Source organism: Sinohyriopsis cumingii, unplaced genomic scaffold (assembly GCF_028554795.1).
Source record: "Sinohyriopsis cumingii isolate HCF-2022 unplaced genomic scaffold, ASM2855479v2 utg000957l, whole genome shotgun sequence".
In the NCBI taxonomy this organism is placed as follows: Eukaryota; Metazoa; Mollusca; class Bivalvia; order Unionida; family Unionidae; genus Sinohyriopsis; species Sinohyriopsis cumingii.
The window spans coordinates 856,098-1,000,276 of NW_028315947.1; the positions used below are offsets into that span (position 1 = coordinate 856,098).

A 144,179-nucleotide genomic window follows, 5' to 3' on the forward strand; every position below is an offset into this window, starting at 1 on the left:
GACTTAGCAGGCTAAATCACGACCTTAAAAAACTCGACGATACCTTAGGTAAACTTAGTAAAAAAATTGACGAGGATATAAAAACATCCGTCGATAATATCTCCACCACCGCAAACGAGCTAGTAAAGAAAAAAGTCGATCAAGCATCGCACGATGAACTTAGCGATAAAGTGAGAAAAATCAACGAGGATATTACTAACATTCTCGCCGATATTACCGTGGTACGCGATTTGGCGCGTCAAAAGATCGATATATCGTTGTACGACGGAGAAATTCGAGATTTAAACGCGAAACTTCTCGACACAACTACAAAAATTAGCGATATTAACACGAATCTTCTCATCGCAAATAAAAAAGCTAGCGATGCTTTAACGGATCTTATCTACGTGCATCAAGATATTAACGACATTAAAGAAAGAATATCGCCATTGAATCTTCCAAAATTGGAGCGTTTTTACGTGCCAAACCAGGTGGTAACAAAAGATCTTCCATGCAATTTAACATTTGTGGTAAAAACGCAGAATATTACTTGGACGCCCGAGAATGACGTACTTAGCTTTATCGTGCCAATTCAGGGCATATATCGAGTATATCTTATCTCGGGGATAAATTTCAATGTAACAGCAGGTGCCCATACAATTTACGAATATTATCCCGGATTTTTTGTTATTTCTATGAATGAAAATGCCACGGAAACATTCACGCTGTCACCACCAGATACAACCGTTACAGGACCAGTTGTGTATTTTGTAATTTTCGAATATTTATCCGGATGGGCTGCAATTGGTCGATCTGAACCAACTGTGATTGTTGAGATAGGTGACGTCAAATCGGATGGATAATTGTTGAGATAGGTAACTAATAAAAGACCGCATCGGACTACCGATACAATCAGGCGCGTTCATGGCAGGATTCGCTAAAAAAGCTCCTCGACGAATATCAAACAAAAATAAAAAAATATCAGCGCAGATTAGTTGCCATCGATGTTGCTGTATACGCGGTAAGCGCAGTAATTGCCGGCGCAGGTATAATCTTATCCGCGGTAACAACAGTCGCGCCGATCGCAGCAACGATAATAATCTCGTCGACAACAACAATCGCGGGTGTTCTCAATATTATCGCAAAAAAAATATCCTCATGCACAAATGAAAAATTGTCCGTATACACGAGTAAACTATCCCAGGTCAACGAGGCGTATTCGAAATTATCATCGCTGCTTTCTGAGAGTCTCAACGACGGCGTTATATCCGATCTCGAATTTTCCGTGATGGTAAATATTTACTCCGAGATTGAACAAATGAATATCAATAATGTCCGAACTAACTCAGATCGTGACAAACACGACACCACCGATAACAACGCTGATATCGGCAAGCTCAACCAGGCCAGAATTTAGTATCGATTTTCCAATACCAATTAGCGTCAAGGAAATTGCGCTGTCACAGTTACGCGTCTATAATAGCTGGCCCAATGTTAGATCAAAACCATTCGGTAGATTATCGCCGAATAATTCACTTGTTCTTGCCAATAAAAACAAACCTGATGGAACTCCCGATTGGAACGTCGTTGGTATACCAACAGGCAGTTACGAAATTGAGCAAATCGATAAGGAACTTACCAGTAGGATATCAAATATAACCGGCGATGCTAATCCAGGAATAAAAATATTAGCACACGAACCAACGCTGTCATCGATAATCGAGGTAAAATCGCCATATATCGTCGATATTTACCAATCATCGATTAGGACAGTGCTAGGTTGGCCTGAAATCCCACCTCTGGAAAAACCAGAAAAACCAGATGTTTTTATTCCAGGTTGGCACGAGGAAGCTCCTCCAGAACTACCGGAGCCAAAAAAATCAGATTTTATCACCGACGAAGGATGGTACGGAAATATCAAACACAAGCCTCTGATCCACAGTGCCATCAATCTCATGAATAGCCACAAATTTAACTTGGTGATGTTCGCTTTTACTTTTAGGGACGAAAGAATTCTCTCGTGGTTGCCTCTTCCCAAAATTCCTCCAAACGTCGAAGTCTTCGACGCTACCAACATTAGCGGGATAATATTTCCCATAGATGGTATCTTGGTAAGAAAAACCATCGACGAATTTAATCAAGAACATAAATTACATTTAAATTTATTGCGGGAATCCTTTCATGAATGTATCTTAAATAAATCAGGCTCATGTAGCGAAATTATCGAACGCGTGAAGATTTTAAATCAACTCGCGAATGATATTGAATATTATCACGGTATGTTCATTCGGGCGATAATCGACGATATATCAATTGCCGATTATGTTCTTCCCATTAGCAGCCTCAGGTTGATCAGAAATTCCGGAGAAAAACAAAAATTTATGACGTTATTCGGAACATCCGAAGAAGCGCTATCAAATTTCAAATTTCCCGATTATGATGTTGATAAAATGAGAAAATCCGTCACTGATACCATCGATGAGTTATTTCCGAAATTACATGCCGCGTGGACTAAAAAAATACAATCGGAATCAATTCTCAAACACAATAATGATCAAACGGAGGGGGGACGGCATATCTCGCCGGGTATCGTCAATATAACGGAAGTTATCGCGATTCATCTTCACGCGGACGTCGTTGAAGGTAGCTACAACGTGGATTCGTCTGTGTCAGAGCAGGCACAGCAGGGATTTATCTTATATTCGTTTTCACCTAGCGCCTCTCCGGGTTTTTTGATAATAAAAGAGCCAGTAAATCCGTTTTACCTGCGATGCCACAATAGATTATTATCGAAGATAAATTTCAAACTGACGGACCAGAATGGAAATTTGCTTGATATACGCGGGGAAACACTGAGTATCAACTTGCTGGTGAGATCGTAGAATTGGAATCGAAGATTCTTAAGATTCTTAAATCTGCCCGCCAGAGAAAAATAACCAAAAAAATAAATAAAAACCAGGAAATTTTTCAAAATTAGTAAATTTCTTAATTTTGATGGGGTAAATACCCGTCAAATTGAGTAATTTATATAATTTCGTAAATCTGTTGGGGTAAATACCCGTCAAATTGAGTAATTTATATAATTTTATGTTTTTGATGGGGTAAATACCCGTCAAAATTAAGAAAATTGTACAATTTCAGTAAATAAATTAATTTAGTAAATAATAAAAAAAAAATAATAAAAATCAGGGAAATTAAGAAATTTGTGTAATTTTATGTTTTTGATGGGGTAAATACCCAACAAATTGTGTAATTTATATAATTTCGTGAATCTGCTGGGGTAAATACCCGTCAAATTGAGTAAATTATATAATTTAGTAAATTTGATGGGGTAAATGGTAGTCAGAAACAAGAAAATTGCACAATTTCAGTAAAATGAATAAAAAAAAATAATAAAAATTAGAATTAGAATCGAAGATTCTTAAGATTCTTGAAATTTTGTTTTTTTTGTGGCAAGAATCAGGAATCTTCGATTTTAATTCAAGAATCTTTGATTCTACTTTCATCGACCAGCTTTTTTAGCTGCCTGACGCGCGAGCTAGTAATTTTTCTTGACTCGTACTCGTCTGATAAACTCGATCTCACTTTTTCTACCAACGTCGATAATTTAACAAAATCCTCGATTTGATCATCACTGACAGTCGCAAGCGATTGATACATCGCAATCTGGATTTTCTTTATAAACTTGTATTCAGATGGTAGCGTGTACCTGTATTCGAGTTTTCCTTGGACGATCGTTTCAAATTCGGACCGGATTTTACCTGCGTCCAAATCAGAAGATAAATTTACATTTTTATTTTTCAGATCCTCGATGGCTTCGATGATGTTATTTACGTTTTCTTCATTCATTTATATTTATATTTGTAATCTTCAATTTCAAAAATTTTCGATTTCACCTTCCGAATCGGATATTATCGGAATATAAGAAAATTTGATCCACTCGCCGAATTTATATGAAAATGTTGCATTTTGAATTTTTTTCTGCCGCACGTAGCACCGAGGCTTGATTAATACCAAAATACCTTGCGGCGGCGTTCATCGACGTGAATACAATTTCTTCATTTGTTTCTCGATTTAATGATTTTACCGCCTTAGCTGATCGATATCCGCCATTAAATTTACAATTTACACTTTGAGTTACCGCGCGAAGATTGGATAGTTTGTTGTTAAGTTTATTTCCGTCAATGTGGTCGATAACAAGATCGATTTTTATTGGTCCGTGAAAACACTCGTATACGAACCTGTGACAGAAATAAGTCGCACATCTTCGTTTTTTATCATTACCGACGGTAAATTTGAGATATCCAGATCTATTAACATTACCGACTTGATTTTTCGTTTTGATATGCCTAACGACACCATCAGACGACGCTTCGTATCCCTCGATCGTTGGATGAGATTTAAACTCGTGTGTCATTGTTGTTTCTGGAATCGCTGATTTTGGATTCATTATATAATAATTATATGTCTAAATCGTTATTTGCCTTGAATCGATTAATATAATCTTCTTTGCATGTTATCACGGAGGAAGATCTTTTTTCGTAATATCGTCGTAATTCCCGATAATTTTTTCCTCCGCAGGCCAGACACAATCGAGTTTTTCCTCGCGTGCCAACTTGGCAAACTAAGCAACGTTGTGGTCCTTTACTGCCACGCCGAATCGCATGTATATGAGCACCGCAATAATCGCCTCTGCAGGATTTGTCACAGAATTTTGTTGAGCCGATTAGTATCCATTTGCATTTACTCATTATAATTTAAACATTTGTCTAAAATATAATCAATGGATGCATTTGATCTTGATGAGGCAGAATATATTATACCTAAGGTTGACCGAGCGAAAAAAGAATTTTTCGATGATGGAGCGATTCACACTTGGTCGACGTGGAAAACAAATTCAATCGATGATACGATGAATCTGGAGCGTGCTAAGAAAATAATCGAGCACATAAAAAACGAACACAAGGAAGAGCGATTTATCTTTGGAATAAAATTTATTGCACAAATGCCTGATGATACCTGGATTATTCGCGATAAGCGAGATCCTGTGCTTGGCGGTAAGAAAAACGTTGTTCTCGATAAAAATTCTAAGCCCGGATTATTACTTGGAATCGATGGTCCTTATTATGCTAGATCCTATCCAGCCAGCGCAGTTGTTTATGGAATTTATCGGCTGAATAACAATCCGGACGTAAAAAACCTACCTGCGATGAAAGAATCGCCAATGATAAATTGCGTGGCCGAGCGTGTTATCGAGCACATGAAAAACGCCCGACGTGGATCTGGTTTAACACAATTAAGGCTAGATAAAATTAATGCGTGGGCGAAGACTGTCGCTAATGGTGCATCGGTGGATGACGTAGCTGCGTTGAGCAAAAAACTGAAATTTCCAATTACGGTGAAAACGTTATCGGGAGAAATATTATACTCATCACCGTTTAGATCCCGAGGAGCACCAATCGAGATTGTCGATCACAATTCACATGCGTGGTCACAGTCGGTAATGATATTTCCACGAGATCGTATTGTCAAATTTTATCCCGTGGAATTTTCCACGGCGGATGTTGAGAATAATAATTCCGATGCTATGTTCAGATTTATCAAAAAATTAAGCGCATCTGATCCAATATCGATATGGTTATTTTCGAGTGAAGAAAAATACGATCAATTTATTCTACCATGCGGTGATATTTACAGGGACGAAATATTACACGAGTCGATGAAAAATCTCGCGGTGAAATATTCGTCGAATCCCGACCAGTTGCTAACGAATTGCTTTACAGTTCCGTCTGTGGCCGCTCATGCCGCTAGAGAAAAAAAGTCATGGAAGCCTACGAGGAATGAATATCTCGCTGATATTCAACTTAGTTGTATCGAATACGGCCATGGCGGATTGTGGAATACCAAGTACGATTTCGAAGATATGATTTCCGTTGACATGAGCGCGTGTTATCCTGGAAGTTTCCTTGGATATGGCGATTGTGCAGATTATTTTGCTAAATTCGGCCATGCTACCAGCGAGATGACAAGAGTAGCGATTAACGGACCGTTACCTGATTTTATCATGACCGGATTCGCTTGTGTTACTTCGTTCGAGTTTGCTGAAAATTTACATAAAATTTGCTACATTTGGTTCGGTAGGCATTTATCTCAGCGTCGCTGGGTCCCTACGGTGTTATTGAGATATATGCTGGATTCGTCGATGTTAGTGTCGTTGACGGTGAGCGAGGCGATTATATCGTATAGGAAACAGACCGATGTGTGGCTACCGACAGATTGTGATAACGCGAAAGATATAGGAAGAAAAATAATTGGCAAATTTACTCAAGGTGGATCTGCTGATCATAAACACCGGCACGCTAGATTATTTATCAACGACGCCGAGATGGATTTTATAATCGCCGATACGGTATCACGAGGAATATTTTGTAATAGAGAGAATATTATGATTGATGGAGCAAAGTTAGGTACCGTGATTAGCTACCTTGACGGCGAATCAGCGCAATATACGCATTTACGATCATCGATGCTCGCTTATGTTAGTATAAATTTGCTCTCGATGATAAACAAATTTTCTGATATCGCGGTAAGAGTCGCAACAGATTCGTTTTATATTGATAAAAAATACCAAGATAGGCTGAAAAATTTAATCACCGATGGTAGCTCCTGGGGGACGTGGAGAATAAAAAACGAGGATATTCTAGATTATTGCAAAGACGCTGATGTTGAAGATCGCGATGAATTTCACCAAGGTAAATTTGGAGAATCTTCGATTCTGGAATCTTCCACAGCCGCATCTGCATTTGACCCAATTTCACGCAGCAAATTCGTCTACCTAAATGGACCTGGTGGTAGCGGTAAAACAACGCGAGTAATAAACTTATTTACGAACTCCGATATGATTGTGTTGACTCCGACACATAGATTAGCGCGAGAAATAAAGCAGCGTGGCGTTAATTCGTGCACGTATCACAGTTATTTCAAGTACAGCGGTGGATCATGGGACTCGGCTCGCATGGGAGACAAATATATCAACAAGATCATTATATTTGATGAGATTTGCACAGTGAATTTGGATATATTAAAATCGATATTAGCTTGGCTGGGAGGAAAAAATACCGCTGTAATAATGTGCGGAGATCACGGCCAACCTAATCCTATCGATGGCGAATCGCCTCACGAATGGCTCAGAAACTTCGTTGATTATTACGAGGAAATCGACGCTGATTATAGATCTACAGATATTTTGTTGACCGAATTTAAGAAATTGATTCGATTACAGCCGAATAAGATTCAGTGTGACGTAATGAGAAGAATAATCAACGAGACTCCGATGAACGATTTTCTAAATTTGTGGCGTCCCGATCATCTGATCGTTGCTAGTAGAAAAATTATTCGTGATATTATTCAGAAAATGTTATTCAAGCTGCACTGTGAGAAATTTCCAACGCTGCAGGTACCGTTATGCTACAGACCCGCTAATACTCGACGACAAAATATCGACGTTACTTTGCCATGTGGGAAGGAAAAGATTTTGGTCCTAAATGATATTATCTTTGTTGATATTAGTCTCGTTAATGACGCGATAAATGCAGAAAAATCACCGTGGAAATTAGGCTACGCAACAACGATACACTTGTCGCAAGGATTGACCGTAGATGGACAAGTTTGGATCGTCGATGATAGAATATCTTGGTCAAATCTAGTGTATTTAGCCGTATCGAGAGTAAGAAAATTATCCCAGCTAGGACGAATTCGAGTAAACTACATAAGTGACGCTGGTGGTAGTTGAGTATCTTCTGGTACTATTTGTAATTCTTCTTTGGTAAATCCGCGTTGAGGCGCCAATGAATCTAGGATATAAATCGCTGGTCTTCCTGACGATCTTGTTACGGCGGATATTTTGTGAGTTGTGACGCTCCAGGTTGGGTCGGTCGCTCTTTTTCTGCCTCCTTCAGCCTCGCCTTCTTTATATAAATATCTGACTCTGACGCTACCTAGTACAGGTTGAATTGTGGAATTTCGCTTTAGGGGTATATTCGATTTTGTGACTGCAATTGCGGGTTTCATTGCTATTGTTCGAGTCGTCTCATTAATTATTCAGCGCGTTGATTACATGAGGCAATCTTGATACCCAATCGTGAGATCGATTATCTTGAATAAATTCACGCGCGTATTCGTATCCAAATAATCGTTCTGCGAGCGTTTTGTTGAATCTTTCGACGATAGCTTGATTGTGATGAACACCTACAATACCGCGACGGATTTTAACGTTATTCTTTTTCATCAATGAAGTAACCGCGCCAAGAAATTCTCGACCTGGATCAACCTGGAGAAGATTTGGCCATGTTAACGGGGATCGGGAATAAATTTCGCTAAATGCCTTGGCAATTTCCGTTGCTGTTTTATTCGATAATGGCTCGGCTTCTTTGTACCTACTAGCGATATCAACGACTGTTAAAACATATTTGTACGTGACACCGTCAACGGTATCGTGAGGAAGAAACATAAGATCCGCTTGATGGACTTCATTAGGTACACTGACAGTGAAACTCGCGTACGGTATTTTCTTAGGCGGAGGAAGATATATTTGCCAGATTGCCTGTTTTGATAGCCATGATTCAGCGACAGATTGTTTTACTTTAGCGGCTTTAGCGAGTTTGGCGATCGCTGATTTTCCTCGCCAGAATCCTCTCGGAGAATAATATATCTGCTCCATATTATTTACCAGCGCCGAGTACTAATTTACCTTTCATCGCGCCTTTTACCAGCCAAGTTGCCAATTTTTCTTTGAAACTTTTATTAGGAATCGCGTCTAATGCGTGAATTAGCTTGATATCAGCGAGATGTCTTTGTTGTAAATCTCCGCTGCGATATGCGAGGTCGGGTAGTAACAAGCTTTATCGATTGCGTTTACCGGATCTTCACCTTGCTTTGGTTGGTCATTATCGTCGAGTCTGATATCGAGCCTCGTTCCGGGTCCACAGTAATTGTATCCAGGTAGATGCTTCTCTCCCGGATATTTCGCCCAGGGGGTCCCAGGTAGATTTGTCAAGGAGGCTGCGATATCTCCTCCGGTTCTTCTATTTTTTTTTTTACAAATCTGAACTTGCGCGTCTTACAAACTTCACATTCTCCTGCAATTGCGTTCCTGTTGTTGCGTGTAATGATTTCGGTTGGATTTATCGTAGCTGTGTGTGTGCGACACTTAACACAATATAGATCCATGTATTTTATTAACATGAATGTAATTGATTTTTCAGCCACGAAACGACGCGAGCAGGTGAAACATCATGCGGTATTACCGAATTCGATTAGAATGATAATCATCGGCCCGTCAGGATCTGGTAAGACGCAATTGTTATTGAATTTGATCATGCGATGGCTAAAATGGGACAAATTGTATTTGGTTGCACCATCCGTTGACGATCAACGTTGTTATCAAGTGTTAAAAGAATTTAGCGACAATACCGAGGAAGGCACAATCGAATTCATCACAGATATCAATGAAGCTCCATCCGTGGAAAATTTGGACGGTGATATTAATAATCTTGTTGTTTTCGATGACGTTATGCTGGACAAGCAGACCAACCCGGCTAGGATATTCTCGCGTGGCAGACACAAGAACACCGATGTTATTTACGTAACACAGAGATATACGCAGATTCCAAAGGTGATTAGAGATAATTGTAATATTTTATCGGTGTTCAATGGCGTAGACACACACACGCTGAGAAATATTCATCAGACCTGGTGCAACGGTGACATGGATATAAATAAATTTAAAAATTTGTTCAGCCGCGCTCAGGCAACGCCGCATGGTTTCATCACGATAAATCTTCATGATCCACGCAGTCGGTATCAAATTGGTCTTGATCAAATTTATTCATGAGAAAGCAGCCCCACCATGCAACAAAAAAAAATAACACAAAAAAATTATTCCCTGACATTTATTTTTCCTGTCTCGAACGCTATATTTACTAACACACACGGCGCGACCAACCGATGCACTCGGTCTAAAATGCATGAAAATTAGCTCCCGTAGAAGGCTTTATTTTTGAATTCTGAGGCTTCTACGGAGAAAGTTCGCGTAGGAAGGTTTATTTGGTCTGGAAACGCTGGTCTGTTCAACTTCCCTGCTGCTATGGGATCCTAATGCCCCCAAAGTTCTCCCCAAGAAAAAAGTCCAACGAAGCCCCAAGAAGAAAAAGACCAGGTCCCCAAGGAGAAGAAGAACTTCTCCAGTGGCTGGACCCTCCTCTGACCAGACACCACCCCGGAAAAAGAAACAGAGAAAAAGTCCCCAGAAAAAGAAAAGCCCACAGAAGAAAACTAGTCGCAAGAGAGGCACTTCGGCCAGGACGCAACTTTACACTCGCAAACCACGACCTGCCACGGCAGTGACTGTGTCTCCGGCAGCCTCACGTTCATCCACTTCTCCATTAATGACACCAAGAACTGAAGAGTACTTGGAGACGTTGATCACACCAAGAACATCTCCGTTAATGACCCCAAAAAGAACTTCCCCAGTGGCAGGACCCTCCAATTTAGTGGCAGTGGCTGCTGCTCACAAAGTACCTTCTCCCAAAATCGAAGTCCATGAAAGATCGGGCATGTTACAAAGTTTACTGGATTTGTCCAAGCAAGAACTGGCTCGATTTAGTCCACTTCGTACCCCTCCACGACGTGTCATGCCTGTCCTCAAACTGATACGACGTAAAGACAATCAGTGGCAACGCGTTCCAGTATAAAAAAGGTGTGTGACCAAGTCGGGGGTATCAGTGTTTTTTGGTGCTCCTGAAGACTCAAAAATGTCACCCTCCAGAAAACCCCAAGGAAAGAAGAAAAGGACTACCACCACGTTTAGTCAAACATGGGGACATGTTATCTGTCCTGTCCAAAGCTTCTCCACCTCTACGAAAAAAACTCATTCAATCAGCCTCCAAAGAGGTCATCGATACCGTCTGCGAATGTTGTTTGAACGTCTTGAAAGGCACGATCCCTTTGTCCAAACACCAGAAACAATGCTTAAGCAAACATCGTCACGTTCTTCGCCAAATGGTTCAAAAGAAAATTCCCATTCGTCAAAAGAAGAAGATGTTGGTCCAACGTGGAGGCATTTTGCCTCTCTTGTTAGGCCCCTTACTGAAAGGAGTCTTGAGAACCATGTTGCGAGGACTGGTGGGAGCAAGATAAAAAGGCCTTCGGAAGTCCCAAGATCTCAGAATCGACCCCTGACAACCCCATGGAAGGACGAAAACTAGCTTTAGTGCCGTACAAACGATGGATGGAATACCATCGTTGGCAAGAACAACGCACCCCGCATTTACCTCCCAATCCCAATTTGAGCGAGATGTCCCAGTTACAACACGAATTGCAGTCCTTGATGGATCACCAAGATTTGTCCGAAACAAAAAAATCGCAAAAGTACGGTCAACTTTTGCAACGACTGCAACTCCTTCACCAGAAAGCTTTAGACGAAACAGCTCTACCCACTCTGAAAGATTTTAAGACCTTGATGAAAAGTCCAGCACCATCACCTGTACCAGTACCAGTACCAGTACCAGTGACCAAGACAGAAAAAGGAAAAGAAGAAGAAGAAGAAGGGTTTCAAACTCCACCAGAAAAAGTACGCAAGTTAACAACACCACCTACCTCCAGAATTGGATGGATTAAAAAGATGATGGCCACCCCTTCTTCATCACAAGAGAAAAAGAAAGTGAAGACAGAAGTGAAGACAGAAGTGAAACAAGAACCGATATTCCCCGCTCAGACATCCTCCTCTTCAACACCTATTGCCGGTCGCACACGCAAAGCATTGCAATCCAAGAAAATTCCCCAAGAGGAAAAGAGTAGCATCTTCCAAGAGTGGGTGCCTTATTAACACACCAACCAACACAAAAAAATAAAAAATGGAAAAATTCTTAGCCAGCATTTACTACGATCCCTCGCATCCTGCAGGTTACGCAGGAGTTCAAAAATTGTATCGTGCTGCCAAAACTCGACTGAAAAGTCTCCGTTTACCTCAAGTGCAACGATGGTTACAAGAACAAGCTACCTACACTTTACACAAACCCATTCGACGCAAGTTTGCCAGAAGTCGCACCCGAGTGGAAGGCATCGATCATCAATGGCAAGCCGATTTAGCCGATGTCTCTCATTTGGCTAGCTACAATCGTGGCTACAAATATTTGTTTTGTGTCATCGACGTCTTTTCCAAATTTGCCTGGGTCGTGCCCTTGACTTCCAAATCGAGCAGCGAGTTAGTGCGAGCCCTGCAACGGGTGTTGAAGCAAAGTGGTCGTCACCCTCTTCGATGGCAAACGGACAAACGCACCGAATTTCTGAACCAAGCTTTCCAAAAAGAATTAAAGAAACGTGACATTCATTTTTTTACCACCGAGAATCCCGAAACCAAAGCCAGCATCGTGGAACGTTTTCAACGCACTTTGAAAGAACGCATGTGGAAATATTTTACGCATCACCACACTCTGAAGTACATCGACATCTTACCGCACCTGGTGCAAGCGGACAACCAAACTTACCATCGAAGCATCGGACGTGCCCCGCAAGACGTGACTCCCGAGAACGAAGTGTTGGTGTTTGAGCGCCTTTTTGGTACGTCCCCGACGAGGGCTGTCCCCAAGAAAAGTGGAGAGTTGGTCGTAGGAGATTGGGTGCGCATTGGCAAAACCAAACGCACTTTCGACAAAGGTTACTTACCCAACTGGACGACCGAATTGTTTCGCGTCACTGGACGAGTGCATGGCCGTCATCCTGCCGTCTATAAATTGGAAGACATGAACGGAGAAGTGCTCAAAGGAACGTTTTATTTGCCCGAGTTACAACGTGTCACCAAAAAAGAAGACGACGTGTACGACATCGAAAGCATTCTCGAACGCAGAACCCGTAAAGTGGGCAAACGACGTGTCAAAGAAGTCAAAGTACGTTGGAAAGGATATCCACCCAGTTTCGATTCTTGGATCGACGCTTCGCAAGTCATCGACTATAAAAAGAAGTGACCATCATGCCCTTTCACACAGACGCAGCTACGTCGACCACTCCTCCTTCACCTAGTTCTTCTGTGCAAGATTTACAAAAACAACCCTTGTGGGTGTGGTATGGAGAACGTGTGCCTAAAACGCAAATCGTCTTTTCCTGCCAAATCTTCGTGGTGTATTGTGTCATCGGGGCAGCCATCGCCAATTTGAGTTTGCAACAAGGAGACAAACAATTGTGGACCATTTTATTGAGCAGTTGCATCGGTTACCTGCTTCCCAATCCCTCCCTGAAATTCTCCTCGAACGGGAACCACGGAAACCTTGTGTCCAGTGCCAGTGCCAGTCACCACTCCAACAACAACAACAACAGCCACAACCAGAACCCCATTTTGAGCGGAGACACGCCTCTGACGTCCAGTAATAACCCCTCGGACAGCCACAGAACTCTGGAATTATGAGTCACCAAAACCAATTTTACTTAACCTTACCCAGTGACAGTTCCATGGAAGTGTTTCCCAACAACACGTTGTGCTGTTACACGGCCAAATTACCTCAAGCCATCCCCTTAGATCACGAAGCCCATTGGGAAGTGGCTTTGTGGAAATCATTCACCCGACCCAAGTCCTCAATGTCCTTCCCAATCAAAATTTTTTTAAGGTGGAAGTTCATGACGAGCAAATGCAAAAGTACTTGAATGCCCCCAATGTCAAATATGACAATAAAACCTATAATGACAAATCTCAAACGTGGACCTACAACTTGTTTATTCCCCCAGGCTATTATTTTAGTGGTCAACATTTGGTCAGCACCATAAGCTCCAGGTTTAATGTCGTGTTTCTGAAAGCTTTGGAGTATGCCCAAAAAAGTGTCACCATGGAGTACCACAAAGCAGCTCGTCGCTTCTTGATGAAATTTGAGCGGAGTAAAATCGTGTCCATTTTATTTTGTCCTGAATTGTTTGACATGTTGGGCGGAGACATGGAAATGAGAATGGCCATGCTAAAGAAAAACGAATTACCCATCGTTTACGACAACGAGTCTTTTAGCAAGTTATTTCGTGCCCCGGTAGAACTGAACCAAGGACTGAATTTGATGTTTGTGTACTCCGATGTGGTGGAGTACAACGTGGTGGGACACACCTCTGTACCGTTACTGCGTGTCATTCCTTTCAAAGTGGATTCTGCCACGAACGCTGACGAGGAAGGTGGAAACACTTACCACGTTCACCGCGAATTTGTCCATCCTCACTATTTGCCTGTCAGCAAGTCGCATTTGGACACGGTCAACATTGCTATAAAAGGAGATTTGGGACAAAATATTCCATTCACCAAAGGAAAAGTCACAGTGAAACTCCATTTTCGAAAACGATTCTCTCACGACTCGTAAGTTATGTATCCAGTGTACCGAGGGGTTGCTCGACAGCGAAGACACGGTTTAGGAGACATGTTAAAATCGGCCTTTCCTTCGGTGGCCCCGGTGTTGAAACCGATGGTGACACGCGGATTGCACGCCTTGAAAGATGCGGCACTGACGCAAGGCAAATAATTTCTCCAAAATGTCATCATCGACAAACAAAACCCTAAAGAAGCCTTCATGAGGGCTGGCAAAAATGTCTTGCTGCAAACGGGTAAAGACATTTTAGGCCGACGAGACACACCTATAAGTGCCCTGCACGCTACCGAGTCAGGCGTTCAGCAAGGACAAGGCAGAAAGAGACGACGAAGAAAACACCCTTTCACCAGACTTCAAGCGAGAAAGATAAAGAAAAGAAGAACCGTTCGAGACTTAGACGTTTTCGATTATTAAAGTATTGAGACACGGAAAAAATGATGCACCGAGAGTCTTGCGCTTGTTCCAAGACGGAACTGGACCTGTTTGCCATGCCACCCACCATGATGACGATGCAAGAATCCCAATGGGTGGAATTTCATCCCGTCTCCTCTTTGACGGAATCAGCTCCCATCGAGTTTGAAATCAAAGGACAGCCCGAAGATTACATCGATCTAAATAGCAGTTGCCTGTATTTGAAAGTCAAAGTGAGCAAAACGGACAACAGCAATCCTGAAGCCAATGATAGGGTATCTCCTGTTAATAATTTCATGCATTCCTTGTTCAGTGAAGTGGTCTTGTACTTGAATAACAAACTGGTCAGCAGCAGCATGGATACTTACCCATATCGTGCCTACCTGGAACATCTCTTGACGTACGGAAAAGAAGCCAAAAATACTCATCTGGATGCTTCCGTGGTATGGAAACCTGACACAGTGGTAGGTGGTGTAGGCACGTTTAACGACACAGCCCTGACAGAAGATGACAATCCTCACAATGTGGGGTTTAACACACGTAGAACTAAAATTCTGCAAGGGCGAAGTTTAGAACTGATGGATCGTTTGCATTTGGACATGTGGTTACAAGAAAAGTATTTGCTCAACGGCGTGGATGTCCGCCTGAGACTGAATCGTAGCAGTGCCGCTTTCCATTTGATGGCCAATGCCAATGAATACAAAACTGTTATCCAAGAAGCCAGGCTCTACGTACGACGTGTGGAAGTGTTAGCCAAAGTGGGAAACAACGTCAGTCAGACGTTGAGTAGAACGACCGCCAAGTATCCGATACGACGCGTGGAAGTGAAAACGTTCACCATTCCTGCTGGACAGCGATCCATGATCGAAGATCATCTGTTCCAAGGACAGTTACCCAAACGTTTGATCCTTGGTATCGTCAAGAATTCAGCCTTCAACGGAGACTACAACGAAAATCCTTTTGAGTTTCAACATTGCAAAGTGTCCAAGATTGAAGTCAGTCGTGATGGCAAGACCCTGTTTACCCGACCTTTCGAGCCTAACTTTACCCAGAACAATTACTTGAGATCGTACTTGTCCCTGTACGAAGCTACCGGACAGTTAGGAACCAACACCAGTCACGGTATTACGTACGAGGATTATGTAGGAGGCTATGCTTTGTGGGCTTTCGATTTCACTCCTGACCAAGGCAGGGACGAGGGACATTTCCACCCTATAAAATCCGGCCAAATTCGTGTGGAAATTCAGTTTGCGAGTCCACTAACCGCAGATAACACAGTGAACGTCATCCTGTATGCAGAATTCGACAATACGATAGAAATCAACAGTTTGAGAGAAGTCATTCTAGATTTTTAGAAGCCATGGAAGACTGTTATCCCTCTTTACCTAGTGGAGAAACTTTGAAGATGAAATGTGAGGAAACTGTGGAAGAAGAATCCCAAGACAAAGACGAAGAATTTGTCATGATGAAGTCAAGATGGCCAGAACAAGAAGCCCATTTAGTCTGCTGTTTTGCCAAACACTTAGTGGAAAAAATGACGGAATTGATCAAGAAAAATTGCTATGGATGTCAAAACGATCATCCCAGTCAAATTCAACACGATAAATGCCTGATGTTGAGTCAAGAAGAAAAATTGGACGAATATCTGGACGAGGCTTGGAGTCTCATCTCGGACGAAGACGTGTTGCATCAGTGGTATAAAGACATGCGTGAACATTCTTGTCCACCATTAACCACTCAAGAGATCGATCGTATCGAAGCTCTCCTGAATCAGGGTGAGGAGACGAAACGAAGAAACGGTTATTTGTCAGACATTTTCAAGCAAAAAGATAGGATCGAATTGATGACATATCATTACCTGTGAAGAAGAAGAAGAAAACACACAAAACAATGGATACCTGGAAACTTTATTACCTTTTGAACCACAGTTCGTACACGGCTTCTTGGAATCCTGTCGTCTGTGCTAAAGATGAACTCCCTCATCGCAAACCTCAAGACCATCAAGCTTACGTGATCAACACGGACGACAGTCATCTCCCAGGAACCCACTGGGTAGCCGTTTACTTTCCTCAAGAAGGATGTGTGGAATATTTCGATTCGTACGGATTGCCCCCTTTGGAAGACGATATCATTGACTTTATGAGAAGAAATGCTCAGACCACCCGATTCAATAATGTGAAATTACAAGGCACAGATTCCTTGGTGTGTGGACAGTACTGTGTGTATTTTCTGCATCATCGCAGCCTGGGCTATTCCTTAGAACATTTAGTGACTCATTTTGATCCTCGTTCTTCTTCTAGAAATGATGTGAAAGTAGATCGATGGTTTTGTGACCATTATGCTTATCTTTTGTCTCAAGCTAGGAAACGTAGTGTCCATCAATGGCCTAATGACTTCCAACAGTGGAAATCACAATTTCATGCACAACGTTGTCAGCCCTGTTTAAAACAGAGTGTGAATTGGTAAAAAAAGGTTTGTCATTTTTTTTTTTTTAAAATGTTTGATGTTATAATGTTGGATTATTGTTAAAAAATGTTAGAGTTGTTGTTGGTTAGTGTTAAGTGATTTTTGAATAAAAAATGTTGTGTTTTGAAAAAAATGCCTTTGTCTTTTTTCTTTGACTATAAGAATGTTTGATTCATGCTCTTTAATTTCTTACTATCCCTCTCATGACACTCATTGAACGTTGCGGCTCGAAAACCGTGTGGGGGATGTTTTCCTTCACGTCCGCGCTTTGACTTTAAGAACCGGGTTGTTTTCAGTCTCACCATCCATTGTCGATTCATCCTCCTACGAAGATGTGCTCCAAACTAGCTAAGCTAAACGAAGCCTACGTGAATTTGCACAGGGTCAGACACAGTCTGATACCGAAGCCAGAAGAGATAGAGAATGTGAGAATGTTAAAAGTCACTGAAGACCTGATAGAAGAGCTCTTCAGAGAAGAAGTGAACAGGGAGAAAGAAGACTGGACAGAGAAGTACAGACTGCAGAGACAGCAGCAGCAGCAACAACAACAACAACAACAGCAGCAACCTGAACCTGACAGAGGCTTTGTCGATTGTCGTATTGACACCAAAGAGTTCTTCTTCTCTTTCCGAAGAAGCAGACCTATCGCCAGAAAGTCTATCCTCAGAGGACATCGCATTCTTAGAAACTAAAAAAAGATTGCCATAGCAAACAAAAAAACAGCCCTTTTCAGGGCTACCCCAATACTCTAGAAAAGAAATAACCATCAATTTGCCAATGTGTGTAGGTAGAGTAGTGTGAATATAAACACTGACTCTTTTTTTTAAAAAAATGTGAGGATGTGTGAATGTAAGTGCTCACGAAGGTTGGTATGGATAGTAGATTAAGATCATGTTCTTTTTTTTTTTTGGTGTTTGAAGTGTGGGGAGAGTAGATTTGGGGTTGGATTGGATTGCTTTGCGTATGTGGATAGTTGAAGTGGTTAATGAAAAAAAATTTTTAGAATAGGAATGGGTAGTATAAAAAAGTGAGTGAGTTTTTCTTTTAGGTCCGCGCGTTGTTTTTTGGTCATGATCTAGGTAAGATCAATTTTACGTTTTTTAGGGGGATGTTTTCCTTCACGTCCGCGCTTTCACTATAAATTGAAACTCGCTCGGCAGTCTAGCTACCCTTGTTGATTGATCAACACCACCAGAAGAATGAACACCAGAATTGTGAAACTGCTAGAACTCCAGATGCACCTGGAATATGCCAGGCGCATAGTAAATGAACTATCCGCGGAAGCCATAGTAGAAGAGGCAAGAATAAAGAAGGAAGAGGAGGAGAGAAGAGAGAGGGAAGAGGAGGAAAAGAAAATAGGAGAGAGGATGACTTACAAGATACCAGAGACAGAGGATTGGGGTGCTGAAGCCAATCATCCCGCCTCTGCACTCCCAAGAAGAAAGGTGAAAGGAGACTGGGGAAGAAGATGCGTGTGTGGCGCCAGGCCAGGAAGGTGCCATCATTAGATAGGTGCATCTGGAGTTCAAAAAAAACCAACAGCCCTTTTCAGGGCTACCCAATACTCTAGAAAAGAAATAACCATCAATTTGCCAATGTGTGTGTAGGTAGAGTAGTGTGAATATAAACACTAACTCTTTTTTAATAGTGCGAGTGTATGTGTTTGTGTGTTTGTGTTTGTGTTTGTAACTGCTCACGTAAGTTTGTGTGAATAGTAGATTATGGGTTTCTTTATTGTTTCTTAGCGTATGTGGAGAGTATAGTTTGGGTTTTATTATATGAAATGATAAAAGTGGGGATGTTTTCCTTCACGTCCGCGCGTTGTTTGGTCATGATCTAGGTAAGATCAATTTTATGTTTTAGAGGGGATGTTTTCCATCACGTCCGCGCTTTCACTATAAGAACCCACAAGGTTTGATGTTCGAACCATTCTACGGAATAATAAAAACGAAGATGGTGGTTGCAAGTGAGTTGTTCAGCAATTTGGTACATATATACAATTGGATAATGGATGGTATCTATGTAGTGGAGAGACTAGAAAAAGAATGGAAGATAGCAGAGTACCTGGACTACGCTAAATGTCTAAACATAGCAAAAGAAGTGATAGCAGGAATGATAGAAGAGGAGGAAAAGAGATTGAGAGGTATGATAAATCCCACCTATGTCAGAGTGGGAAGCCTAAAGGAAGAACTTGACAATGCAAGCAAAGTCAGGTGCTTTCTTGAAAAAATGTCACATGGGACAGAGTGCTCTTTTGTGGAGAGAGGTAAGGAAAGACTGAGGAAAGGAGAGGAGTTGATGAGAAAAGTAATGGTGGTAGAGGTAAAGAAGATTAAAGAGAGATGGTATAAAGAAAGAAAAGATCAGGAAAACAAAAAGAAACAGGCTGATTTTGAAAGGCTAAATCAGAATTGGATCAAAGTCCAGGAAAAGTTTAGAGCCTTGGGCCATCCAGACTGGATGCCAGAGGAGAAAAAGAAGAAGAAAGGAATAATGGAAAAAGTAAGGACTTGGTGGAAGAAGTTAAGGAGTTAGAAGCAGAAGAAGAAACCCAAAGGCCCTTTTCAGGGCCACCCATATTTCTCGAAAAGAGAATGACTTTTCAATTGCCTACCCCTTTTTTTTAAATTTTAAAAAAAAATTTAAAAAAAAAATCCCATGTTCAAATCCCCTTGTCCCTAGATAGACCCACATTTTATTCCCCCATGTTCAATTCCCCTTGACGCTAGAGTTGCCCACGATTTTTCTCCATGTTCAATTCCCCTTGACGCTAGAATTACCCACGATTCTTCTCCATGTTCAATTCCCTTGCCGCTATATTTGCCCACGATTTTTTCTCCATGTTAAATTTCCCTTGACGCTATATTTGCCCGGGGGGGGGGGGGTTTAATGCTAAGTCCCATTGACGCTCTCATCATCATTGGCGACTCGGTCTCGAAAGACCATGCGAATAGCGCCCTTGGGGTGTTGTCTGTCTCTGTTGGCAACGTCTGCTGTGGCTGTGCAGGCCTATACGTGAATGACAGTCCCTACTGCAGTTGGTGCAGACATACTGGGAAGTCTGCGTTACTGTGGTTGTTGTTGCGTTCTTCTTTCTCTTACGTTTCTCTGCCGCCAACTGGCCTCTCCTCGCATCAGCGACTGATATGCCATTGTTTACCATCAGTCTCCAGGTGCCTCGGTCCTCAGCCAGCTCTTCCCAGCCATCGGGTGAAATGTTGCATGCCTTCATGTCCCTCTTGCACACATCTTTGAAACGGAGTGAGGGGCGTCCGACTCTTCTCATGCCAGTGGCCAGCTGTCCATATAAGATGTCCTTTGGCAGCCTTCCATCCTCCATGCGTCGGACGTGACCCAGCCATCGAAGGCGGCGTTTAATTAGCAGGGAGTACATGCTGGGGGTACTTGCACGCTGCAGGATTTCGCTGTGTGGAACACGGTCTTGCCAGCTGATTTTCAGGATGCGTTTTAGGCACCGTATATGGAAGGAGTTGAGCCGGCGTTCTTGCCTCATGTAGGTACTCCACGTCTCACTTCCATATAGAAGGGTGCTGAGAACGCAGGCCTGGTAGACTCGGACCTTGGTGTGCTCTGTCAGCGCGTTGTTTTCCAAACCCTCTTTGTTAATCGAGCCATGATGGTGTTTGCCTTTCCAAGCCTTCTGTCCAGCTCCATATCAATCGAGAGAGTGTTGCTGATGGTTGACCCTAGGTAGGTAAAGTTGTTGACTGCTTCCAGGGTGACACCGTTGATTTTGATTGAAGGGGCAATGGTAGTATCTTGCACGCTGACATTTGTTTTTTCCAAGCTGATTGTGAGACCAAACTGCGTGCAGGCAACAGCAAAACGGTCTCCCTGTCTCTGGAGGGCTTCCTCGGTGTGGGCCACAAGAGCTGCGTCATCTGCAAAAAGCATCTCCCTGATGAGCACAGCTCTCACTTTGGTCTTTGAGCGCAGTCGTGCCAGGTTGAACAGCCTCCCATCAGACCTGGTGTGTAGATATATGCCATCCGTGGACGTGTCGAAGGCGTAGGACAGGAGCAGGGAGAAGAAGATCCCAAAAAGTGTTGGTGCCAGCACACAGCCCTGCTTCACACCACTGTTAATTGGGAAGGAAGTTGAGGATGATCCATCATACAGGACTGTTCCCTTCATATCTGCATGGAAAGAGATTATCATGCTGAGGAGTTTTGGGGGGCAACCGATCTTACTCAGAAGTTCAAAAAGGCCCTTCCTGCTGACCAAGTCAAAGGCCTTGGTGAGGTCGATGAACATCATGTAGAGTGGTTGACCTTGCTCTCTGCTCTTCTCTTGGAGTTGTCGTAGGGAGAAGATCATGTCTGTCGTCGACCTGCCTGCTCTGAAGCCGCACTGTGATTCCGGGTACACACGGTCTGCCAGCAACTGCAGCCTGTTGAGTATGATGCGGGCGTACACTTTACCAACAATACTCAAGAGCGAGATCCCTCTGTAATTATTACAGTCACTGCGGTCGCCCTTGTTTTTGTAAAGGGTCACAATTGTGGCATCACTCATGTCTTGGGGGACTACTCCTTCCTCCCCGCAGCGGCAAAGTAGGTCGTGCAGTGGTTTAATCAATGCTGGTTTTCCACGTTTGATAGCTTCGGGCGGGATGCTGTCACTACCTGGTGCTTTGTCGTTTGGAAGGCAGTCGATTGCTTTGCTGAGCTCCTCTAAGGTTGGCACTTTGTCGAGCTCTTCCATGGTGGGCAGATTCTTTATGCTGCTGAGGGCTGCATCAGTGACTGACGTTTCTCGGGAGTATAGTTCTGAGTAGTGCTCCACCCATCTGGCCATCTGTTGCCCACGGTCTGTGATCTTCTCTCCCGTCAGGGATTTCAGGGGAGCGACCCCTTTCACTGTAGGGCCTAGAGCCTTCTTGATGCCACTGTACATGCCTTGGATGTGTCCGGACTCGGCACTGCGCTGGATCCCTTCACACAGTTGTTGCCAGTACTCGTTCGCACACTGTCTAGCAATGCGTTGGGTGTTACTTCGGGCACTTCTGAGATCAGCAAGCGTCCGTTCATTAGGGCATTTTTTGTAAGCTATGAAGGCTTTTCGTTTCTCCTCGATTTGTGGTTCCATCCTTGATAGGTGTGCATTGAACCAGTCCTGGCTGGGTCGTTCCTTCTTGCCAAACGTTGACATAGCTGTACTGTAGATGGCACCCTTCATGGCGTTCCACTTGGCTGTAGCGTCATACTCAGGCAGGTCCTGGAGAGCCTTGTTCAGGGCAGACACATACTCCTCCACCTTGGCAGGGACTGACATCTGTGCAGTGTTTATGCGAGGACGTCCTTTTGGTTTTGAGCGGTGTAGCGCGTGTGGCTGTAGTCGCACTCTGCTGCTCACAAGGGCATGGTCGGAGTCACAGTCTGCATTGTGGTAGGTTCTGGTGGAGAGGACGCTGTTAAGGGCAGAGCGCCTGGTGATGACCAAGTCGAGTTGGTGCCAGTGATGAGATCTGGGGTGTTTCCATGACACTTTGTGTTGTGGCTTACACTTGAAGAAGGTGTTTGTGATGCACAGGCCATGGTAGGTGCATAGCTCCAGCAGTCTCTGGCCGTTTTCGTTGGTCTTTCCAGTGCCATGATATCCGAGGCAGGTAGGCCAGGACTCCTGGTCCGCACCTACTCTGGCATTAAAGTCGCCGAGGAGGAATAGTGGTTCATTTTTGGGGCATCCTTTGATCTGTTCGTCCAGCTGCCCATAGAACTGATCCTTCACGTCTTCTGATGACGTGAGGGTTGGGGGGTAGACACTGATGATGTTGACAGGACCTGAAGTAGTGGTGAGGCGGATGGACAAGAGACGCTCAGTGCCCCCTGTGGGAGGTTCAACCGAGGCCAGGAGATTGTTTTTGATGGCAAAGCCCACTCCGTGCTGACGGGGCTCCTCAGGTTCTCGACCCTTCCAGAAGAAGGTGTAGTTTTCCTCTCTGAGGGAGCCACTAGAGGCGAGCCTGGTTTCCTGGAGGGCAGCTATGCTGATATTTAGTCTGGTGAGTTCTCTATCGATGATGGCCGTCTTTCTGGTGTCGTCCACTTCTCTGAGGTCGTCGGAGATGCCTGTACACATGGCGCGCACATTCCAGCTTGCAAATCGAAGAGCTGGAGTCTTCTTTATTGGTTTCTTGTTTCTTTTGTCTGGTGTGGAATTACCGTCTGCTTGTCATGCTGAACAACACACTGAGCTCCAGACACCCACTGGAGCAGGCAGACGATGGCGGGTCAACACCTTATTGACCGGGGGCTGCCCGGCTTGAGGCGGGCGATAGTTGGCCAGTGGGACACGATGATCCCTCCCACCGTCAAAGCTGACCCGTGGCGCCCCTTCCCTACCCCAATCGGGTGGGACTTATAACCCGTAAACTGTCAGCTTCCGTGTTGTTTCCTCACTCAGTAGCGAGACTGGAGTGTCCTCTCCAGGGCGCAAGCCTGGGCGTGGAGTATGGAGATCCTGGGCTGCCCAGACGTCAGGATCCCCCTCTCGTCCTTGCTGGTGGGGTCCAAAGGAATGCTGAGCATGACATTTGGCACCAGTTTGGATGCAGGAGCTGCCGGAAGGAGGTCGTAGTCGACCCCCAGCCACCTTAGGGGCTCCACTCCCGACTTTCTGTCTGGGTTTACTCCCGTAGCCTTTCCTTCTCCCGAAGATATCCACAAGGCAGTGGAGCCATAATCCAATGGATGGGACTTGGTTGGTTTTGAATCAGAGTTTCGTTCTCCTAGATGAACTGCCTGACAAGGCTAACGAGCTTCATCTGCCCGGGTTTGGGGTCAGAGTTTCCCTTCTCTTAGACTGGTTGCCTGCCAAGGCTAATGAGCCCAGTCTGCCCACCCAGTTATACCGCCGGGTACTCGGTCGCGCCACACAGCAGGCTCTGTTAAAAACAGGGGGCACCGCGTGAAGGTGCTGCTGTGGACACAATAGTGTAGGAGAGGCCATATGCAAGTAACCTCCTGCCCCGCAGAGCGAGACAGTGGTCCTGCGGCGATCACTACACCTGGGAAGGAGAGGCTATGAGAGACGCTTCACTTTCCTTTGGCAAGCGGGACGTCAGGCCCAGGCCACGCACCCCCCCCCCTTGACGCTCTAGTGCCCCACTTAACTACTATCGTTAATGTTTCAGAGTAGGGCAGGGAATCAATTAGAAATATTGCAAGTCCTCCTCCCCTTTTCCCATTGCGTTTGAATATGCCTGGTGAGTATCCGGAAATTTTGGATATATGTTTCGGTTTCTCTGGTAAGTGTGTTTCCTGCAGGCAGATTATGTCGGGTTTATCGATTGCTTTAACGATTTTGTATATTAGCTCAGGTAGGTTTTTGGATAGGCCCCTGCAATTCCATTGCCAGATAGTAAGGTTTTTGTAAGTCATACATACGCAATATGAACATATATACAACTGGACAAAACACAGCGCATAACTTGAAACGTAATTTTGAAGTCAGTGCTACTCAAAGACATGTTAAAAAAGGGAAATATTATAATTCCATCTGGCACAAAACTACTATTTCGATCCATTTCGCAAAAGAACCCCGTTGCGCATTTGAGACCTACCCTCAAGAGTATATAGTCTGCTGAACGCTCATAGATAAATGTATTATTGCAAAACAAACAATGATAAATAAAATAGTTAGCAATTAACTATATTTAATTTTACGTTCTTAAATATGTCAACGTGACCTGACACTTGTTCGGCCGTTTTTTGTCGATGCAACATTATTGACCAATGAAATCAAAAGAACTTATTCACTCCGACTCGGTCAAGGAAAACAAGAACGGCCATTTAACATATATTTCCTTGTATATTTTTCGTCAAAATGGGCTTTGAAACCTGTGGCCCGAATGAAGTTATGGTAGTTTCGGGTAAGAAAGAGATATATGATAATTCCTGTCACATTCCACTGTTTGAGTTTATTGTTAATGTAACTTGAGTTGGTCCATTGCTTTAATTAGCGACTTGACATTTCACGTTTTTTTTTTTTTTTTATTGTTTTGTCAGTTTATACATGGAGAAAACGAAGTGGACAGGTCGCAAAAAAATATTAAGTGGCATTATTCGGCTTACATCTGAAACGTATGTCAACGGAACATAAACATACGTCCACTTGCTTGTGTCAGAATTGATTTCATTTAGGAAAAATATATCAAAATATAGTCCGACTGTAATAATTAGATCCTGGAATCGTCGGAATTGACGCACTTTACTTTCAACATTTAAGAAATATACTTCTTTCATAGTGATGTCTCTCATTACCTGAGAAACGTTACTTATTTTAGCAAAGTATGGAGACTAATCTTTGTCGTCAAGATCGTTTAGTACGTCACCCATTTTGACAACTCCCTTTCTTCCTCTGATACCATTGCGCAAAATGCTCCGGAGAAAATACTTTATTGTAAGCAACATCAGTAGCACATAGAAAACTCGCATGTGCTGGACAAATTAATTACTAAAGTTTTTCTTGTGCTTCTCATAATCTTCATTTTGGAACAGATTTACTTGCAAAAGCGAAAATAATGAAATTGGGGAAAATCATGTTCGTATTATGATTTATACTGCCATGTAGGCCAATTCTGTGCATCGGGTAATTCTGCGAAATGATACGTCATTTCTGTAAACACTGGATCATGTGTTATTTTGGTTCAAAAATCCATTTTGTATCAAGAAAGAACGATCATACTTTAATTAAGGAAAGTGATATTCATAAAGTGTACAAAAATATCCCACATTTAGACTTGAAATGCACATAAAAATGTGACTTCTAAATGGCAACTTGAAGACCCACTCCATGACCTTCTTGAACCTGTGACCCAGAAAATTTGATTTAGTATGCATCTTTTAGAATCATACAAATAATTACATTATATCAAAGATGGAAATGTGTACCTTGAAACAAAAGAAATCAAGTTGGTAAAATTGCATGACCACTTAAAATTTTTTTTTACTTTCTGAAAGTTCACTATAAAAGAGCAGTTGAAATGGTTTCTGCTGTTTTGAAATATCCCCTGACAGCAAATTCACAAGTGACTTCATGCCATACTGTTCTTTTTAATTTCATTGTTCATGATAAAGCATTATTATAACTATTTATAGACAACACTGAAGCATTAAAGTCATTATATATATGAACTAGGCTCTTCTTTCCAACAGAATCGACACAACCAAGTACACATACGATGCCTTCCATAGTATGTAAATACATCTGTTCATGTTAATGAGTAAGTATTCAGTACTTCTGAAACATTTTGTTTAGAAAAATGTAAGTTCAGCAAAGTAAATTAAGCTTGAAATTTGATTGAATTTTTGACGGTCAGACATTGTGTTCTTTGTTGTTTTTCTAAATCAGTTTTGTCTGGAAGGAAGAAACCTGTAACTATCACGTTGAAGGAAACCTTACAGCATTATTTCAGAAACGTTTGCTTCATCACCAATAAAATCCTTATCTGTTATGATGAAAATTTCTCCTCTAAAAGGACTCAGCTTAAAAATTTTATGAAATTAGTCACTATCTGTTTTAGAATAATTTATTTAGATTTGGACACACTTTAAAGTTCAGTACCGGTAAACGTGTTGAGAATGTATGTTGAGAGGAAAGACGGCCCTAACGTAAAAACAATCCTAACGTAATCTCAGAACAATCCAACATAATTCAGTTCAGTCTAAGCCTGAGCAGTATATTGTTAGCTCCGTCCACTTCATGTTTATCTTCCATTGGTTTGATATTATTTGCCGTCAAGGTCTGGACTATTGTCAAGCAGATGTCTTCTACAGTAAATTTGTTATGGACATCGCACTGTTAGTAAGAAACTAAGCCGGAGGTTAATTAAGGGTAATTAAGATTCTCCAGCCCAAATCTACGTCCAACAAAATGAGACACAAGTCAGAATTTCCTTGCATCAAGAATGGGTCATATTTAAATTCCACACATTAAAACCCAAGGGTACATGTCTATTGAAAATCCTGTAGTCACATTGCTGTGATCTTGCAGTTGTCAAAACTGAGTTTTCTTACTTTTGCAGAACTTAGTAGTAATGTGGCTATAATGGACTTAGTTGTCAGAACTTGCTATACATGTGACTCTGGACTCAGTTATGAAATCTGTGTAAATAGTTCTGCAAAACATTTTGGAAGAACAATTCTATGGACTCTCAGTTGTCAAAACTGTGTGGATGGACTTGGCTGTGGAGACCCAGAAACTAACAGATTGCAGTATGTCAGCATCAAATATGGTTAAGGAAAGACCCGAGGTAGCTGGTTCATATTTAGTTGGACTGTTTGGCTTTTATCCTCAGTAAATATTAATTTCATCATCTTCGATGTATTTTTAAAAAAAGCCTAGTGTAACATCGCCCTCTTAGTAAGAGGGGTGGTTAATTGGATTTGGCTGGCATTATCATGAGGATGACCTACCTCTATATTATAGCCTGGTGGGAGTGGATGATAGAATCTCAGAGAACTGAGCAAGAATATTGGAAAGAAATAATGCAATGCAAGCCTCCTATGAAATCCTACACATATGAAAACTTGGATAGCATGCAATCATCAGTACTATCAATGAACTAGTAACTCTAAAATTAGAGAGATAAATTGAATAACAACTCTAGCAATAACAGATTTCCCTGAAATTGAATAAACAGTTGATAATTTGAATCTTAGTCATATCAAACACATTTGCATAAAACAAAAAAATCAGAAATAGAAAATTACATGGGAAAATTAAAATTGTGTACCTTAATGTTGTTCTCTTTCAGAAATTGTGCATCCTAGCACTAAACCCTGTCTTTTCTTACAAGATGGCCACCTGGTCCCCTTTCCTTGTTTAACAAGGAAAGCACTATCCTTTTTAGGCTCCCCCAGAGCCAAACTATTCCTCTCAGGAGTTTAAGAGTAAAGAATTTCAACTAAGGTCATCACTTTAAATTCACATTATTTTCAAAGTGTATGCCCTTATTTACTCTGCCCAAGTACATGGCATATCAATTTCCCTTTGAAAATGATAATTTTACAGTGGTGATGGTTGGTAGCTCAAATGTTTACTTTCTCGTACAGCATAGCAATGTCCCGATCATCTTACTGAGTCATAAATTCTAGTTTTTCAAGTTTTAACACTGACATTTGGGGAGAAAAGAAGAAAGGTCGAAGTGACCCTTCACAAAGACTTTTCTGGCTTAAACGTGATACAATTTTAATGCTCAATGCATTCAACTTTAAGGTTCAGTACAATTCAAAATTTGACACTTTACACCTAGATACTAGAATTTCTAAAAGTTATGATCTGTATATTTTTTTTCAGGATGTTGCCACTCTCGGTCATTGTTCATCCCAGGAGGACGGGTGTTTGTTTGGCCAGGGATTCAGAAGTTACAGAGGTAGGTCTTATCCTTTGTTTGTATCCTGTTTTTTTATAAAAACTTTTCGAAATACTAGTTAATCTGTCCAAAAAGTGGCAAAACTAATTGATTGGTGGTGGGTGTTTGAAAATAGGCACAACTTCGGATTTCCAGATAAATTTTCATTTACAATTTATAGAAAGTGAAAGAAATATGTTACTAATTGAATTAACTGAAAAAGATCGTGTCTACACAGACGTAAGTCAAAATGATGATGGTCAATGTCTGTTCGTGTGTCTGTCAATCCAGCTCGTGGTTACAAATTGTTTATAAGGTAATATCTCCAGCTTTCATCAGCAGCAACTTTGTTCCACATCAAAGGACAGGAAAATACTTACTGAAGGTCAAGGAATTTGAAGGTCATGGTCTCTGGAAGGAATTCAGTAGGTGTCAGATGGGTGGTCAGTGGTTAAAGTTTTATGCTCCCCAACAGAAGTTGAATGGGATATACTCTTGTCCAGACCAGGTAATAATTGGCTTTGCTAAGTGCAACTGTCAAACTTTCATCACTAAGCCAAGTAGCTGCAGATTGACATGTGAATACCATTATTATCATGGGCCTGGTGTAAGCTGAAAACTTTGTCAAGCTGGAGACCTTGTCTGTATACATAACTTATTTACTTATGCAAGGGAACATAGAATTTAGATGATGTGGGTCAATTTTAGTACTAAGTTTGTTTTGGCATATGTATGATTTTTAGTAATAGACTAGCTAGTGTAATGGCAAAATGTGCTGTTTTGAGTAAAATCATGGCAGGGCCAAGTAACGGGGATAATTTTTCTAAGTCCTGCTGTGATTATGTACTTTCATTGAAGGTAATTTCACAGTTCTCCTGGATATTACTTTCATTGAAGGTAATTTCTCAGTGCTCCTGAAGCCTGGAGATTATGTATGTTCATTTAAGGTTATCTCCCAGTGCTGCTGGAGCCTGGAGATTATGTACGTTCATTTAAGGTTATCTCCCAGTGCTCCTGGAAATTATAAATTTTCACTGAAAGTTATCATCCATTGATTCTGGAAAATATGTACTTTGATTGAAGGTTATTTCCCAATGCTTGTGGAGATTATGTAACTTCATTGAAGGTTCCATGTATCTCCCAGTGCACCAAGTACACCACTCCCTTGATAACTTGCGCACTGATAACTCGCAAACCGGCTTATAACGCGGGGTCAGGCGTGGATCACATTTTTTAAACCAGAAAATACCCCAAAAGTTACTCCCTATTTGTTGAACTTGAAGCAAATCGCAATCAAAATTGGTATTGGAAACTTTGAAGTACACCACTCCCTTGATAACTCGCACCCTGATAATTCACAAACCAGCTTATAACGCAGGGTCAGGCGTGGATCACATTTTTTAAACCACAAAATTGGTAATGGAAACTTTGATGTATTGCTAGTTTTATCGTCGAAAACAGTAGATAGGACCTGGAAATTTTAATCAACGCTATGAAATATCAAATTTAAAAATAGGTCATACAATTTTTTCCATTTTCTTCCCAAACGACATTCCTAGTGCACTGCAACTAATGATATGTACATAAATTTCGATCAAAAAATGTCACTCACACTGAGTGGAAGCAGTACTGTAATAAATAAATACAAATTAAATAATTTTTTATCAATTGAAATTTGTGTTCTAGTTCTATCTTTTAGTTCCTTTCAAGTGAAATCATCATAAATGCAATGTGTCCTCTTGTAATTAAACGTAAAATACGTCAGTCTACCATAACAGCTGTGTCCGCGATCGTTTCTCTGAGAACCCAATTAAGTGCTGACCGTGTTTTGATAACTGACATCCAAAAGTATTTGTTGTATTGTTGCACTGAATTAAAAGCTGGCCTCCTTTGTATTATCAAGTTAATTATGTCTTTTAAATCATATAAAGGAGTTGGAATAAAAGAAAAGTTAAAAGGCATGAAAATCCTACAAACTTAAAATCAAGTGGCCCCGGTCGTATGTTGGGTGAACTCACTTCATTTGATCAATCGAACACTTATAAATGTTATTGTGTATGTAACATAAACTGCCTTAAATTAACTGACTCTTTCATAACTGTGATCAAAGAAAACAAGACACTTTGTAAAATAAAGAGCTTGATTTCACAGATATGGACCATTGTGGGCAAGCGAGTTTCAGAGAATTCTTGAACTGGCACTTAGAGATATCCTCAAGGATGATAAATTTCATTATTACTTCCAGTGAAATCACAACATCAATATTGTACTAATTGAACAATACAGAAATGGAGTTTTGACATAGACGATTGTCTCATGAAAATAATGTTGCATGTTTTTGAAAAAAAAGGAATCTTGTTTGGTGGTGTATCAACAGTTAGTCTAGTTCCCTGCTCTGTGGACTCCTGATTTGGCAGAATAATATTAAACACCACTACGGGAACCAGATTCATCAAGAAAACAAAAAGCAATGATGTAATACACAGAGTGGACCCTGTTGTGTGCAAGTTATCAAGGGATAGGTGTAGCATGTATAACGATCACATTTGTGACTATAATTTCAATTGCAGGGCTTGAAATTAGGATTTTTTCCCATCAACACTCTTTAATGAAATTGGTGCTTTAGTGCAGAACGTCTGACTACTTCTATGTGTGCAAATATTGTTTGACAATAATTATGTTAATTTACTTGATGAATGGGTTTGATGCCTGTCCATTTGCATCATGCACATTTATTGTACAATTAACACAGTAAATGGATCAGTTAAGCATTAAATGAAATGCGAACGCAGGGATCGTCCTGGGCTTCGCCAATGTCGCAAATTGCGATTTTTTTTCCTTATTGGCGACAAAAATATCCCATCTAGCGATTTTTTTGGCGACGTACTTTTTGGTTATTTAATTTGTACATACAATCATGGATTTGGACTGGATAAATTAAAAGGCAGAACGAAAGGAAGCCACAAACTTGACTAAGCAATGCATTGGTATCAATCTGTTACACAAACAATCCTTTGTTCTTATTGACAACCCCATCTTTACAGTGCATTGTTACATCATAATCTGCTTATGCTGACATCTGGGCTGAGTACTGTATGCTGCGATACAGTCAATCATGCTACCGCACTATACCTACAACTGACCGACTTCTGAAGACGTGAATAGAACAGATACAATTAATTGAATGGCTAATCCTTCTGTTTTTTTATACATATACCAATACAATAGTTTTGCTGAACCTTCATAGAAAACTGATAAGCTTTGAAGTACCGACAACTGTGTATAAATACAAAGCAAATGGAAACAATCTAAATCACAATTACATCTGTCGCCAGTGCAGCATTTTACTCATTGATCTTTTCCTTTTGCCATCAGTCCTGTGTTACGGCTGCAGAGACTTAAACTCCGCAACAAGAAATAGCAAAAAAAAAAAAAGAAACAGTTTTGCATAATTAATAATAATTATTTATTTCTCAAAATACAGGAGTGAAAGAATCCCTAAGTTGGGTGTGAATTTATGCTTATATATACGGTCCAATATTGCCAGGTGTTGACTCGTGTAAGTTTCATTCGTGGGAATGGAGATCCTATTTTTCTTGTCGAGAAAATTTATACAGCATTCAGTGATCATTCTTGGGATTTAGGAAGCAATTCGCTACAAGCTTTGTGAAGCTAGCCATAAAAGGGGGGGGGGGCTGCTGAGAGACTACTGGTGTCACCTGTCAGCACTGTACACTGTGAACGTGGATTCAGTAAGATGAACTTCATAAAAACTGACATCAGAAATAAGCTCTGCATCTCATCTCTCGAGAATTTAATGAGAATCAGCATGTACAGATGTGAAAAATTAGACTTTGAAACTGCATTCAACAAGTGGGCAGCCCTAAAATCGCAACGGATCTTCATGTAACACTTTGCATCATTTTGTTAATGCTTCTTGTAATTAAAGTATTAACTAATCCATCTTTTGTAATTTTCATTGCCTGTTACATTAATAGACTAAATTAACACTTGGAAAAATGTACACTACTTTTTTTGGCGACACTTTTTGAAAATTGGCGACAAAATATTGAGGTTGGCGATTTTTTTGGCGACAGCTTTTTAAAAGCCAGGACCATCCCTGCGAACTTGTGATGACTTCTCTAGAGTTACGATAGTGGACAGCCATAATTTTTACTTCTAATGGCTCCACTTTAGCCAGTAACTGCAGGATAGTGGATTGATGTTAATTTTGAGCCCTGGAATTGGTAAATGAAAAATTGACAACCGGTTTCCCTCTGGTGACCTTAAGAATCATAATGGCTGTTCCATTTTAACAGACATGGTACCCAGGGAAGGGAGTTTTTTTGAAATATGGGTCAGGTGCTTTTGATTTCTCAGAGATCATATTAAGATGACAAGAAAATGCTAACTTGTATCTATGGTTGAGTACTCTACATTAAAAATGCCTTCTTTAGGTCCCAGGTATGTTTTACTGAGACAACACTAAAGCAGTAACTGGAAAATGAGATCAGCACTTTATACTTATAAGTATATACCACATTTTATGCTAAAATGTTTGCTTTTTGCAGTACAATTCATGTCATAATCTGTTTTTTAATGTTGAGACTGCCGGTTTCTGCTTTTATTGGCCATCTTTACATATGACCAGTCTGGCTGATAAGATTCTAAATGACACTGTAGTTCTCATGTATGTGCTCAGCTTTTGTTATTGATCACAAAATGAATGCAGAAATGGAAACAGTGCGCAAAATTTTGTTTCAGTACAATTAGCAGGTCAGACATTCCCTAAATGCATATTGCTGTGGGTTTTAGTAACTTTTACTTTTATCTGTTAATTGTTCATCCAGAAAATTAAAACACTTAAATGCAAATTGGACAATCATCCTCTTAAAAAATTCAAGTAGTCAACACTGAGAGATAAAAGGAATGTTCATATTCTTGGTATTAGCTTAAAAAAGTGCAAGAAAGGCAACAATTAAATTTATTGGAGATGTTATGTCAGTTTGACTAATGCTTACAATGGAAGAGGTGATAACTGCCATATGAAATATACAAACATTACACGCATGCACACACACACACACACACACACAATAATGAAGACTGGGTCAGTTTGAGAGATGGCAAGAAGTGACTGACATAAATAATGTTTAGGAACATTGGCTATTGAGATCAAACTGTTTTAACCATTTTACCTTTTTGCACACATTTTTGATCTATTGATATATTTTAGAGTAAAATCTGATTTTTGTGGCAGTGTAATTGTTTTCACCAGTGAATTCTTGATAAGCTGTAAAATCAAGATAGAACATAATCACCATAATGTCATTGAAGTTGCCTGACCAACCATAACCTTTTTTCAGCCTCTCAATTGATTTTTTTTGTCTATATCTGTATCACTAAATTGACTGGATGATTTTGATAAATTGTCAAACATTATGTTGTGTACATTAATATTGGAGCCTATATCTGTCTTACTGAAGTCTTCACGGTCCTAATTCTAATCATTCAGTCTCGAAGAAGTGATGAATGAAGTCCGCTGTTTCCATTTTGGATAAGGGACAGTCTGAGCCAGTCACTATTTTTGAAAAAGCAGATTGATTTTATCTTAAAATGGCAATCATGTGATGTGGCATCAGTCATTTTCCTCAGTTTCTATTAGGGGGTATTCCAGTAAAAGTGATCTAAAAATAACTAGTCTGAATACAGTTGTATATTGACAAATTACAGTTGTGAAGTACAGACTATAATGCGTTAAGTACTGCACATACTTATATGAAAAATCCATGAATCTGAGATTTAGATCACATATTATGAATTTCATTTTGAATCTCTGTAGAGTATGAATAAAAAATTATCTAACCTATATGATAGTATTATTTGTATTAAATATTATTTCTGCCTAATATTATCAAGCATTCTCCTTATAGTGCAGGGATAGCACTTTCCATTCTGTTTTGTGCATATTCGTAGTTCTCTATAATTAATCCTTTATACCTTGATTTCTTTCGTAGGAATCCAGAATGACTTTGTAAATAGATGAGAATTAATTACTAGGTCGCCATGTGAGTGTGTCTGTTACGCATGGGTGCATATAACACCGACCCAGTAGTATCATTTTTGGTGATGTGTGCTTACTATTGATGGAATATGGGCTGGTGTGTGAAGGCAAGGCAATGGGTGCCATTTACAAGTGGAACTGGGTTCAGATCTCTGTAGAGTTGAATTAAAAATTCTCCAATCTGTATGATAGTATTATATATATATATATATATATATATATATATATATATATGTACACATGTAGCCTGGTGAAGGATAAAAACTGATCATGTTTCCTTTCAAAAGGGAGAGCAGAGATCATGCTTTAAGTGAAGATGAGGGTTCCTCCGTTACATCCGATTTGCCTGACTGATCACTGGCCAATGATTGGTCTTCCTGCACTGGGGGCTAGGCATTGAGCCTCAGACACTTGTCTCTTCTTCCAGCAATTATCATCGGTCTTCTAGTACTGACCAATGAACATAAGATAGAAAATGGGGGCTGATCGTCACCCCTCTAGACTGCTTAGAAAGGATGAGAGGCATTCTTGTCCTCCTAAAAAATTTGCTAGCAAGGCCAGTCCCATCATCAGTCTAAGGACACGGATTGAGTTGTAACCCATTTCACAGCAGATTGGATAATGGAGAACATCAGCCTGCCTGGGGGGTGGGTGCGGGGACGATTTTCTTTAGTGGGAGAGATTCATAGAGACACATTGGTGCCAGGACCCTTTGCTGCTTCCTTGTTTGTGGAGGAAAACAGTTCCCCAGGCAGCAAGAAGAGTTGACAGTTCTCCCTAAAAATCAACATAATATTAAGTTTGGGAGATAACACTTAAGAACTTTATGGTAACACATTGTAATAAATAAAGGATAGCAGTCATGCACTTGAGGTTTTGAGGTTTTTAACGGTGGCTTTACTCTCACATATTGAGTTTTGCTGTTGTTGTGTACGTGTGAGGTAGATAATTTTGTGATAGTAAAACCCCATTGGTGCCTTTAAATCTTTTGTCAGAAGGCCGTTTTCTATTGTACAATATTTTAGCAGTTTCAGAAATGTTTTTTACAAGTTGCTCTGAATCAGTGATATTCCATAGTACTTGTTATGTGAAGAAACATGGCGTATCATCTGTGTACGCTTCTTATACAAATATTCACAGTCAACCAATAAGAAAACTTGTTACATGTAGAGGTGTACTGGAATGAATGATCTGTCTGACCCAGGTTGGTTTGTTGTTATAGTCCAATATTGAGAGACTGCCATTATTAAATTTCTGTTTTTCTGTGTTCATCACAATTATTGCTGCAAAGGATGAACCTAAACACCATGACACTTGCAATTGAGAGTCCAATGGTGTACACCAAGCAAGGAACTGCTATCTCTGTCACAGGGATAGCACAAGTAAGTCCAACAGCTTGCTTTATTTTGGTGAATTCCAATACAGTGAAATCTGTCTAGAAAACATACTTCAGAAATCACCGAAGTTTGCTTTTTATAAACTTTGTGACCTTTATGTAAAATTTTAGCACATGTATGAATATTAACCTAATAAGTGATTCATAACAGTATTCTTGAACAGGTGTCTATTATATGAAGATATCTGCCAAAGCAGGTTTCACTGTATAGTAGCAACTTTAAGTTCTGGTGAATGTTGTAAATTAGACATGGAATGCAACGTAACAAATGTTTTGTTACTGAGATTCATGTGTATCTGTGGCAGTCACTGCTGTGGTGCTCTTTGTTTCTGAAAATATTTTTGTTGATTTAATTGTGTTTACTAAAATTTTGGCTTTTAGTAGAGTACCCATTCTTTGCGTATCTTTGTGTTACAGTGCACAGGGACCCCAAGATGATGCATGCTTCCCTCATATTCCCAAGCATGCTAATACACCTCATGTTGCCATTGCCATACTTTAGTTGCATGGGTGGGGGGAGAGGGTTGTGATATGTGGTTTGTTATCCATCTCTTTATCCTTGGAAGCCTGTCCTGGAAATTCAACAGACTTGGAATATATTCCTGTGTTGATTGCTTTGCAAGCAGTGAAGGGAATTTTCCCGTAATGTATTTAATTGCCTTACGTGCTTATCAATACAAGTGTAGAGAACCTTTACTCTGCTTGTGTAGTGTGTGTGTGGATGTGTATGTGTGGTGTGTGTGCGTGTATGTGATAGATATGCCTGTAACATGTTTAAAACTCTAATGTTTATGATGACAGTGAACATAATTTTCTCTTTCTCTCGCACATACACAGAACAAGGTTCTTGACACGCGTAGGCAAACTAAATAAGGCAATTTACCTGTCTTGTCAGAGGATCACATACATGCACTGTTACTTGGCAGTGGTGATGTAAATAGGTTAATTAGAAACTAGAATTCATTATGAAATGCAGGCTTGACACTTCGATCTTAGAGTCATGCTCAAGTAAAATTTTCACTATGATTTACAATTCAAACAGATGATCTTGAATTCAAAATAGATACACTTTATTTCAATACAAACAGAAAACGGGAAACTTCATTTGCAGAATCCTTGTTTACTTTTTTGGAAAGGGCCAACGCATAGAAAGATGATGTAATTTCTCAGTTCAGGATGGAGATGCATCTATCCCAGTTGAACCAGGATTGTCATCAGATGCTGAATGTCAGAATATGGCTTTTAGCCTGCCAAACCATAACCCCCCCCCCCACTCCCCCGGCCCCGAATATTCAATTACAAGCAATACTAGGAAACAGGAAGCATCACTTACAGAAAATTTCATTTAGTTTTATGAAAGGACTAGTGCACAGAAAGATTATGTAATTTCTCACTTCAGGAGGCTGAAGTTCTATCCCAGCTGAACAAGGTCTGCTTTTGGATGCTGAATGTGCACCAGAATATGACTTTTAGTCCACTGAACCCAACCCCTAGATTTTCCAATTTATGTGTTCTCAGGTATCCATGGATCCTGGAAATCAGTCCTACCCCTTTTGCCTGAAATAAAGGTTTAATGTGTCCAAACTTCTTTTTGTGGATCCAGGCTAAACAATCCCACATTCCACCCCATTAGAATCTCATTCTGTGATTGTAAATTTTTACAAAAAAAATAAATTGATTTGACAAGCTCAGAAGTTTAATCTCATTTCAGGATAAGCATAGCAGTAACTGTCCTTGTCAAACTTAAAATTGACAATTCCAGATTACCCGTGCTGTCGACGTGTTGAGCTCCTGATTCTTAATGTTAAAACTACTAACAAACTAGATATGTCAATATTAACATAGAAGTGCTCATTTGTATTGATTGTTGCTACTAAACAACCACTGTTTGGCTACATACATGTACTTTCCTCAGTGTACATTGATTTTGACTGAAAAAGCATGAATAATATCAGGCCATCTCAGCTATAATAGTAGCTCAATAATGCAGCCTACATTTTGAAGCATCTATCAGAAGCAGACCATAGCCCACATGTGAACTATCATTGCTGTAGGAATGTATTGATTTCGTTGACATAGGAGAGAAAAAGGTTATGTTTGGTCAGGGCGGTTGTAATATATTGCTGAAGAATCTTTTTCCATGTATTTCTGTATGTATTGATGGTTTCATTAAAAAAGAATTGTCAGATTGAATAAGAGACATTTTTTCTTTTGACCTTTTTGCATACCAGTAATGATGCAAGACTTCAGAATTGACCAGTCCATCTTGTTTGAGGAGTGGTGAGAGGGTTTTAGAATGAGCAGCTTTGTTCTTAAACAAGGAACTGGTCCATCTGGTTTGAGAAGTGGTGAGAGGGTTACATTTAGAATGAGCAGCTTTATTTTTCAACCATGGACTAGTCCATCTGGTTTGAGAAGTGGTGAGAGGGTTACATTTCGAATGAGCAGCTTTATTTCTCAACCATGGACTAGTCCATATGGTTTGAGAAGTGGTGAGAGGGTTACATTTTGAATGAGCAGCTTTATTTCTCAACCATGGACTAGTCCATATGGTTTGAGAAGTGGTGAGAGGTTTACATTTTGAAAGAGCAGCTTTATTTCTCAACCATCGACTAGTCCATATGGTTTGAGAAGTAGTGAGAGGGTTACATTTTAGAATGAGCATGCTTTGTTTCTAAACAGATGACTAGTCCGTCTGATTAGAAGAATGGTGAGAGGGTTATATACTATATGTGTTTTTAGAACAAACAGCTTTGTTCCCAGACAAACCAGTATGAACGATATAAAGTAGAATAAAGGTCTTAGGACCAACAGAAAAGGAAAACTCATGTATCAGTATTTAGATGCCCATAATGTGCATGAAACCGGCAGTCATTAAAATGATTGTATGCACTAATACCAGCTCAATGATTTCACACGTACGCAGGTACTATTGACATGTACACTGTAATTTCTTCGTTTCATTTCTGCTTCCTACAGTGAGTGCTTTTCAGATTTGGAATTTGATTTAACCCTTCTCTGTTGTTATTCCAGATATGTTAACATTATCCTTGTCTGGAGTGTGTTAGAAACATTAAAGAGGTGGATAGATTGAAAGCTACCTGGTGTACGAAAAAATAACTTTTTTTGAAATATCAGCTTTAGTTTCATTTTTCCAGAATGTCATTAAACATAATGACACTGACAATTGAGAGCCGAGGGGTTTACACACAGTTGGGTGTGGCCATCTCTGTTACAGGTGTTGCCCAGGTGAGTCCGGTGGCACTTCATACCAGGGATTTTTCTAGGGTTACTGGGAATAGGATCTAGGCCCTTCATTTTGGGAAAGAATGAAATCAATTGGGAATAGGGTCTAGCCATGTTATTTTAAGAAAGAATTAGTCTAGTTGGGAATAGGGTCTAGGGCGATTTTTCTGAGAAAGAATGAGACCACTGGGAATAAGGTCTGAGGTTGCCATTTTAGGAAAGAATAATAACAATTGGAAATTAAATTTGCACCAGCAAATTGGTAAGATTTAGACATCTACATTTTTTTTTCTCCTGGTGTTAGGGCTTATTTTCAACCTCTAAGGACCCCTAAAAAAATCTCTGCATACCAAAGTTTTCCATCATGGTTTTTGCTTGTATTTCTTACCTATCAATTCTGAAACCACTTGCACAAATCTTAGCTACTGCATCAGTATCCTTTTTCTAATCAAACTAGTCTATGATGGTCACTCTATGGAGCATGCAAAAACTGGTCATAAACTGTATTTATCCATTTGTTGCATATCCTTTTAATGTTGCAAGACAGTATGGATGTTCTGGTCCATTATGCTATTTTGCACAGCCAGATTGCAATTATTTGGGTGTTGTCTCCAAACATCATTATGCTGAAAGAACACTTTAAATTTTGTAAATTGTTCTGAATTCCATTCACACTTTATAGTTGAAATATTCTGAAAACTTCAAAGAGGTTGTGTGTGATAAAGATAAAACTGCATTCTTGTTTTCTTCTAAATCAGGGGAAGGAATTTGTATTATGTTCAGCATATCCACTAGGGGTGCAAGACTGAGAGTCAAAAATATCCTTGGTATCAAAACTAGGGGTCAGACAGAGTAAAAAAACAAACGAAGGTAAAGGGAAACACTGGATGTTACAGTAGAACCTGTCTTGAAAGACCACCCCTTCTGCCAAAACATATTGGTCTCCCATGACAGGTGGACTCTCATAACAGGTTATAACACTATATAATCTATAAATCTGTACATGGAGAACCTGGTCTCTCAAGACAGGTGGTCTCATAGCAGTGGTCTCTCAAGAGAGGTTTTACTGTATTTGAATATGTCTTGGCCTGATTGACATACCATTCCATACTCTTTCTTTTCACCAACTTGGAACAAAACGTGTTTAGTTTTGTGCCTGTAATGGTACCTGACACAGCTAATTATAATCTGCCATTGCATTTTGTGCCAACTGATATGACTGTGTCTACCCAGTTTACTAAAAAGCATAAGAGACAAAGACCCAGATCTGCTGAAGTATTTTCATTTATGCAGCATTAGGTCTTCGTTTATGGTGGCTCTTCACCATTTGGTTTGCTTTATACACATATAGTGACAAATGTATATAGAAGCAACTATGGTCTGACCATACTTGTAGGTATCAGACCAGTAAGATTTGCATGTACCTCCCTTGAAAAAGTGTCTGCCATTTTTTGGGTCAATCTTCTGTATAATACCATTGTTGTAGGTATGAAGTACGGATAATTTGTTACATATTTCAAGGCAGGTAAATAAACAATACCAAAAATATATTCAGCATTTCTAAGACATGATGATGAATTGAAAGCCTTTAATATTTGCCCAAGCAGCCTTGAATGAAGTTAGTATCAATTAGTGTCAGTCCATACGCATGTCTGTACGTATCTTGATACATCTGTAAACACCATAGGTTAAGGTCAGTGCTAGTTGTTCTTTGCTCATTAGCAAGGTAAATGAAAGGCTTGACAACAAGGGGTCTTTTATTTGAGAAATCAGCATGACTAATTATAGGACCACTCCGGTGACCTAATGGTTAGAGCGTCCACCTTGGATGCGGGAGGTCGCGGCTTCGAACCCTGGCTGAGTTATACCAAAGACATACAAATGGTACTAACACCTGCCTCACTAGGTGCTCAGCATTAAGAGTTTGGTGTTAGGATTGGTGGGCCTGGTGTCAGGATAATGTGACTGCATGGGTGGGACATGATGCTACATGTCTGCGGCATGATTCCCCAATGCTAGACATCACTATAAACTGCCACACTGCAGACATCGTATCAACATGACTGAAAAAGCTACAATAAAAATATAAATCACACACATTGATTAATTGCAGACTAAATGATTTTATGATATGGCTTCATATCCATTATCCATCCATTAGCAATGGCTTGCTTCTGCCATTCCTCCTAAACCACTTCAAGGATTGCATTGAAACCTTACACACACATTTATCCCATGGTCTAGCTGGTCCTAACTAGTGCCAATCAGAAATCCGATACATCTTTGGTGGCCAGCGTGAAAATCCTGTTGGTTCTCCTGGAAGTCTTATTTACACATGATTTTCATCACAAGTTTGTATGATGTCTGCTTGGTCCTAAATGAAAATGGTTCTGATCTGAATCGTGGCAGCTATCTTGAAAATCTTGTTATTGGTGGCCTTCTTGAGATCCTGAATGGATTGCAATATTAGCATGGTTGGTCCAAAGACTTCAAAGATAAAATCGTATATTACCTCTAAAGATCATATAAGAAAAGAGACTTGTCACGTCATGAATTCCTGGCTGTTGGTGGGGTTGTTTTACCAGTAGAGCTTCAATCCCATTGAGGGACTGTTGTTTATTTTAGATTTGTTGGTGAGCATAACCAAGATACGGGTAGTTAATTATGAAATCCTTTGATATGAAAATATCTATAATCAGCTAGAATTTATCTTGCCCCAGCTTTTCAGTAAACGTGGTACATGTAGCTATCAAGACTTACAAGCAATTGCAGTATAATGTTTGACTACATTTGTCTTTCTGCTTTACAAAAAGTGTCCAGTGAAAAAACATCAACCCAAAAGCCAGCTTTATGCATGTTCTTTTGGTGGCCATTTTAGTTATGTTTTGCTGTACAAGGGATTGCACACTATCTTTCAGCTACATGAAACCTCTTTGATCTCTTTATTTAACATTGTAACTATTTCTTTGGCAAGGCAATTACTTAAGCTTTGCTTAATAAGCAAGTGGTTGGAGTTGTTGCTTGGTAATTACTGCATTTCTCTGATGATAGGCCCAAGCTTGATAATAAGCACCTCTAACACTTTCAAAAACATCAACTTTTTATTTGCAGAGATATAGATAATGTTTTAATGAATTGGGGTTTACTCCCTGGTTTAGAACTGATTGGGATTCTTTTGTATGGTAGGGAGTTGTGTCTGATTTCAGCAGAGTATTTTGTGAACACTGCATCATTACATTTGCCATACATTTGAATATATGTCAAACAGTTATCAAATATTACTGTACTTGGGAACCAAGGTAGCTGAGTTGGAAAAGCAGTTTTACTCATAATACGAGGGTTGATGGATCAGTAACCACCACGGCATAATACAAGGCTTGTGGATTCAATGGTCACTCGGGCCAGGTCAGGTCAGCTTCTTAGTGTGGCCTTAGTATTACTTGCATTTCCTTGACATGATATAGCCAGTAATTTGTTAAAAGTGTAGTTAAAACAAAAAAACAAAACAAACTTAGTTTAATGAGGGGTGCAGTCTGTTATATGGTTCTCTCTCACTGACTGTTTTTGTGGTGATCCAACACTGTAATTTCAAAACCAGCAAGGAACGTCAGCAGTAGGCAATGACATCATGGTTTATATTGATCAGATGTGGTACATATAGAGTAAAACATTAACTGTGCCTACAGTTGGAAAAAAAAACATGCTTACAACTTTTCTTAAATGCGCGAATAAATTGTTATCCTTTTATGCATACCTGTACTTCAAATGCATTAAAAGTGCATTTTTTTTGTCTATTCAGTTTGCATAAAATACTTAACTACTCATGTAATGCTCCCAATATAAACCCAGTTTTAACTTTTTTACAGGTAACACTGGGTACATACCACAATAGGAAACAGTTTATTAAAGAAATTTTGGAATTCTTTAAGAGTTTATTTTTCAAACATTAAAACCAGAAAGAAATCAAGTTTAAAAACGAGAGATCTGTATAAATGGGATGTTTTTAAAAAAAACTAATGCATATAACACATTTCGGCCTATGATTACCTTTTTTTTAAAGGTATATTTTCTTTGCATGCAGGATCAAACTTAAGAAATGACAAAATAGGCAGGAAACTTTAAACGGTGTTCGGTTTCCCAACCTCTATCCTGTGTCTGTTCATTGTTTACAGGACAGAACTGATGCAATCTCACGATAACAATCTCACAAAAAGTGGATGTTTAAGAAAATAAGTACCCGGATAAAATTGGGGTGGGGTGTTGATAAATAGGTTTGTATCTGAAAAAAACCAAATTCTTTTATTTAAATAAAACAGTAATTTATAGTAAAAACCAGAAATATAGAACACTTCTGTATGCAATTGATGCATGTATGTATTGACAATACACATTTAATGCTATCAAGGCATGTTTATCTGTAAAATGTTGTCTTTGCCTAACGCAAGCCATATTACACTGAAATGTTCACACACATTTGTTATGGGAATACACTAACTGCACTGATCGTTGTTCAGAGTGATTGTGAAACTTAGACGTATGACTTTACATGGCTGATTTTGTTTACTTCCTGTAGTGAAGTTGGCTGATTCATATGGACAACAGCATTGTTTGTTTGTTGTTTTTTTAATACTTTTTTATTAGTTTATGGAACAAATATGTTTAGGATAAGTTGAGCATATGTAGGAATTTTAAAAAATCTTTGCTGAATGAATGAATGATTATGGGTTATTGTGTCTAATTATATATTCAACTAATATTGACATATTCTGATTTATTGTTATACCATTCCAGCCTGGTTTTACAGGTAGAACTCCTTGGGCATCTGTTACAAGAAATACAGTAATAGTTTGAGTTGGCATTAGGGGCTTTAGCTTTTTCACTCCACACATCATTCTGGTTTTGACTTTTTCAGACTGAGTTTAAATACATTGACATTGGTAATAGAAAGTCCTAATGTGTACTCAAAGTTAGGTGTGGCCGTCTCTGTCACAGGAATTGCACAGGTAGGTGAAAAGTATTTTGATCTACTCTGTATAATGCACATCCAGGTATAATGCCCATTCCAAAATGATGCACCTATCTTGGGGGAAAAATTCTCCTCATTTTGCAATGAACCTTACGTCTAATATAATTTTTTTCAAGTTTTTGTAGCATCAGCTTTTATAATTGCTACGGGTGAATCAATACATCATATAATGATGTATTGATAATGTTGCCATAGTGATAGACATACCATCACAAGAGGTGTCGAGTCGATGCAAAATGATACTTAGCCTAAAGTATACAAGTTTAACCTTCAGCTGCCATAAATAATAGTTGTTTACCTTTTATTCTTTAAGCCAAAAATTCATAAAGAGAGACATTGTGGGCACACACTCTGCTTTCTCTTTTGTGAGTAACTAACTTGTACATTTGAAACTGGCCCTCCCTTCCCCTTACCAGATTCGTGCTAATTGTGGTTTTTTTCAGTCATTACATGCAGCCACTGACATCACATAAATATGTGAAGCTGTCATTTGTAATTTAAGTACATGTACTTTAGTGACCATTTAATAGCTACTTTATGCAGAGTATTTGTGTTGTTTCATGTATTGTCTATGTGGATCAAATTTGGATTCCTAAAGTTCAAGATTGTCACGCCGTAAAATATGCTGTAACAGTACATTTTTATTTGTTCTTGTTTCTTCCAATCCTGGGAAGACTGTAACCACCAATCAGGAATTGGGTTGGTAGTCATGTTAAGACCTTTTTGACATAAGATTTTCCTTGCATGAGGAAATTGCACGATTTTAGAAATAACACTGCAGTGCATTCCAAAATCCAATTTATTCAAAAAGAGGGGCATTGTAGTCGGGATGTATCTTTGCAGTAAGGAAGAAGTCTGTTGATTTTGGTGTCAAAAATGTTAATGGTCAAAGTCACTGCAAATGAAAATTCGAGAATAATTTCAGCTAAATGACATTAGTCTTGCATGACTGACCTTAAGTTTTTTTGGATGGCTTTCTTCTGATCTAATGAGAAAACCTATTGATTTTTAAGGTCAAAATATCAAGAGTCAAAGTTACTGTGACTGAAGTTCTAAAGATGACCTTTTTTTCATCATTATAGGCCTGAACGAATCTTGTACATGGCTTGCAGTTAGAGTAATGAAATATCCTATTGATTATGTCTTAAATGCCAATGGTCAGGGTCACTGTGACTGGACCAACCTTGTAGATGGCTTGCAGTTAGAGTAATGAAATATCCTATTGATTCTGTCTTAAATGCCAAAGGTCAGGGTCGCTGTGACTGAAAGAAGAATGAGTTTTGCAGTGTAACGTTTATTCTAGGACAAGTTCCTTGACCAAAGCTCGTGGATGGCATGCACTTCGGGTACTAAAGAAACCTATTTATTTTGGTGTCTAAATGTCAGAGGTCATGATTATGGGAGGTCTACTAAACAATAATGGTTTCTGCACAATGCATTTAGTTAAACACTGCATTCCTTGACCAGTAATCCTGCAAAATCAATCGTGCCATAATAGTGCTTTCATGGAGTACTACTATGTGTTGGGTTGGCATGTAATGGTTCTCATGTTGTATTTTAAAGTCCCATTGTAATACCTTCCAGTTTAAGACTCACTCATTTATAACATGTTCCTATGAATAGCATCACAAAAAGGGGATACATACATATGTGTACATTATATTTGATATATTATTTATTCCACAAATTACTAACCAGAAACTTGTAGCAAAATTTTGCTATCCCTGCTTGTTTCCTAACCTCACTCCAGTCTTGCACTGCCTTGACATCAAAAGGAGTATTAAACACTGCATACGTGTTTGAAAGAATGCTATAGCTTAATAAAGTTCAGGTTTCCTTCCTGCTGTTGCTAATTCCTTGTGGCCCTCACCTTATAAAAACCCTTTCTGCTGCCTCTTCCTTACAATCACCACAGTGACTTCATTTAATCTATATTATTTTCTTTTACAATAACTAATTTATTTTTACAGTAATGACACCAGATTAAAGGTGATTTGTTAGTATTTGGATTAAAATAAAAAATATTCAAAACTTTGCCTTTGGTTGCAAAAGAGAGTTGCCTTGGTTGTAGAAAAGTGCTGCTATGGTGAAATGTGTCCTTCTATGCAGATAACACAACGTTGTCTCTATACAGATAACAAAAACATTGTCTCTATGCAGATGACACAACGTTGTCAGACATCCAAAACACAAAGCATGAACTCGAAATTTCTTTACAGAATGCCCTAAACAAACTGGAAAACTGGTGCACATGCAATGGCATGGTGGTAAATACTGGTAAAATTAAAATATTACTTATCTCAACACGGCAAAAAAGGACAAATCTTGATAGTGATGAACTATGTTTGACATGGAAGGATAAAAATATGCAAATGGTCTGTCATAACAGACTACTCTATGTTCTGGTAGATAATAACCTATCATGGACTGAACATATCAAAAAACATATCAGTAAAAAAAAGTCAATTCAAGTTTATGGCTTCTCAGTAGGATAAGACATTTTCTCCTTGAAATGCACAGAAAACTATTTTATAACAGTTACATACAACCCTATTTAGACTACTGTAATACAGTATGGGGTAATTCAAATGATAAAAACATAGCAAAGCTGACACATCTTCAAAAAAGAGCATTAGTTACAATATCAATCCAGAAAGAAAGCAAGGAAACTGTAGCTGGTAAGTTAAATATATTACCTATTAAAGACCAAATCTGTTTGAGAAAAGCCAAATTAATGTACAGGATACCCAAAATAGTGCTCCTGAATATTTACAATCCTTATTCCAGTATAGGCTACCTGGTAATACTCTCCACCTGCGATCCATGTCTACCAAACAGTATAAAATTCCCAAACCAAATAAGGAGTTATTTTTAAAAAAAATTCCAATACTCTGGAACTCTGCTCTAGAATAGTATTCCAGTTGAGATTAGAAATGCCCACTCTGTTTCCTTCTTCCAAACCCAATATATCCAGTGGCTTCAGAGATGCAGCTAAAATAAATAAATTCCTTTGTATGAGGGTCTCAAAGTAGATTAGTTCTTAGCTGATTGTGTTACCCTCTTTAAAATAAGGTCATTATTATTATTATTATTATTATTAACTGCCCACTCCATTTAAGAAATCACTAGCTGGAACAGTGTACAAATAGCAGGGAACTTGACAGTTTTATAATTAACTTTGGTGTACCATAATTTTTTCTTAAAATAATCTTATAATGTTTGTTTTCTTGTATAGAAAAAAAAATCAATCATTGCTTTGCCTGTAAAGACCCAAACATAGCTAGGTGTCTTTTTTCCAGCAGTGACTGCAGCTGCAGTATCCTATTCATTTGTAAGAGTCTCTTGTAAAGGTTGTAGTTCAGATATTGTGGAGGTATATTACTGCATGGATCGCAGGTGAGACACGAGGCCCTGAATTTGTAAACTTTTGATAAAGAATATTAAGCTCAAGATAAATTCTAAAAACTTTTACAATAAAGCTACAGTCACAGAACTTGGAGATTTTTCTTAAGATGGGACCCTTTACATTACAGATGAATTTCAGTGATGTAGGTACATCCTAAGTGGCCAAGTGAGCTTAGCATTCATCAACAATTGCTATTTAAACTTCTTTTAACAAATGTTGCACATTTTAATAAACTTGGCGCAGAGCATCCAACATGAAGGATTTTAAGGTTTTGTACAAATCTGCCATCAGATGTGTCTGTTGTTATTAAAAGTAGTAAAAAAAATCCTAGCTTCATTTTCTTCAGAACTGGTGAACAAAATTTGATAACATCTGACAAAAAGCATTGGGAAGACCTTTCAGTTTTGAACAACTTTATATTATGTCTTCAAAGAAATCTGCCATTAGTAAAAGATTGACAACAGAATAGGCTGCTGGACTTTATGGGCACAGATAAAGTTCATTCTGGTAAACTGATAAACTTAATTCATGCAAGCAATTTAATTTGTACCTTTTGCAAAATTCCAGACTCATCACCAGTTGCAAATTCTACTCTCTTATCATCTAAATTTCAAAATCATCCATGAAGATGCCTTTGAGACTAATTATCTGTATCTTAAATTATCAGTAGAACAATTCTAAAGCTGATGACAAAGCATGTCCAAGATACGTTGGGCAATATTTGACCAGCATCATTACAGAGTTTGGATGTACATGTATATAGTTTAATAATACATGTACATCATTACCAATCTGTCTTGAAGAAGTTTTTATAAGATTCCTTGAATCATTGTCATTGTCTTAGCAACTAGTATCACTGTGTGGAAAGAACTAAAAGTATAATATTGACACAATTTAACATATGACCTGTGTGATAAATCTCCAGATCTATTATTATATTAATTTTGGCCTGGTGTCAGGATAATGAGACTGGGTTCTACATCATGCTACATTGGCGGCTTATGCCCCAGTGCTGGACATCATTATAAGCTGCTACACTGCAGACATCATAGCGATATGATTGAACATTTTTTAAAGCTATGTTAAAAAGCGTACAGACATGCTTTAAAGTAATGTAAATTTATTGCATGGTTGTAGTTGAACTAAATACATTTGCATGTGTAGCATGGTGCTTTTCTGCATGTTTATGTTGACACCATATTCATTGTTGTAGCATGGTACTTTTCTGCATGTTTATGTTGATGCCATATTCATCGTTGTAGCATAGTACTGAACTGCATGTTTATGTTGATGCCATATTCATTGTAGCATGGTACTGAACTGCATGTATATGTTGACACCATTCATATTGATTTTACGAAGTTTCTAGTTTTATATCAAGGTAATTGATATATAGTATTGAACAAAAAAAATAGTTTTGACTATTTCTTTTTAGGTCTGCTGGTCATAGATCAGAAGAACTAATAGGTACGGCCTATTATCCGTTGTCTATCCATCCATTAGCACAAGGCTGTTATTTTGCTATTTCTCCTAAACTGCATTGAGGATTGTTATGAAACTTTAGACAGGCATTCATCTTTTGGCCTAGTTGGTCATAAGTCAGATGGTTATGCTTGGGCATCAACTATATGGTCACAGTGGCCATCCTATAAATCATGTTAATTTTGCTTATCCAGGATGGATGGTCATACTGACATGTTTCACATTTTCTTTTCACCGTAAGACCTCTAATCATATGTGGTTGGATGAAATGAAAATAGTGACGATCTTTCATCCAGTTTGGCCTTTACAGCGACCATTTCCTACCTTTAGAAGATTTAAACCAAGTTTTGTTGAGCTGAATTCAGTAGGAAGTAATACACAGAATTTCACTTTTCCGCAAGCGGCAGGCATTATAAATTGCCTTATAGTTTATAAATCCCATGAAAGATTCTCTCCATGTTTAGATTACACCATTACAAAACTAAGACAGTTTGGAAATCTTTGATGTGCTTGCTCACCTCTTTCACCACGGGGTCAAGGTCACATTCCAAGAAACCTTATGTTTTGGTTAAAGTTTATCTGTAGTGGTCTGATGCACTTGGTGAGTTTGTGGGATGTGTCCATCATATGCATATCTATTAGAATGAGTTTATTATCATTACTTCTAAACTATTTGGAGGATTGCCATGAAACTTTACACACACATTCATCCCATGGTCTAGATCAGGCCTGGGCAATGTCCTCCAGAGCATGGGGTGGATAAATTAATTTTAAAGCCAATCTGACATCCACTATCGCAACTACAGCTGCTTAGCTTAAATCTTTTTTGTCCAAAGAATAACACATAGCAGTTAAAAGGAAGAAATGGTCTATTATTGAATTCCTGGAGATTCCAGTAGAGCATAAATCATTTTTAAGGATGCTTGTTGTTATTTGATTATATTTCTTACACCAGTTGATGGGGTATTCTTCATATTTTGAGACTAAGAACGTTCATTAAAAATATTTTACATATATCTTCAGGTCAAGGTCTTGGTCATCAGGTTTTGGGTTAGAGATTTTTCATTGCTTATATTTCCTCAACCATTTCATGGATTTTCTTCATGCATGGGGATGAAACGTTATGAAGCTAAGACAATTCATTCTGCGACATGTATTCTTGTCCATTTCATATTCAGCTCAAGGGGCACAGTGCTGGGAAATTTGCGTTATGGTTTTGTTTCAAGTTTCTATTTTTGCCTCCTTTCCCCAAGTCTTAATGGATTTGGTTCTCATATTTGATGAATCATTACGAAGCTGGTACTGAGTTTTGTGACATTCTAATTTGATCTTGGGCCTGACATGCAGAAAGCCTCACAATGAGTATAAACTGTGCAAACTGCCTATTTTGTTTCACAGTCGTTAGACATGTATAGTAGAGAGTCAAAGGAACATTATTGAGGAAGAGTACAATTTCAGAGTAACAATTGTTTCAGAATATAATATCTAAGCTGCTTATGTTATATTTTTGCAGTAAACATGAAATTGCATAGATGTATTTCATATTATGAACAGGAATTATTGTCAGGTTAGAAAACAATTTAAATGAAGAATAATATGCCACACACACACACACACATACACACACACACACACACTATAAAGTGCCAATATAATATTATTTTTTTACCATATTAAGTATGTTGAAATGTGTACATTTGGGGTGGGACACTGACTGATCTATTATTTGAATGCAGGTTAAGATTCAGGGTCAGAATGAAGAGATGTTGGCTTCAGCTTGTGAACTTTTCCTTGGAAAGAGTGAAAGTGAGGTCCGTAAAGTGGCACAAGAGACCTTAGAGGGTCACCAGAGAGCCATCATGGGTAACATGACAGTGGAGGTAATTGTGACATGTATTTGATTAATTAATTATTAGTTTAAATGCTGTTCAACTGATTGATCTGCCCAGCATGTCTCTCTTCAGTCGATCTGTTAATAGGTTATGGTTTTAGTGATGGATATTGGCTTCAGTTCAGTTGTTTGATCTGTCAAGCATGTGTCTCTTCAAATGAAATGATCTGTTAATAGGTTTTGGTTTCAGTGATTGATTTTGGCTTCAATTCAGTTATCATTTTTGTTGTTTCCAACTTAAGATAATTTGAAAATAGCTCCTTCTGTGTCCAGACATGATTTAAACATATATCCATCCTTAATTGATTTGCAGACACCCTAAACAGTGGTATAGCATGCACTAAAAAATTTGCTAAATAACAGTGTCTTGAAATGAAAATGAAGGTTAAGGACTAAGTTTTACCATGTTTTCTTTCAATATTATTGCATACATTGTTATTATTTTGGTCGTGGGGTCAATAGTAGGAAATCATTATATCTAGACTCAGGTAATGATGAGGCATGTTAGTATGGGGGAGAACTGTAATTCACTACCTTTATTAAACTCTTACAACCTTGTAAGGTGTGAAGATCTGCAGAAGGAAATGAGCTGAATTTTGAACCTTTAAGACGAAGTGATTAGCCAAGAGTGGTTACCCGACTTGATATTGTTTGACAGCTTCTATGGAGCACTTCAGTCAATACAGAAACATTCAAATAGAAAATGCTTATGAAAGGTTATACCTTAGATATTGTTCTTACAACATTGTATGATTGCATTTTATTTTATTTTTTTTTAAACAATAGTTTTCATTAAGAGATGAGAGAAAAAAAAAAGATTTGAAGCATTTATAATAAAGGTTAATTTCATTTAGAGGGATATGGGTGTCTGTGTTTTGTTATAATCATAAAAAATGAACATTAATATTATTACATTGTATGTTATGTCCATTTCATCCAGTGTAATCAAGTATTACCTGAAACATCCATATTGTCTGTATTTTCAGTATTTTGATTGCAGGGGTCGGTTGTGGGTGCAGGAAGAAGGCCTCAAAGGTTTATTTAAATATTTCCTGGAGTCCCTTTCTGGCCAACAAGAAGACCTTGTGGGTTTATTTAAAAATCGACTGATCCTCTTTTGCCATCAACAAGGCCTTGAGGGTTTATTTAAGTATCTCCTGAAGTAACTTTTTGACCTGCAAGAAGGCCTTGAGAGTTTATTTAAATATCTCCTGAAGTTCTTTTTTGGATAGCATGAAGGCCTTGAACACTCATTTAAATATTTCCTGAAGTAACTTTTTGACCTGCAAGAAGGCCTTGAGGGTTTATTTAAATATCTCCTGAAGTTGTTTTTGGGTTAGCATGAAGGCCTTGAAGACTCATTTAAATATTTCCTGAAGTAACTTTTTGACCTGCAAGAAGGCCTTGAGGGTTTATTTAAATATCTCCTGAAGTTCTTTTTTGGCTAGCATGAAGGCCTTGAAGACTCATTTAAATATTTCCTGAAGTAACTTTTTGACCTGCAAAAAGGCCTTGAGGGGTTATTTAAATATCTCTTTTTTTGGCTAGCAAGAAGACCTTGAAGACTCATTTAAATATTTCCTGAAGTAACTTTTTGACCTGCAAAAAGGCCTTGAGGGGTTATTTAAATATCTCGTTTTTGGCTAGCAAGAAGACCTTGAAGACTCATTTAAATATTTCCTGGAGTTCTTTGCACAATGCTGCAAATGATGAAAGGGTTATCATAGTATCATCAACTGCTTTATTTTCTCTGTGCTGAAAGTTAGAAGTAGAAATTAATGATGCAGAGTTTATGCTCCTGAAATTTGCTTGTCATATTTTACCATATGCAGGGATGGTCCTGGCTTTTAAAAAGCTGTCACCAAAAAAATCGCCAACCTCAATATTTTGTCGCCAATTTTCAAAAAGTGTCGCCAGAACAAATAGTGTACATTTTTTGAAGTGTTAATTTAGTCTATTAATGTAACAGGCAATGAAAATTACAAAAGATGGGTTAGTTAATACTCTAATTACAATAAGCATTAACAAAATGTTACAAAGTGTTATATGAAGATCCATCACGATTTTAGGGCTGCCAACTTGTTGAATGCAGTTTCAAAGTCTAATTTTTCACATCTGTACATGCTGATTCTAATTAAATTCTCGAGAGATGAAATGCAAAGTTTATTTCTGATGTCAGTTTTTATGAGGTTCATCTTACTGAATCCACGTTCACAGTCTACAGTGCTGACAGGTGACACCAGTAGTCTCTCGGCAGCCCCCACCCCCCTCTCCCCCTTATGGCTAGCTTCACAAAGCTTGAAGTGAAGTGCTTCCTAAATCCCAAGAATGATCACTGAATGCTGCATAAATTTTCTCGACAAGCAAACTAGGATCTCCATTCCCACGAATGAAACTTAATGAGTCAACACCTGGCAATATTGGACCGTATATATAAGCATAAATTCACACCCAATTTAGGGATTCTTTCACTCCTGTATTTTGAGAAATAAATAATTATTATTAATTATGCAAAACTGTTTTTTTTTTTTTTTTTGCTATTTCTTGTTGCGGAGTTTAAGTCTCTGCAGCCATAACACGGATTGATGGCAAAAGGAAAAGATCAATGAGTAAAGTGCTGCACTGGCGACAGATATAATTGTGTTTGAGATTTTTTCCATTTGCTTTGTATTTATACGCAATAGTCGGTACTTCAAAGGTTATCAGTTTTCTATGAAGGTTCAGCAAAACTGTTGTATTGGTATATGTAAAAAAAAAAAACAACAGAAGGATTAGCCATTCAATTAATTGTATCTGTTCTATTCGCGTCTTCAGAAGTCGGTCAGTTGTAGGTATAGTTCGGTAGCATGATTGACTGTATCACAGCATACAGTACTCAGCCCAGATGTCAGCATAAGCAGATTATGATGTAACAATGCACTCTAAAGATGGGGTTGTCAATACGAACAAAGGAGCGTTTGTGTAACAGATTGATTCCAATGCATTGCTTAGTCAAGTTTGTGGCTTCCTTTCATTCTCCCTTTTAATTTATCCAGTCAAAATCTATGATTGTATGTACAAATTAAATAACCAAAAAGTCTGTCGCCAAAAAAATCGCCAGATGGGATATTTTTGTTGCCAATAAGGAAAAAAAATCGCAATTTGCGACATTGGCAAAGCCCAGGACGATCCCTGCCATATGCCATGTGTTAAACTTGTAGAGATTTTAGGTTGGGCAGCTCATAAGGATGGCTTGGTGCTATCAAGAGAAAGCATGGTACAGTGCCTTCCAAAAACAGGCAAGGACAACACTGGGTGAGTAAGTAATGAAATTTGAAGTATATTAATTTTGTATGATAATCACTGTTTCAGGAAATCTACAAAGACAGAAAGAAGTTTTCTAAACAGGTGTTTGATGTTGCTTCCTCTGATCTGGTGAATATGGGGATTGCCGTTGTCAGCTACACACTGAAGGATATCAGGGATGATGAGGTATGTATTGGCAATGGAATATGGATTCATTTAACCAATGTATGTATGTATATATATATATATATATATATATATATATATATATAGATATATATATATATATATATATATATATATATATATATATATATATATATATATATATATATATATTTATTTGCCATTGACTGTGGATTCATTTAACTGATGTGAAAATGCTTTATTGTTTCAGCTTGGAAAATACAACTTCTTCAGGAACATCTTTGTAATCAATGCATTGTATTGCAGTAATTTGTAGGGAACATCTTTGTGATCGATGCATTGTATTGCAGTCAATCATAGGGAACATCTGTGATCAATGCATTGTATTGCAGTAATTCATAGGGAACATCTTTATGATCAATGCATTGTATTGCAGTAATTTGTAGGGAACATCTTTGTGATCGATGCATTGTATTGCAGTCGATCATAGGGAACATCTGTGATCAATGCATTGTATTGCAGTAATTCATAGGGAACATCTTTATGATCAATACATTGTATTGCAGTCAATCATACAGAACATCTTTTGATCAAAAATGCATTGTATTGCAGTAATTGATAGGGAACATCTTTGTGATCAATGCATTGTATTGCAGTCAATGATAGGGAACATCTGTGATCAATGCATTGTATTGCAGTAATTCATAGGGAACATCTTTATGATCAATGCATTGTATTGCAGTAATTTGTAGGGAACATCTTTGTGATCGATGCATTGTATTGCAGTCGATCATAGGGAACATCTGTGATCAATGCATTGTATTGCAGTAATTCATAGGGAACATCTTTATGATCAATACATTGTATTGCAGTCAATCATACAGAACATCTTTTGATCAAAAATGCATTGTATTGCAGTCAATCATAGGGAACATCTCTCTTAAATCATGTAGAGGAATATCTTTTGCAAATCATCTAGTAAAAGAACATCTTTTGCAAATCATCATGATGTAACATGATTGAAACTGAATGGATGCTTGGATTGAATGACAACACAACACAGTGTGAGAGTATGAAAGTTTATGAAACAAAAAAAAATAAATGTTCACTACAACACATACGGAAATTGACTCACATACAACATATAATATACAACTACCATACTGAACATGATACAGATTCACATATGTATAACAAAAAATATGAGTATGGTTCTTACATCCACAATATGCGCAATGACAAGAATGATTTACAGAATCATACAATAAAAATGAATAAACTCAAGTACAATTCACATAATTGTATGATGCAAAATAAAATAAGTATGGTTCACACAACCATATGATACAATGAAAACTATGGTTCACACAATATATGATACAATGAAAAATAAGTATGGTTCAAACAACCATATGATACATTGAAAAATAAGTATGGTTCACACAACCATATGATACAATGAAAAATAAGCATGGTTCACACAACTATGTGATACAATGAAAAATAAGTAAGGTTCACACAGCTATATGATACAGTGAAAAATAAGTATGGTTCACACAACCATATGATACAGTGAAAATTTAAGTATGGTTCACACAGCCATATGATACAGTGAAAATTTAAGTATGGTTCACACAACTATATGATACAATGAAAAATAAGCCTGGTTCACACAACTATATGATACATTGAAAAATAAGTATGGTTCACACAACCATATGATACAATGAAAAATAAGTATGCTTCACACAGCTATATGATACAATGAAAAATAAGTATGGTTCACACAACCATATGATACAGTGAAAATTTAAGTGTGGTTCACACAACCATATGCCACAAAGAAACTTAAGTATGGTTCAGATAACAATGTGATACAAAAAAAATTAAATATGGTTCACACAATGTTATATGAGTATCTTGCCACAAGCGACCTGTGACGAGATGCATGTATTGTTCAGTCACACAAAACAAACAAAAATTAACCATCCTAGGTAATGCTGTATGTGTCAATGAAGTTAGTTAACCAAATTGTTCTTAAATCATACCAAATTATTTTCTTGCCTTATTCCATGACACATTAAAAAAGGAAAATATTTTGTAAATTGTCATCAACTAACTTCTTTTGTATATCATATAATAAAAATATATGTTTTGTAAATAATTTAATAAAAGAACATGTTTTGTAAATCATTTAATAAAAGAACATGTTTTGTAAATCATGTAATAAAAGAACATCTTTTGTGAATCATCATCCTGAGGAAGATCTTGTGATGCCATCAGCAATAAGTTTGTGAGCATCATAATATTGTTGCAAATAGAAATCAAGTTTGCAGATTCATAAATTAAAGATAAGGGTTATGGTCATCTCTAAAGATTTGAAATATCTGTATATTAAAAACAATAATGTGATTTACAATTATATCAAAAGTACAGATATTATTTTCATGCTGACAATCAACCATTTGGATTCTGGATTCTTCGTTATCTGGACTTGAACAAGTACTTTCACATTTCCAGATCAAAACTTCATCAGGGAATGATGAATGGAGTCTTTGACTCGAACATTTTTGAACTGATGAAACTTAGTAGAGCCAATTAAATTTCCAAACACTAATTCTTTGTCAGATCAATGGATGCAGAATGGAGCATATTTATCTCCCCTTTTTTCAGACCAAATAAAAGCTCGACATTGCAAAGCTGATGTTTTCTGTTGGTGGTGATAATGTGAAGTCAGTGTTAAAGATTTTTCATGAGACCTAACTATCATAAATGTGAGAAACCATTTATTTCTTCTCCATTCATGAGGTTTTGTCTACACATCCAAGATGGCAATAAAAAAGCCTATTGGAATGTAAGAAGTTGATGAATTACTTCTTAAACATCAGATTTATTTTCTGAATATGATATAATAATGATTATACATTTGTTTTACTGGGATTGGTATTTTTAAATATTTCTTGTCTTTTTCAAATTATTTGATAGATTTGATTTTTGTGGTATGGTCCAGCATACTTTTTGCATCATGTGGCTGTAATGCAGGCATCCATCAACAGTCATATTTCCTTGCTTTAAAGTTTCAGTAATGTGCTCAAGTGTCTTATGAAAATATCTGCTTAACCAGAAATGAGATGTACCATGGAATCTCGGATGTATCATGGAATCTTGGATCTACCAAGGAATCTTTGATGTACCATGGAATCTTATGTTTCGAATCTTGCTCTTATTTATCTTGTTTTCTACCAGCATTTATTATAATAAATACCTTTATTTTCTTAATTACATTTTTTCCAGACTAACACTTTAAATTGCAACTCAGGCAACTGTCATAAACTTTGATTGTTTTTGTTGTCAGATGCCTTGTTTTCAAATAGATATTCATTGTCATCTTACAGTTATGTCACTTTCTGTGACTTCGGACATTGCTGGTACCAACATAAACGTGGGTCTACACCCACTAATGAAAAGTTGTAGGCATATTGTTCAAATTTTTACTCATGACTAAGTATGCCCAGATGGGCACACAGGATCAAGATTTGGGGAACATGGGACAAAAAATTGCTCTTGCTCAATGTGCAACACTGCAGTGCTACATAATCCAGCTTAGTTATGCAGTCAACTGTCAAATTGTCTGAGCAGGTCCCTCTTTTATTTTTCACACCATTATTTAAAACAGAAGCAAAGTCTTTTTTGTCTTCTGTTCAAGGCGAATTAATCAAGCTTCTTTTTCAGAGGGAAGTATGAGTGATATTATCCTTTCATGTTTTTCTGCATTCTGCGTTTGTAAATATTGATTATTATTGGGCTGTCCCATGCCCGTAAGTTCTTATTGATGATTTTTATCTCACCTGGCTACAAGACCAAGTGAGCTTACGGTATGTCTGTGTGTCCATCAGTGGTCATCGATAATGCATATATCAACAGTTGCTTTTTCCAGCTTCTTCTCAGAAACCACTGAAACAATTTCATCAACACCAGGCAGAGAGTATCTTGGCATAAAGGCATGTGATGCTTGGCCAAGATCATGGGTCACAAAAGTGTTACGTGTAGGCCAAAAATTGAATGTATGTAAACACCTTTTTTTATTCAGCATTGGTTGCATACCTTTGAGCTTATATTTAATGAATATTTATAAAACTGACCTCAGAGATTTACATTTTGACTTTAACATGATGAGAAAAACAACACATTGAGAAAGTTGCGCATATAACTTGGTGTCTTCTTTTTGCATAAATTACAAGCGGGTATAGGCACAAACAAGATACATAATATTTCATTTCACTTCATTTTTAACTGCAGCTTTCTGTGAAACTTGACATGAAAAAGCAACTTGACAAATAACAAAAATACCTAATTGGACAAAGTCAGCTGCGGAACATAAACAAGATAAACTTTTTTCCTGCTTGAATATTCTGAAAAGATTGTATTATTTAATCTGATCAGTGCTATTTGCCAGTATTCATTGTTCAGATATACACATTTGAAAAAATAATATTATATGTTAATTAACCATATTTTATTTAAGAACTACATTTATTACACATATGACTTGGACGCCAATCCCAACTAAGATGGCAAATGATCTATAAATATTCAAAAATAAATTAAAGCTAAACATTCCATGTGATGTTGGAAAATCCATAACTTCGTAAAAAAATGTAAATAGAAGCAAAATAAATAAATGGGTGGAGAGAAAATATGTAATTATGTCAAACAGTTCTGCATATAACTAGAGATAACAGAGAGATAATGAACTTTCTTGTCTTAGTTATTAGCATTACTGAAAACGATAGTCAAGAAGATATAGTCAAAGCAGCTGCACATGGACAAATGTTGTTGCTTTAAGTGCCAGTATAAAAGCCATTACTAAATCCTTAGTTAAATGCAGGCCTTATAATGCAAAAACAGTAAAATGGTATTTTGGTCAAGGAATGCGGTCCTCCATGTAAACTCCAATTTTACATTTTCAACCAAGCCTCATAAATCTACAGTGAAAAGCATCCCATCTTAAGAAACATCAATTCTAGCATTAAAATTACTACTACAACCAATGATTTAATTTAACTATGTTACCTTTGACTCAGATGAAACTTCTGCTTCATGGGCAAAATTTATGCTCCTCTGATTTTGGTCACATTTGGTTCCACATATGACAACTTAGGAATTCTGCGGACACAATGTGCAAGTGTTTGTAATCAAATGACAATATCTGTGCATGTTTTAATTATGTAATTAAAGGTAGTTTCATGTGATGCAGGCATGATGTTTAGAGAACTTTTTGAGGGCCAAAATAAAAGGTCTCCATGTGACTGAAATTGAAATTAAGACTCGTAGTTTCAAATATGAATTTTTATTATGGGCTGAATCTGTGTAATAAAAAGGTTTTCGCATGTTTTATTATCAGTGTGCTATTATTTTCTTCTTGGTGTCTTTGTTATAATTATACATGACAATAAACAGTACACTGGTGGACATGATGTGTTATATATAACTAATATTTCTGGATCTTAAAGTTTGCAAAATTTTAAAGGTATTTTTTTCTGGCCTTTGATTATATGTTATTTTCTTTTTAATAAGTTCATAAATATTTTGTTGCTCTTAACTTTGCTAAAATTACATGGGGCTGCTTCAAGGAAAGTGATGATGATGATGTAACAAATTGGTGGTACAGAAATAGCCCACATTTTCTAATTAATTTGCTTTCATCAACAGATGCAGAAATTATGACAGATAGTTGTGCATGTGGGTTGTATTTTAATTTTTACTGCATTTATATATCTACATATGGCTGCTCTAGGATAAACTTTTATCATAATTTTTTCACTCTAAAGCCAGTAGCAGAGATATTCGTAATCTCAGCCAGGCATTTATATTTTTAAAAATCTTTTGATTTGCAGAAATTATGCTGATTCTTATTCAATATTGTATTGTTATTAAAATAAGACAAAACCTTGGGATGCCTTCTTAAATACAAATTACATAAGAAGACAAAATTTCACATAAAGCATCCAGTCATAAGACCATGTGGGTTTGCAAAAACGTTGTCATCCATCCATCCAGTATAGCTGCCATTATGAAAGAAATTAACAAAGTCAAATATCAGGAACCATTATGATGACCCATATTCCTTTGCAAACTGCTCATGCATTTGGCTGTTTAGTACATTACAGCCTGCTGAGCAGTCCACAGCCTACTTGGCCATTTGGCTGTTGGGTACTTTACAGCCAGAAAAGCGATACAAGGCCCACTTTGGCCATCTAGCTGTTGGATACTTTACAGCCAGAAGAGTGATCTAAGGCCCACATTGGCCATTTGGTTGTTGGGTACTTTACAGCCAGAAAAGCGATCTAAGGCCCACTTTGGCCATTTGGCTGGGTACTTTACAGCCAGATAAGTCATCTAAGGCCACTTTGGCCATTTGGCTGTTGGATACTTTACAGCCAGAAAAGCAATCTGAGGCCTGCTTTGGTCATTTGGTTGTTGGGTACTTCACAGCCAGAAGAGTGATATAAGGCCCACTTTGGCCATCTGGCTGTTGGATACTTTACAGCCAGAAGAGTGATATAAGGCCCACTTGTCCATCTGGCTGTTGGATACTTTACAGCCAGATAAGTGATCTAAGGCCCACTTTGGCCCTTTGTAGTTAAGATTTACTCTGTATTTATTATGTTTATGATTTTGAAAGCCATTTTCTAATATTCATCATTTTCATTTTGTTGCTATGTCTGTGTTTGTAGGAAGCATTATATAGCACTTTTTTCCATTGGTTTTGCAAACAATTTGTTTCAGTTTTGGCAAAAGCTTTGTGCTTTAATTTTCATATGTTCATGGATTGTTGGATATTCATAAATGTGCAGAATAGTTTATTAGTAAGCTATTTTCAAACTATTTGGCTAGAAGTATACCTTGAAAAACGTAGGTATACAATATATACTAAACCATATTTGTATTATGTTCTAAGTTAGGGAAAGATATAGTTTAGTTTATTGTGCTTTTGTGTACATCTGGGACTGATGGTCTTTTTTTGTATCCAAAAAGCCATATCAGCCTGATTTTGATTTGATCTTGTGGCTTTCATACTTGTAAGCTTTTACACTATTTTTCTTCACAGGTTAAGTTTGAACCCTAATTATTTGTTTTCTGTAGGGGACAAGTTTATCAATCTCCTTTCTTACAGGGCTATCTCAAGGCTTTAGGTATGAAGCGAACTGCAGAAGTTCAGCGAGATGCAAAAATTGGAGAGGCAGAAGCAAGCAGAGATTCGGGCATTAAGGTGACCGTGTCATAAATTCTGTAGACGATGTGTTATTCCACTTTAAGGAAGCCAAGTCCTTCTGAATGAATTGATTTTCATCCTCATTTCCTTCATATCCAGATTTAATATCTCTGGGTTCATACAAAACAGTTTTTAAAATTGTTTGAGTCAGCATATGATATCATATGTAGAATTTTAAATTTAAATATTTTTTGTGAAGCAAAAAGAACAAACAAGGATTCTGAGGAATATGTAATACAGAATCCACTGGAAATTGTACATATATATGTGTAAGTAAAATATTGGCATTCATTTCTAGAAAGTAAGTATGTTATTAAATCAAATAGATCACCAAAGGAAATAGTAAAAGAACATAAAATCTTAAGTCCTGATGTAATAGGAAGTGTCAGGTGTTATTGACACAAGATAATGGAAATGTCAGGTGTTATTGACACAAGATAATGGAAGTGTCAGGTGTTATTGACACAAGATAATGGAAGTGTCAGGTGTTATTGACACAAGATAATGGAAATGAAATGAATTGACAGTGCATAAGAAGGACTTGAGCTTGGTGAATTGCAGTTGTGTCAGAGTTCATAACAATGTACATGCTCTAAGACTTCCTCTTCCCCCTTCTACACTTTGATAGGACTATTTGAGATCGCTAGGCATGGCTCGTACTGCTCAAGTCAAGCGTGATGCCCGAATTGGTGAGGCAGAAGCTCAAAAAGATTCAGGAATTAAGGTGAATGTGTTGTGTTTGGCTTTGTCTCCCATAAATTTGCTTCAGTAGAGCATGGAAATAGAGTTTGTTTTGTTATAGTCACGTTTTTTGTTGTTTAGACTTCATAGTTCACCTGGTTTGTACGTGTCATCCTTCATGCAGTGTCTGTCATATGCCTATTCTGAATAGATTTTGACCAGACTTTGCAGTATGCTTCTTAAGATCTTGGCTGCGTTCCAGTATAGGTGACATGTACAAATGTTGATATGGTGTTTTGTCATCTTGCTCAAGTATGGCATTTTGTCATGTTGCTCAAGTATTCTGCATTCTTGAAGTTGTATATCTGATGAACCGTATAAAAAGCACATCTCAGGAACTACTTAATATTCTCATGCAATTTTGTTTCTACATTTTGTCATTGGCCTAGATGAGACTATTATTTTTGTTGTTGTCACTCTAAGTTTTGCATAGAATTATGGTCCTTGGCAGTTCTCTTCATCTTACATATTGGATGATGCTTTTTACTGTTTTAGACAGATCTTTAACCCTGGTCAGTCATCTCCTTATTTTCACTTGTTATCATGATTGTAATTAGCATAATCCATGAAACATTCAGCTATTTCTGATTCGTAAACCTATTCATGTCATATACTACTTTTTGACAGAGTTATGGCCCTTGAGATATTGCAGTAGTTGGATTTTCAAGCTTCCACATCACTGTCTAGAGGAGTTGTGGCCCCTGAATGCCATCTTCTCCTAGCTTTGATTTTCAAACAGATCTTTTTGTTTTGCTCAGTGCCCTGTAGATTGTATTAAGCTGGCCCCTTAGTGATGCACCCATTACTAATAATTCTAGTTTATGATTGGGTAGCAGTCGGATATAGCAGACAGCTTAATAGTAACTTGGCTTGCCTTTTTTAGTGGGGTTGTAATCTATTGTTTTCTGCCCCATTCAGATAAATTTCTGCATAATGACTAAATTTTAATGAGATTTCAAACAAATTTGGTTTGCAGCTTGATAATGATGAGACCTGGGCAGAGTTCAGTTGTTAGTAGTCTGTGTCATTAAACAGAGTTTACAGATCTTTCTTGTCAGATCCATCCTTCTTGTTTCTGCACATGAATGACTCCCTTGTTTAATTCTTAAAATCATTAGTATATAGCGTTTGATATTAGTTTTTGGCTGAGTGATCGTCAGTGTCAGTTAGGTACATGTTCATAATGCAAATGTCATTTTTAGAAGAGCTGTGGCTCCTAACTTTCATTTACTTTACTTTCCTTTAAGCACATCAACTTCCTTGGTATCATATTTTATGTTGATGGCACCATGGCTTCATTTGAATTTTCAGCATTTGATCTTCATCTTCACTGACAGAGTTGAGGCCCCTGTTTGACTTTCCCACTTCTTTTTCTGGACAGTAAGTCTCATGTTTAGAATATGATTTTTGAAGTAGACTTGTTTCATGGTTCTGAGTTTAAATTTTAGCCAAGAAGATGTGGTTAAAATAAAAAAAATGTTGATCGTTTTGGTTGGTTTTGTGTGTGTAAAGCTATTTTTCATCACATGATAGACTATACATGGGGGTTTGTATATTTGGAGGAGGAATAACCCCGGAAAAACCACTGGCCTACAGGAAGCTGTTGGCAGACTTTCTCAGATGCCCACATTGGCTGAGTCAAGACTTGAATCCATGTGGACAGAGAAGAGATGTCCATAATCCGTAAAAGCGAGTGCCTTAGACCTGTTTGCTACGTAGGCCCTCTAGAAGTGTTGATGGGAGTGCATGTTTAAAATAAAGAACAGCTGAAGGATTGTTTTGCTTCAGTGCATAGTGGTTGATTAAGCCTTCCATCACAAAATCATTCCTTTCTATTCTTCTAAACCAAGAAATTTTCATGCATGAAGGTGAATTCCTCCCTACCCATCTCATTTTTGTATATTGTGTATGCTGTGTGCATGTGAAATCTCAATGCAGTGGCTAAATTAAATTGATGTATTAGTAGATATAGGTTACTGCATTTGTATGGGTAAATATGAACGAGTTTTGGGATGGAATACTGCACGAACTTGTGAGTGCAGTATATCCTTCCGACAAAACGAGTTCATATTTTCCCATACAAATGCAGTAACCTTTTTATTATATGCTCATTTTTTTATTTTACCTAAGGTTTAATTATATAAACAAAATACACTACAAGAAACAACGTAAATGAATGAATGAATGCCGTATTCCAAACTAAATACACAAGCGCAGATTTGTCATTACACAATGACATCATTATTAATGCGCACTTAACTCCGCCCAGATAAATTTGAACTTGGTCACGCGCTCGACATAACTTTTGAAAGAAAATGGCGTGTCTAGTTAAAATTGAAATTTGCAGTCATATTGTGAATGAATGTGCCTTGCAACAAATTTTCCATTTGATCTGGAATGAATATATTTTGGTATTTTGTTTCGATTCGCCGAAAGTTTGTGATTTTGGACTGGATTCATCTGTGCAAATTATACATGAAATACATCGGATTGAAGTGGCGTGGGAGAAGCGTGTTTATGTCTGCAAATGTGTTTCTGTTTCTGTCATTGAATGTCTGAAATCATAACGTGGGAAAAATATGAAGTCTTTCAATTGCAATTATCAAAAAGACGCTATGGAATTTAATGCTTATTTCATTTTGAGTGCAGTAAGGAGGATGCAATTGCACTTATCATCGAAATTACAACACAATTTCGAAAGGTGTAATCCAGATTGAAAACCTATGACATGGCTCATGTAATTCGGATTTGCAGAATTAAGAAAAAACATTTTGAGGAAATTCAGGATGTAAAACTGTAAGTATATTTTATTTTGCCATTCTTATCACCATATAAAGAAGACAGTATAAGCCTTGTCACTTGTATGTTATTTGTAAGGACCTAATCTTCCTTCTTTTATATAATGTAGCTAGCCTAAATCCGTAACATTGTATCAACATGGAATGTGCCAAAACAGCTGGGTTTTTTTGCAGTCCACGAAATATGTTTTAGTTCATTCAGAAACAAATTTAAACGACCACAATGTAAAGAGCCTCTTACGCGAGTGTATATGATTTGTTTGCAAATCAAAAATGCTGGCGTCTGTGTCATTGTTTGTTTGCAATAGAAAGTAGTTCCTTTATTCACGTGAATTCTATATGTGTATTGTCGTGCGCGTTCAGTATTGGGGAATATTGAATGATTCTGACAATGTAAAGTTAACGGGAAAAAAAAGAGCATATAATAATAAATATTTCATGAATGGATTTGTGATCTTTTTCATTATGCTTATGTTGCATGTATCAGTGCACCATTATTAAATTCTGACCATTGCCATTATATTTATTTTTTCTCAAGATGACTTATCCCACTATGTGTCTAATCTTAATTTAGTCATCTGTAATATCTTTGATATTTTGGAATTTACTATTGAAACAAAATACCGAATTAATTGCAACTCAGCAACAGTCTCTTCAATAAAATTATGAAAGTAGATTTCTGTCAAACTCAAAGTTGTGGTTGTTGTTGTTATGGGGTTTAACGCCATTTTTCAGCACACGATAGGCTATACATGGTGGCCAGTATTAATAGTGGAGGAAGGACCAGGGGACACCCCCCCCCCCCCCCCCCCCGGAAAGAACCACCGACCCACTAGAAGCTACTGGCAAGCTTTCTCACATACTCAAATTTACTAAATCTGAGACTCGAACTGGCGCAGACAGAGGTGAGATGGCAGATATCCGTAATGGAGAGCACTTTAGAACACTCGGCCCCTCGGGGCCCCTCACAGTTGTGGTAAAATGACATAATTCCAGGTTTTTCATTTGCATATATTTTCTAAAATGCATGATGAATTCTCACCATGAATGGCATGAATCATTATGAAGTTGAGAGACAATTGCTTTCATCTTCGACCTTGGAATTATAGTGATAGATAATTTACATCAAGGTTTAGGTTAATATTTTAGCTTTACTGGTCTAAGTCTAGGAGAGCCTATGGTCTGGTCTGTTGTACATTGCCCATCTGTCAGTTAGTGCAAGTTTGTTATTGCTACTCATGCTTAAAACGATTGCCGTGTAACCGTATGTATTTATTCATCCCATGGTTGATTGGTCGTAAATGAAAATGCTGCTGCTTGGACATCCAATATGACCACTAAAGCAGTCATCTTGATAATCTTATTTTTGGCTACTTGTCCATAATGGATGGTAATGTTAACATGGGTTTTGAACTAAAAGACTTCTTGTGATATCTAATTGGTCCTAAATGCAAATGGTGTTGATCTGATGTTCAGTATGGCTATCACAGCAGCCATTTTGAAAATCTTGTTGCTGCCTCATTAGAACAAAAAGTAATATTGACATGGGGTTTGCACAAGAAGATGTCTTATGATGCCTTGTTGGTCCTAATGGTATGATGTGATATTCAGTGCGTGCCATGACAGCAGCCATTTTGAAACCTTGCTATCACTAATTCTCTAAAACAGAAAGTCATATTATAAGGGTATTTTACCAGAAGACATGCTGCTTAGTTCGTCTTGAATAAAAATAGTTCTGATATGATATCCACTGTGGTGGCCACATCTGCCATCTTGATTACCACTACTACTCCTGAATGGATGGCCATCTCAACATGAGGTTTCCACTGAAAGACTTTTGTGTGATGTCTGGTTGGTCCAATATGGATGCCATTGCAGCCATCTTTAAAATTTTTTATTGCTTCTTCTCCTGAATGAAAAGTTATATTGATATGAGGTTTTCACCAGAAAACGTATGACATCTAGTCGGTCCAAAAGGAAAATGGTGCCACTTTCACATCCATTAAGGCTGCCCCAGCAACCATCTTGAGAATCTTTACTACACCTCAATTAATGGTTGTACCAACATGAAGTTTTATTGAAACAATTCTTCTGATGTATTATTGGTCCGAAATGAAAACTGTGTTACTTAAACATCAAGTGTGGGGTTTTTATTGAAGGATTTCTTATGGTGTCTAATTGGACATAAATGAAACTGGTACTCGTCTAACCTCCAGAATGACTGTCACAATAGCCACCATGAAAATCTTGTTATTGCTACTTCTCCTAAGTGACAGGTTATATTGACATAATTGTTCTTAAATGGAAATTGTACCAATCCAATATTGCCACTATGTCAGCATTATAAAAAATATTGTGAATGTTACTCCTTCACAACTGAAAGTCATAAGAGAATAGTTTTCTCCAGAACACTTTTTAAGATTTCTTGTTCATCCTAATTAATGTAGTGCTTTGCTGATATCCACTGTGACCACCTTGGTGGACATCGTCAAAATCTTTTTTCTCTTAAATGTAAAGTCATTTTTACATTGAGTTTTCACCAGAAAAGATTGTACGGTATCTAGTTGGTTCCAAATGAAAATGGTGCAGACTGACCCTCAATATGGCCACCGTAGTGTTCATGTTGAAAATGTTATTTTTTCTCCTCCCAAATGAATGGACATATCAACCTGCTGATCTCACATCTGATATAGATGCTCTGGTGGCTGTCTTGAACATATTGTTATTAAATCTCATAAATCAGAGATGGTTTGAACACTCAGCAGTTGAAATGAAGAAATGACCTAAACTTGGATACCTGGGAAAAAATACGGCCTGTAAAATGTCAGTCCCTTGGAAGGACTCTTATTACATTTATTGCGGTTGTGGTAATATTTATGCATTTGCTATTTCATTAAAGCACATTTTTAATCTGACAAGATATCACAGAATTAGTGCTCTACCTTCAACACCATACAAAAATGGAGAACCCCACTTCAGTAAATCCATATCCATTTTGTTCCAAATGAGTGCCAGCTCAAAAAATATCAAGTGGCAGTGATACTTTGCAAATTGTGATAGCATTTCTGAGACAGCATAAAAAAATTAGATGTTTGTTGATTAATGCATACTTGTAAGTTATGCAAATATAAATGCAAATGAAGTGAATGCAGAATACATTTCAGATGCTGTTGAGATGAAAACAGAAAGCAGATTTTGTAAAAATTACCCATATCAGAGTCTGCTGCCAAGGGAAAGTCAACAACAGTTATTACTGGTGGAAAAGTGTTTTTCATGATTTTTAGTTTAGAATAGTTGGAGTGTCCACCTTGGATGCAAGAGGTCACTTGTTCTAACCCCAGCCGAGTCATGAACAGAGACTTATACAAATGGTACTAACAGCTGCCTCGCTAGGTGCTCAGCATTAAGAGATTAGTGATAGGACTGGTGGGCCTGGTGTCAGGATAATGTGACTGGGTAGGACATCATGCTACATATCTGTGGTATGATGCCCCAGTGCTAGATATCACTATACACTGCTTCACTGCATACATTGTAGTGATCTGACTGGAAAATTGTTAAAGCTACATTAAAAATCCAAATCTCACACAGACACACAAACACATGCACACACACACACGCACACACAAAGAGTTTAGAATAAATTACTGATTACCTTTCCTTACTAGAAAATATTGTTTTTCATCATTGCACTTATATATTTGCATTATTTAGTTGCATAAACTTTGGATCAAGATTATGTATTTAGAGGAAGAAATAATTATGAGCAATTTCGCTGCAATGTGTTTATATATAATTTTTAAGAACTTCTCAGGAAATTTACCAAAGAACGTAACAGGAAAATGTCCAATACACCCACACCAATCCTTATGTAGCCTACAAAGGTTTTATAAAATCATTTAAGAAGCATAGGAGAAGCAAAGAAAACCATTTTTTACATTTAATTTCTTAAGATACCCATTCTTTAGACATATTCTTAGAAATCAATTAAGTTATAGGCATACTGAAAAATTGGAAGCATTTATACTAATTGCTGTTTATTCACCCAAGAGAAACTCAGTTAAATCCTTCCATTCATACTTACCATTTATTTACCCAACAGAAATCAAGTTAAATCCTTCCATTCATGCTTACCATTTATTTACCCAACAGAAATCAAGTTAAATCCTTCCATTCATGCTTACCATTTATTTACCCAACAGAAATCAAGTTAAATCCTTCCATTCATACTTACCATTTATTTACCCAACAGAAATCAAGTTAAATCCTTCCATTCATACTTACTATTTATTTACCCAACAGAAACTCAGTTAAATCCTTCCATTCATGCTTACCATTTATTTACCCAACAGAAACTCAGTTAAATCCTTCCATTCATGCTTACCATTTATTTACCCAACATAAATCAAGATAAATCCTTCCCTTCATACTTACCATTTATTTACCCAACAGTAATCAAGTTAAATCCTTCCTTTCATGCTTACCATTTATTTACCCAACAGAAATCAAGTTAAATCCTTCCATTCATGCTTACCATTTATTTACCCAACAGAAATCAAGTTAAATCCTTCCCTTCATACTTACCATTTATTTACCCAACAGAAATCAAGATAAATCCTTCCATTCATACTTCCCATTTATTTACCCAACAGAAATCAAGATAAATCCTTCCCTTCATACTTACCATTTATTTACCCAACAGAAATCAAGATAAATCCTTCCATTCATACTTACCATTTATTTACCCAACAGAAATCAAGATAAATCCTTCCATTCATACTTACCATTTATTTACCCAACAGAAATTCAGTTAAATCCTTCCATTCATGCTTACCATTTATTTACCCAACAGAAATCAAGTTAAATCCTTCCCTTCATACTTACCATTTATTTACCCAACAGAAATCAAGATAAATCCTTCCATTCATACTTCCCATTTATTTACCCAACAGAAATCAAGATAAATCCTTCCCTTCATACTTACCATTTATTTACCCAACAGAAATCAAGATAAATCCTTCCATTCATACTTACCATTTATTTACCCAACAGAAATCAAGATAAATCCTTCCATTCATACTTACCATTTATTTACCCAACAGAAATTCAGTTAAATCCTTCTGTTCATACTTACCATTTATTTACCCAACAGAAATCAAGTTAAATTTATTTACCCAACAGAAATTCAGTTAAATCCTTCCGTTCATACTTACCATTTATTTACTCAACAGAAATCAAGTTAAATCCTTCCATTCATACTTACCATTTATTTACCCAACAGAAATTCAGTTAAATCCTTCCGTTCATACTTACCATTTATTTACCCAACAGAAATCAAGATAAATCCTTCCATTCTTACTTACCATTTATTTACCCAACAGAAATTCAGTTAAATCCTTCCATTCATACTTACAATTTATTTACCCAACAGAAATCAAGTTAAATCCTTCCATTCATACTTCCCATTTATTTACCCAACAGAAATCAAGTTAAATCCTTCCATTCATACTTCCCATTTATTTACCCAACAGAAATCAAGATAAATCCTTCCCTTCATACTTCCCATTTATTTACCCAACAGAAATCAAGTTAAATCCTTCCCTTCATACTTACCATTTATTTACCCAACAGAAATCAAGATAAATCCTTCCCTTCATACTTCCCATTTATTTACCACAGAAATCAAGATAAATCCTTCCATTCATACTTCCCATTTATTTACCCAACAGAAATCAAGTTAAATCCTTCCGTTCATACTTACCATTTATTTACCAACAGAAATCAAGATAAATCCTTCCATTCATACTTACCATTTATTTACCCAACAGAAATCAAGATAAATCCTTCCATTCATACTTACCATTTATTTACCCAACAGAAATCAAGATAAATCCTTCCCTTCATACTTACCATTTATTTACCCAACAGAAATCAAGTTAAATCCTTCCGTTCATACTTACCATTTATTTACCCAACAGAAATCAAGTTAAATCCTTCCATTCATACTTACCATTTATTTACCCAACAGAAATCAAGTTAAATCCTTCCGTTCATACTTACCATTTATTTACCCAACAGAAATCAAGTTAAATCCTTCCATTCATACTTACCATTTATTTACCCAACAGTAATTATGTAAAATCCTTCCATTTTGGACCAGCTTCAAACTTCTTTTGAAGGCTTGATTCCTCCAAATAACTTAGTTTAGCAATTTAATAGAAACAAAGGAAATAAAAGTGTATTGTATTCCTAAACCAGCCATTTCTTCAACCTTTAAAGTCACCCCCCTTCCTTTTCGGCTAAGGTGGGTATGTGAGAAAGCTTGCCAGTAGCTTCACGTGGGTTGGTGGTTCTTCCTGAGGTTTTCCCGGGTTCTTCTTCCACCATTAATACTGGCCACCATGCATAGCCTATCGTGTGCTGAAAAATGGCATTAAACCCCACAACAACAACAACAACAACAACATCCCCCTTCCTTAATGCAGCTTAGAAAAAGTTTTTGTTTAACTTGTTCCAAAGACTCAATATATTACCAAATATATTATTTAATCCACTATGCAGGGTATATTTTTATGATGTGTCAATCGCTAAGACAGAAGACTAATTTGTTAGTAATTTCAAAATTTAAAAGGAACCTTATGCCTAGAATTTTCATCAATACGGACCCTGAAATAGCTGATTTTAGAAAATCTGAAATTTGTCTTACATTTTCACTTCATTTGCATTTGATTTGTGTTCATTCAGCTGCCAGTAACGAAGGCCTTTGAGCCATTGCATCTGTCCTTTAAAAAATATGTTGGCATGGAAATCTCTCCTTATGGAATGTAGACATGGTGAAAACTGTCAATAAAGGACATTTTGGTGTCTATGAAATATTTTCATTTATCAGTTTGTCTCCTCTGGTAAATTAAAAATGTTTAGGAATTGAAGAAAATGCGTTCTGTAATTTTAACCCTAATAATCTGGTAGAAGTGTCTGCTTGGACAGGTTTCATTATACACTAAGGATGTCTACTAATAAAAAGATGCGATGGACCCCTTAATTTCATTTATTGGTCAATGTCTATAGTAAGGACACTTGTCCAAAAAGAACAGAATTTCAATGCCTTGTGTCTTTTTTAATAGTTCTCTGCATAAATATGAACTTCGTGGGACTAATTTTTTTTGTTGGACTGCATGTGTTTTATATGTATGTAATTTTGTACTGTTTGGGGCTACAGGAAGCTATTGCAGAAGAGAGACGGATGGCTTCACGCTATGCTAATGATATTGAAATTGCCAAGGCCCAGCGAGACTTTGAACTTAAGAAGGCTTCATATGACATGGAGATACAGACCAAAAAGGCACAGTCTGAGCTTGCTTATGAGCTACAGGTAAATCTTTTATGAAATATCTCGTTATCCATGAGAATTAATGTATCTTATATACTTGCTTGCAAGTAGATTCCAGGTGCAAACTTCACAGACCAGGATCTTCAGTCGTGCAGTGTTCCATCAGATGTGGGTCTCTGCAGTTTGTAAGGAGTAATTGATATAATAATTCAGATGATGAATTCAAGTTAATGTGGCAGAATAATTCAGACAATGAATTCAAGTTAATGTGGCAGAACTGTATATCTTTATCTCAGATTCTTTTAATCCAAGTGCATAATTTACAGACCAGGATCTGCCATCATGCAATGTGCCAACAGATGTGGGTCTGTTCAAGTTGATGTGGCAGAAATCTCAGACTCTTAATATAGACTAGTCTAAGACATTTAATTGAAATTGATAGCTGTTATTAGTCTTAAAAAGATCTCATGGACATCTTTGATCTAAAATAAGCATTCAGGGGATTTTATCATTGAACACAGCGGGTTAAATTTTACTGGATTTCATAACATTTATTATGAAAAATAGTATGTGATACTGATGGAGCTTCTTGCAGCATTGAGTAATTCATAAATTTTATGATTGATACTAAACTCTTTTCCATAGAAATACAATCTGTGAAACATATTCAGTTATAAAAGTTTCAATATACAGAGAGAAATTTTTTATATACCTATACAATTTTTACTTACTATAAATTTAACTTGTCTTTTAAATCAATTATTTGTAAGTTTCATCGGCTTACTTTTCAGATATGTGTATTTTCTATTAAACATATTGGTAATCGATAATTTGTTTAAAATTAACTAAGTATAATGCCAGAATGAGATAGATATTTTAAATTTATATTTTTAAATTCTGAATTAATGAGGAATATATTGTGTCTCAGTACATTTTTTTACAGTTATATTTTCAGATCTATTGTAGTTCAGAACTTTCATGTTTGTTTATGATGCATTAAAACCATCTCCCTCAATCTCTCCTATACAAGATATACATAAATATCATAACTTATTTTCGAGGCTGGCTTACTTTCAAGGGCAAAATATTACAGCAATTTGATTGCTTATTTTTAAGGCAGGTTTATTTTTTAGTTTGGCTTATTTTTGTATTTTTAGGGTATATATCTCAAACTTCTTATGGGATAAACAGTTATTTATTTCTGTTACCAGGCAGCTAAGACAAAGCAGAGAATCAAGGAGGAGACGATGATGGTACAGGTGATAGAAAGGACTCAACAAATTCAGCTGCAAGAGCAGGAGATCATACGTCGTGAGCACGAGTTAGAGGCCCAAGTACGCAAGCCTGCTGATGCTGAGAGATACAGGCTGGAAAAACTGGCTGAGGCAAACAAGTAGGTTCATCTTGTTTCCACCTTAACTGTTCATCAGAATTTTCTCATGTTCTCAATGAATAAATGGACATAGATAACAATTTTCTGCCAGTGCTGTGTTCAAGTTTTGAAAGTCATAGATCACTCCAGCTTTGGTGGAATATTAAAGATGTAATGACTGTACCCTGATTCCTGTTTTTACTTTTGAGCAGAATCGTAATGCAGTTCTCAGTGAGATGACCCATTTTATGTATTCCTTGTACCTCTCAAAGTTTCTCAAGCAGATCTCTTGACTGTTAAGATTTTACCATTGTTTCAGCAGAATATTTCAGAAATGTACAGGCTACCATTTAAGGCATGCATTCACAGGCAGATTTTTTAAGCAGAGATGCTGCATGTCAGTTTCTCCATCAGATATGTTCTCGTATCGCAATATTGTTATCAAAATAAGCTTGCATCTTCCTGTACTCGTCTCTCCCATAAATATGCCAAGTATTTTTACCTTCTAGGCAAAGGGGAATAACTCTTGTTCATTACCTCTCCTTGCTGCTAGGTATTTTGCAAGTTATTAATGTTTGAGTCGTTAAGTTTTTCATTCTTGTCATTTTATTGAAATAATGTCTGTATAAATCACCAATTACCATCATAGGCTCGATATCCATCACTTTGAGGCATCATGGCAGAAGGATAACAGTTATGATGAGGATATATCAGTCCTAGTAGCCAATTTTCACTTGAATAGACCAAAATTGTTCATCCAGTTTCCAAAATGGAATCTTTCATAAGACATAACAGAAGTTGTTGGTTGGCATGCAGAGTCAACCTTCTCTAGTTGTTTTCTCTGGGATTTTAATGAGATTTTAATGAGATTTTTGTCTTGCTGGGAGGGCTGGATTCAGAAAGTAGCAAGCTTATTTTGTTAATGCAATGTGATTGGGTAGGTATTCTTAGAGATCCATAATTTACTGAAAAATTGCCTTTTTTATTCATTTATTTGTCTCCTTAAACTATCAGTGAAGTGCTTAATAATACTACACTGCATGCAAGCATCTGTATAATTATGAGTGAAAAGTTATTCTGTGTAAATTTAAGAAGACTGATTTGAGCTGAACTGTTCACAAATGAAAATTAATTGGATTTATCAGCATTCTGAATAACAGAGATCAGTTTAATAGAAATAAATGTATACATGAAGAATTGTTATATTGCATCAGTTAGCTCATGCCAACTGCTGTTGTTGGTTTGAAAAGACGGAGGATGGACAGCTAATAAACGGATCAGTGACATTAGAAATAGCCACATGCACACTTTGTGAATTTCTTCAGAACTACTAATGTGGACCAGCAGTCATTGTTTGTTTGGCCAATAACAGACAGGCGGCTAAAAGTACTGATTGGACTTTAGGAAACTATTGGTAGACACGTATAAAGGTCAACACTTCTGCTAAAGTAGTATAATCGTTGTGTTGTTTTGATCAAACATTGGTCTGGAGGCAGTTGAAATGTTTTATATACCAGACTTATGTTGCTAAAAGAAAAAGTTATATTTCATTCAAACACTTAAAACAGTTTTCAATCAAGGCATAGTTTTTGTGCACTTGTGCCTTGTCTTCAGAATGGCTTTTAGTGATGAATTTATGGGGAACATTGCTAATAGTACAAGATTAATCTTCCTCTTTGGATCCCAAGAGGTTTTAATTGACTTTTTTTGCTTGTTCTTGTAGAAACCGTATCATACTGGAGGCAGAGGCTGAAGCTGAAGCATTGAGGGTAAAGACCTTTTTTTATACTTTGATTGCACAACAAGCTGTAACAATTCGCAATCGACAGTGAAACCCTGCTATAGCATTATGTTGTGGGTCTACAATATGATATTGTGCTAAGTATCATATTGTATATTGTGCTAAGTATCATATTGTCATATTGTGCTAAGTATCATATTGTATATTGTGCTAAGTATCATATTGTCATATTGTGCTAAGTATCATATTGTCATATTGTGCTAAGTATCATATTGTATATTGTGCTAAGTATCATATTGTATATTGTGCTAAGTATCATATTGTCATATTGTGCTAAGTATCATATTGTATATCGTGCTAAGTATCATATTGTCATATTGTGCTAAGTATCATATTGTATATTGTGCTAAGTATCATATTGTCATATTGTGCTAAGTATCATATTGTATATTGTGCTAAGTTTCATATTGTCATATTGTGCTAAGTATCATATTGTCATATTGTGCTAAGTATCATATTGTATATTGTGCTAAGTATCATATTGTCATATTGTGCTAAGTATCATATTGTATATTGTGCTAAGTATCATATTGTCATATTGTGCTAAGTATCATATTGTCATATTGTGCTAAGTATCATATTGTCATGTTGTGCTAAGCATCATATTGTCATGCTATAGCAAGTAACCTGTAACAAATAAATGGCACACAACTATGTGATTCATTGGCATAGTTACCATCTTAAGTAAATGTATATGAAAATACAGATTACGTCTATAATATTTCACTTTGTTAAGAGAACCATGCATAAGTACATGTAACGTACATGCCTAGCATGAATAGTTAAAGAACCACCACATGATCTCACCAACTGATATCACTGCATCCATAATAAATCCGTGTAAAATATGTTTAATATTAGTCCTCCATCATTATGTGTCTGAATTCAATGCGAGATGCGGTGGAGGGGAAACCCATAGGCAGTACTATGTACTTCATTGATGCAATTATCATGTTCATTGTTAAAAAAGAACTATTTTAAACAGTTGTTACATATTTAATATTTAAGGTTTTTTGGCATAGAATGACAGCTAGATTCATTTGAATCCTAATATTTAATTTCTTTCTAATATATTCACACAAACGTTTGAAATAGTTTTTTATCCTGTGACATTCATATTTGCTGAGCACATTTAAAGGGGTCTGATTTCTAATCAGAATTAAAATGCAAAAATCAGAGATTCTTTTAAAAAAACTAATTGTATTTAGGCTTGAAAACTACATGTACAGAAGCAGGATAATGTGACTGGGTGGGACATCATGCTACATGTCTGCAGTAATTTGCCTTAGTTCTATACCTCACTATAAACTTCCACACTGCAGACATCATAGCGAAATGACTGAAATGTTAAAAATCCAAATAACACACACACTGTACAGGTGTGTATACATATAAGTTGTATGAACCCTTATGAACATAATATTGTTGGCATGAATTGTTCATGAAATTGTCACCATGTATAATACAGTTGACACTAATTCACATGGGGTAAGTGTCAGTACAGTATGAATAACTTTTTATTTTACATGGTGTGCTATGCTATTAAGAAAGCATCATTATCTGTTCCAGTAATAAGTTATTATATAGTTATCTATTTCCTAGTAAGATACACCCTGACTGATAAATGGTACTTGTCACAATTGGGACAAGAGGTGCAAAGCATGTATGTGAGCACTGCAGTATCCAAGCCCCATGCAAGTTGGTATTGTGCTGCACTTTTCTGCAAGGCATTGATTCTTGTTGGGGTTTTCCTGGTTTCTTCCTCCACTAGGTAAACTGGCTGATATGTATGGAACTGAGAAATGGTATTAAACCCCAAAAATCAAGAACAACAAGAAGTACCATAAATGTTCTGCATCAGTGCGTACTTTCGCAAGGACTCTTTACATAGTGGGGACCAGGGGGATGTGTATTATCTCTAAATGCCATTGTTTCTGTTGAATAATATAAAGGTTTTCTAGCTGTACCTGTATTTTAACCCTTCAGATCCTGATTGTCTTTTGATCCCTGCATATTTTCCATATAATTTTTTCCAAAATCCCTATAGTATTCTTATCTTTTTGTGGAAGAAGCACATGTCAAGTTTTTCTTAAAAATCATTGTGAGAAGATGGCATTGTTTTGTGTTTTTCATTATGATGGATGTTTACAGTACATGTGTTTGTGACTACCTGATAATTTTTGTTATTTCTGTTAATTGTTTCTTTGATGCCTTTTGTTATTAATATTGGTTACTTTGTTTTCAGCTACTTCAGAATTGATAATATTAACACATCACTATCCATTTAAAAATCCTATATATTTCCCTGCCTTTTCATTGAAATCAGGTGACATGGGATCTGCATGTCTGTTCTGTCTATCACACTTTTCTTTACATTCCTGAAGAATAAATCCATTTTTGATTAGTGGATGAAACTTAACATGCATGTGCATTATCATGAAAGGTATGATATATACCATAGAAGATGTCTTATATAGAGTGTCAAGGTCATGACTCAGTGTTTTACATTTTCCTTCACTGTTTTTGTTTTTGCTCTATAACTTTCATGGTATATGAGTCTAGGAGATGAGGTTTGTTACAAGCCACCTTGGGTTCATATCTTCATGTTCAAGGTACAGCTCTGTATTTCCCTCATACTTTACATTGCACTCTGTTATTTTAGAGCTGTTTGAGATTAAGTGGTGAAATGTGGTGTATTCAGGTGTGTTTTGTACTACATTATGATCCTGTGTTCAAGGTCAGTGTCTTGGCTGTTTGAAATTAAGACATGAAACTCTATACTTATGCAGCATCATTAGAAGATGTGTTGCCCAACAGTTTGGATCATATCTTTAAGGTCAAGGTCACCTCTTAATATTTATTGGTTTCCATCACGTTTCAGATTTGGTCCAATTAAGATTAAGGGATGAAACATGGTATACTTATAGATCATTGTTAGAAGGTTTGTTGTGTAATTAATTGGTGTTCTTATGTTCAAGGTCAGGGTCACTTGAATATTTGAAGTTTTTCATCATACTTTCTTTTTGCCTATACATTTTGTGTCCTTTAATCTTTAAGGATGAAATTTGGTATACTTATCATTAGATGGTGTCTCATTCACCACATTTGGAGTTCAGTTTTCATGATCATGGACCAGTATTTTTATGTGACTTTCTTTTCCTCTGTAGAAGTTAAGAGCCATGTTAGATCATGAGATGAAATTTATTGTACTTGTATATCAACATTAGCAGTTATGTCAAAGGTCTTATATTCTAGGTCAAAGTCAGGGGTCAGTATTTTAAGTTTCATAGTTTTCTTACAACTCTCTAACATTAGAGCTGTTTGAGAGTAATGGATGTATTTATCATGTACCACATATATGGTTATATCTTCAAGGCCAACCTCTGTTTAAACTTCCTCCTTACTTTTTAGTGAAATGAGTCTTAAGAATCAGAAGCTACCACATATTTTGTCAGATTCTCTTCCAGTGCAGACCATAACCTTTCTCCTGTCTTATCAGGGATAAATCTGAAGGCTGAGACACAAAGTATCCCAAGTAAAGTTATATTTCTCTCACTGCCTTTCTCTCAATATTTTTATCTTTTTATCTACACTGTACAGTTATTAGTTGCGTTTTTTTTCACAAGGAGAGAGGGTCCGGGGTCAGTATATGCATTCACTATTCATGGTTGAAAGTTTACTATCTCAACCACTTTAATGGCTGTATATTTCAGGTCAGGGGTGAGGCTGAGGCATTTGCTATTGAGGCCAAGGCTAAGGCAGAAGCAGAGCAGATGGCCAAGAAAGCCGATGCGTGGAAAGATTATCAGGATGCTGCCATGGTGGATATGATTCTTGAAACTCTACCCAAGGTCAGACTGTTTGAATTCTGCTCATGTTGTCTTGTCCCCAACCAAGGTCTCCAAAAGCAAGATCAACTCATCATGAGGATGTTCAATATCTAAAATTATTTGATAACATGCATTCATTGGCAATTGAAGTCTGCATGAAGGTTGTTTGGTCATGGGAAGCTCAAAAGTCAAGGGCATTGATCAAAGTTCATAGAAAAAAATGGTTACATTGTTTTGGAATATGATGACATATTTATATTTGCTTCTAAAAGGTTCCTCAGATTCTGAACACACATGTTCATCAAAGTATTAGTAAGTTTTTCACATTTTTAAGTCAGAAAGGATTAAATGTGAAGTTAACAGGAATTGAGATTTGTCACATGAGAGACAGTAGAGCCATTTTGGCATGGCCTGTTTTGGGATGTTCACTTAAACCCAAGAACATGTCAGATGTTCACTTTTGAAATCACCCTAACCCCTTGAATTAACCTTAGAACAAGAAACATACGTTTATAGGTTTTATTTTGAGATTACATATTCATTGATTAGCTAAATTATATATCGGCAGTAATTATTATTATACAGTGCTTTCTTTAATTACTAAGTTATGTAGACATTTAATATTATTATTGTACAATGCTCACCACAGTCTATAAATTATAAAATATTTTATCGTTATTATACAATGCTTTTTGATCCAATCCCATGGTTATGTAGGCACTTATTGTACAAAGCTTACTCCAATCCCAAAATTATATATGCATGTATTGTTATTTTTGTACAATGTTTACCCCAATGTTTAAATTATATAGGCATTATTGTTATTATTGTATAATGCTTATTCTAGTCCTGAAGTTATATTGGCATTTATTGTTATGGTACAATGCTTACAACTTCAGTCACTAGTTACATAGGCAGTTATTGAATTCTACAATACGTAAACTCCAGTCACTAGTTATATAGGCAGTTATTGTTATTGTACAATACTTACAACTCCAGTCACTGGTTATATAGGCAGTAATTGAATTGTACAATACTTACAACTCCAGTCACTAGTTATATAGGCAGTTATTGAATTGTACAATGCTTACAACTCCAGTCGCTAGTTATTTAGGCAGTTATTGAATTGTACAATGCTTACAACTCCAATCACTAGTTATATAGGCAGTTTTTTGTTATTGTACAATGCTGCAGTTATTGAATTATACAATGCTTACAACTCCAGTCACTAGTTATATAGGCAGTTATTGAATTGTACAATGCTTACAACTCAGTCACTAGTTGTATAGGCATTTATTGTTATTATACAGTGCTTACAACACCAGTCACTAGTTATATAGGCAGTAATTGCACAAGGGTTACAACTCCAGTCACTAGTTATACAGGCAGTATTTATACAATGCTTACAATTCCAGTCACTAGTTATATAGGAAGTAATTACACAATGCTTACAACTCCAGTCACTAGTTATATAGGCAGTTATTGCACAAAGGTTACAACTCCAATCCCTAAGTTGTACAAGAAGTTACTATTATTGAACAATGCTTACATGTCCAACTACTTATAACATAGTGTTAGGTCTACATTGTATTATGCTATTTATATAAATGCAGTCAAACAAGTCCTGATGGTCACCAGAATTAAGTGATTACCTGGTCACGACAGCCATTTTAATTTCCCCCAGGCAAATATCCTGCGTCATCAGTGGTCACCTGTCCTCCTCGGTCAGGGGTCATGTGTTTCATGTCTAAGCAGTGATTTCACCCTGCTTTCTATGGTCAGAAGGTATGGGTTTCTTACCCAAGCAGTGGTTTCACCATGCCTTCTGTTGTCATTGGATATGGGTTTCTTACCCAAGCAGTGGTTTCATCATGCCTTCTGTGGTCATTGGATATGGGTTTCTTACCCAAGCAGTGGTTTCACCCTGCCTTCTTTGGTCAGTGGATATGGGTTTCTTACCCAAGCAGTGGTTTCACCCTGCCTTCTGTGGTCATTGGATATGGGTTTCTTACCCAAGCAGTGGTTTCACCATGACTTCTATGGTCAAGGGTCATGTGTTTCATATCTAAGCAGTGGTTTCACCCTGCCTTCTATGATCAGCAACGATGTGTTTCATATTTAAGAAGTTTCACCCTGCTTTCTATGGTCAGAGGATATGGGTTTCTTACTTAAACACTAGTTTCACCCTGTTTTATGTGATCAGCAGTTTCTTGACCAAGCAGTGGTTTTAAACCGCTCCGGTGGCCTAGTGGTTAGAGCATCCGCCTCAGATGCAGGAGGTCGTGGGTTCAGTTCCCAATCGAGTCATACCACAGACTTACAAAAATGGTGCTAACATCTGCCTTGCTTGGCGCTCAGCATTAAGAGGTTAGTGTTAGGACTGGTCAGCCTGGTATTAGGATGATGTGACTGGATGGGACATCATGCTACATGTCAGTGGCATGATGCCTCATTGCTAGACATCACTATAAACTGCCACACTACAGACATCTTAGTGATATAACTGAAAAATTGTTAAAGCTGTGTTAAAAATCCAAGTCACACTCACACACATACACAGTGGTTTCAACCTGCCTTCTGTTGTCACTGGAGCATATAAACAGTGACCACTCCAAGTATGTAAATTTAGCTTTTGTTTGCTCAGAAAGGCCTGGTATAGGTATATTATATGAATCAACAGTCACTGAAAGCTTCTTTTCATTCCCCAATCATCAGAGGTCGCGGATAAAAGCTGACTGTTGTATGATCTCGTTGAGTTTGAGCAACTACTTAATCCATCAGTTGTTTGAAGTGTGAACACCTGTTTTATGCCTAATTACACCTGCTGGCCGTACAAAAAAGTCAATACTGTGTTTCCCTGGCAAATGTAAAATTTGAATGCAAATTAAAGGAAATGCGTAAAATAGATCAAAACATCAAAACAAGTGAAATCGGTGATAATGTAATTTACATGAGGGATTAAACTGAGGATACAGTAATCTTGTGTGGACCTTTTTATTTATTATTCTGTTTTTGTTTTTGCTGAATAACTACAGTAAATACATGTATCTTGATAACATACTATGACTGGTAGTAATAGTAATATATGCAAAATAGTAACAATGGTACTGCTACAAATAATAATGAGAAGTTGCTATTCTGTGCTTTAAACATGCATTTGTCGTGAGCATAATTTGAGAGCTGAACCTGCCTTCAGAGATCACCTGTCTGTAAAGGCTACTTTGCACTTTTCCTGTGGATGGCCACAGTGGACAGGTTTGTCATAGTCTGCATGAAGGATGATGGATCAGAAACTGAAGCTGATACTCACCACTTCCCACTGACATAATGACAATTGCGTATATTTGAAAACATAAAATATGTTTTTTGTTGATAAGTGTGATGGAACTAATGCAAACAGAGACGTAAAGAGTCAATCATAAAAGCAGTTGTGTAATGGAATCATCAGGGACCTTTAGCTGAAAGACATTTTCTTTCACCACAGTTAATCCAGCAACTTGGTAATGTTGTTTTTAAAATTTAGTTTTAAAAAAGTTGTTGTTGTGATTGATATACAGCATACCCATTATCTCCATGAAAAATGACATCTTTGCAAATGAATGGTTTAAATGCCATAAGAAATGGCATCATTGCAAATGAATGGTTTGAATGCCAGTAGAAATGGCATCTTTGCAAATGAACGGTTTAAATGCCATAAGAAATGGCATCATTGCAAATGAATGGTTTAAATGCCATAAGAAATGGCATCATTGCAAATGAATGGTTTGAATGCCAGTAGAAATGGCATCTTTGCAAATGAATGGTTTAAATGCCATAAGAAATGGCATCATTGTAAATGAATGGTTTTAAATGCCATAAGAAATGGCATCATTGCAAATGAATGGTTTGAATGCCAGTAGAAATGGCGTCTTTGCAAATGAATGGTTTAAATGCCATGACAAATGGCATCTTTGCAAATGAATGGTTCAAATGCCTTGAGAAATTATATCTTTGCAAATGAATGGTTCAGATGCCATAAGAAATAGCATCTTTTGCAAATGAATGGTTTAAATGCCATGAAAAATGGCATCTTTGTAAATGAATGTTCCAGCTGCCTTGAGAAACTGCATCTTTTGCAAATGAATGGTTTAAATACCATAAGAAATGGCATCTTTTCAAATGAGTGGTTCAAATGCCATGAGACATGGCATTTTTGCAAAGGATTAGTACAACTGCCATGGGAAATGGCATCTTTGTAAATGAATGTTCTAACTGCCATGTACTGTTTATTCATCGATGTAGTTGGGTGGTCTGCAGTATAATAATGTTCCAGGTCAGCTCCTGTCACTACACTGAGTACTTTATAAAAAAAACATACAGCTTTTATTTTTATACATAGGTGGATTGTCCGCTTGAAATCATTTGAAAATACCATTGTTAAAATATAGTAATTAATGTCATATTTATGAACATGCCTTAGGAAAAGCTTGACATGGTGTTAATTTTTTTAAACTTATTATCTGCAATAAAAAAGGCTTGGTGAGAAAATGTTTCACATATTTCACAGTTGTAACAAACCACAAAGTTAAATACCTAGAAAGCGATGAACCCAGTGTAGAAAACAATAAAATATTTTGCAAAACTCAGAATTTAAAGCCATGAAAATAAATGAATTCATATCCAGGTCATTTATCTAAATGTTCTTTCTTCACATAGATTGCTGCTGAGATTGCAGCCCCACTGAGTCAAACCAAAAAAATCACCATGGTTTCCAGTGGCAAGGGAGATGTGGGAGCTTCCAAACTTACAGGAGAGGTTTTGGGCATAATGGAGAGACTGCCCTCAGTTGTGGAAAGCCTGACTGGGATCAACATCCAAAAGGTAATGGTGTCTTTCTGTTCGATTTCTGTTTGATTTCTTCTTGTCCTTCTGTCCACATCTCCACTTCATTGTTGGTTCTTGGTACAATTTCATGTGGCAAGGGAATTGGAAGATGCTGGAGACACGGAGATAGAAAACTTAGATAAGAAGAGACAAGGGCGGGCTCACATGGATGTCGAAAGTACAGAAATTTTGCAGTGGTACTTGAATTTGTCTAAAATGGGCTTTTCCAGGAAAAGTCCTTGAGTTTAAAAAGAAATTGTTTAATTTTTTTATAACCATTCTGAGAAACTCACATATAAATGACAATTTAGTTTTTAACAAAAATTTAATAAAAGTTTATTAAATTTCTGCCAAATACATAGGTAGAGAGCTGAAAGAATTTTTTTTTTCAGACACAGGTCCAGGGCTAGTGCCTTGAAAATATTCACAAGCACTGACACAAATTTCACAAACCCAGACTCCAACACTATGTGCCCAGAAGAGCTCTATCTTGCCATTCTTTTTCACATGACATTGCAATTGCTGTACTTGAAAATAAACAAAATCATATTAAAGTGACATGTTTTTTTATTCAGATCTCAAAATATTCACTTAAAACAATGTTTTCCTCCCAAAACAATGCTATCCTCCAGATCCAGACATAGCAGTTGTCCAAATTGCTCTTTCAGTGCCCTCTTTACTCATTGGATCAGCAGTGTTGATGTTCATTAGCATCTAAACTCTGTCCTGCTTTATACAGTTTGTCATTACACTTATGATGTTATTCACAAGATTGAACCCTCTTTCACATTCTGTTGTAGAGGGACTCACTACTAACATGATTTCCATCAACTTAACATTTTCACCACTTTCAGGTGTGGGATTCCTAATCATTGTGGAATAGACCTGTGCTTTTGGGATCTTTGAATTTGTGTAGGTTTTCAGTTTTGCTATTAAAGTTGATGTATTTGTGGAATGCATCATGAACTATAAGGAGGAGTGGTACAATGTGATCGAACAGATGCAGAACATCATTATCCCATGGGGGGGCCAGAGCGGCCGAGTGGTCTAAAACGCTATCCGTTACGGATCACTGCCATCTCACCTCTGTCTGCGTGGGTTCGAGTCTAGGATTCAGCCAATGTGGGTATGTGAGAAAGCTTGCCAGTAGCTTCTCGTGGGACGGTGGTTCTTCCCGGGGTTTTCCCGGGTTCTTCCTCCACCATTAATACTGGCCGCCATGCATAGCCTATCGTGTGCTGAAATATGGCATTAAACCCCACAACAACAACAACAATAATTATCCCATGTGTAGACAGTTTACATCTCTGCTCTGGAAGCTCATTATAGCTTAAAGCTTGAAAGGATTTCAGGGGCTCGGGTTGAAGCTTGAAAGGAGTTCAGGAAGCTCTAATTGAAGCTTGAAGGAGTACAGGGGGCTCTAGTTGAAACTTTAAAGGAGTTTAGGGGTGCTACTTGAAGCTTGAAATGAGTTCAGCAGAATAATTGAAGCTTGAAAGAGTTAAGGGGTCTCTGCTTGAAAGGAGTTCTGGGGGCTCTGGTTGAAGCCTGAAAGGAGTTCCGAGGGCTCTAGTTAAAGCTTGAAAAGACTTCAGGGGCTCTGATTCAAGCTTGAAAGGACTTCAGAGGTTTCTGATTGAATTTCTCAAACCTGCAGCAAATTTACCATATAATTTACAACTAAATAAATAAATACTGTTCATGGAAATGACAATTCCAAAATATTTTGAATAATTTCTGACCATATCTGTATGACTGTTAAATACATTTTCCAAGTCAAAATTATTACTAGATTTATATATTCTATGGTTTTTGATTCAGCCATTAAAGTGACCAGTGCTATACAACAGTTTTCAAGCACATAATTTACCAGGTAACAGTATGTATCACTGCTACAAAATTACAGCTTTGATCATGAAATTAAGAGATGATAAGGGTCTTTTTTGGAGGTGTTCAGGTGGTAAAGACTTATCAATGACAAGTTCATCTACTAGGATGGTCCAAAGTTGGTTGTCAGGATGTTCTTTATTTCCATCCCACCACGATTCACCCCATTGAATTTGGACTAAAACTCCTACAGTTCCAAAATATAAGGAAGACCAATTGTTTCATGATCTTCTCCTTCAACTTTAAAAGATAAATAATAAATGAATAAGTGATAAATTTCAGAAAATAAATGTGCTAAATAATTTTTTTTCAATTGTAAGTTCCCTAAACCACTTTGCTGCATGATTTGACAATTAAAGAAGTAAAATGAGAAATCTAAGATTGTAACTGTCGCTACAAAATTGTATAACCTAAGTTTTATAATCTATGAAGATCTGATGTATCTCAACAAATTCTGTTTGAGAGAACATAGTCTGTGGCTGCTGAAAAATTACTGTCAATTCCAGTTCATGGGCCACACAGTATATTGGGATTGTCCATGGGGCCTTATCCAAGATAATTCTCATTGTTCCATTTTTCAGTACTTGCATCACATTTGCTCATCAGAATTTGCACACATGATTGTTGGTTTCCAGTTTTCATTGTCACTTAAATCAGCAAATGTTCAGTCTAGTCTTGTGACGGCAGTATCCAGACCATCTTTTACACCCCTGGCATCTGCTACGTTTAAATGAAATATATCGACCAAATCTGTCTTTACTGTAGCATCATGTACATATCAGATAAACAATTGCCTGCAATAGAATCTGCTGTTCATCACCTTTTCCGTGTTCATTTTGAATGATTGCATCCATGCTGCAAGTAAATTCTTCTTCGAAGATATCATTTTTATACATGTTGCCTTTGAAATCAGCAAGTGTAAAGTTACTAGCTTGAACAGTTGTATTCTGGTTTGCTGCGGTTAGTTTCTAGAACATCTTTCAACATAGGTGTCTGCCAGTTTCACATTTTGCATATATTTCTTTGGTGCTGAACACTGATTACTCTGTTCATAAAGAAACATATATGACTTATTTGCAGCATTGAAATGGTGTGACTTAACCGAGTCTAATTTAAACTGGTCAGTTCCGGTCGCAAACACATTTTTCACTGCTGATATTTGATACTTTGTACAGTATTGACAAAACATCTCACAGCTCTCATCATATCCAAGCCATTCATAAGTCCCTTTCCATAAAGGCTGAAATATTCTTTCATTGCCTCATCGTCATATTTCTTGTTATTCTCCAACACAGAATTTTGCAAAGCATCATCTGCTTTTCTTTTTGTCCTTGTATTTGGAGAACTTGGAGTAATTTCATTTTCTGCACGCTGCAGTAATCTCAACATGTTGAAAGATTTATGTTTAAAACTAAAATAAAGTCAGAGAGTCATGGGTCCTTTTTATATAAATCAATCATCACAGGATCTTTAAGGTTCTATAGTTAATTCATGTCAAAGTACAGGGAATGCATGAGAATGAGTTAAAACATAATCATACATCAATAGAATCTGTGGCTACCAACTCATTGAAGTAAATGAATAAAAACACAAAGTAAAAATCTTTTATTCTTAAATGTGAAAAAGTTGTTTTGGATGCTTTTATAAGTGGTTAATCCTGTTGTTTAGCTTAATTGTCATACAGTCTCATAGATTCTGAACAATAAGCTTTAACCAGTATTGCATTACTCCAGTATAATCGTGAGAAAGGGGCAACTTAATTATTAAACATTGAAGCCATCATAGGTCATATACCTTGCTTTGTACACAAAGTTTACAGCTTTAGGACTATGGTCAGTAGACGATCTTCAGATGGCTCATGGGCCCACATGGAGATAAATAATAATTTTTTTAGGCTTTTTACACTTTTTCTCAGGCAATTTTTTTTCAACAAGCCTAGTGCTTTTCACTTAGAATATAGGAGAGATCTGATTAGAAATTACAGGATCTCTGGACATTGGGCTATCAGATTTTTTTAGCACTGAGGTATTACTCATTCTGGTGATCGTGGTGTCAGCATAATAGGCATGATGACTTAGTCTAATCTTAGTGGTGTAGGCACCATAGGCAACATACTGCCACTCATTATGTTTATAATAGTGTTGGCATCGTAGACAAGATACAGGAATCACTCATTTCAAATGATATATGCTAATGATGATTCACAGGATTCATACATAAATGTGGTGATCTAAGTAGACCATTGAGGAAACCCCATATTAAAAAACTCTTTATACTGAATTTCCTCTATTTTATGTGTATTAGACATTGTGGACATACGCAGAAAACCCTTTTTTGTTTCAAAATTCAGTTGTCATGAGTTCATATAAAGAATGCTATCTCTCATGAACCATGCACCCGTTCATTTGATAAAACCTGATCAGGTCATTTCATGAATGTGTTCATAATATAAAATGTTTCAGAATTTTCTTATAGCTTGCTTGGAAATTTAATTTATAATTGTGGGGGAGGGAATTTTTGTTTATTTAAGAGTTCATACCAAGGGACATTTTTAGAGGTATCTCAATAAAGAACTCCTGTCTATGAAGGACACAGTTGTCTCACCATATTTTATTCACAGGTTTACTTGGAGTGTGCTTTGATCAAGAATGAATAATGTTTTAAATTCATTATTTTGCAGAATATCAAGCAAGCTACAAGACGTTGATGGGGCTGCTAAAGAAGACAGTCCAGAAAGTATTCTGCCTATTGTCCACATATTTCTCTGTTCAATCCTGTAAACTGCGTACATTTAAAATTGAGACAATAATATATTGAAAATTAACATTTTAAAAAAATATGCATGAAGCATGACTACATTAATACTCTTTCATCCTTCTATTATTTTTCATGTATTCTTTGAATATGTATTGAATATTGATAATATACATGTCTGTTGTAAAGTTATATGTGGTGTCCATATTATATACATGTATACAGTATCCATTCATGTCGAATTGCCATCAATATTTAGTAATGCTTTCTGTTATTTTTGTATGACACTTCTAAATACAACTGAAACCAAATGTGTTTAAAAAAAGTACCAATGAATTAAGCAAAGAAATTTTATTTTGTTATAACACTATAGAACTTTGGGAACATGAACTGCTGTTGTTATCAGTTAGATTCTGTATTTTAGGTGAAAATGAATGAAATGCTTACAAAAGATGTTGTAGGGGAAAATATCTGGAATAATTGCTTTAAAAAATTTGTTTGTCCAAGTTAAGTTTAAGAGATTTTGTATGATTCATTATCACCTGTAATTTAGTCTCAATGGTATCAGTATTCATCTTTTTGGGAAACCTGACAGACTTACTTTAGGTACATAAATTTGTGGCTTGGGGAAGATGTCCATTTGTTTCCAAAATGTCCAATTGGCCTTGAAATTCATCATCCAACGAAACCACAAAATCCATGAAAATTGATATCTCACAAAAAAAAAGTGAATTCACTAGATAGATATGTATGAAAAGGCTTACAGAATTGGTCGTATGTGCTCGATATGTCTGATAGAACTATGTTTTGCCAAACTATACATGCCCACTTTGGAAGTTCCTGCACAGAAAGTCATTTTTAGACTTGACAGATAATTGCTTTAACACATACTAATAGATTGATGTTGACCATATCTTGTATGTTAGCTGTACATTGTAAAATTCCTTTGAGGCTGCAGTAAACAGTGCACGGTAGTCTAATTTGTTCTTTGCCTCGGCCAAGTTTAGGAGCAGACCATTCAGTTTCATTGGTAAAGAGGGATACCCGCCACGTTTTTTTTAATAGCACTGGAAAGAAAAGTGACAATATTTCTTGTTCAAATCATTATATGGAAATAATTATGACTTTTTTTTATTAATACAAAACAGGAGCAGAAAGTTGCATTTTAAAAGCAAACCACTCCACCCCTACAACTTATAGTTCTATTACAAAGTCATGTTCATTTCTACATGTAGCCAACATTTATAGTGCAGTGTCATCTGGCCCATGTGCATAGGATTGAAATACAGCTGATGTCTGTTTCTAGACCTATTTAAAGAAATAAAAATGGATTGTTCAGATTCTAACCATATAAAATTATAATTCCATAGAAATTCAACTTCAGAACTGATTGATATAAAGACAAATGTATGAATATGCAGTTTATATTGGAATAACATTTGCAATTTTAAGTTAATGGGGTGGGGAAGGGTATGTGGTAAACTCACCATGATGAATATCTGGATATATAAGGATTCAGATAAGACAATTAGTAGATGGTAATCAGTTACCCAGATATAATGAACACATCATTGTAGTGAAGGAGTGTTATGGACCCACTGTTTGTTACAGTGTGAGACCACTGTACCTTAGATCCAGAAAGGTCATATAATTCTATCCAGTTAGTTTTCTTAATGATATAATTTATGTAATTACCCATCCATCTGTAAATCTGTCTTCTGTATTTCTCTCCCTACCTAAACCACCACTTGGTGGGAATTCACCAAACTTCGTACATAGGTAGCCCATGCTGTAGCCACCTGCTAATGGGATACAACAGTTTATTCCTGTCTCCATGGGTCCATGGGAGGGATTCAAAGGTCAGATATAGAAGAAATGCAATTACAATGATGTTTTTGAAAAAAAGTTTAACCCTAAAATGCAGTTCACACAGGACACTTAATACATGGAACATATTTCAGATGCATGGGTTATAATATTGGGGGTGGGGGTAGGTGATATGTATATAAAATGATTGGAATTTTCCATGGAAGTGACTCTAGTTCATAAAACAACTTCAAGGTTATCACTTTTTTACTTTGTTTACTTGTTTGTCATTTATAAACAATTGCAGTTTTAATCCACTCTAGTCTGAGCAGTTGTTTTTGCCAGAGTCATATACTTGAGGTGTTCATATTAAGTAGTTCATTAATCTTGTACTTATGTTTCTTTTAAAGGCATTTTACTGATCAGTGTTAGAGCTATTTAATTTTGAATTTACCTCAGGGGGGGTTGGGAACTTTGGAAAACTATCTCAACAACTCACATTTATTTGTTTTTTCTTTTGTGTAGATCTTAGCTTTCAGTCTTCTCTGAAAATGAAATTTACAAACATTCTTTCTTTAAGTTGATATTTATAGCTAGTATAATGTTCAGATAGTATTTAACATTGAACATTGTGCACACAGTTGCAAACAATTTAGACCAAAGCCAGTCTTAACAAAACCTAAACATAGTGATGAATTCTACATCTGTGTACATGTTCATCTGTACATGTGTATATCTATGCACACTGTACATTAATGCAAGGGTTAGAGTTTTATACTTTTGTTTCAATCCCATTTTATTTCACCCTCTTCCAAGTGGGTTTATAACCCCCTGGCAGGTTTGATATGCAGGCTTTGCTAGCTTTTGTGATTGGAAATGAATGGCATAGACCATAATTAAGTAGTTCATTGTGGAACAACTTAATTCACTTACGGGGCAACTGTTCTATAGTGTGAAATGTCTAATTTAAACTATAGGACAACTGCTTTGAAGTATGGTTCAGTTGCTTTCCATTAGGGGACAACTGTCGAGATAATGAGACCCTATTTTTTTCTATTTTGGGACAATTTTTGTATTTTGGGATACATGCTTTGTATTTTGGGACAGTTTTGTATTCTGGAACAACTGATTTATTATGGGACAGCTGCTGTGTATGAAGCAACATCTGCTTTGAATTATGGGGCAATTGCTTTATTATGGGACAATTGCTGTGTAGCATGGAACAGCTGTGTATTACGCAACATCTGCTTTGAATTATGGGACAACTGCCCCGGGTCAAAATTGTTCACAGCTGTGTGCACATCATAAATGGGTAATTGATTCACGTCATGAATTTAAAAAGTTATATTCAGAATCAAGAATGTTTTTAATAATTATTCATGAAATCAGACAGTGTACAGTAAACCATTACATTTAAATGTGGGGCCCCGAGTGGTCTAAAGCGCTCACCGTTGCGGATCACTGCCATCTCACCTCTGTATGCGTCAGTTCGTGTCTCAGCCTCGGCTAATGTTTGTACGTGAGAAAGCCTGCCAGTAGCTTCTCGTGGGACGGAGGTTCTTCCCGGGGTTTTCCAGGGTTCTTCCTCCACCAATTATACTGGCTGCCATGTATAGCATATCTTGTGCTGAAAAATGGTGTTAAACCCTACAACAACAAGAACAACAACATTTAAATGTCTTTTTTTTTTTATTCAAAGAATTTGTGTTTAATGTTTAATTTCAAAATTTGTTTAGAATAATATTAGGATTTGTTGGCCAAATTGAGTAACTACTGATTTATTGAGAACTATTGAGGACAACATTTTTGTTATGTTTTTCTTTTCAAGCAAGGTCAAATAAATATAATGAAGAATCAAAATTTTTAAAACTCTGGAAGATGTTGAATTATGACATATTGCATCATATTAAACATAGTTGTGCTTAATAATTAACAATGCAGATCACAGTATCTAATAAGTTTTATATGTCATGCTTACATACAAGTTTATGAATCTTTTACTCGCAATTGAATTTTCATACTTTTATTTCCCCATGTAAATGTTCACCTCCCATGCATAAATATGTTGCCATTCATAACAGATTTAATCTTTCCTGAACTGTTATCAGCTACTGGAACTTTGCTTGACCTTGTTAAAGCTAACTTGTCCTTGCTCGTGTAAAAATTAAAATGCTCTTGTTTAGTATTGTAGTGATGCAGTTAGCAAGTACATGTAATAAAGAGTTAAATAAAAGACAGGGCCACCTAAAAGTGCAAAAGGCTCCATACACTTCAGTCTTTTGTGGAAAGTTGGAGAAAATACTGGCAAGGAAATGAGCACTAGGAAGGCCTGGTCAGTTGATGTTTCTGTACTCTTACCTCTGTGTTACGTACATTATTAAGAACATGTATGTAAATGATGCATTTTATCTAAGCATACAGCAAAATCTTCTGTGAAAATGTACTCCAACATTTTTAAAATCAAACCAATTTGATGAATAAAGCAGGATTTGATGCAAAAGGTTGTGATGTATTCTTAGCATTCTAATCGCCATAAACATTGACTTCTTTTCATTCAGAAGGTTAGAAAAATGGCATTTATCAAAGGGGGATAATTATGATCCTTCTGAGACCGTGGCACTAAAATACATGCACTTCTACAAAAAGGCTTGTAATTGTAGACTGTGATGGTGTGATAAGAACGTGGTTCCTGTGGACCATTCTTTTTCATTTTGCTGAATACCATTCTTCTTGGTGCTTTATAAATTCATGAAAAGGATGTGTATTGGATTAGTTTTTAAAGAAAATGAGTTTTATAAGCTGCTTTGGAAGAAGATTCTTTTAATATATTCTACTTTATTCTAGCCTCTGTAAATTATTTAATGCTCAATATTTGTGGCACTGCCTACATATTTGTCTTGTTAACCCTTTGTGATTTTTGTCATTTTCACCTTAAATGCGAGTAGGAAACACATTTTGTGGGCTGTTTATGAATACATCCAAATAAATAAGCTTGCAAGAGATTTTAGTTCAGCCTGAGAACTATTTGTTAGAAATGTAGTTTTTCATTGGTTCTTTTGCCCATGCATGTGCAGAAGGGTAAAAGTTGGATTATTTGTTTTTGTATTATAGAACCCAACATTTTCTTGTCCTGGCCACTTTTTACTCCAAATCCCTATCATATCCTACTTTTTACAAAGGTTTGCCTTTATGTGTGCAGTTCAGACCTGTCTGCCTTAGATGAGAGGTCAGAAAGTCTAAAATCCAGGCACATAATTGGATCCTGGCCATGGGTGAATTTCTGGTGTAACAAAAATGGGTCTCACAAATTTTGTTTTTCCTCTGTATTTTGTAATGCAGCACGAAAGTCCAGATGTTTTGGTATCATTTTAGAACTACATCCATTTTCTTTACTCTAATGCCACCTTCTTTAGTATATCTTAAATGACCTTGACATCATAGAGATCTGATGTACTGTACTACCTCCTGATGCTTAAATGGGGCACAAGCGGTTAATGAGTCAAAGATGCAAACAAACAGGAATTAACGAGTTATAGATAGAAATAAACATGGTTAATGAGTTAATGTTTATATACAAGTTAATGGTTATATATACATTTTACTGTTATTAACATTTGTGTATGTTTGTTAGTAAAAGTTTTGATTGTCCTAATAACATTCTTTTCTTTTTACACAAAGTAAATGCATCATACACAAGTAAATGCAGTGTACACAAAGTAACTGCATTGTACAGAAAATTAAGGCAATGTACACAAGTAAATGCATAGTACACAAAGGAAGTGCATTGCATACAAAGTAAGTACACAAAGTGCTTTATACACGAAGTAAAGTACATTGTACACAAGTAAATGCATGGTACACAAAGTTAGTGCATTGTACACAAAGTATTATTCACAGAGTGTATTGTACATGAATTATGTGCCTTGTACACAAAGTATGTGCATTGTACACAAAGTAAGTGCATTGTACATGAAGTAAAATAGTAAAACAGCATGATGAAACTATGATTGGCCTTTCAGAGAATAACTGCAGTACAAGAAATGATTCTTACATAAACATAGACAATATAATCTATACCATGTTTTGATTTACAACAGTCTCTAATTATGTACTGTCTTGCAATGATAACAGAACTTTCATGTGGCCCAGGGTGCCAGAGTGGACTAAGGTGCTTGCCTTTGCCGATCACTGACATATAACATCTGTTCATATGGGTTTGAATCTTAGTCTCGATTAATGTTTTATATATAAAAATGCTGGCCAATATCTTCCTGTGGATCGGTGGTTCTTATCGGGTTTTTATGTGGGTTCTTCATCTACCAGTTATACTGGCCAACACATATAACCTATTGTGTGCTATGAAAAGATGTTAAACCCATGACAACAAAAACAGAATTTAACATGATACATCAGCAGAAACCTTTGCAAAGTAACTGAGCTTGCAGTCAGATCTTACTTTTCATCGCAGAAATTCTCTTTAATTATCATTATTGAACAGTAATAGAGTTTAAAGTTTCTTGTCGATATGTGATGATTGTTCTCACAACTTATTAAACTTGTCAGTAACTTGATGTGATGAGGTCTTCTTTGAGATGGAGGAAACTAGAGTAGCTTGAAGAAAATCATCAGTCTTCCATGGACAGCCACAAACCTAGCACATATTGTTCATGTAAGGGTTCTTCTGTTTGACTTCTTGTGATCCAGTTGAGATGAGACTAACTGGTTGTCAGCTGTCATGATCTTTCTTTAAATTGGCAGAAAATATCTGACCTGCTGCCAGGTATCAGAATACATTATTTATTGTGGAATGCCCATTTTGAATGCATTTCGTTCTTGCACTATTTATCATGGAATGTCAACTTTGCATGCATTTTGTTCCAGCATTTCTGCTATATGCTGCAGTTGGACTTGACTTAAAAGTGAATATATATGGATCACAATCACTCATACTTCTCTTAAAACTTAAAATAATGGCTAAGTGATGCCTCAGAGCTGACTACACCAAGGAAAGTGTTGAATGTAAGTCTGCATCACATTCTACTGCATGCAGACATTCTTATTTGGTGATGGATTTAATGCAATCATGATCCTTGATCTGAAACTCTAATCAAGGGACTAAAGACAAACAGCAAAAATTGACATATAAGACAAATAATGGTTTTGCCTCTGTTTCATCAAGCATGATGCCTCTTTCCTATTTTGAGCTACAAACAATTGATTGTAACTTCTGGGTGATGTATAATTATATCGAGGTTTTATTGTTGTTTTTTTGTCTTAAATTTCATGCAACTGATTTGAAAATAAAATGCCATTACAAATTCACAGATCATGAGAACTCTTAAGAAAACATCAAAGTTAAATTTTGGTTGTATCATTAAAATAGTTTGGTGTCCATAAATAACTCAACAAAGCACTAGTGTTTTTATATCATCCAGAAAATTGATGTTAAATCAAATGTCTTGTATACTGTTAACTGGTACATGGAGTTGCTTGATTGAACATTTGGTCAATTTCATAGAGTGTTGGTTACAAAACCTTCCGAAGGAAACAAGCCAAGTTAATAGGACTTAAAGCATAATGTCTAAAACAAGCTTTTCTCCATGTGATAAAAAATAACTTGTATTGAGTGATATGTTATTTATGTTCTATCATTTACAAAATCACAACAAATTGTAGCTGGTTTATGTTGATAATCAACTGTAACAGATTGAGCAAGTTAAATTCATAGGTTGTCCACAACACAAATTTTAGTTTTAACTTTTTATGTTTAATATTTTTGTAATTTTTGAATTTTTATTGATAATTTCTTTTTAATAAGATTAAACAAACTGCATCTTAATATCATTGTTGTATTAAACTATCAATATAATGGTCCTTTTCAAATAAACCATTAAAATGTTGGTCTGTTTTGACTTCTTTGGAACCTGTGTTTGATGACAGTATCCTGTCTTTTCTTATTGAAAAGATAGATATTGGAGATTGTCTAATTCTACTTGTCAGAGACCAGGAGAAGTGTCTTATTCTACTTGTCTGAGACCAAGAGAACTGTCTAATTCTACTTGTCTGAGACCAAGAGAACTGTCTAATTCTATTTGTCAGAGACCAATAGAACTGTCTAATTCTACTTGTCAGAGACCAAGAGAACTTACACCATAGTCATTTGCCTATCATCTTTTTGTGTTTGGCATTCACAAGTAGTTCTGGCCTTTTGCCCATCATCTGTGCAGTGTATGGCATTCATTGGTAGTTATTTGTTATTTGTTTTACCTTCACAGTTTAAGAACTTGTGTTTTAATTGGCTTTTTAGAGCTAGGGTTGTACTGATTTACATACATACATACATACATGCATACATACATACACACATACATACATACATGCATGCATGTGCTTGCTTACCTACCTGCTTGCCTACCTACCTACCTACTTACCTGTATAACTATATACATATTATGGATACAGAATATCATTATCAGAAACTTTGATTATATCCAATGATACAGCAAGATTCATGGGCTTTTCACATTTTAAGCTTCTGAACATTATGGTGGAGCCCCGAGTGGCCGAGTGGTCTAAAACACTCCATTACGGATCACTGCCATCTCACCTCTGTCTGCGTGGGTTTTAGTCTCGGATTCAGCCAATGTGGGTATGTGCGAAAGCTTGCCAGTAGCTTCTCGTGGGTCGATGGCTCTCTCCAGGGTTTTCCCGGGTTCTTCCTCCACCGTTAATTCTGGCTGCCATGCATAGCCTATCGTGTGCTGAAAAATGGCGTTAAACCCTACAACAACAACAACAACAACATTATGGTAATAGATCTGGATAGCTAGTAACTAATACAGTGTCAGGTCATCAGGTACAAATCATTTTGTCTTCACTTTTGCACATCCTAAAAGTTGGCACACACTGGTCAAGGGTTGAAAGCATGTTATTCAAAAGCTTACGAAGATTCCATGTTAAGGATACAATCAGAGCAGTAAATACCAACACATAAAGTCAATGTTGTTGTTACTGACTCAGAAAAAGATGATTGTTACTGTGAGTTTCAGCAAAAATATTTTTCTCAGAACTGATCTGAACATTCAGTCAACTCATAAGGCAAATATTGCTGTGGAGGTATCTTCTAATTATACTAAAGTATTTTGATGAAAATAATTATCAGCCGAATATCTGGTGCTTCTTGAATATTTTTGTTTTTTTAGGTGATGAATTGAAAGTTATACTTCTGGGGCTTGTCGAAGAAATAGTTGGCTGCTATAAAAGTCATTCAATTCTTTAGGTCAAGAAATGAGAAAGGCAATTGCTACAAGAAGCATATTACTTTAAATAAAACAAGTGATTTGCATTCTTTGAATAACTTAAGCATCTTGTCCTGTTAATTTGTATGTTGTGTTGATGAGCCTTGGTATAAATGGTTACTTGAAATCAAACGAAGTGATGCTTTCGATATGGGTCTTTGGGTATGACAATTTTATTAATTTACTTCACACAAAAAGTATTGTAATATGCAAAAGGGTCTATTTGCTGAGCAAAGTTAACACTCACGTGAGCACTTCTCTAAATCCTTTGTTTTTCCCTCTTTTTTTATATAGGATTTCTAAACAACGGTCATTGTCAACTGGAAGTTCTAACAATGCGCCAAGACTTCAAAAATAATTATCCTTTAATCTGTCAATGACCACAAAATATTTCAACTTAAGATTTGCATGAGAACTTCACAATTGCATGGCAACCTCAAAACTGCATGATTTCCCCTTGTTAGGATACCATACTATAGCATCAGTACTTCACACCATGAAACAATCTAAAGCATCCAAGAGGGGGAACTATTTTCCTTCTCTATCCATGGGTCAGTCGAAACACGATTTTTGAGCCTGATTTTACCTGTATCACTCCATCATATTTACCTTCATAGCAACAGTAAAAGGCGCCTCCAGATAATGGAACTACCCTTTCTCAAGTATTCCATTGTACAAAATATCAGTCCCTATCACAAATAATTATTATAAAGATACACACTCAACACTTCTAGATTTAAAAGAACTACTTGGCTCATGCCCATTTATCTGCCTATGACCTGAACTCGACTATGGAACTAAACCGTACCATCGTAAAATCTCAAACACTGGACTCTATTACGTTTGCCCTTAGAAATTGGATAACTATTCAAACTGAGAAATATTTCCTCAATACCGACTTCCCATAAACAACTAATCACTACAATCTAACAAATCTCAAAATAGAGACGTAAATACAAATGGCATATACCTTCGGTTTATTACAGTATTTAGTGTCTCCATATGGATCAACATCATTCAGTCAATCAATAATGACAAGTTGGATATGAGGTACCGCACATTATTTTCTGTATATTTAAGAAATATGATACTCTTTAATGCTGATATTCAACCTTTTTTCATGGTTCTTGTTTAATGCTGTTATTCAACCTCTTTTCATTGTTCCTCTTTAATGCTATTATTCAACCTCTTTTCATGGTTCATCTTTAATGCTGATATTCAACCTCTTTTCATGGTTCCTATTTAATGCTGATATTCAACCTCTTTTCATGGTTCCTGTTTAATGTTGATATTCAACCTCTTTTCTTGGTTCCTGTTTAATGTTGATATTCAACCTCTTTTCTTGGTTCCTGTTTAATGTTGATATTCAACCTCTTTTCTTGGTTCCTCTTTTGATTTGCTTGTAAGGACAAGTTAAAGCATCTGAAATTAAATCACTGTGCAAAACACTTTTAACAGGTAATGAAACTTGCAATACTAGTAGCTACCGTTGAATTAATTTTTGGTATTGATGTGGACTAGCAGAATGTACAAACTTGTAAGTTTCATAACCCTACTAACGGTCTCGAATAAATAGTTAATTGTGTAGAAATCTAGCTCAGCTATGGAATCCTAAGAATTTATAATTATACTTGATTATGTATACTGTTCGATAGTTGCTGGGAGATACTAAAACTGTTCAATTTTGTGTTAGAAACACTCATCATTTGTAAACTTTAAGTCAAATACAAAATTTATTATATTTTATGAAATGGATAATTTACCATCTTTTTTCTAGCTAGATTTGAAGATACATTTCTCTTTCAGTTTGTTCTTTCCATTTAAGAAGCAGAAATTAGATCATTTAACATTAAATCAACCAGTATATATTTTTTCGTTTATATCTTTGCGTTCTCCATTGTACCGCTTTCATGCGTAATTATAACAGAATGCCTAAATTGCTGTAAGCTTCACCAAAACTGTATGTTTGGTTTATTTCTTCCAAAAAAAACCTACACAAGCGCAGATCAACAGTAGACAACAACAACGTTAACGTGCGCGTAACTCCACCCAGTAAAATTTGAACTTAGTCGCGCGCTCAGCATCACTTTCGAAAGGAATTGTCATTTTTGGTCTACTTAAAATTGATATTTAGAGTCATATTGTGAATGAATGCTCATCGCAACAACTTTTCCATGTGGTCTGGAATGAAAGTGCTATTTGCGTCGATGCTACTAAATTTTCTGATTATAGACTGGATTTATCTGTGTCAATTTCACATAAAGTACATTTGATCGGGTTAGAAGAATTTCCGGAATACACTCAAAAACCGAAATACGCACCAAATACAAATATTTTGTACCATAATACACATGAAAATAAATGAGTTATAATTTGCATGTGTTTGAATAACGATAAAAAGCAAACTAAAATTTGATTTCAGTGATTTTCGTCGGAATTATTAACATTTTTCTATTTATAACTCCATTCGTTTACTGAAGTCACTCGGTTGTATTTGATTAGACAGTTTTTACCTAGTGTTGTCTGTTCCATCTTTATTTACTTTAAAATACGTAAGTACATTCTATTTGCACCAAAATATGTAAATACTCATTTTTGATTCTCACAATCATAATCTCAATCGAATATTTTAAGTTCTGTCCGATCCGCGATTTATCATACCTGTCCAAGCTTGCAAAATCAAATACGACCGAGTGACGTCATTACACGGATTGTGCCAGAAATTGATAAAAAGTAAATCTAATTCGTATCAAAATCGCTTAAATCAAAGTTTGTTTCGATTATAATTATAATTATTATTATTATTATTATTATTATTAAAACAACAGCAAATCATCAAATCGGACTGTACACCAATATATACACGCAAAACATGTAAATAAATGTGTATTTAGGTGTGTTTTTCAGAGTATTTCGGTTTTGGAGCGTATTTCGGTGTTTTTAGTAACCGCATCTGATCTGAGCAGCGAGGGAGGCGTCTTGACTCATTTGCATGTGTGTTTCTGTTCTGTCATTGAATGTTTGGAATCATAATGTGGGAAATATATTAACTCTTTCAACTGTAATTATCAAAGAGGTGCTATGAAATATAATCTTCATTACATTTTGTTTACAGTCTGGAGAATGCTAATGCTTTTGGAACGTAGTCGAAATTACAGTACAATTTCGAAATGTGTAATCAAGCTTTGGAACCCATTATATAGCTCATGTAATTCTAATTTGCGGAACTAAAAAAATACATTTTGAGGAAATTCAAATGCAAAAATGTAAGTATATTTTTGCCATTTTTATTACCAGCTAAAGAAGACACGTTTATGCAGGTTAACGTCCTTGCTCGCCTAGCTGTTATGACCTGTATCATGTATGACGTACATCGCTAACCCAAATCTTAAACATTGTATCAACAAAGTTAACGCGCAAAATTGCAAAGCAGCTGGTGTGTAGCTCTTAGACCGTTCATTTGCTTCGAAAACCTTCACTTGCATTTGTTCCTCGAATTTAGTATTTTCACTTATAAAATGGTAAGTATCTTATAGATATGCGATTGCCCTTGTTCTCATTATCATTTTCGATGCTACTTGTATATACCCAAGTGAGCACTGGTAATATTCTGAACCATTCCATTAACGAAACGTTACGAATATATCTTCTAAATAACTGTTTAAATGATCCGACTGGTATTTTCAATACTGTGTCTCTCACGTTTGTTGTGGACATTGCTAATATCACTTTCATTCATTTACTTGTTTGAAAGTGTAATATCTAATCCAAACTCAATATACTCGTCCACATTGTTCTTTTTACTATTTCTACTTACAAATAGACGAGACAGCTGTTTTAGTTCATCCACAAACAAATCTAAAAAATTAAACCTAAAGTATACTACATGAGTGTACAAGTTTTCATTTGTTTAGAATGTAGTTCCTAATACACTCAACTAGTTTTATTCACACGGTCGTGCAAGTGGGTGCAATATCAAGGTGTACAGTATCGTATGATACTGAACGATCATGACAATATAAAGAGAACGGAGTAAGAAAAGGGGTATATAATAATCTCTTTCAACACACGAAATGGCCTGTACTTACCTTTGCTTGTAATATACTTTTGGTTAGAGCTTCTTAAAAAGTTTGCTGGGTTTATCTGCCAGCAGTCTTCTTTTAGACTTCGTTCTCTTCCCATCATTTCTAAGCTATCCGTCAGACACGTTCCATTCTGTTTCAACTTGTCTCAATTTGTTTTCCTTTCAATTTTGTCAAGTCTATTTTCTTTGCCACAATTACTTTTTAATACCCTATTATCATTATCTTGTGCTACTTTTCTATGTTTAAATCCTCATAGCTATGTTCCCGATAGTATTTATACGCACACTATCAATGCTAAGCCGTTGACGCTTTGCTAAATTTAATGGGTGTAAATATTCGTTTTGTGATGCTAATAACTATATAACATTGAGATTTTAATAACTTGTACGCGTTCGAAGTTTCCCTTTCTATAATCTTATCAATTAAATGTGCACACGTTCTCTCTCCCTTAATTTGTAGTAGGTGTAACAAGTTGTTAGTCCCTTGGATAGCAATATTTGGTCACTAATGTGTTCTTATGACAAATGATAAATAACATATTTTTGTCACGTGATACTGAACCCATGGACAACACGTTTGTAATTTCAGATTTACTCACATGGAACAACTATTATTGAAAGGTCTCAGAGTGAATTGCTCTAATCTTGCCGAATATCCAGCAAGACCGCTCATGTATGCATGAATCCAAAAATTTGATTTTCTTCTTTGTTTTGAGAGGTATTTTTAATGTGATATATGTAATAATCTCTCTTACGTCTTTACTTTGTTACGTCGAAGGGGCTTAAACTATGTAATAAGACAAGCTAAAATCCAATAAGCACTCAATGTTTCAAAATATAAATTTATTTCCATAAAAATATAAATCAACCCATTCTGAACTAAAGAAGATGCCGGATATTGCATTATTATGTGTTGTCTTTAACAGCCAGCAATTGAGTTTCTATTATTATTGAACCAATCAGCAACTACGGCGTGCATGACATCTCTTAGAGGACAGATGTTTTCGTTGGATAACGTGACATTGGCATGATCTCCATTTTGCTATTTCGTTGATAATTTGACCGAATTAATTATTGACGTGAACTTGGTAATTAGTCCTTGATTTATGAACAGAATCTGAAGACTGTTTGTGCATCTATTCTACGCACCCGACGTGACCCTTCCTTTAAACTGCATTATATTGCGTTAGAATGCCAATCATAATACTATTTTCATTAGTCTAAATTACTCAAAAACTACATTATAAAAAAGGTATGTGTTTAAGATATCCATAATAACTAACATATATTTTCTTTTCATAAGAAAAGAAATTGACGGTTCAAGACCGCTAGTATGTTAAAGGGTCGGGCATTCAGTCCACACATTGGGGTGTAATACAGTATATAACACTTTTTCATCGTAATGTACAGTCCACACATTGGGGTGTAATACAGTATATAACACTTTTTCATCGTAATGTACAGTCCACACATTGGGGTGTAATACAGTATATAACACTTTTTCATCGTAATGTACAGTGATTCTTAAATGTACAGCATTCTTTCGTATGTCTGTTCTTTCACAATGTATAAATTCCTTCTTTTCACTCTAAATACATGAAGGAATTCACACTGTTATCTTTTTTATGTGACTTTCTCAGTTTCGAACATCTTAGCTTGTAACGTTTTGTTTCTAGTAGTTATTTGGAAGGCTTCTCCTTTCCTAATTATTTTGAATGTGTGTGCGAGAATTACTTAGAATTTGATTTTAAACCCTTCTATAGTCTAGTTCCCAGCTTCGTATGTTCCCGGCGTTTAACACCGCGGACTGATCATACGAAACAGGCAACCAGACCAGCCCTACTACTACTAATACTACTATAAATGATGTTACTACTTCTGCCAATACTAATACTTCCCAACTTTTGCGATATATTTTGGACCTGGTAGAATATATTCTAATGTATATAATTTAGGGAGAACTTGGAAAGCATTATTTAGTACATAATGGCATCAGTAAAATAATCAAATATAGGATCCAGGATGTAACGCACGAACCCACTGTACGGCATTTATTGTACATTTTATTCCTGTAAGTCATTTAGTGTGCAAGGCATTTATTTAAGTTTTTTAATATAAAAAGCATTCATGTAAATCATTTCTTGTACAAGTCTTTCCTGTAAGTCATTTACTGTACAAGTCATTCAAGTAAACATTTTAATATAAAATGCATTCATTTAAGTCATACACTGTACAAGGCTTTCATGTAAATCATTTACTGTACAAAGCAATCATGTAATTCATTCTTGAAATTCATTTATTCTACAAGGCGTTCATTTAAGCCTTTAATACAAAAAAAAACCATCCATTTAAGTCATTTACTGTACCAGCCATTCATGTAAATCATTTATTGTACAATACATTATTATAAGTCTCTTAATATAAAAACATTCATGTAAGTCATTTACTCTAGAAGGCATCTTTTATTGTAAATGACTTACATGAACGTCTTGTAGAGTATGTGAGTGTGTGTGTGTGTGAGTGTGTGTGTGTGTGTGTGTGTGTGTGTGTGTGTGCGTGCGTGTGTGTGAGATTTTGGATTTTCAACGTAGCTTTAGCAATTTCGTATTTGTAAATCAAAGCGTGTATCAGATGAAAACGATAGAGAAACCCTGACTACTATCTGAAATAATTGCTTTGTATAGGCACCAAATGTCAACTAGTTCCAGTGAAAACTGCAACAGAGAGTATAACTCAGTCTTTAAAACAGAATTTACGCTCTCTAATCTAAGAAATGGACTATGCAGTCAACCTTGCTCAATGAAATAGGCGCCTTTTGATGCACAGTGGTGGAATCTTGGGCCCGCTTCCAACATCCAATCCAAATGATTGTTAGAGTTGCATTCGTTAAGTTTCGATTTTGAATGGAAACAAGTTATAATTAGAGCAAGATTATAGATAGAAACACTTTTATGGTCGCTGCAACACTGTTTCAAACGTATGAATATGCTATTGGTGAAGGAAGGGGGTATTTGTGCACTGAATTATGTATGCATTGCTTTTAACAGCATATCATAACAATCATAGCTACATTCAACCTAAAACAACTAGTTAGCAAAAAGAAATCAGTCATCAAGTCCATACAGCGGCATGCGATACTAGCCTACCCAAAAGCGAGTTACGCTTTTATCAACGAATTCCCAAAGGAACAGTTTATTGATGAACTGTATAATTCTATGTTGTACCTGAATGTGCAACATATGATACACGCTACGTTAAATGATGCAGTACAGATAGGTGTTGAATTAGATGGTTTTGCAAGAGATAAGCTGCAACATTAAAGAGGTAAAATACATGTCCGTGTCATGACAGTACGTAAAGAAGAACACGAATCAGCGATCAGAGAATTGAGAGAAGAAAAGAGACGACGTTGGTTGCAAAACTAGGGAATGATGATAAGAATACCAGTCACTCCAGGCAATACCCTTGGCAGGAACGATCAAGAATCTGTGACGGACGTATTTTGTTCTACTGAAGAAAAACCCGAATGAAGAACGTGCTTACAGTACGCATCACTGCAACGAATTAAAGAAACACCAGAAGAGGAAGTTCTCATTAGAATTATCACCCAACAGTGGAAGCGAACTTTAAATTAAGGTCATTCTTGTATTTATATTCGTACGCCTAACAGATGTACATCGTCTAACATTTTAACAGTTTTTAAATAAAACTCTAAGAAAACAAATAACAAAGTGATGTTGGTAAAACATTAAACCATGAGCAGATTTCACATGGCACCTAAATGTCGCACGCTGCCTTCAAAAATATTTCATTGAAATTTGAAGCATTTAGAGTATAATTCCAAATTTCAATCATTACTCATTAGTTCCAACTCCGCATTTCACAAATGGCATAAATGTATTTTAGAATGAATCAAAACACCTTGCTTACTTCGTTAGTATTTTCAATAATTAAGCTGTATTTGCAACGAGATCACGAGGCAAATGTAGGTTCATAGTTCAGTCCTGGGTGACATAGCCGTGATCGTTAAGGTTTATCAAGTCTAAATGTACTTTTGTATGCTGCCTTGCCCAGTATTGATAACAATTTCTTTGCGTTAATAAAACATGACCACGTTGTATTTATGTAGAGAGGTTTTATAGGGATCAATCCTGGCGAAAATGCTTGTGCAATCGCCATCAGGGGGTAAATGAACGTTCAGGGTTCATGACTGGGGCGACAAAGCCGGCTATTCTTAAATTAATCTGTCATCCTGTTCTCTCATACGTTAAAAGTTCTTCACCTTTACAATGCTTTTGCAATACAGAATCGTTAAGATGTCTTTATCACAAGTTAATATAAATTGTAACATGCAAGGGAGTACTTGCATGAAGCTGGTGTGAGGTTTAAGTTTTAGCTATTTCCAGGGACCTCCGGTTAACTGTTGTCGTCATCTGAAGATTTATTACACACGCAAATAGCAGATAGTATTTGCTTTAATACTCTAACGAGAAATTTCACGATACTCTAATTTCACATTTGCATATTATTTTTTTTTGCGTCACATTCGCTGATTTATGGAAATGCTTTTCTAAACCGTAGATAGGCATTTCATGCCACGTACTACTGAACAAGACCAAAAGACAGAACTATTATCTAAAAAGACAAAATTCTAAATCGTGAGAATATCCCGATGATCATTTATTTCAAGAAATTGTGAGTACCAATATTAGAACACTAATCGATGCTGCCATACAATCTGGTTAATACTGTAAATGATGACGTATGCTTTTATTAACCGGTTAATTACATTGTTAACGGAATTTCTTGTCACCACAAGCCCACCATAATCAAGTGAATGATCATTAAAATCTAATTAAGCTATCAACGGAGACTCAAGGTTTGTTACGAAATCTTAATATACTGATTTTCAATGTGAAAACTATTATTTTCTCTTCTCTTATTCTTAATGCAATTTTGGATAAATGTAATGCTGGAGCAACATGAATTAAAACCTGTCCTCAATTAAAAATCCAGTAAAGTACATGACCATTTATCGGTAAAAGGTTTTCTAAGTGTTGTTTTGTTTTGCTAACACGTATGATACCATAGATTGGATGACATTTAATTAACCACTGAGAAAACCCATAATCACTCTGCCCATCCGTATCTCTAGTCTTCGTGCTACAGATGAATCAATTATGTTCTGTAAATCCTTGGTCCCTGTCAGGAGGTCAATTTATTTCAAACACCGAGCAATCTATCCTTTTGTGACTTATTTGAACCTATTCTGCAATACATGTTAGTGTTGTTGTAGTAGGTGACCTGGTATTTGTATAAAATATCTGTCGTAGGTCATAGTGGAGCAATTAGTAGTCATAGTGTAGTAATACCAATTAGTCGAGTTAAAGATATTGAGTAATTTGATATTAGTTGTTTGGGAAAGAATACTTGCTTTAAACGATCTTGCACAAGCAACATTATTTTCTTCCTCAGCAAGGACGCCGCTTATGGTGTGTCATGGCGTCATCAGTTTTACGATGGAATCGATTTAGAACAGGGAGCTTCCTAACTACATATTATGGTTACATTTTTAAGATTGTGTTGCAGTCTTCTGCCTCGGGCAAGCAATGCCCGTGATAGAAACGTTATTTTCATTATGTTCATATGATCACGCTATACATACAAATATGTTGAAGTATTTTTCATTTTATTGCCAGGAAGATTTTACTACGATATATACGTGTGTGTATACAATTACAGTGTTCATGCCTAGATTTCATGGGCTGAAAGATTTTATTAAAGACGACGTTAATCTGGAAAAAAATTATTGCAATGAAATCTATAAAGACAGAAGCATTTATGTTCAATTGGGAACAATGGGGACCATTATTCCACCAGTAACTAAGAATGATGTGTTATAATTCAAATGTAGGTTTAATATCATAATGTTGTAGTGTACAATTTGATTGTATTCCATTGATTCTGATTTGATGGTAACAAGAACGAACTGACTTTAAACTCACAAAATCTATGACACCTAGACCCAATATGTTTGCATTTATCCATCTAAGAAGAGGTTGTTTACTATATGAGTGTGTGCACGTATGATTGTACGTGTGTGAATTGTAGTTTCCTACACAATACGTTTTGTCCCTAGATTATGTGGGCCTGTAGGATGACCGTGGGATGGTTCCTGTACCAAATTGTCAGGCTATTACAGAGACAATATAATACAAAAATATATCATCATCATTGAGGGACCGTCATACACTCAGTGTCTTATCATGTAATATCATTTCATTATGTTATGTAATGTCTCGTCATATCTCTCAAATAACACTTCCCAAGGTGCAATATTCTACATATCACGCATGTATCCAAAAGAATATTAGAAAGAATGTGTCGGATCTCGACGTCGACGACTGAGATTGATCAGTGCATGATGTCAATGAATCTGTCGCTCGCAAAGACTCAATACTATACTGCTAGCCTCCACATTGTAGCTTTCTCTTTATGGTAATATTTCTTGTGTGCTCATCCACGTCTGGTGTGTCTTTTATTCGTTGCAATGATCCGTACCGTACTGTAAGCACATTCTTCACATGCGTATTTCTTGGCCGCTTCAGTAGAAAATCAGTTGGTCACGGATCATTTATCCGTGTCGCCAAGGGTCCGGCCTGGAGGGGGTGATATTCTGATCCCCATTCCTAACTTTTGCAACCAACGTCATCTGTCTTATTCTCTTAAGTCTCTGATCGCCGATTCCTGTTTTGCCTCACGTGCTGTCATGCAACAGACATGTCTTTTACCTACTTAATGTAACAGATTAACCCTTGCAAACTGATCTAATACAATAGCTTTAACAAATAAAATGCAACTTAATTCAGAGTACGCTAGTGTCGCATACCGCTTGAACACATCTCAACGTAAACAAACATATCCATGAATGGTGTAATCCAGTCGTGCGACATTTTAGTATGGTCCGACTTCTTCAAAATACTTATAGAAATATCAGTCCTCACATTGCTTCTTTCTGTAAATAGTTCCCTAGCTCATATACTTCCGTCTATTTGTGACCGGTGCGTGCATTGCTGTAAAGGCATCTTTCATGCTATCATACCTTAATGACTTGATATCAACCGTCTTTATAATCTTACACGATTATAAGCCCAACTAATGAAGTGAATCTGTCGTCGAGGAACGATTCACTCTCCTAGCGACGTGTTCCATTTATGGTCATCACTATCAGTTATCACATATGTATCGTGTACCTGGTCATAATATGTAACAATATAACTCAATTGACGTTTTTCAAATGTACAGTAATTCTCTCTATCTTGTCACAATATACATCATTTTTTAATATCTCGAACTACCATATTTGTTTAAAGATTTGTCATATTTTACAAATGTACATTAATTCTCTATGCCTCCTTGTCTTGTGAAAAATATATATTTTATTTTAACCACTAACTACCATATTTTTTTATATGTCAGCTTAATACCTTTAGCTTTTAACTTTCATACAAAATTATCTTTCATGGCATATACCCATACGCTATTAGTCTAATTTTATGAATATTTCCAGCCTGTATAGGCTTAGCATAGTTCACATCATTGGTTACAGTCAGGTCATGAAATCACGTTGCAGTATGTACAGAAATGAATCAAGGATCCAATCGTTGAATGCAATAAAAGCGATAATTACTTATAAATCAGTCCACATCTAATTATTATCTCTCTCTTCAAAAGCAACTTCTCATTACTTCTATCCAATGCCAGAGAAGTAATCAAAATGTTTTATTTATTCGGGACTTGTCATGTGTGATACTTTGGGTGATGGAACTGACTGGCCATCTTCGTAATATTATGATTAACATGGTGAATTTAGACTCATTTTTCAATTATTTTCTTTTGCAATCGACTTTCAAATGTTCCCTGGTAATTGGAAAGTAATACAGCCAATATTGAATGTTTTTATTTTGTACTAACATTCGTTTTTATAAAAAGTATTTAAGTATCAGCATGTAATTTATTTTCAACTATATCGTTTCTATTTATCGATTGTCTGAATTCTCAAACACATGCAAAGGTAGAAAGGGACTTAAGTATCGGGATATGGTCCGATATCATATGCTACTTTTGATAGGAGACAGTATGCATAGTATAGAAGGGTGTAGCGATCAGGAAACACACAATGATCATCTCAATTTACCGGAATAAAATGTATAATGAGAAGATGTGCTAGTTGCTTAACAGCCAGCAATATCTAGATTATAATTTCCCAAGATCCCCATGAAATCAAATACCCGATCCAAATTATATTTGAATCTGTCTGTTTCCGCTACTGCATTGATATACCCTGTAGCGAAAACTTTCCCCGAATTTAGTACTGATTATACTGATTTTGAATAATCTCTATACCATTCATGTATTTATCTACGCCATAGTGAGAGCACACACACGTACACACATATACTGTATTCTTTCCCTTTTCTGGAAACAATTTAAATGCTAATAATCCTGTCATTATTTACTTTGTCTATGAATTTAAATCATCTCATGAGGGATATGCCGCAGAAGATTGCGACACGTATTTTGTCGATTAGAATTGAATGTCGGAAGTAGATGCCAAAAGTTTACGCACGGCTTTCCAAGCTGCATCAAGCACGGCATTAAGATTTTGAAACGAAACAATAAGTTCAACAAGTGAAATCAGTATATCAGGATTCTATTACAATCTAACTCGTTATATTAGGGTTGCATAACACGAACTCGGTATATTATAATTTTTTAACAATCCAAATCCTTGCATATTAGAATACACACTAACGTGATATATTACATACCTCGTAACGGTTCTTCATTGTGAAACCATGGAAAAGATTAAAAACTATTAATTTTTGACCGAATACATACAGAGTTAAGAACAACAGACTTTGGCGCCCCAGACTTGAACCGTCAACTTTAATTGACCTACTGTCGTCAGGTATTATTCCTTACCAGCTCCTAACGTAAAATCTATCTATGCCAACAAGATAATACAACTTTACACTTGCACCAGAACTTCACAAGTGTATATCAACCTCATAACAGCTTGGATTCATTTTTGTTAGGATTCCGTAACGTAGCAGCTATAATTCACGCTATGAAAATATCTAATGCACACAGGACATGGAACTGTTTTGTTACTTTACCAGTGGATCCGTCGAACCAAGATTTTGGGTCTGACTAACTGTATCGCTCCACCATATTAACCTTCATATCCGTCATAAAAGGCCCCTCCAGATAATGGAACAAACGCTTTTCAAATATTCCATTGTACATAATATGTCCTGATCATAAATATTCAACATGGGGATACACAATCAACTCATTTAGATTTAAATAGGAACTACATGGCTCATGCCCACTTATCTGGCTTTGACCTGATCTCCACTAAATAAATAAACCATTCAGTCGTAAAATCTGATTAGCACTGCACTTTGTGATGTTTGCCTCAAGAAATTTGCTAATTAATCGGAATAAGAAATATTTCCCAAACACCGACTTCCCACAACGAACAACTAATCACTCAAATCTAATAAACCTCAAAATTAAATCAGTTAATATGAAATCAACCAATACATATTTATCGTTTATATCTTTGCGTTTTCCATTGTAACGATTGCATGCGTAATTATAGCAGAATACGTCTTTGCTGTATGATTCTACAAAACTGTATGTTTGGTTTATTTCTACTCCTTTTCCTCTTTTGGAAAAGCTTTAATATTTTGGTGTCTGTATTATTAACATTTGTATGTGTGTGGAGGTGGTGTTGGTGGGGTGGTGAAGTGAACAGAATACTGCAAAACAGTACACGAGATATGACAATAATGCAAAACTCACAACATGTTACTTGCCAAGAGTTTTTAATACACTGATCTATTACTTAAAGTATCGCACAACCTTATACATGAAGTTGTAAATATAAAAGATCTTGGCATTGTTTGGTTTATTCTGTGTGAATTTTTTGAGGTTAAGATATATTCTCAACAGTCAACCAAAATATTTATGAAAGCAAATAAATTATGTATAAAAAATAAAATCTCATTATAAAACATATAAATAAAAGCAACAATTTGAAAATCAAACGTTTCTAAAGTTTCTCACCTGATAATTGAGTAATTCGTATGCTAGGAACATCTTCAATTTCCTCACTTAACATCTTTTATGTCATTCTTGTATCCTTTTACAAAGTCTGTAACCATTGGTAAGAAGACATAATAGCTATACTGACAGTTATTAAACTATATGTTTGAGAAACAAAGCATCCAGTACACATTTTGTAAAGAAGGTTTTGTTCAGTGTCTTCATTTGCAAGTAAATGAAATGTGTTCTCTAGAAAGTATAGAACTTATTTGACCACTCCCACTTCCATCTGTTTGTTTTTCAAACTGGATATGTTCGAATGCTACTAAACTTGCATGCAGTGGAGAAATTGATGTTCCTAACCTAAATGACAGAATCCAAGACAAATACTGTATATCTTGGTATTACAATGTATCACTGTTGCTTAATTCTGCCTATGATGTTTGAATTATCAATTGGAAGACATTTGACCACTAGAGATTCCACCTCTAGTATTACTTCGTCCGACAATATACATGATATTTTAGATGACCTTTTTGTTTGCAAAAAAATGTCATATACTTTCATTATTTGCTTTCTCCAATTCATTGTTTCTTAAAGATTTTCCATTATTTCCTTGTATATTCCATTCGCTATATTAGTTTTGTATTCCTGTCTGCATTAGTAGTTCCTTTGGTACTTTGTATTGCATTATTGCTGTTATTGAGATACTTATAATTGCAAAGAGCATGCTTTTGTGAAGACTATTGTTATGTTTTATATGACCCAATTAGTGTTCAAGTAGATTTCATTAATTTAACTTATGTGATATAGCTGAAGTTGGTAAAGTGTAATTTGATAGTCCATATTATGATTCACGTGATTGTCATGATTTTTACGCTAAAAACATAAGATAAAACAATCCTGTAAAAGAAGGTATCTAATTATCTGTTCGAATCAACTCAAAAACTCATGATTCTGTAGTTGTTGTTAATCGATAAGAATAATTTAAAATGGCAAGATTGAAGCATGGATCAAGGTCAACGTAATTAAAATAGTGATGAACAAAAGACTTAAAACGAGCATTATATCAACAAAATGTAGGCGAAGATGGCATGGAAAAGAATAAACGAAATAACTAACCGTGTAGATAAGCTAAACGGTGGGAGTGAATTTCTCATACAATTTCGTGGGCAAAATAAATTAATAAACGGACAAAGACACCACCAAATGATAAATCGGCAGGAACATTTGGTATACTTGAAGATCTAGGAATACAATAACTTTAAATGGACCCACTGTTTATAGTAGTGACTTTCAAGTCATGGGGAAACACTGGGAGTTCCACAGTATATACAGATAAAACCCTTTCTTTTCAAAACTGTCTTTTACTTAGTTTAATATGAGTCTGCATAAGGAATATATATATATATATATATATATATATATATATATATATATATATATATATATATATATATATATGTCTTGTTATATCACCGATGCACCAGAATGTATGAAACATTTTGTTCCCTTTCTTCCTCAGATATTTTTGATGCCACCTTTAACTACATATAAGACAATAGTTGTTTTGAATAAACCTTACTCGTCTCTGCTTATCATATGTTTTTGGCTTGGGCTTGCTAGATTTTCTACCTGCAATATTCTTTTAGTTTCCGCTTTCTTCCCGTTTCAAAGGCATCCATCTGGACATTTCATTCTGTTTACAGTTGTGTACATTCTTTGTGCTTTCAGTCTAATCATATATATTGTCTTTGCCACGCTTACTTATCAATGCTTAATTATCATTCTGTAGTGCAACCTGTCAACTCCCATCCACTCCATACTATATTCATGCACACTCAATATATCATTCAATTTTTCCGAAACATATGTATATTTTGGAAAATTGAATGCTTGTTGGATTTTGCATTGTCTTGTTCCCATCCCATATATATATATATATATATATATATATATATATATAGATAGATAGATAGATAGATAGATAGGTAGATAGATAGATAGATAACATAATCATACAAATTGAAGAAAAATTAAAATAACATACTGTAATGTATGAAATCTTATATTGTCTAAATATACTATCAGTTATGAACTAACAATCGGAAGGTATTCCGACTAAACGTTCTTATCTGTTATAATATGTGCTGCCACCACGCACAAAAAAACGGTTATATTAGTCAAATACTTTACTTCAAGGTTAATCCCAGGAAAGTTGGATGTTAGAAATGTCTTTAAATGTTTTACCTAATCTAACTAAATTAAATAAATATCCTTGAACAATTCGCATTAATCCAGCAATTTACTGTCTGCTTAGAATCAATGATTTTCCAAAGATTGGAATTCATCACCACAAATGTTACTCACATCTTCTCAATCATGAGAAGAAAACAAATTTCAATACCGAATGTTGTTTATTCAAAAATAGAATCTTGCTGGAAAGGTTCACGCTGCGCTGTACAAAACATCGTTATATTGCAGTCAATCTCTAGCTCAAGATCGAATTCTTTCGCAAGTAATAGTAATATATAATGGAACATTTTTAAAAGAATCAGTTAAAAGTTTTAAAAAAGTTTAATTGCGTCAAACGTTATTATTAAGTTTATTTCTAGACTGATTTTCAGCAGCTTATTTATAAATTCATGCTTCCAAATCTTCGTTTTGGTATATTCGAGTTATGAAGAATATTGCATGAGTGAGAAGTGTTATTTGAGAGATATGACGAGACACTATGTTGCATAAAATTATGATATGACATGATAAGATATCATATGATATGATACGACATGATATGATATGACAGGATACGATACGAATCGATTCGATACGATACGATACGATATGATATGATATGATACCATACTATATGGAGTATATGTCTACCCCTCAATGATGATGATATATTTTTGCATTTTATTGTACCAGTAATAGTTTGACAATTGGGTCCGGGAACCATCCCTAGGTCACCTTCCAAGCCCACATAATCTAGGAACAATAAATGTAGTGTAGGAAAATATATTACACACACATGAAAGGACACGTAAACACATTCATATAGTAAACAATCTCTTTTTAGATAGACAAATACAAGCGTCTAGGTGTCATAGACTTTGTGATATTATAGTCCTTATATATCATGGACATAAGTTTAAGCTTTTTTTTTCTGTATAATAATAATATTGTTCTTGTATATCCACAAATAGTATGCTATGAGAACAAGTTATTTTAATTCTGTATTAAATTTACTTAAAAATAAAATGAACATAATCATAACCAGATTTCTAGATTACGGCCATTGCTAATTAAAGGCCCGATTACTGTAAAGCTATTGTAAAACTTTTAGCATTTAACTATGCCTTGGTGACCATCGTGAATTCTCCCTAAGTTTTCTTTATGAAGTGCTTTGGGTACGATCAGGCGTAAACGTTTCCTTATAAAACCATTTTAAATTGGAAATTCACCTCTATATGCCCAATAAGATTGAAATTTTCCGTCAATATTGGATTTGTCTGGCCAACCTTTTTCACAGAATTGTACAATTTTTTTTACAAATCTAAGCGTTTCTATATTCACACTTTATTTGTTCAAATCGAGTGTTTGATGCAGGCAAATTACTAATTACGAAATCAACATAAGCATTAGTTTCATCCTGAAAGGCTCTGTCACTCCCAGAGGGATAAGTTAAAGGTGTTCTGGATAGAGAATCAGTAGTTGATGGATTTTTGCCAGCAACATAAAGTATACAAAAGTTGAATTTCATCAAACACATTCTAAAACGTTGGATTCTAGGGGATAAGTATCCCAAGATTTTTGTGCTCATTAGTAGTAATTATAGCTTATGGTTTGTTTCAAGTTTGAATTGCGACACAATTAAATAGCTACTGAAGCGATCACAATCCCAAGTAACTGCAACAATCATTTTATCTATTTCAACATAGATTTATTCATTTTCTGTCATACCCGGTGATGCGAACGCCACCGGACACAAAGTGCAACCGTGCTTCTGCCGTAGCACAGCACCTAGTCCAAATGAAGATGCATCTGCGTATTCAACTGTTTCTCTGTTTGTGGCATAATGCGCTAAAGATGATGAACATATGATATCTTGATTGATATCTGTAAAATCTTGTTCTTGATCTGGACCCCAAGTCCACGAGATTTTACCTTTCAAAAGCTCACGTAATAGCTTTTCTGCCAAATTTGGATTAACTTTGCGAAGCTGATTTGCAATATCAAGAAATCGTCGTATCTCTCTTACGCATTTCGGAGTTATCATTTCTGTTATAGCTTTGGCTTTATTGCGGATCAGGTTAGCAACCATTTTTGTCAACAACATGCGCAATAAACCTAATGGATGGTCTAAAAATTCACACTATTTAGCGTTCGAAATGACGCCGGCCTTTTCAATTGATTTCATGACCATTTCCCTACCAAAAGAAGTAATGAAAGTTGTAAGGTGGCGTGAATCTTTTGACAGGTTTATCTGCCAAAAGGTTGAGGTTGCATCACGTTTGCCGTAAACCTTTGCACCTGCTAGCTTTGCAAGGGATTCTTCAACTGATGGTAGTGGGTGGTTTTCTCCTTTAACTGATTCATTCAGTTTAGTTAGATCCACGGAAATTCATAATGTACCATTCGCTTTCGGAACAACAACCATTGCTTTGAACCGCTCAGTGGGCTCAACTACTTTTGAAATAACTCCCTTTTTTCCATTCTATCCAACTCTTAAGAACTCTATTCAATAAAACTATAGGAATTTTTCTTGGGGTAGATAACGCATAAGGTTTGTCATTTTTGTCCAGAGTTATGTTATAAAACCATTTGGTTTTCACTAGACCTTTAAAAAATTTGGGAATTTCTCGCCATAATCTCGATCTAAATTTATGGATATATAGTGAATTTTGCTTGCATTTTTGTGATTTTTTATCTGAGGCATTTACTGAGGATTTATTTACCTGTTCAATAATCTTGAGAACCTGAATCGCGGGCCTTCTTAAAGTGCCTGATTCAGACCCTTTATATGAAATATGTCTTGTACACTGAACGCATTGTCCGATTCCAGTCCGCATGTAAATTCTCCTAGCTCTTTAAGTTCAGAGTTTTCAGGTCCATACATTTTTCGATCAAACTTTGTTTTTTAGTAAATCCCTCTCAGGAATTACAGTCACACCAGCTCCAGTATCAATCTTGAATAAAAGGAAAGCGTTGTTCAATCTCACATGCGTTATCCACGGTTGACCCTTCTGTGTGCTAATAGTCCCTAGAAATCCAGGTTCCGCTATCGATTCTATTGTGCGAACTGTTGATTTTGTCAGACAACACTTTGCAGTGTCCTCTTTGCTTACATGTGTGGCATTCTGCTACTTCTGCCGGACATTGGTACGGAGAATGACTAATTTTCTTTCCAGATCTCATGCATTCTTCTCTGCTGGATTTATTATATTGAACGTTTGGAATTGAATGTTTCTGTCTCCCATATTTCAGTGGAGAGGATTTCACTGCATCCATTGCAGTCATTCGTCCGCCAGTTGCTCGTTTAGTTGATTGTTTTTTTTTCCACAGTCTCATTTTGTCAAGCTTGACTGACGGCAGACTCCATTGATAGATTCGCATCTAACTGCAATTTGTCAGATAGTTTTGAATCTCGCAGTCAAACTTCAAGTAAATCTCTGATCATTTCATCGTGTGCTGTCCCGAAAGTACAAATATCTGCTAACACATCGATAGTTGTAAAAGAAACTGTCCATTGTTTGTCCTTCTTCCTGTTTTCTTTGCCATTTCAAATACTGCATTCCTCCTTGGAATGAAATATCACACAAAACTATCTGTCATGTACGTCCACTTATTTTGATCTTCTTCTGTCACGTTGAACGAAGGCAAAATATCATCAGCCACACTACCCATGAAATAAATCAAAGTAAGACGCTTGGCGAAAGTGTCTAAAGCGCTGAAACCACTTTTCCCAAGTTTCAGGTCTCAAAATGTAAACGTTTTACGGATTTGTAAATTGAAATGAAGCAATTTCATCTTTGATAATTTCAATCCTGTGGTTTTACTAATTATTAAATACAAGACATCGATACAAATAGGAAGAAAAGTAAAGACTGCCCTGAGAGCATGCTTCCCAAAGAACATAAACCCTAGTGAATGTATAACATAAACCAGCTGTTGGTGTGTATCAATTCCAATTCAGTGTGGACTATCTAACGACCTTTACTGTCAGTGATATTACAAAGCTAATTAGATTAAGACCTACACAACAACACACAACCAGACACACACACTAATATTGTATACTCTACCACTTCTAAAAACTTGAATTATACGCCAACAATCCTGCCACTAATAACATTATCTATGAATTTAACATATCTCATTAGAGATATGCTGCATAAGATTGCGACACCTCCTTTGTCACATTTCATTAACATGATTTGAGATGAAATATCCCATTTTAACCAGCAATTCTAATGAAAACGGTTAGAATTTTAGAATTGCATATCGAAAGTAGGTGCTAAAATATTACGTTCAGTTATGTAAGCTTCGTCAATAGAATATGTATCCAGCAATGCATTGAGATTGTGGAAAGAGAACAATAAATTCAACAACTCTACTCAGTGTAACATGATTATATTACAATCTAACTCGGTATATTAGGACTTCATAACAATCTATCCCGGTGTATTGGGATTGAAGAACAATTCAACTCGGTATATTAGGATTATTGAACAAACATCCTGTTATATTATAATTTGTTAACAATCCACCTCTTGGCATATTAGAATACATACTAACTTGCTATATTACATACTTCTTAACGGATCTTCACTGTGTGATAATAACAAAGACGAAAACCTACTAATTTATGACCGAAAACATACAGATTTAAGAACAACAGGCTATGTTGCCCCAGACATGAACCATCAACCCTCACTGATATATGGGGTCGCCACGTATTATTTCCATACCAGTTCCTAACATCAATACATTTTGGCCATATTATGAACTTGAATAATACGGCATTCCTACTATGAACATAGCTGCTTAACAATTAAGTGTTAAGTGAAGCAAGGCTAGGTTGGCCCATTTATGAACCCTGAACTTCTGTTTACCTCCTGATAGCTATTGTTAAAACGCTTAGCCAGAATTGATTCCAATAACGTCTTTACATAACTAGCCACTTGCTGTATTGAATCCCACTATATATACTGTGCGACAGTGTGGGTTTAATTCCGTTAATATTCACTGTCAAAAGGTCGACTGTGATTTGGTGAGGAAAGGAGAAGAAAATGAGGAAATATATAGCTATTATTGCAATTGTAGAAATTTGTCTTGTTTTCTCTGTGGCGGAAAAGGACAAGAATCTTAATGGAAGAGAATATGGGGAACCTATGCTTGGAAGATACACGCCTGCTGATGTAAACAGCCCTAAAGTACAAGCAGTAGCAAAGATTGTTTTGAGTCATATACAAGAAGAACCAGCTTGCTCAGACTTTACGCTCCTGGATGTAACACAGGCAGAACACAGGGCGAGTTTCTGTTTCTTTCTTTCTGCCCTATATAGGATTGAACAAATCGTAGAAATTTGTCCGATATACAATTGAAAATGCCAGTAAAGATAAACGAATTAAGATCAATTCCTAATTCAACTTTCTAAATTCGAGGATATATTATAAACAAATGCTTGAAATGTAAATACTTTTTCGTTACCTAAACATCTTTTAAATTTCGTTTTCGTTCTGCTTCTAACTTCAACAGCGACGAATATTTCTTTCTCCAATACCCACTTCCAGCATTTTATCCTCACGTTTGATGCAGCAAGGCTAATGTTCATCATTAGTGACAATGTCATTTGATAATGTTGCCAAATGTACATATATATATATATATATATATATATATATATATATATATATATATATATATATATATATATATATATATATATATATATATATATATATATATATATTGCCTGCTACTCGAAAGCTTTATTTGAACATGCATATTATTAAAAGTTAAACATTTCGTAAGGTTTCAATCGATGCGTATATCATTGGAGAAGGCATTTTGGCGACGAACAACATATATAACTTCTAATGGGGGAGAGTAGGGAGTTAGTAACGCACATGCACATAGAACCAAATGTAGTTAGGGCCGTAGTTATAACCGCTATATGTCTATACCGCTAGAATGAGTTGTACGTGCTATTAAAATGCAATTTGAAAGTATATAGGTAGCAAGAATATGCTATAAATGAAATGAACAGTTTAATTATATTTATTAAAATAGCCAATTTATATAATAGTTTTGTATAGTAACTAGTACAATAAGACTATAAATACCTACGTCATTTTATACAGCAAGATTTTATTTCGTGAAGTTTTGGTAACTTATATTATACAAGTAATACCGCAGATTACAATTTCAAAAGTTAGGCCAATACAAATTACTTGCATATGTTCTTTTCCAGGTTTCTGTGGCCACTCTGTATAAACTGAAGCTGAGGTTCAAAAACGCTAATGTAAGTAATATCTAGCTAATTAGAAATTGACTTCAATTAATGCTTTGTAAAGCGCGACGGATTCAACTAGAACGGTCTGGATCCAAGAAGCTATTTTGTCGTGAAAATCTATAAAGTTGTTTGAGCTGAAATTTAGACCGTGAAATTAACACAAGAAACAGAAAAGCTTAGGGTTGGGGGCTGAGGGGATGTGAATGGGGAAATAATGATAGGGCTTGCAAATAGAATGAGAGATTCACGCATACGATATACCAGCGATGGCGCGAACAGAAGCAGACACAAATATACACAATTTCCCTAAACATTGTAAAATATACCTGTTATGTAACTCGTCTTGGCAAGGTGTATTTTCACTGAAAACTGACCAATGATGATACAAAAGTAACAATGGTGAAAAATTATATATTGTGGCAGCGAAACTACAAAATAATAATGCTTGTTTCGATAAAGGGGGTCTTATTATTAATATTATTATTATTATTATTATTGTTGTTGTTGTTGTTGTTGTTGTAGTTATTATTATTATTATTATTATTATTATTATTATTATTCAGAATGAGACAAAGAAATGTAAACTTACCATTATGGTATCTGATGATGAGATTGCAAAAGTTTCTGCAAGACGTGCAAATGGTCATCATAAACGAATGACATTAAACAAGCCCAAACCTGCTCCATACATTGAAGGCTGCGAATGTGCTAAGCTCACTAAAGAAGTGACTGATGAGGTGATTGAAATATCTTCTTTTATCTCATACAATATAGTTTACAGCAGCAGAATATCTGGCATTGAGACGACTCAGAAACGATAACAAAATATAAATTGTCTGCATCTTTCAAGATACTCTTGTATTTTCATGTCAATAATTCCTTTCATGATGAAATATCAATTGGTACGGAAAATCAATCTGCTGACCGGAGTACTACAGAAGGCGATAACGATACATGTATTTAAAAATTATCTATCTATTTAGTATAGTAAGTTAATTTGAACATTTTTGTTTCCATTATTTTGTTTCAAAAGTAAGTAATTTTCTTCATGCAGTTTTTGTTACCTTGCAATGTTGTAGAGGAAGCTACACAACATAATGCAATGTTTTCACCTGTACAAGCATCTAATTTCAAATATGATTTTATTTTGCAGGAGGAAGAATCAATCTGCTGACCGGAGTACTACAGAAGGCGATAACGATACATGTATTTAAAAATTATCTATCTATTTAGTATAGTAAGTTAATCTGATCATTTTTGTTTCCATTATTTTGTTTCAAAAGTAAGTAATTTTCTTCATGCAGTTTTTGTTACCTTGCAATGTTGTAGAGGAAGCTACACAACATAATGCAATGTTTTCACCTGTACAAGCATCTAATTTCAAATATGATTTTATTTTGCAGGAGGAAGAATCATAGAGAAACGGACACTTTATGTTTTATCTACCCCTAAATATCCTACATTTTATTGCTTATTCCATATTTACAGTTAAATCCTACTTTAGCAAGCTTAGAGAATTAAATCGTATATAACACAATTGTGAATTGACTGAATACTTTTCACTATCATTATACTAACTTCTTAATGTACTACCAAGATTCAACGCCAAGATAAAAAAAGACCTGACTTGAGTACATTGGCAAGAGGTGTTTTATTCCTGCATATAACATGTCATATAGTTGATTCTTTGAATAAAGATGTTACAAGATTATATTTGTGAATGTTCGTTTCAATCGTCCAAATAACAAGGAAATGTGATTTTATCTGAGTTAATTTTTGAACAATTTCAACGTATCAATGCCAACAATAAAATTACTAATGTAATCATGTTAGAAGCAACAAAACTAAAGCCATTCAATTGCCCGAATGTTTATTATTTTCTCGGCATTATATAGGCATTAAAGTGTTAAAAGTGCAACACACACACACATGTACATTCAAAATTGATTCGTATGTCTTCATCATATTTTACTTAAAAATAATGAAAGTTGCAGGGTAGGAAGAATGAATGTTTTTTTACTCCACATACACAAATAAGAAGTAAAGAATACGACAGCCCAATTAGCGTCTCAATCAAATTTATGAATCAGTTAAATTCACTTATTCACTTATTATACATTATACAAATACCTCCATCTACAACATTATGACCTGCATCGAATCAAACCGAAGACACCTAAATAGCAGACGTGCAAGCCTACAACACACCTTAAGGACCTACCACGCACAGCAAAATCTTTTATTTAGATAAAATCTGTGTGTTAGAGTATACCAAGCATCAGAAACCCAAGGGATATATCGGGTATTATAATAGCCGACACGCAGACCTACAACGATCGAGTGTGCTACACACACTGTATTATGTGACACACGCTCAGTTGAGTCGTTTATTTAGAATAACGCTTTGGATTAGGTTTTATAGTACATTATCACAGATACACGCACTAGGTAAGGTAGCAAAATACCAAGCATCGGAATAATGAACGCTAAACTCATAGATGCGAACACTACGTTCAAGCAATTTCAAGAAATGATTGAAGCTGTACAAGCAAACCAGGTGAGGGAAGCAGCTTTCTGCAGTAGAGCCATTCCGCCATTGCCCACGTACCCTATCACCAAGCGTTCCGCCTAAATCAACACATGTCCCAAGACCCCCCTCTTCCCGTAAATTCAACATCAACCGCAGAGGAAACGGCCAATCTGCCGACAGTGGCAGCTCCAGTCGCCCCTGCGTACCATCCATAGAAAGCGATGCCAAGACGAAGGCTGTGGGAATGTATAAATGCAAGTTGAAGGGATTCCATCGCAGGTTTTGGAAGAGTTTGACCCCAAATGTACTCCATCTTACGGAATGACCTCGTAAAAGCAAAACTAACCAAAGGCGTAAAAGGATTAAAGGCTAATACTGACCTGCAGCACGAGTTTAACCTTCAAACCCGCAAGCAAAGATGAGATTTCTGCCACATGGACAACGCATTTCACTACTTTGGGTTATTTGCTAATGAAACATGGGCGTAATGCCTCGTGAACCATCAAATGTTAAAAACAAGCTGACAATGAATGTATGTCTTCTCGTCTAGGTTGATGGTGTCTAAAGATCAAGCCTAACAACGTTGAAAAAGTCAAGATTGATTGAATGATTGTTTGCATTTTAAGGCTTATCAGCACCGTTAGGCTATTTAGTTCCATACAAAAGGTTATGCGTTGGATAATTAAAAAGATATGAAAACGTTTCTGATCGATTGTAGTGCTAATCGCGCGTAGGTTGGAGGTCTAAAGACTCTATCATAAAGTATTTAACAGTACATGGTTCATTGCAAGAAGTGCACTCTGGCGGGTCTTCATCATTTAGCATATGGGAGTGAGTTATATAAGTATAACCAATTATAATTATTTAAATGACTACTTCCTCCTTACGGTTTGATCTGTAGAAAGGAGTCAATTATCCCAGGATTGACCTGATAGCATGAACTTTGTTATTCGTTGCATCATTCCATGACGCCTTCCACTTCGGACGAAAGGACTGGTTGACAATATTTTAAAATCAGTTGGTTCTATGGATAGGGCCATTGTAGCAGAGGAATCTGCTTTTTCATCACGTTTCATACCAATATGGCTGGGTAACCAGCAATATACGAAATTGTGGGAGGTACTCAGCTCAGTATTTATGATGATAATATTAGTTAATAATGGGTTTTTCAGTTTTCTGTTGTGTAGTGACTGAATTACTGATAATGAGTCGGAGAAGATGATGCTGTTAAAATACGTTTGATTTCGATATATTGCAGAGCAAAGTCTATTGCTCTGATTTCGGCTGAAAAGATCGATGTACCATTTGGCAAATGAATTTCCGTAGTGGTTTTCCATTAACGAAGTCTGCATTACCCTTTTCCAAATTCTTTGATCCATCAGTATAAATTCTTGTGCAGTTTTTATATTCGTCGAGAAGTTCATGATAAGAGTTTTGAAAGCTGTAGGGTTTCTCAGATTTGTTTTCATCGTGTAGCGTAAAAAGAACTTTTGGTTGCTCAAGTAGCCAGGGAAGTGTTTCGGAACTGCATGTTTCCTGAAATTTGGAAAGACCACTTTTTGTACTATCATGGCTGGATAATATTCTTATGCCAAAGGAAGGTATGGCAATTGGGTTAATGATTTATGGATTAATTGTAATATACATAAGATGTGAAAAGAGACAACATTAATACCAGTTCCTAAATCAGGTAAAAATAGCACTGATCCTATCAATTATCGCCCCATTTCACTGAATAGTTGTGTGTGCAAAATAATGGAACGAATGATCAATTATCGGCTTGTATGATACTTGGAGAATTTAATATCTTCTTCTCATAGTGGCTTTCATATCACCGCAGGACCAATGCCCATCTGGTTAGACCGTAATCATTTATTCGGGACGCTTTTATCAAGAAGTTACATTTTAGTGGCGGTTTTCTTTGATTTTGAAAAGGCCTTTGACACGACGTGGAAGTACTGGATACTGAATGACCTGCAGGATCTGGGTCTAAAAGACCGTCTGCCATTTTTATATCAAACTTCCTCTGAAACAGGGAATTAAAGGTACTAGTGGGCTCTTCACTTTCAGATATGTACGAGCAAGAGATGGGTGTGCCCCAGGGTAGCATTCTATGTGTAGTTCTTTTCAACATCAAAATTAATAGCAAGTGTTTAGCTCCTGGTGTGGATTGTTCTCTAAACCTTGATGATTTCTTAATATGCTATCGATCAAAGCATATGCATACAATCGAAAGACAACTACACAAAATGTAAACAAGATTTATAATTAGGCTAGTGCCAAAGGTCTCAATTTTTCAAGGTGAAAAAAAAACAGTATTCATGCATTTCTGTCAGTTACGAAGACACCAAGACGAGCCTAAACTCAAGCTGGACGGAACACCTTTACCAGTTGTTGAAGAAACAAAATTCCTAGGTATTATTTATTATCTTTGACAAAAAATTTACCTTCATTCCACACATTAAGAACTTGAATGGCAAATGCCTGAAATCTATAAATTCACTTACAGTAGTAGCCGTCACTGGTGTGCTGATAAAAGAACAATCCTTAACGTATATAGAACGTTTAATCACTTCAAACTTTAATATGGCTGCGTTTTTTATGGTTCAGCTAGAAAGTCATATTTGAAGATGCATGACCCAACTCATCATCAAGGAATAAGACAAGCTCTTGGAGCATTTAAGACATCCCCATGTTAAAGCCGTCTGGCTGAAGCGAACTAACCATCTATATTACATTGTAGGGACATGCGTTTCTCACAGCATGCTCTCAAATTAAGATCAAACAGTCTGAACCCTGCTTTGTCGGCGAGTATTTGAACCCGAACAAGTCCAGAATGCTCATCAGAGTGGAAACGTTCTTGGAAGAGGGTCGAAAATATATCTTCCAACAATAATATCTGGAGATAGTGCTCGGAAAATGAAAACAAATGCTACTATTCATTAGCGTAGCATGCATGGACATGAGGCAGACGAAATTAGTAGAAGCACCAGACGAACCACAAGCGGCTCTAAACACAGAGGGGCAAGTAGAAACTCCCCTAATTGAAGAGGCATCTAATGAAGCTTCCAAGAAACCATTTAATCTTTTCATAGAGTAGGTATGAATGATATTAACGAAAACAGTACTGTATGGATAGCCAATATTCCCCAAAACTCTGTATTTGTGTCGTCGCAAGTGGCAAAAAGTATTACGACTCCATGGTCTTAGAAATGTAAAACAAAACAAACGTTGTAAAATTCAATAAACAATTGATTTACCTAGAATGCAAAGTGAAAATGTGTTTGAAAAAAGTAACTTACGGTATTGCGAATGACATCCCATATAATAATAGAATTACACACTTAGGTCCTATTAATTAAAGTCCTGAATAAACCTTAGCAAGCATCCAAATATAAACCGAGGCTGAAGGCGTTGATGTGCCTGTGGTGGCCTGTGTAATTCTGATTTTACAGCAGCCTTTTGTTGGATCACAATACTATAATATGCTTACGAGATTTGACCTGGTCCAGAATTGAATAAATGAAACATTGTGTCTAGTTGCTGACCTCGTTCCAAAATCAGTGACTGTTATTGAAAGAACTTTATATATATTTTTGTATCTTTGGTTAATCCCGTTGTTTATCTTTATTGTCATACAGTCTAAAAGATGCTGATTAATAAGTTTAACCAGTGTTTGTTTACTCCATTATAAGCGTGAGAAAGGGGCAACTCAATTATTATACATTGAAGGCATTCTATTCTCCATTTATGTGTCACGCACCTTGTCTTGTACACAAAATTTACATCTTTCAGTGGAACTATGGTCAGTGGACGATCTTCAAATGGCTCATGTGCCCACCTGGAGATATGTAATAATGATCTATGCTATGTACACTTTTTCTCAGGAAAATTAAAAGTTTGTTCAACAAGTCTTGGGCATTACACTTACAATATATGAGAGGCCTGATTCGAAATGACAGGATCTCTGGACATCGGGCTATCAGATTTGTTTAGCACTGAGGTGTCCCTCATTCCAGTGATGGTGGAGCCGGCACGATAGGCTTTATGACTCATTCTGTTAATGATGGTGTATGCACCATAGGCAACATACTGCAACTCATTATGTTCATAATAGTGTTGGCAGCATAGGCGAGACATGGGATCACTCATTTCAAATGATATATGCAAGTTATGACATATTGAATTCATACAAAAAATGTGACAATCTAAGTAGAACAGTGAGGAAACCACAGATTAAAAACCTCTGTATACTGAATTTTCTTTATTTTATGTGTATCAGACATAGTGGACAGATGCAGAAAAACCATTTTTGTTTCAAAATTCAGTTGTCATGAGTTCATATAAAGAATGCTGTCTTTTATCAACCATGCACCTGTTCATTTGAGAAAAAAATGACAAAGACATTTCATGAATGGGTTCATAAAATATATTGTTTCTGAATTTTCTTCAAGCTTGCTTGGAAATTTAATTTATAATTGGGGGTATTTTTTGTTTATTAAGAGTTCATACCAAGGGATATTTTTAGAGGTATCTCAATAATGGATACCTGTCCCAAAAGGACATGGTTGTCACATCTTATTGTATTAATAGGTTCACTTGGGGTATACGTTGATCAACAATGACGGATGTTTTAAATTAATTAATTTGGAGAATATCAAGTAAGCTTCAAGACGTTGATGTATCTGCTACAGAAGAGAGTCCAGAAAGTATTCTACCTATTGTCTGCATATTTCTCTGTTCAATCCTGTAAACATCGTACATTAATATTGAGACAATAATGTATTGAAAAGTAACATAAAATATGCATGAAGTATGACTACATTAATACTCTTTCATCCTTCTTTTATTTCTCATGTATTCTTTGAATATGTATTGAATATTGATGATATACATGTCTGTTGTATTAGAACATTGGCAACATGAATTGCTGATATTAGAAGTTAGATTCTGTCTTTTAGTTGAAAATGAATGAAACGCTTACAAAATATATTGTATGGGGAACGTATCTGGAATAATTGCTTTTAAAAATGTTTTTGTCCAAGTTACATTTAAGAGAATTTGTGTGATTCTATGATCACCTGTAATTTAGTCTCAATGGTATCAGTATTTATTTTTGGGGGAATCTTGACAAACTAATTTCATGTACATAAATTTGTGGCTTGGGGAAATTATCCATTTGTTTCCAAATTTTCCAATAGGCCTTCAAATTTATCAGTCAGAGAAACCACAAAATACATGAACATGGATATCTCACATGAAACGTGATTTCACAAGATAGATCAATATGAAAAGATCTACAGACTTGCTTGCATGTGCTGGATATGTCCGACAGAACTAATGTTTTGTCAGACTTTACATGCCCCATTGGGAGTTCCTGCAACGAAAGTCATATTTAGACTTGAAAAAATAAATCCGTTGACGCTACAGTAAACAGTGCATGGTAGACTAACTTGTTGTCTGCCTCAGCCAAGCTTAGGAGCAGACCATTCAATTTCATTGTTAAAGAGGGATACTCACCACGTGTTTAGAATCGCACTGGAAAGAAAAGTGACCTTATTTCTTGTTTATTTTAATATATGGAAATAATCATGGCTTTTTATTAATAAATACAGGAGCAAGCAATTATTGTGAACAGCAAACCACTCCACTCTTACAACTTACATAGTTCTGTTACAAAGTCATGTTCATTTCCACATGTAGCCAACATTTATAGTGCAGTGTCATCTGGCACATGTGCATAGGATTGAAATACAGCTGATGTCCGTTTTAGACCTATTTAAAGAAATAAAAATGGATTGTTCAGATTCTAACCATATTTAGAATTCCATAGAAATTCAACTTCAGAACTGATTGATATAAAGACAAATGTATGAATATGCTGTTTATATTGGAATAACATTTGCAATTTTAAATTAATGGGGTGGGGTAGGGTATGTGGTAAACTAACCATGATGAATATCTGGATATATAAGGATTTAGATAAAACAATTGGTAGATGGTAATCAGTTACCCAGATGTAATGAACACATCATTGCAGTGAAGGAGTGTTATGGATCCACTGTTTGTCACAGTGTGATACCATTGTACCTTAAATCCAGAAAGGTCACATGATCCTATCCAGTCAGTTTTCTCAATGATATAATTTACGTAATTACCCATCCATCTATAAATCTGTCTTCTGTAAGTCTCTCCCCACCTAAACCACAACTTGGTGGGTATTCCCCAAACTTCGTACATACGTAGCCCATGCTATAGCCATCTTCTAATGAGATACAACAGTTGGTCTATCTCCGTGGGTCCATGGGCGGGATTCAAAGGTCACATATAGAAGAAATGCAATAACAGTGATGTTTTTGAAAAACGTTTAACCATGAAATGCAGTTCACACAGGACATAATACATGGAACAAATTTTGAGTTCAGATCCAAGGGTTACACTATTAGTGGTGACAGTAGGTGATTATTCAGAGTTGATGATGTTTCTTTAATACTTATTTATAAAAATACAACACAGAACACAAAATTTGTGTTTCATGTTTAATTTCAAGAGTGTTTAGGATAATACGATGGTTTGTTGGCCAAATGGAGTAAGTATTGTTTTATTGAGAACTACTGAGGACAACATTTTAGTTATGTTTTTCTTTTCAAGCAAGGTCAAATAAATATAACGATGAATCAAATTTTACAAAATCAGGCAGATGTTGAATTATGACATATTGCATCATATCATTGAACTTAGTTGTGCCTAATAATTAATAATGCAGATCAATGTATATAATAAGTTTATATGTCAGGCTTGCATACAAGTTTATGAATCTTTTACTCACAAGTGAATTTCTTATTTTTATTTCCCAATGTAAATGTTCACCTCCCATGTATAACTATGTTACCATTCATAACATATATAATCTTTGCTGAATTGTTATCTGCTATGGGAACTTTGCTTGTCCTTGTTAAATCTAACTTGTTCTTGCCCGTGTAAAAATTACAATGCTGTTGCTTATTATTGTAGTGATACAGTTAGCAAGTACATGTAATACAGGGTTCAGTAATAGACAGGGCACCTGAAAGTGCAAAAGGCTCCATACAATTCAGTCTTTTGTGGAAAGTTGGAGAAAGTACTGGCAAGGAAATGAGCAATAGTAAAGTCTTGTCATTTGACGTTTCTGTACTCTTACTTCTGTGTTATGTACCTTATTAAGTACATATATATAAATTGTGCATTTTGTTTATGCATTCAGCAAAATCTTCTGTAAAAATGTACTCCAACATTTTAAAAAATCAAACCTATTTGATGAATAAAGCAGGATTTGACGCAAAAGGTTGTGATGTAATTTTAGTATCCTAATTGCATTAAACATTGACTGCTTTCACTCCGAAGGTACGAAAAATGGCATATGCCAAAAGGGTGTGTGTAATTATGATCATTTTGAGATTGTGGCACTAAAATGAGCCAACTAATGGTTTTACTTCTGTTTCATCAAGCATGGTGCCTCATTACTATTTTAAGCAATAAACATGTGTTAGGAAATTCTGAGTGATATATGATTATATCCGTGGTTTGGTAATTAAGCAGTTTGGCGGAATTATTTCAACTGATTTGAAAAGATGCCATTACAAATTCACAAATCATTAGAACGCTTAAAAACATCAAAGTTAAAGTTTGGTTCTGTCATTAAAATAGTTTGGTGTCGATAAGTAGCCAAGCAAAGAGCTGTACATTTTATATTACCCATATTATTGAAGTCAAATAAACTTCCTTGCATACTGGCAACTGGTGCATGGAGTTGCTTGATTTAACATTTGGTCAATTTCATAGAGTGTTGGTTACAAAACCTTCCGAACGAAACAAGCCAAGTTAACAGGACATACAGTGTAATGTCTAAACCGAGCTTTTCTCCATGTAATAAAAATAACTTGTATTGAGTGACATATAATTTATGTCCTATCATTTACAAAATCAAAACAAATTGTAGCTGGTTGATATTTATAATCAACTGTAACATATTGAGCAAGTTAAATTCACAGATTGTCGAAAACACACATTTTAGGTTTAATTTGTTATGTTTAATGTTTTTGTAATTATTGAATTTTATTATTAATTTTTTAATAAGATTAAACAAAATGCATTTTAGGATCATCATTGTATCAAACCTATATACATACATGCATGCATACCTACCTACGAATTTATCTACCTACCTACTTACCTACTTACTTACCTCTATGGATATATACATATTGATAATGCAGAGTATCATTAACATTATCAGAAACTTTGATAATATCAACTGATACGGAACGATTCAAGCATTTTTCACATTTCAATCATCTGTACATTATAGTAATATATCTGGATAGATTGAGCTTCTGTAATATAGTGTCAGATCATCAGTGAAAAGGTACAAATCATTTTGCCTTCACTTTTGTCCATCCTAAACATTGGCACACTCTGGTCAAGAGTTGAAAGCATGTTATTCAAAAGCTAACGGAGATTCCAAATTAAGAATACAATCAGAACAGTACATGCCTATAACAGGAGTCAATTATGTTGTTACTGTCTCAGAAAAAGATGACTGTTACTGTGAGTTTCACCTCAAATATTTATCGCAGAATTGTGATCTGAACATTCAGTCAACTCATAAGGCATATATTGCTGTGGAGATATCTTCTAATTTTACTACACTATTTAATTCATATAAGTATTAGCCAAATAGCTGGTGCGTTTTGAATATTTAACAATCATTCAATTCTTTAGGTCAAAAAATGAAGAAGGTAATTGCTACAAGAAGCATATTATTTTAAATAAAACAAGTGATTTGCATTCTTTGAATAACTTAAGCATCTTGTCCTGTTAATTTGTGCGTTGTGTTGATGAAACTTAATATAAAGCGTTACTTGAAACCAAACAAACGAAGTGATGCTTTTGATATTGGTCTTTTTGTATGACAATTGTATTATGCAAAGGGGTCTATTTGCTGTGCAAGGTTAACACTCGCATGAGCACTTCTCAAAGTCCTTTGAGTTTCTTTTATTTTCAAGGACTTCTAGACAACAATCCGTGTCAACTTTAAGTTTTAATAACACGACAAGACTTTAAATAATTATCCTTTAATCTGTCAATGACCACAAACTATTCCACTCAAGATTTGCATCAGAACTTCACAGTTGCATGGCAACCTCAAAACTGTACGTTTTTTCCATGTTAAGATACTATAATATAGCATCTGTACTTCACATGATGAAACTCTCTAAAGAACCCAAGATAGGTAACAATGTTCCTTCGCTATGCGTGGGTCAGTCGAATCGCGATTTTTGACCTTGATTTTACCTGCATCACTCCATCATGTTTACCTTCATAGCAACAGTAAAAGTAAACCTCCTGATAATGGAACAACCCTTTCTCAAATATTCATTAAACAAAATCTCAGTCCCTATCACAAATAATTATTACGGAGATACACAATCAACGCTTTTATATTTGAAAGAACTATTTGGCTCAAGCCCATTTATCTGCCTATGACCTGAACTCGACTATGAAACTAAACCATTCCATCGTAAAATCTCATAAACACTGGACTCTATGACGTTTGCCCCTAGAAATTGGCTAACTACTCAAACTGAGAAATATGTCCCCCAAACCGACTTCCCATAAACAACTAATTATTAAAATCTAACAAATCTAAAACTCGGACGTCAATACAAATGGCATATATATTAGGTTTATTACAGTATCAATCGATAATGACAAGTCGGACATGAAGTACCGTACATTATTATCTGTATATTTAAATAATATGTTTCTCTTTAAATCTGATATTCAAGCTCTTTTAATGGTTCCTCTTAAATGCTGATATTCAACCTCTTTTCATGGGTCCTCTTTGCATTTTTAGTAAGTACTTGCTAAAACATCTGAAACTGGATTAGTTCAGGTAACTGAAATTAAATCATATTTCACAGGTAGTTACCGTTGAATTAGTTTGTGGTGTTATTGATGTGGACTAGAAGAATGTACAAACTTGTAATTTTTAAAAGCCCACAAACGGTCTCCATTAAATAGTTAATTGTGTAGAAATCTAGCTCAGCTATGGAATCCTAAGAATGTATAATTATATTCGGTTATGCATACTGTTCAACTGTGTGTTAGAAACACCCATCATTTGTAATCCTTTGAGAGTAAGATACCAAATCTATTATATTTAATAAAATGGAATATTTGTCATCTCTTTTTTCCAATTTGATTGAAGATACATTTCTTTTTCAGTTTTTCCTTTTATGGTGATTTAACTTTCCATATCAGAATCAGAAATTAGATCATTTAACATTAAATCAACCAATACATATTTCTTCGTTTATATCTTTGCGCTCTCCATTGTACCGTTTGCATGCATACATATACAAGAATACCTAATTTTCAGTAAGCTTCAACGAAACTGTATGTTTGATTTATTTCTTATCCTTTTCATTATTTTTTGAAGAACTTCAGTTAAGTTTTTCTGTGTGGGGGTGGGTTGGTTGTGAGAAGAGGAAGTGAATAAAACAATGCAAGTAAGTACTCGATGAAACACTGAAACTATCCCACGTTCCAAGAGTTTTTAATACTCATCACTATGACTTAAAGTATCGTACAACCTTATAATTTTATGATGTTTCATCGAATGAATTTTACAAAGCTTGGCTACATTTCACAAAATCTGAAGGTATTGATATAAAAGATCTTGACATTGCTCAGTTTATTCTTTCTGAATATTTTTATTTTGTTTTTGGATCTAGAATAGCAAACATATTTTCAATATTCAACCACACGATCCACGAAAGCTAGTAAAGCAGATCTTAAAATAAAATATCAAAAAAAGAAATAAAGCAAATGTTAGAAATTTAGAAGATTCTAAAGTTTCTGGTCTTTCGAATGATTAATTAGTATGCTAGGAACATCTTCGATTTTCTCACTTTTCCTCTTTCCTATCATTCTTATATCTTTGAACCCTTTGGTAAGAATATATAACAGCTAAAGAGACAGCTGTTAAACCATCTGTCAGAGAAACAAAGCATCTAGTACACATTTGTAAATATGTTTTGTCCGGTGTCTTCCTTTTGAAGAAACTAAACAAATTCTAGAACTTATTTGCTATTTCGCCTTACAGTTGAGTGTTATGTAAACTATATATGTTTGAATGCCATTAACTTGCAGTAAATGGAACAATAGAGAGTCATATTCTAAATGATTGGACCAAATAAAAACCGTGTTCATTGTGTTGCAATGTATAATTTTGCTTAGTTCAGTCTTTAAGAATCAATTGTGAGATATTTGCTCATTAGAGATTTCACCTGTAGTATTGCTTCATCTAAGTTGTTATTTTAGTTGTGCTAACATTTGCAAAAATATTGTGTTTTTCTTATTTGTCTTTATCGATTTTCTTCCCCAACTCCTTGCTGGTTAGAGCTTTTCTATTTGTTTCCTTGTATATTCTATTTACTATATTATTTTGTATTACTGCCAGACTTATTGGGTTTATTTGTAGTTTTGTATTGCGCTGTTACTGTTATTGAGAAAATTACTCATACCTATAACTTGCTTCTATGAAGATTATTTTTATATTTTGTAAGCAGACAGAAGGGAATTTAGCGGTTATTAAGATGCAATTCGAGTAGACGAATCCAACTTCTAGTTTAAGTCCTGGGAATAAAAGAACATTAAATAGACATCTGCCTACAGCAGTGGTTTTCAACACATTGGAAGGACTCTGTGTTCCTCATTATGTACTGATAAGACACTTAAATGATTCTGCATAAAGAAGAAGAAGAAATCTTTGCCTTGTTACGTCACCCATGCAACATATTATCCCTTTCTTCATGCCATATGTAAGTGTATATGGCACCACAGCTATAGGTTCCTGAATTTGTAAGGGAAAAATGAACGAGTTTATTCATTCGGAGTTTATTGCACCACCTTGTGAGTGAAGTATATCCATCCGGCAAAACGATTGTGCCAGAAATTGGTAAAAAGTAAATCTAATTCGTGTCAACATTGCTTAAATCAAAGTTTGTTTTCCTTCTTCTTCTCCTTCTTCTTCTTCTTCTCCGTCTTCTTCTTCTTCTTCTTCTTCTTCTTCTTATTATTATTATTATTATTATTCCAACAATTACAAATCATAAAATCAGACTGTACAGCAATATATACGCCCAAAACATGTAAATAATTGTGTATTTAAGTGTGTGTTTCAATATATTTCAATTTTTGTGCGTATGTCGGTGTTTCTAGGAACCGCATCTGATTTTAGCAGCGAGGGAGGCGTTTTGTTTCATCTACATGTGTGTTTCTGTTCTGTCATTGAATGTTTGGAACCACAATGTGGGAGATACATTAACTCTTTCAATGTAATTATCAAAGTGGTGCCATGACCTATAATGTTCATTTCATTTTGATTGCAGTAAGGAGAATGCTAATGCACTTGGAACGTAGTGGAAATAACAGTACAATTTCGAAATGTGTAATAAAGTTTTAGAACCCATGACATAGCTCATGTAATTCTAAATTGCACTACTAAAAAACACATTTTGAGAAATTCAAGATACAGAAATGTAAGTATATGATTGCCATTTTTAATACCAGCTAAATATGACACGATTATGCAGGTTAAAGTGCATGCTCCATTAGTTGTTACGACCTGCATCATGCATGGTGTCGATCGCTAATCAAACTCGTATTCATTGTATCAAGAAAGGTAACGCGCAAAATTGCAATGCAGCCGGTGTGTGACTCTGAAATCCTTAATTTTCTTCGTAAACCTTCACTTCCATTTGTTCCTCGAATTTAGTATTTTCACTTATAAAATGGTATGTATCTGATAGATATGCGATTGCCCTTGTCAACAGAATCATTGTCAATGCTACTTGTATATACCCAAGTGAGCACTGGTAATAGTCTGAACCATTCCATTAACGAAAAGTTACGAACATGTCTTCTCAATAACTGATTAAATGATCCGACTGGTATTTTCAATACTGTTCTCTCACGTCTATTATGGACATTGCTAATATACTTTCATTCATTTACTTGTTTGAAAGTGTAATATCTAATCCAATATACTCGTCCACATTGTTCTTTTTACTATCTCTACTTTGAAATAGACGAAACAGTTGTTTTACTTCATCCACAAACAAATCTAATAAACTAAAACCTAAAGTATACTATATGAGTGCACAAAGTTTTGTTTAGATTGTAGTTCCTAATATACTATACTATTTTTATTCACACGTGTCGTGCACGTGGGTGCAATATCAAGGTGTACAGTATCGTATAATACTGAACGATCATGACAATATAATGTTAACGGAGTAACAAAGGGATTATTTAATAAGCTGTTTCAACACACGAAATGGCCTGTACTTACCTTTGCATGTAATATATCTTTGGTTAGAGCTTCTTGAAAAATTTGCTGGGTTTATCTGTCAGCAATCTTCTTTTGGACTTTTGTCAAGTCTATTTTCTTTGCCACGGTTGCTTTTTAATACCCTATTATCATTATCTTGTGCTACTTTTCTCTTTAAATCCTCATAGCTATGTTCCCGAAAGTATTTATAGACACACATTATAATTGCTAAGCCATTGACACTCTGCTAAATTCAGTGGCTGTAAACATTCTTTTGTGATGCTAGTAACTATATAATACTGATATTTTAACAACTTGTACGCTTTCGAAGTTTCCATTTCTATAATCTTATCAATTAAATGTGCACACGTTCTCTCTCCCTTAATTTGTAGTAGGTGTAACAAGGTGTTAGTCCTTTGGATAGAAATATTTGGCCACTAATGTGTTCTTATGACAAATGATAAATAACAAATTTTTGTCACGTGATACTGAACCCATGGACAACACGTTTGTAATTTCAGATTTACTCACATGGAGCAACTATTATCGAAAGGTCTCAGAGCGAATTACTCTAATATCGCCGAATATCCAGCAAGACCGCTTATGTATGCATGACTCCAAAAATTTGATTTTCTTCTTTGTTTAGAGAGGTATTTTTTATGTGATATATGTAATAATCTCTCTTAGTCTTTCTTTGTTACGTCGAAGGGGCTTAAACTTTGTAACAAGACAAGCTAAACTCCAATAAGCACTCAATATTTCAAAATATAAATTTATTTCCATAAAAATATAAATCAACCCATTCTGAACTAAAGAAGATACCGGATATTGCATTATTATGTGTTGTCTTTAACAGCCAGCAATTGAGTTTCTATTATTATTGAACCAATCAGCAACTACGGCGTGCATGACATCTCTTAGAGGACAGATGTTTTCGTTGGATAACGTGACATTGGCATGATCTCCATTTTGCTATTTCGTTGATAATTTGACCGAATTAATTATTGACGTGAACTTGGTAATTAGTCCTTGATTTATGAACAGAATCTGAAGACTGTTTGTGCATGTATTCTACGCACCCGACGTGACCCTTCCTTTAAACTGCATTATATTGCGTTAGAATTCCAATCATAATACTATTTTCATTAGCCTAAATTACTCAAAAACTATATTATAAAAAAATATGTGTTTAAGATATCCATAATAACTAATATATATTCTATTTCACAAGAAAAGAAATTGACGGTTCAAGACCACTAGTATGTTAAAGGGTCGGGCATTCAGTCCACACATTGGGGTGTAATACAGTATATAACACTTTTTCATCGTAATGTACAGTCCACACATTGGGGTGTAATACAGTATATAACACTTTTTCAACGTAATGTACAGTCCACACATTGGGGTGTAATACAGTATATAACACTTTTTCATCGTAATGTACAGTCCACACATTGGGGTGTAATACAGTATATAACACTTTTTCAACGTAATGTACAGTCCACACATTGGGGTGTAATACAGTATATAACACTTTTTCATCGTAATGTACAGTCCACACATTGGGGTGTAATACAGTATATAACACTTTTTCAACGTAATGTACAGTCCACACATTGGGGTGTAATACAGTATATAACACTTTTTCAACGTAATGTACAGTCCACACATTGGGGTGTAATACAGTATATAACTCTTTTTCATCGTAATGTACAGTCCACACATTGGGGTGTAATACAGTATATAACACTTTTTCATCGTAATGTACAGTCCACACATTGGGGTGTAATACAGTATATAACACTTTTTCATCGTAATGTACAGTGATTCTTAAATGTGCAGCATTCTTTCGTATGTCTGTTCTTCTTTCACGATGTATAAATTCCTTCTTTTCACTCTAAATACATGAAGGAATTTACACTATCTTTTTTTATGTGACTTTCTCAGTTTCGAACATCTTAGCTTGTAACGTTTTGCTTCTAGTACTTATTTGGAAGGCTTCTCCTTTCCGAATTATTTCGAATGTGTGTGCGAGAATTACTTAGAATTTGATTTTAAACCCTTCTATAGTCTAGTTCCCAGCTTCGTATGTTCCCGGCGTTTTACACCGCGGATTGATCATACGAAACAGGCAACCAGACCAACCCTACTACTACTAATACTACTATAAATGATGTTACTACTTCTGCCAATACTAATACTTCCCAACTTTTGCGATATATTTTGGACCTGGTAGAATATATTCTAATGTATATAATTTAGGGAGAACTTGGAAAGCATTATTTAGTACATAATGGCATCAGTAAAATAATCAAATATAGGATCCAGGATGTAACGGACGAACCCACTGTACGGCATTTATTGTACATTTTATTCCTGTAAGTCATTTAGTGTGCAAGGCATTTATTTAAGTTTTTTAATATAAAAAGCATTCATGTAAATCATTTCTTGTACAAGTCATTCCTGTAAGTCATTTACTGTACAAGTCATTCAAGTAAACATTTTAATATAAAATGCATTCATTTAAGTCATACACTGTACAAGGCTTTCATGTAAATCATTTACTGTACAAAGCAATCATGTAATTCATTCTTGAAATTCAGTTATTCTACAAGGCGTTCATTTAAGCCTTTAATACAAAAAAAACCCCATCCATTTAAGTCATTTACTGTACCAGCCATTCATGTAAATCATTTATTGTACAATACATTATTATAAGTCTCTTAATATAAAAACATTCATGTAAGTCATTTACTCTAGAAGGCATCTTTTATTGTAAATGACTTACATGAACGTCTTGTAGAGTATGTGTGTGTGTGTGTGAGTGTGTGTGTGTGTGTGTGTGTGTGTGTGTGTGTGTGTGTGTGTGTGTGTGTGCGTGCGTGTGTGTGAGATTTTGGATTTTCAACGTAGCTTTAGCAATTTCTTATTTGTAAATCAAAGCGTGTATCAGATGAAAACGATAGAGAAACCCTGACTACTATCTGAAATAATTGCTTTGTATAGGCACCAAATGTCAACTAGTTCCAGTGAAAACTGCAACAGAGAGTATAACTCAGTCTTTAAAACAGAATTTACGCTCTCTAATCTAAGAAATGGACTATGCAGTCAACCTTGCTCAATGAAATAGGCGCCTTTTGATGCACAGTGGTGGAATCTTGGGCCCGCTTCCAACATCCAATCCAAATGATTGTTAGAGTTGCATTCGTTAAGTTTCGATTTTGAATGGAAACAAGTTATAATTAGAGCAAGATTATAGATAGAAACACTTTTATGGTCGCTGCAACACTGTTTCAAACGTATGAATATGCTATTGGTGAAGGAAGGGGGTATTTGTGCACTGAATTATGTATGCATTGCTTTTAACAGCATATCATAACAATCATAGCTACATTCAACCTAAAACAACTAGTTAGCAAAAAGAAATCAGTCATCAAGTCCATACAGCGGCATGCGATACTAGCCTACCCAAAAGCGAGTTACGCTTTTATCAACGAATTCCCAAAGGAACAGTTTATTGATGAACTGTATAATTCTATGTTGTACCTGAATGTGCAACATATGATACACGCTACGTTAAATGATGCAGTACAGATAGGTGTTGAATTAGATGGTTTTGCAAGAGATAAGCTGCAACATTAAAGAGGTAAAATACATGTCCGTGTCATGACAGTACGTAAAGAAGAACACGAATCAGCGATCAGAGAATTGAGAGAAGAAAAGAGACGACGTTGGTTGCAAAACTAGGGAATGATGATAAGAATACCAGTCACTCCAGGCAATACCCTTGGCAGGAACGATAAAGAATCTGTGACGGACGTATTTTGTTCTACTGAAGAAAAACCCGTATGAAGAACGTGCTTACAGTACGCATCACTGCAACGAATTAAAGAAACACCAGAAGAGGAAGTTCTCATTAGAATTATCACCCAACAGTGGAAGCGAACTTTAAATTAAGGTCATTCTTGTATTTATATTCGTACGCCTAACAGATGTACATCGTCTAACATTTTAACAGTTTTTAAATAAAACTCTAAGAAAACAAATAACAAAGTGATGTTGGTAAAACATTAAACCATGAGCAGATTTCACATGGCACCTAAATGTCGCACGCTGCCTTCAAAAATATTTCATTGAAATTTGAAGCATTTAGAGTATAATTCCAAATTTCAATCATTACTCATTAGTTCCAACTCCGCATTTCACAAATGGCATAAATGTATTTTAGAATGAATCAAAACACCTTGCTTACTTCGTTAGTATTTTCAATAATTAAGCTGTATTTGCAACGAGATCACGAGGCAAATGTAGGTTCATAGTTCAGTCCTGGGTGACATAGCCGTGATCGTTAAAGTTTATCAAGTCTAAATGTACTTTTGTATGCTGCCTTGCCCAGTATTGATAACAATTTCTTTGCGTTAATAAAACATGACCACGTTGTATTTATGTAGAGAGGTTTTATAGGGTTCAATCCTGGCGAAAATGCTTGTGCAATCGCCATCAGGGGGTAAATGAACGTTCAGGGTTCATGACTGGGGCGACAAAGCCGGCTATTCTTAAATTAATCTGTCATCCTGTTCTCTCATACGTTAAAAGTTCTTCACCTTTACAATGCTTTTGCAATACAGAATCGTTAAGATGTCTTTATCACAAGTTAATATAAATTGTAACATGCAAGGGAGTACTTGCATGAAGCTGGTGTGAGGTTTAAGTTTTAGCTATTTCCAGGGACCTCCGGTTAACTGTTGTCGTCATCTGAAGATTTATTACACACGCAAATAGCAGATAGTATTTGCTTTAATACTCTAACGAGAAATTTCACGATACTCTAATTTCACATTTGCATATTATTTCTTTTGCGTCACATTCGCTGATTTATGAAAATGCTTTTCTAAGCCGTAGATAGGCATTTCATGCCACGTACTACTGAACAAGACCAAAAGACAGAACTATTATCTAAAAAGACAAAATTCTAAATCGTGAGAATATCCCGATGATCATTTATTTCAAGAAATTGTGAGTACCAATATTAGAACACTAATCGATGCTGCCATACAATCTGGTTAATACTGTAAATGATGACGTATGCTTTTATTAACCGGTTAATTACATTGTTAACGGAATTTCTTGTCACCACAAGCCCACCATAATCAAGTGAATGATCATTAAAATCTAATTAAGCTATCAACGGAGACTCAAGGTTTGTTACGAAATCTTAATATACTGATTTTCAATGTGAAAACTATTATTTTCTCTTCTCTTATTCTTAATGCAATTTTGGATAAATGTAATGCTGGAGCAACATGAATTAAAACCTGTCCTCAATTAAAAATCCAGTAAAGTACATGACCATTTATCGGTAAAAGGTTTTCTAAGTGTTGTTTTGTTTTGCTAACACGTATGATACCATAGATTGGATGACATTTAATTAACCACTGAGAAAACCCATAATCACTCTGCCCATCCGTATCTCTAGTCCTCGTGCTACAGATGAATCAATTATGTTCTGTAAATCCTTGGTCCCTGTCAGGAGGTCAATTTATTTCAAACACAGAGCAATCTATCCTTTTGTGACTTATTTGAACCTATTCTGCAATACACATTAGTGTTGTTGTAGTAGGTGACCTGGTATTTGTATACAAGATCTGTTGTAGGTCATAGTGGAGCAATTAGTAGTCATAGTGTAGTAATACCAATTAGTCGAGTTAAAGATATTGAGTAATTTGATATTAGTTGTTTGGGAAAGAATACTTGCTTTAAACGATCTTGCACAAGCAACATTTTTTCTTCCTCAGCAAGGACGCCGCTTATGGTGTGTCATGGCGTCATCAGTTTTACGATGGAATCGAGTTAGAACAGGGAGCTTCCTAACTACATATTATGGTTACATTTTTAAGATTGTGTTGCAGTCTTCTGCCTCGGGCAAGCAATGCCCGTGATAGAAACGTTATTTTCATTATGTTCATATGATCACGCTATACATACAAATATGTTGAAGTATTTTTCATTTTATTGCCAGGAAGATTTTACTACGATATATACGTGTGTGTATACAATTACAGTGTTCATGCCTAGATTTCATGGGTTGAAAGATTTTATTAAAGACGACGTTAATCTGGAAAAAAATTATTGCAATGAAATCTATAAAGACAGAAGCATTTATGTTCAATTGGGAACAATGGGGACCATTATTCCACCAGTAACTAAGAATGATGTGTTATAATTCAAATGTAGGTTTAATATCATAATGTTGTAGTGTACAATTTGATTGTATTCCATTGATTCTGATTTGATGGTAACAAGAACGAACTGACTTTAAACTCACAAAATCTATGACACCTAGACCCAATATGTTTGCATTTATCCATCTAAGAAGAGGTTGTTTACTATATGAGTGTGTGCACGTATGATTGTACGTGTGTGAATTGTAGTTTCCTACACAATACGTTTTGTCCCTAGATTATGTGGGCCTGTAGGATGACCGTGGGATGGTTCCTGTACCAAATTGTCAGGCTATTACAGAGACAATACAATACAAAAATATATCGTCATCATTGAGGGACCGTCATACACTCAGTGTCTTATCATGTAATATCATTTCATTATGTTATGTAATGTCTCGTCATATCTCTCAAATAACACTTCCCAAGGTGCAATATTCTACATATCACGCATGTATCCAAAAGAATATTAGAAAGAATGTGTCGGATCTCGACGTCGACGACTGAGATTGATCAGTGCATGATGTCAATGAATCTGTCGCTCGCAAAGACTCAATACTATACTGCTAGCCTCCACATTGTAGCTTTCTCTTTATGGTAATATTTCTTGTGTGCTCATCCACGTCTGGTTTGTCTTTTATTCGTTGCAATGATCCGTACCGTACTGTAAGCACATTCTTCACATGGGTATTTCTTGGCCGCTTCAGTAGAAAATCAGTTGGTCACGGATCATTTATCCGTGTCGCCAAGGGTCCGGCCTGGAGGGGGTGATATTCTGATCCCCATTCCTAACTTTTGCAACCAACGTCATCTGTCTTATTCTCTTAAGTCTCTGATCGCCGATTCCTGTTTTGCCTCACGTGCTGTCATGCAACAGACATGTCTTTTACCTCCTTAATGTAACAGATTAACCTTTGCAAACTGATCTAATGCAATAGCTTTAACAAATAAAATGCAACTTAATTCAGAGTACGCTAGTGTCGCATACCGCTTGAACACATCTCAACGTAAAC

The 144,179-nt window shown here is 36.1% G+C and overlaps 1 protein-coding gene across 6 annotated transcripts; it reads left to right on the forward strand.

Moving 5' to 3' along the window:
* The first annotated feature begins 25,031 nt into the window (after window positions 1–25,031).
* On the forward strand, window positions 25,032–96,927 carry LOC149772951 (flotillin-1-like). Of its 6 annotated transcripts, none has more exons than XM_089947034.1 (12): window positions 25,032–25,143; window positions 28,572–28,647; window positions 35,982–36,072; window positions 50,983–51,126; window positions 54,489–54,608; window positions 61,747–61,842; window positions 72,604–72,756; window positions 73,926–74,107; window positions 75,810–75,855; window positions 79,601–79,738; window positions 84,413–84,577; window positions 89,148–96,927. In XM_089947034.1, exons 1-12 carry the CDS (start codon window positions 25,098–25,100, stop codon window positions 89,172–89,174), a joined length of 1,284 nt encoding a protein of 427 aa, XP_089803160.1. In that variant the 5' UTR covers window positions 25,032–25,097; the 3' UTR covers window positions 89,175–96,927. The 6 variants fall into 6 exon arrangements, with proteins under 6 accessions (XP_089803160.1, XP_089803163.1, XP_089803159.1 ...); XM_089947037.1 differs by lacking the exon at window positions 61,747–61,842 and adding an exon at window positions 62,474–62,569; XM_089947033.1 differs by lacking the exon at window positions 35,982–36,072 and adding an exon at window positions 39,245–39,335.
* Window positions 96,928–144,179: the final 47,252 nt, after the last annotated feature.

Bases quoted from the DNA above. Each gene is read 5' to 3' on its own strand.
- LOC149772951 (XM_089947034.1), top strand. From the start codon at position 25,098: ATGGGCTTTGAAACCTGTGGCCCGAATGAAGTTATGGTAGTTTCGG. The intron at 61,843-72,603 runs GTGACCGTGTCA...TTGGGGCTACAG, and splicing joins GCAGAGATTCGGGCATTAAG to GAAGCTATTGCAGAAGAGAG. The intron at 84,578-89,147 runs GTAATGGTGTCT...ATTATTTTGCAG, and splicing joins CTGGGATCAACATCCAAAAG to AATATCAAGCAAGCTACAAG.